Consider the following 140767-nt stretch of genomic DNA (forward strand, 5'->3'; position numbering starts at 1 on the left):
GCTCCACACGTGTGGCATTGCTGAGTACCAGTAAGTTGACGTTGGTTTGTTTTGTGGCATGGACTGTCACTGATAGGTGCCTGATGCCATGCTGTTTCTCTATGAAGCAGTAACACTTTGCTTCTCAAAGCCTTTGACAGACGTGAAAGAATTAAGGCTCAGAACAATCATGGGAAGTAGGGAAGTGTTACCCCATTGTACGTGTGGGGAGACAGGGCCACAGAGAGGTTAAGACACATTCCTCAGGCCCCAGCACAGTCCACTGCAGAGCTAGGACTAGAACCCAGAGAATATTAACACCATGTGCAGTAGCCATTACCCTGCACTGCCTCCCTTTTCTGTAAGGGATGCAGGCTGGAAACCACCATTCAGTCTGATGGCCCTTCACTTCTAGATGTCAGAAGACAAATATGTGGGGTTTTTTTTCAGGGAAGGAGGCTGTTAGCCTTTCCCAGGGCTCCAGCATACCAATGTCTTTGCTGGGATTAAGACCTAGGAGTTCCCAACTCCCAGTCTTGTGCTCAGATGTGTTTCTTTTCCGTATGTCTAGCTAAACACTTTAAAGAGGATGGTTGACCAGAAGACAAGGGTGCTCCCCTGTCCATGCAGCCTCTTTCATGCTTAGCAGCGACTTGATGTCAGCTGGATGAGAGCCAAGTAAAGCAACAGTGTGTGTGAATGGAATGTGGTTCTGCACAGCTCTCTACCCTCTGCCACTGCCCAGGTCAGCCCTGGACCTGCCAGCAGTACTAAATCTCCCACCGTGACTGCCGACACCAAAGGAACATGCTGATTTATGGCTCTTTTAAATAAGAGAAACAGAGTGTAAAATTAGAGCATTTTCTGGATGAAAAATTAAAGGGATGTTTTTGTTAGTTCCTCATTCTAGGCTCATGTGTAATTCACCTTGTTGGTTTTAAAGTTCCACTTGAAAGGAAACTTGACTTCAACAGAAGTTAAAGTACCAGGCTACAAGACTCCCAGCACACTTAATTTCATATTCAGAGGGTTCTAAATCAAAAGGAAACCGAGAAAAAACAGCAAAGAATTAACTGAACTAAATGATCTTTGGCTTTCTCTCTTTTGTGGACCTCAAAGACCTTTATGTGCATTAATTAGCTAACCCTCATTACTCCCTGGCAAAACAGGTGTTATGTGTTTCAGAGATGAGGAAAAAGAGGCAAAGAAAGGTGAAGTGACTAGTCCCAAGGTCACACAGCAAATCATTGGTTGAGCTGGAAAGAGAACCCAGGAGTCCTGACGCCCAGGCCCCTGTTACACTTATCAGCCAACACGGCCTCTTGGCTAGAAACAAGAATCCAGAACAAGTGAAAGGGGAGAAAACCAAAATGCAGAAAGGTAGTTGAGAGATCGTTATTGGGCAGAGGAAAGGAATGTCCATGCTGGAAGATGAAGTGATTTGAAATAAAGCTTCCATTTCTGCCCTCAGTGGTGCGTCCTCCAAAAAAGCCTGTTATTGCAGGGGCAGACAGGGGTCGTGTGTGAATTAAAGGGAGAACACCCCAATAGAATTAACCCCCAGAGTGAGAATGTGTCAAATGTCTGTGACAGCCAGAAATGTTCTAGAGGTTCTGAAGTAACTTAGAACTTGGAGTTTTTTAGGCTCCAATCTGTGGATTCTGCAGGGTTTGAGTATTTATTTCTGGTCTGTTTTAAGTTTGTGAGAACAAGAAGATTGCCAATCCACTAGAAGATGGCTCTAAATTCATATTTGTGAGGCTCCCACCATGGAAAACACAGACTTACTCACTTATTGATTTGGGCCCTTTGGGATTAATTTCGCTGAACCTCTCTGCAGCCTATGGCAGTGGAGTAGAATGTATGGGTTTGATTGACTGCCCGCAGACTTTTCCATGGCTCAGCCCAATGCTGATGCATCTCTAACTTCTAACAGCTTCCTGCAGTTGTTTGTATGGGTCTATTCTCTCTTGACTTGGGATGCAGTTTGTACTAGCGTCCAGCCAGTCTTTGGCTCTAAGCATCCTGATGCAATAGATTCTCCATGTCCTAAGACACAGGAAATGAGGATGGGCATTTCCTGGATTTCTAACGTTTGTGTTTCGTTATATGTCTTTTTGGGTTCTCCGTAGTTTCAGTTTTCACCATTGTGGAGGGTACCAAGCATTGCTAAACAACCTGAACTGCCCCAAAACAGCAGTTGGATGTAAGAGTATAGAATTTGCATTGCCAGATCAGACCACTCGCTTGTGTAACCCAGAACCCTGACTCTTGCAGGAGCCAATATCTTATGTTTCAGAGCACTTGCTGGTCCCATGGTGCTGCCTCCTTTTTATTTCCAGCAGCTACACTGCGTTAAACCAAACCAGATGCCCACTGGTACTTCGCTAATGTTACATCCCCATCCCAGCAACTGCTGTAGCTGGCACCTTGATCTTATTCCATCCCAGGCCAGAGGAGATGGCCCACATGTTTGCAAAGGGAAGAGGAGGTGGCCATGGAAAAAAAACAAGCCCTCTATAAAACTATACTTCACTCTATGAAAAGATTTGAGACCCCACGGCTGCAGAGCCAGATGACGAAGACTACAACCAATCAGCTGTGCAATCCTATACAGAGCTAAAAAATCCTTCAGGGCAAAGGAGTGAGAAAATGCCACACGCTCCCTCCAGCTGGTTCCTGTGCATGTGCAACTTGAAAGGAGATCGACTGCGGGTAATGATCTTCATTTATACGACCATTTGCCCCTGCCTTTCCACAGAGGATTTGCCAAATGTGGGGAGGCCACTGGTTCATTTAGTTCAGGTATCTGCCTCCAGTAATTCTTGATAACTTAGGAGAAGGCAATGCTTTTAAAAGCTGGCCACCTACGCAATTCTGCCCCATGAGGGCAAGTTCTTTCCTCAGTCCTGCAACACAGGGCTTTATGATCCTAGTCTACCCAAAGGTGCATGACGTATATTCTGCATTCAGAACAAAGCCTACCACCGCCTTGTAATGATGTCCTCAGAAGACATGGTTCACCTTGATTGTCAGAGCCCAAACATACAGGGCGCAAGGGGCAGCAACCCCTGCATTTTATCCTCCCTGTTCCTCAGTCACTGGTTGACTTTGTGACCAGTTGTCAGGGTTCAGCTGATCAGCTGCAAGCTGACATGGACAGATGCCTAGCAGCGTGGTGGTTAAAGCAATAGACTCGGAATAAGTAATAATGGAGTGGCTCAGGCTGCTGAGCAGCAGGAGACGTAGCTGGGCTTAAAAGGGGGCCCAGTGCACCCTAAGCATAATGAAAAATGGCTTTTCTGCTGACAGCCTGACATTTCAATACAATTTCAACAACATGTAAAGCACCTTCGTTCCTGCATAATAGTGGCCTTAATAAAGCTCTTCCCACTACAGATTTTTATGACTAAAGGGACCCTAGCTGCTATAAATAATCCCAAGGGATCAGCTAAAAATAGATTTTCCCATCTCTACAGGCAGTTGCAGTCTCTCTCTAAATTCACTCCAAAGCTGAGTGGCCATCACTTCCCCTCCCAACTTTCCTACCACTTTGTTACTAAGCAAATTGGATCCCCTTTGAGCAGCTCACAGTGCTTTAAAGGGATGAAAGCAGAAAAATGCTTCCTGACTAGTTTATTTCTAAAATACCCTTAGTTATAAGTGATCCCACACACACAAATCACATCACGATGGAAATGCAGCCACCTCTGGGGTAGAGGACAGCAGCTAACGGGGTTACAGCAAGCAGCACAAAAGCATTATCAGCCAGCTGGAACAGACAACCTTCAATCTGCCACCACCTCCCTGGAGAGGGGAATCTCTGCCAAGCTGGGCTATTGGAAGATGGCGAATTACGTTCACCGAACACCACATGCTCAAAGGCAGGAACCTGGCCACCTGCCTCGGCTGAAAGGCGGACAAGGAATAATGTGTCCTGGCCAGGGAGAATGAAATAGTTGGGAACCAGGTTACAGATAAACCTCTTGGTCCTTGCTGAGCCCATGTGAAAGGTGGCTGCCTCAAATTTAAGCATGCTACAGAATTACAGTGGGATTTAGAATATTGGACTCAAGTAACATGTGATCTGACATCCTTGTTTCTGTACAAGGCATAGAGCTCACTTCCCTGAGCAGGGTTGCATTGCCTGTGTTCCTGGCCCCTTACCAGTCTCACTTGTTGGGCAGCCCCAGCAGCCTGGCAAAGCTAAGTTCTCACGTTTCTAGTGCTCACAGCCATGAAGCTGTTGTTAGGAAGCCAAACGGATGCAGTGCAAAATCTGTATAAGCATATCAGAGGGAACAGAGCTATCCTTCTCTAGGGCCTCTGAGTATCTCAAAGAACTTCAGAGCCCAAATTAAGCCTTACACTTCCGGTGGGAGGCAGGACTTAACCCTGTTTCACACACAGCACATTACACAACACCACAGAGACTCATCCAAGGACGGAAATCAAAACAGCAGAAGCGCTGGGAATTGAACCCAGGAGTCCTAACTCCCCATACTCTTGCCCTAGCCAGCAGACATGGTGTTTCTTGCTTTAGGCATGCTCAGGATGGCTCTCTTTACAGAGTGAGGAACTCAAAGGATTCACAAGGCCAAACCTCCTGTTGTTCATTCCTCTCACAAGAACAATCCACTGTGTTTTGTGTCATTTTAATTCCCCTACATTGTTTGCCACCTTGAAATAACCTCTTTTTCCCCATCACCTGTTTCCCCTCCCCCATATGGTGAACATCAATGTTCCCCCAGCATTTAGGAATTTGTTGTCTCATTTCTACAATGGTCAGGTTTTGTAAAGCATTTCAAACACATGCAGTGCTAGCTATGAGAGAGCCCTACAGCTCTGCTGTTGACAAGGCTCCCTCTGCTGGCTCCAAAGCAGAGCATAGGACATGCTAGTCTATAGCCTTTCAGGAACATTTGCCAGCAATGGGAGTGAGGAATAGTTTTGAGGCTGTTCAAATTTGGGACCTAAACAGATTGATGTTCTCTCTTCAGTTATCACCCGGATTTCAATGCTGTCAGCCAGACCCTCACAACAGCTCCCCATATCAACTGGAGGAAGCCAGAGCCAGCTCTTAGTCTTTAAGAATTATTTTATTGGGGCACAGAAATACCGTGCCTAAATATTGCAGGGAGTAGGAAAGAATACATGTTACAGTAAACAGGACAAGTTAAGGACCAATTTCCACCTTCAATCTCAGTGCAGAGTCGAGTCTTTATGGTCACTTTAATACAGTTTCTGTAGCTTATGAGTTAATGGTGCTGGTCAGGGCTGTGCGACCGGCAGAGACAAGAGGCAGCACTAACAGCATACTGACAAATGCCAAGAGATTGGAAACATTCTGATGTTCTGCTGTGAATCCAACTGTTCAGGTGCATGTGACCAGAAACTGAGGGAAGTCAGAGTGTGGGGACTCGTACCATGCTGTGTTTTCTGCCAGGAACCATTAGAATGAGGCTCCACAGCTGGGAAAGTTTGTCTCATTCCTGAAGGTGAAGGTTCTCAGCGTCCCCTGTGGAAGGACAGCAGGAATGAAAGTCAGTGGTTATGCATATACGTGAAACTCTAGTGCTGAGGATACAGCGTTTACAGACAGTTGATGAGAAGTAATTCTGCAGCTTTCTAGGGGTTTCCACAAACTTAGTAAGATGATTTTATTTTAAAACTGCTCCATCAAAGCACAAAACCTTTGAAAGAAAGTGCTCAGTGGAGCAATGTAAGCTGAAAGCTTGATGTACATTACTGCACAAACCCACTGCTCCAGATTGGTTCATAAAGTCAGAGTGAAGTCATGAACTCATGGCGACAATCAAGATGGCTCAAGGGATTGGCAACAGTGTCAGGGTTTTTCCATCACATGGCTGTCAGCGCAAACTCATAGTGACAAAGTCATTACCTTCTGATACCCATTTGGAGACCTAGGTGAAACAAGCTAGCTGGTTAGTCTGGCTTCTAGGGGTCTAGTGTCACTACCACAAGAACCACTGTTACGATTGGCACTTACTGTCAGTCTCAGCAGAGAGGTCAAGTAAAGAATGAGCACTGATCTCCAATCTCACTCTCGGAAGGAATCTCTAGGGCAGGGGAGGCACTTTTGGCAGGGGGGTAGATGGGGAAGCCAGCAGGGAGACTGCCTGTGCTGGAGATGAATATGGGATTTCAAGTTTCCAGCTGAGCCTTCATTCACCTGAAGTCATCAGCTTCACCTGGTCGGCGCACATCAGGAACTGGTTGACGTGCTCCGTGCAGTTCATCACGGAGGCCTGGTTCTGTTTCAAGCACTGTTCAAATGCAGCGAAGGGCTCAGCGCAGTCGTGGCGGATCTTCTGCACAATCGGGCTGCAACAAAGCAAGCACACGCAGACACTGAGCTCCTCACGGGGAGCGTTGCTGACTGTCACAGGGGACTAAATACTCCCTGCAATAAACCTAGAAAGAACATGTTTAAATCTCTATTCAAAACAGCTGTAGTGAAGTCAGGAACGTGCCCCCCAGGTGATTAGCTGCACAGCGGGTGAGCAGGCTGGCCTGGCGGTTACAACACTGGCATCACCCTACGGAGAACCGGGTTCAATACCCTGCTGTGCCCCACAGTCCCTGCCCCTCTGCTCCCCAGCTGCGCCATGGGGCGAGCAGGCCCTTGGGGCACCTGTGCGGGGCTGGGGGCCGGGAGCCCGCCGGGAGGGGGACCCGCGGGGCGGGGGAGGCGGGGCCGGGGGGGGGTCGCGGGGGGGGGGGCCGGAGCCGGGCCGCGGGGGGGGGGGGGCCGGAGCCGGGCCGCGGGGGGGGGGGGGGGCCGGAGCCGGGCCGCGGGGGGGGGGGGGGGGCCGGAGCCGGGCCGCGGGGGGGGGGGGGGCCGGAGCCGGGCCGCGGGGAGGAGGGGGGGGGGGCCCGAGCCGGGCCGCGGGGAGGAGGGGGGGGGGGCCCGAGCCGGGCCGCGGGGGGGGGGGGGGCCGGAGCCGGGCCGCGGGGGGGGGGGGGTCCGGAGCCGGGCCGCGGGGGGGGGGGGTCCGGAGCCGGGCCGCGGGGGGGGGGCCGCGGGGGGGGGGGGGCCGGAGCCGGGCCGGGCGGGCGGGGCCGCGGGCCGGAGCCGGGCGGGCGGGGCCGCGGGGGGGGGGGGGCCGGAGCCGGGCGGGCGGGGCCGCGGGGGGGGGGGGGGGGCCGGAGCCGGGCGGGCGGGGCCGCGGGGGGGGGGGGGCCGGAGCCGGGCCGGGCGGGCGGGGCCGCGGGCCGGAGCCGGGCGGGCGGGGCCGCGGGGGGGGGGGGGCCGGAGCCGGGCGGGCGGGGCCGCGGGGGGGGGGGGGGGGCCGGAGCCGGGCGGGCGGGGCCGCGGGGGGGGGGGGGGGCGGAGCCGGGCGGGCGGGGCCGCGGGGGGGGGGGGGCCGGAGCCGGGCCGGGCCGGCGGGGCCGCGGGGGGGGGGGGGCCGGAGCCGGGCCGGGCCGGCGGGGCCGCGGGGGGGGGGGGCCGGAGCCGGGCCGGGCCGGCGGGGCCGCGGGGGGGGGGGGGCCGGAGCCGGGCCGGCGGGGCCGCGGGGGGGGGGCCGGGCCGGGCCGGCGGGGCCGCGGGGGGGGGGCCGGGCCGGGCCGGCGGGGCCGCGGGGGGGGGGCCGGAGCCGGGCCGGCGGGGCCGCGGGGGGGGGGGCCGGAGCCGGGCCGGGCGGGGGGGGTGGAGCCGGGCCGGGGGGGGTCGCGGGGAGCCGGAGCCGGGCCGGGCGGGGGGCCCGCGGGGCCGGGCCGGGCCGCACTCACTGGGAGGAGGCGCAGCGGGCCATGCGGAGCTTGAGCTGGTGACAGTCCTGCTGCCAGGTGGCGGGGCTGGCGGCCACGCAGCGCCCGTACTGCTCCATCTCGCCGCGGCAGTGCCGCGCCGCCACCTCCAGGGCGGCCTGCCTGGGGAGAGACCGGACAGTCAGCGCGGAGCGGACCGGACCAGACCGGACCCCCCGCTTCCGGCTCCCATCCCGCCCCGGCCCCGCACTCACATGCTGCCGCGCAGAGCACACCCGCAACACGCCGCGGCCCGTCCCAGTCCGCATGCGCCAAAACCCAGCCGTGGCCATGACACGAGAGGCAGTCGGGCGCGGGCCGGTCGCCGCGCATGCGCGCCCCCGCCGGCGAGGTTGCTGCGCACGCGCGGTTTGGACGTCTGGGCGCTGTGCCCCGGAAGCGGAAGCGGCGCGTTGCTAGGAGGGCTCCCGGAAGATGGCGGTGGCCGCTCCGGCTCCAGGCCCCGCGGACGAGCTGGTCTCTGCGGTCACCCTGTACCGGCGGCGGCCCCGGCTCCTCCACGGCACCGTCCTGCCTTTCGTGGCCGGGCTGTACCCGGCCTGGCTGTGGCTGTGGGGGCCCCGGGTCTGGGCCGCCTGGGGGGAGGTGGAGGAGGCCGGCTCGGGCCGCGGCCCCCCCGAGGCCGCGCTGCTGGCGCTCGCCGCTATCGGGGTCGCGCAGCTGCTCACCGCGCTCTCGGGGCTGTGGTCTGTCCACGCGCACTGCGCGCTCACCTGCGTCAGAGTGAGTCACGGGGTCGGCGCGAGTGGGCGCTCGCTGGGGTCAAAGGTCGCCGCGTGTGGGGCTCCGTCGCTGCGTCCGCCCCGGGGCCCAGTGCGGGCGGAACCCCCCGCCCCGGCGGGGCGCTACCAGGGCCGGACCCAGGGCCGCCGCGCCTCTCGACCGAGGGCCGGGGGGCCGCGAGCAGGTTTCAGGGGTTCCGCCGGGCCGGGCCGGGCCTAGACCCGCTGGGGGCCAGGGCAGAAAGCCCGAGCTCCGCTGTGCCGGGCTGCGGCCGGGGGCCGATCGTCTTCGCTTTGTGGGGCCGCTGCGGCGTGGGGGGGGGGGGGCGCCGGGCCGGGGCCGCTGCGGCGTGGGGGGGGGGGGGCGCCGGGCCGGGGCCGCTGCGGCGTGGGGGGGGGGGGGCGCCGGGCCGGGGCCGCTGCGGCGTGGGGGGGGGGGGGCGCCGGGCCGGGGCCGCTGCGGCGTGGGGGGGGGGGGGCGCCGGGCCGGGGCCGCTGCGGCGTGGGGGGGGGGGGCGCCGGGCCGGGGCCGCTGCGGCGTGGGGGGGGGGGGGCGCCGGGCCGGGGCCGCTGCGGCGTGGGGGGGGGGGGCCGCCGGGCCGGGGCCGCTGCGGCGTGGGGGGGGGGGGCCGCCGGGCCGGGGCCGCTGCGGCGTGGGGGGGGGGGGCGCCGGGCCGGGGCCGCTGCGGCGTGGGGGGGGGGGGGCGCCGGGCCGGGGCCGCTGCGGCGTGGGGGGGGGGGGGCGCCGGGCCGGGGCCGCTGCGGCGTGGGGGGGGGGGGCGCCGGGCCGGGGCCGCTGCGGCGTGGGGGGCGCCGGGCCGGGGCCGCTGCGGCGTGGGGGGCGCCGGGCCGGGGCCGCACTTGTTATCCTCTAATGCAGCGGTCTCCAGACTTTTCGGATCGCGCACCCCCAGGGCCACCTCTAGGGAAGCAAAAGAATAAAGAGCTGCTGCCAAAGACCAAGCGGGGGAGCGCCCGGCTGGCGCCACTCCTCCTGCCGCGCACCCCCAGGGATGGTCTTGCGTACCCTACTTTGGAGACCACTGCTCTAATGCAGGTCCTGGATTTAAGAACATAAGAACGGCCCTACTGGGTCAGACCAAAGGTCCATCTAGCCCAGTGTCCTGTCGTCTGACAGTGGCCAATGCCAGGTGCCCCAGAGTGATCCATTCCCTGTTTTAAAAGAGAAAAACAGTTGTTGGGGCACTGGTGGGCTGTGGAATTTTTATAGCAGGTTGCGGAGGGGGGCGGGGAGTGTCAGAAAGGAAAAGGTTGAGAACCTGGAACCCAGGGGATGCTGTGAAGCTCAGAAGTATAACTGAGTTCCAAAAAGACTTTGGTAAGTTCATGAAAGGGTTGGTCCATCAATTGCTGTTAGCCAAGATGATCACCCCCATGCTCTTTGTGTCCCTAAACCTCTGACAGCCAGAAGATGGGATTAGATGGGAGGGCATGGATCATTTGATAACTGCCCTGTTCTGTTTGTTTCCTCTGAAGTATCTGGTATAGGTCTTTGCTGGAAAACAGGATTCTGAGCTAGATGGATCACTGGTCTGACCCAGAATGACTGTTCTTATGTTCTTACATAGGGTTACCTCCCTCCTCACTTGCCTTTGGTTTTCTTACTCTGGAATGGATCTGCCCATTGTCTGGGGGGCTCTGAGTGATATCCTGCCCCTCTTGGTCTCGTCTGTCCCATGTGGACATTGGAATGTCCATTGGCCCCTCTACATAACAGTAGGAGGCTGCTCAAATGTCTTGAGCTTGGATTCTTCCCCTGCCAGCCATAAGCTGTCTGCCACTTCCAACCCCGAGGGCGCTGTAATATTCTGGTGCTGTGTGTGAAGAATTTCTGGATGGAAGAGGCTGTAGAGGTGTAAAGTAACAATAATGAGTGATATCATTTCTGAAAGGCCACCATGGATATCAGTAACTATCCAGCAGGATTGCTTCCCATACTGTGGAAATGCAGCTACTTGTGAGGTGGCAGCTGAGTGTACAGGGATAACTCATTTGCTGTGACATGGCAGTGGTTTAATAGCCATATAGCAACACTGTGCACTTTTAGACAGAAAGTGAAACAGAATGGGAGGCTGATTATGGGTGGGGGTTATGAAACATTTTCTTGTACAGAAATATTTTTCCATTGAACCTGGGTTAGACAAACTGGTCTGCTTTTACTTGGGACATGTAGGGGAGAAGTGTGTGTGGCTGAGCTGGTCCTGCTTGCAGGCGTGATAACTATTTTAGCACCAAAAAAAGTTGCTTTATAACAACTGAACTGGTCTGGGTGCAGCTTAGCTTTCTTTGCCAATATTTATTGTTCCAGCTGCTGCTGGGAAGCACGAGGCACTGTGGTAACTGGGCTGGCTGGTTTGCCTCACTTCATGACAATTTCTGTAACTGTTTGTATAGCTTCCTCTTAGGAGTAGTTGCATGTCTAACTGCAAATAGTCTTGGCAAAAAACATCTGGTACAGCTTCATTAACTAGTCTCCAGAGTAGTTGGCATAGGTCTGCAGCTGTATCCTGGGCATTTATTAAGACAATCAAGGAGTTCTCAAAGCAAATGAGCCCTTGGAGCTGGCTGCCAACACTGTGGGCTATGTATATCCTAGTGTTTTCCTGGTGTTCTGGTAGTGTTACTGACTAGACAACTTCTTACTGCTTTGGATTGCAGGCAGTGGTTACTAGAGTTGCCAACCCTCAGGATTGTCCTGGAGTCTCCAGGAATTAAAGATTATACCAGGTGATGAAATCTCCAGGAATTCATCTAACCAAAGTTGGCATCCCCAGTGGTTATTCAAAGGCCTTGTTAGCTGTATATGTTGCAAATATAGTTATCTTTATCATAAATGTTAAAAATCCAAACCTTGAGCTACAGGAATTAATTATGTAAACAGCAAGGAAACAGGAATTCTTCAGGGTGGCTGAAGGGGTCCTACATGCATGTAATTGCATGAAAATGAGCAAAGGAAAAACTAGGCAGATTATTTGGCAAAATGCTCTGACATCTGTTAGACTGTGGATTAGTTTCTTCAGGGCTGGGGTGGAAGCTACATCATGTGGAAAACTTAAACTGACAAAGCCTTGGAGAACAGGCTGTCAGGAACATTCCAGGGTAGGGGGCAAGATTTGACCAACAAAGGTGCATACACCTTTGACTAGTCACTAAAGACCCCCACCCAGCCATGCTGCAGCAGTACTCCTCAATGAGATTTCTCTGCCCTTTGTGCTTTCCCTTTTGTGTTGTTTTGGATGTTATTTTTAGATGCTGGGATAACGTCAGATTAAATAGACTAAAGTCTGGGTTAAACTGCAGCTGGATCCAGAGGACAATGTGAAGAAAAAAAGGGTTAAAATGTTGCTTCTTTTGATTCCTTTTATTAAGAAAATCCCCTTTATCCATAGAACCTGCTAGTGCGAATTGAGTTGCAAGAATGAAACTAAAAGTAGAGTGTGCTCTGGTGGTTTCATTGTAATGTGAGTGGGCTGTCACAGTCATCCATTCATGGTATTAATCTGGTAACCTTTGGTCAGCATGAGTTTGAGTTGTGACATGGCAAAGTTTGATAAGATTTTCCTTATGTCAGGGGACAGTGTTCTTATTTCTGATGTGTTCATAATTAAAATCAGAAACGTGCTGTAATGTGGAAAGTAGCATCTCAAAGCTTTTTTTGTTCGTTACCGTTTATTATTAGATGCTTTTGTTGCACTTGTAAGCCTTTCTTCTAAGCAATGAATCTTCCTTTTTCCATGAATATATAGTAAAAAGTGTTGTCTATTCACAGGCTCTCCCAATATTGCTAAATGTCAGTTGAGACTTCATTATAATGGCAGATGGAAAAGCCCTGTTGGTTTCCATCTATTCCACTTTCCTGATCCTCAGGGCCAGACAGGGTTGTTCTCCAGTCCTTTGCTTAGTTTGCCCAACAGGGGGGCTTCCATCACTCCCTTTAGGAGATTCTGCAGCCTAATACATCTCACTGTCAGAAAGGTCTCTCTCCTAATACTTAGCTGTCCGATGCCCATAAGGAACTGAAGATACAATCGGATTACATCTTCCCAACCACCACAACCTGTAGTCAGCCTTTTCTCTCCATTATGTCTGAACCAAAACTCAAAAATTGGTGACAAAACCGGGAAACAGTTAACAAGGGAATCCTTTCAAATAGTCTTGTATGATGAAGGGTCTAAATTTAACAGTCTCCCCCCTCTGTCCATCACCAAGAATCTTCAGAGCTCATCATAACGATCCTCAGCTCCCTATTGTTCCTCCATGCCAGAGTCCCCAAGAAGTTGAGTGAATTCTATGATGTTTGCACTAATCTAGCTCAGTAGCCTTGAGTAGAAAGGAGATCATTTGACATTGTTTGAACATGGCTTGTGATTTTTGTTAAAATGGCAATGGTAGGTCTCTGGGAACAGGCTCTTCATTTTTGTTGGGCGACTTCCCACATGTGCTTTGTTTTAAAGCAGCACCAAAGCAGCATCTGATATTGCAAGGACATAGATGTATCCATCCCAGTCACAGAGAATGCGCGTGTGCATACATCAACAGAGTGGTCCAGGTGCAGATGACAGCAACTCCAGGCATGTAGGGAAGGGTTGACATTGCACTGACGATACTTGTGGTTTTTACTGGGCATTGTTAGAGCACTCAGAAGTGGAGGTCCCGGTTTGAGGAGCAGCTGTGTTGAACATGTCAAAGTTAATGGGACATTGAGTTTGTTGATCAAATCTGAGACTTTATCAAATTTATGGGAAACTTTCTTTCCAGTGAGATGTGACCTGACCGTCAACAATTGCTAGGCTGGGAAAAGTTTGTGGCTAATGGTTTTTGTATTCAGAATCTCAAGCCATGCAGTTATTCCCATTCACTTTTCTGTCCTCTGCAGCATGTTGGCTGGACTAAGTTCACCTGATTCCTCGTCTCGCTCTCCCCATCCTCCTCCCCAGCCCCACCCCCTCCAAAGAATTCTAGGAACTCAGTCTTTCATTGGGAGTCAGGAATGAGGATAATTTTCATTGCAAGTATTGGTCTTTCCTGCGTGGTTTTAAAATATCAATGAAAAGTCCCGATAAGCCAGTAAAAATAGAGGAATGTTCTCTGTGTTTGAGTGGTGCTCAGTGTCTCATAATGACTGTACATGGACCCCTCCTGGCTTCCACTGACCTTTAGGGTCTGTGACCTGCTTTACAGAGTGCATGTTTGCTTTGTGTTTTTCAGGAACCCAGTCCTAGGAAAGCCACATTAGCTAAAGTTGTGCCAACCCCAAATAATGGATCTGCAGAGCTTGTGCCACTCCATCGAGACCAGGTACAGACTTAGACTCCAGCTCTTTATAATAGCTGACAGCTGCCTGGGAACTGCTGTTTCTCAGCAAACATACTCATCTCCAAACTGCCTTTCCAAAGCCGCTAATTTTAAATTAAAACTTTAGAGCTTGGCTGAAAGCCAGCTGATATCTGTCACATGCAGGGAATAAGAGGCTTTAGAAAGTGCAACATTTGTAACTAACACTTGTAGTCTCACAGACAATGTTGTTTAGGAACAAAAGATGTAAATGTCAAGTTGGTCCCATCTAATCCAGCTTTCCCAGCCACTGCAGTTCCCTGTAGTATATGTGAAGTGATGTGGCCCTACTGTAAGGGCTCTTGGATGTGAAAGTCTAAATGCTCTTCCCTTCTGCATAATCCCTGCAGGGGGAAGATGGGCAGGAAGCCCTTTCCTTTGAGTTTCAGAAAATTAAGTATTCTTATGAGGTCGATGACAGGAAACAGTTTCTCCCTGTGGCTTTCCCTGTGGAGCACTCCCTCTCCTATTACCAGAATGCCCGAGGCTACCAGGAGGACAGAGAGATCCGAATGGCTGAGAAGAAATACGGCACAAACAAGTGAGTGTTGGGCGGGGGTGGAGCTGGGCTTACCAGAAGCGGTAGGCATCAAACTGTCTATGGGTAATGTTCACTAACAAGGATTTCAGGGACTGGGGGGTTCCAGGCAGTGGGTGTTGAATGTCCTTGCTCTAGATTATCAAGTTTTTGGGCGCTAAATCCCCCGGAGGAAGGAGATAGCTAATTCCTACAACAACATCAAATCTGGGCTTTACCACAGAAAGGGCCCTGGTTACAGATTCAAATCCCTTACATCTAAGAGTAAATGAAGAGAAGGGGACAAAGGGGAACAAAACCTCCCGTTCACACTCCAGAGACTGCAGTAGCTTTCGGGTTGGGATGGTGCCGTGAGGCCAGAACACCAAGATTAAAAAGGATTTTATTCTTTCCCAGGGCAGAAATGGTGGTGCCAGAGTTTTTGGAACTCTTTAAAGAGAGAGCCACGGCCCCTTTCTTCGTCTTTCAGGTAAACAAAAGCTGTAACTGTTGTCCCTAGGGTGCAAAGAAGGGAATTCCCTCCAATCTTAGTTTGGGAATCTGAAATCAGCTGGCTGTTTCCAAAAGTGCACTATTCATACACTGCAGTGTCAGCTGTGGGGGCTAGGGGCTGACATATCTTTGGTCAGTCATAACTGAAAGTTGTTACTGTCCAGTGTGTGGTGGATTCTAGTCCAGTTCCCATCATAGCTGGCATGAACCGTCACCTTTGGTAGCCTCAGCAGAGAGGCCAAAGACCGAGGCTAGAGAATGCCCTTCTGGCCCTCTGAGTCAAGGTAGAAGTGCATTAGCAGAGCAGCACATCGAGGAGGTGTTTGCCTTGTCACTGCACAGACTGTATCTATTCTGTCGAGAACAAAGGCATTCAATCCCCAGCAAGCCAATACTCTTCGCTGGTGCTAAAAAAACGATTTAATATTGTCTGTTTCCTGCTGCTGGGTTGTTACAGTGACATTCTAGTGTCCAAGCATGTGTATGGTACAGGATGTGCTGATCTACTGATGGGCTTGAGTTCTCAGGGACATGTTAGCTTCTTTATGGGATGAGTGCTGGAATGACTTCCACATCTGTTTCCTCCAGGTGTTCTGTGTGGGTCTCTGGTGCCTGGATGAATACTGGTACTACAGTGTCTTCACTCTCTCCATGTTGGTGGCATTTGAAGCTTCTCTGGTCCAACAGCAAATGAGAAATATGTCAGAGATTCGAAAAATGGGCAACAAACCATACATGATTCAGGTAAGTGAGCGCAGAGGGATGATGATCAGAAACTCGGCACTGAGAAACTGGGGAGTTTAATATAGAGCCCAAGAGCATGCAAGGCCCTTTAGACATGGCCTGTAAGAAAGAGCAGAGTTTACACTCTAAATTAGGCACACCTTGCTGAGGGAACAAGAAGACTTTCCTGTGTTTCCTGTTTTCTTATGTCCAATTTGCCTTTTGATGTCTGTTGCCTTTGCATGCACTTGTTTAACTCTTGCCTAGTTATTCGGAGTCTTTGGCCTTTTCCTTTGAATAGTTTTAATCTTTTTTTTAAAGTTCAGATTTATTATAAAACAGCAAGATTATGTACTGCGCCTGTGCGCGCTCAGCGGGGGGAAAGACGATTGATTGGGAACAATTCCAAAAGATCTCAGCTCAGCTTGGGGCCCTTTTGTAGTGATCATCAAGGTGGGCCATTTCCAGCAGTTAACAAGAACGTCTGAGGAACAGTGGGGGGGCGGAAATAAACAAGGGGAAATAGTTTTGCTTTGTTTAATGACTCAACCACTCCCAGTCTCTATTCAAGCCTAAGTTAATTGTATCCAATTTGCAAATTAATTCCAATTCAGCAGTCTCTCGTTGGAGTCTGTTTTTGAAGTCTTTTTGTTGAAGAATTGCCACTTTTAGGTCAGAAATCGAGTGACCAGACAGATCGAAGTGTTCTCCGACTGATTTATGAATGTTCTAATTCTTGACGTCTGATTTATGTCCATTTATTCTTTTACATAGAGACTGTCCAGTTTGACCAATGTACATGGCAGAGGGGCATTGCTGGCACATGATGGCATATATCACGTTGGGGCCCTTTTGTAGTGATCATCAAGGTGGGCCATTTCCCCCTTCCCCCCCTTCCTCAGACATTCTTGTTAACTGCTGGATATGGCCCACCTTGATTATCACTACAAACGGTTCCCTCCTTCCCCCCCTCCCCACTCTCCTGCTAGTAATAGCTCATCTTAAGTGATCACTTTTGTTACAGTGTGTATGGTAACACCCATTGTTTCATGTTCTCTATGTATATAAATCTTCCCCACTGTATTTTCTACTGAATGCATCCGATGAAGTGAGCTGTAGCTCACAAAAGCTTATGCTCAAATAAATTGGTTAGTCTCTAAGGTGCCACAAGTCCTCCTTTTTCTTTCTTTCTTGTATCTGTTTGGAAAGTGCATGTGATTCTTGTGTGTTATATAAAAAATATAATTTCATGTGTAAATATACAGACAGAGACACACACAGAATGAGCACCTACAGCAACAAAACACTCTGTGCCCAAGGAAGGGAAAGAGACTTCAACTCTGCGTTTCCACGGGGTAGTAGTGGGAAATTACAGTTTGGAAAAAACTGTTAACTCAGGGATGGTTTGAGGATAGCTGGGTTGAGGAGACTGTTTATGCAGATTCACCATTTATATGAGGAGCGGGGCTTCTGTTGTAGTTGTCTTGTGATCTATCGTGCTCTCTCCTGTCGTACATTTCTCTAGCACCCTTCCCTGTAATATCTAAGTACTCTTTCTCACATTGCTTTTGTTCTGCAGGTTTACAGAAACCGGAAGTGGCGTCCCATTTCCAGTGATGAGATCATCCCAGGGGATATTGTTTCCATTGGTAACTGCTTGCATGCTTGACACAATCAAAAGCTCTTATGAAATCAAATCACTTCTACATGCATGTATTGACTGAGATTAATTAAATTTACAATTCAACCCTATCAAAATGTCCATAAAAATTCCAACAAAGAATCTTTAAATGCCCATGAATGGCTGAAAATTCACAGGCCTGAGAGAGAGAGTCCCTCAAGTTCCGATCCCACAGATCTCTAACTTTATTCTCCAAGATTGGAGTCTAAATATTAGGACTAAAATCAGCCATAGCTGCCGTGCTTCATATCAGAGGTTCTGAGAGTGGAAAGTTCCATCCAAAAGCTGAGGATGGGGATGAAGGACGAGGGGGAACAGGATGCTGTCCCCACCCCTGTACTGTGACTCTTTTTTAGATTGCATTGCCCCAGGAGTATTGTCCCAGTCTAAAGCTTGAATGGCAGTAAGAATTGTGCTCCTTTACTTTTAAATCCCTCTAGTTTCAATGCTATCTCGGGCTTTTATGACACTTGTGGTTCACGTCGAAGCTTGTGTTTTGGTGAAGGTCATGGGTCAGATTTGGGAACTTGCAAGTGCAACTTGCCCTTAGAAATCCTCTGCATCTCAGCCAAAGCAAAGGGGAATTGCATCCTGCCAGACAAATGGGCTAACAATGGCTAGCTCTCACAGTGAGCTACTTCTAAGCTTTGCTCTCTTGATTTCAGGCCGATCTCCTCATGAGAACCTAGTGCCATGTGACGTGCTCTTGCTCCGTGGAAAGTGCATTGTGGATGAAGCCATGCTGACTGGAGAGTCTGTGCCTCAGATGAAGGTGAGAGACAGGTCCTCAGTAATGCTTGATACGACTTCGTTGTTTACGTACCAAGTTTGATTCCAGCCACCGCAGCATCTAAACAGTACAGGGTTTATAGGTGCAGATCAATCTTTGTGTAAACTCTGGCCCAGAAAATCCGGGTCTGTCTGAGTGTTATCCACCCTCATATCCATGATTGATGATCTAGTAAATGAGAAACAGAATGTCTGTTTTTTTCTGGCTGTGGCTGCGGCCGGATTGCAGGGTGTGGGCACAGCCCAGCACTCCCCCACATTCCCCAGTCTGGGCTGCTTTGACTGGGCAGACAGGGGAGGGGCGAGCACAGAGAGTTTCAAACCCAGTGAATCTCCCTTATTTTTTTGCCAGTGCGTGATTTAAACATGATAAAATAACATTTAGAATAGCCTCCCTGTTGAGACCGGTGATCCAAGTGTGAGCAAATCCTCTGACCCCAGGATTTTCATGGGTACCAGGCATCTGAGCTAGGACAAAGGCAGAAGCTAAGTATCCTGTTCAAGTCCAGAGTCAGTTCCTGCAGACCGCCCACAGGGGAGCTGAGAGTGCCTCATGGAGATGGGACCGTAGAGGAGCGTTATGAGTCCAGTTGTTGGCAACTAACTGGAAACAAGTCCTGCTTCTCTGAGTCCCGAATTCTCTCATTCAGGAGCCCATTGAGGATCTCAGTCCAGAGCATGTCTTGGACATGCAGACAGACTCCAGACTGCACATCATATTTGGGGGAACAAAGGTCGTGCAGCACATTCCTCCCCAGAAAGCCAGCACGGGACTGAAACGTATGTACTTGCCAAGCAGAAGGCTTTGGTCAGATGGAATGCCATGGCCTGGCCCACTCCTTTTAAACAATAGCTTCTAGTGATGGTGCTGAGTTTGTCACCCTGCCCTTTTAGATGGCAGCTGAAATTCAGTGTTAAAATGAAATAATCTTTTGCTGAAGGCCACCGTGTTCTCCTTGAGGGTGAGAGGATCATGCAGCCCCAATTTTGTTCTAGCTATAATGTGTGTATAAAAAAGATCTCTACAGAGCTTAATGCTGTTGTTACTGCTCCTGTTCCAGCTGTTGATAACGGGTGCGTGGCATACGTTCTGAGGACTGGATTCAACACATCTCAGGTAAGAAGTGCATGAGAGAACGCCTGTTTAAGGGAGGTAGTTCTGATCAATTGCTGGGGAGAAATCCAAATCAGGTTTCAGAGTGGTAGCTGTGTTAGTCTGTATCAGCAAACTCAACTTTCTTCAAACAGTTAAATTTCACTGGCAGGGACGTCTGGCAGGTCAGAATAGAGGCCCCATGATCTCTCTCGGTAGTTTTAAGTGCACTCCACAGAACTCTAAACTTTAATGCCAACAATTCTGAGCTTTTTAACTGAATGAGCTGCATTTCGAAATCTTCAACACCCATCCACTGAAATACAGACAAATCCAAGTAGCTTTCGTTGAACTTTTGAGGTTTGTTTAAAAAAGAAAGCATTGGACCAAATCGCTGGAAATCTTGATATCTGTCAGAAAATGCTGATTCCAGTTCTTGCATGTACATTCCAATCTCATTGACACTGACGGTGCAACCTGTCGATAGCTCTTTTATGTGTTGGAAGTAGCGGAAAGTCAAAGTTCGAACATCCCAAGAAAAAACTGCTAGTTTTACAACAAATGCCTTCCAGGCTTCATAAAGATCCAGAACCATTTGCCCTGCACCCTGGAGAGAGAGGTTGAGTTTAGGTGAGCGGTGATATCCGTTAGAAACATGAGCTTACACAGCCATTTGTAATCATCCAGTTCAGGGTAGTTTTGTGCTTTTTCCGACAAAAAGGCCTTGATTGCATCAAAACAGTTTACCAAAGCGCACCAAAACCTGGCCACGACTCAGCCACCGAATGTTGCTGTGAAGTGGAATGGCGTTATAAGCACTGTCCATATCGTCTAGCAGTGCTTGAAACTGTCTGTGAGTCAAAGCAGATCGAGCAACAAGGAAATCTGCAATTTGCACCACTGTATTCATCACATTATTAAGCTCTGAATTAGAAATTTTAGCACACAGGTTTTCTTGATGGATGGTACAGTGAAATTTGATTATTGGGTGGCCAATCTGATCTTCAAGTAACTTTACAAATCCCTTCTGTTTTCCGACCATGCCAGGAGCACCATCTGTTGTCACACACAATATTTTTCTGATGTCAACTCCTCTTTCTTCAAAATGGTTTTCAAAACTTTCCACTATATACAACAAAGGGGGAAGCCCCTTTGTTGTGTCATGCAGGGGTTTTAGGCAACAGAGTTCCTCTTGGATTTTGTCAGACGCACAATATCTTGCAACAACTGCCAAACGCGGAACGTCGTTTGTATCCATGCTCTCATCAACTGCAACTGCTGTGTCTTTTAATGCAGTCGTCTGCTTTTTGTTAATGTTTTCTGCCATTTGCTTACGCATCTCTCAACTGTTCTGGCAGAGATAGGCAGTTCTTTTATTCTAGATACGATCGTATCTTTATTTGGCAAATCATTGAACAAAACCTCCAAACTGCTGAGAAAAACTTCTTTTATATATTCCCCATCTGTAAACGGCTTTCCGTTTTTTGTAGTGCACCGTGCAGTCTTGTAACTTCCTTCTGTAGCTTGATTTTTACTTACAAGTAAGCATTTAAAAACTCTGCTTTGCTTCTCATATCCTGCTACTGCCTTTTTGATCGATTAAGTCTCGTCTGCTTCATCAAGAAAGGTTTTCTTGTGCTTCATTTCAAAATGTCGTTGAATGCTTGATGTGTGACAGACAACACTTTCACAACAGAAAGCACAAACAGTATGGTCCTTCTTTTGAATAAATCCAAATGTGTCTGTCCAAGAAGGCTGAAATGAAAGGACATCTAACTTTGCTTTCTTAGGAGCTGACGTTTCGTCAAATGTACCCCTCAACTCACAGTGGGGGGAAAAAAATCGAGACAGACGGCATGCACAATGTCAAATGCAGTGCGCTGTTCCATGTGGCGTGATATAAGCAGCAAATCAGGACTTAAAATTTTTTCCAGTGCCAGTGGGATATTTTTAAGATGGAGGTGCTGAGCTCTGCCCCCTCTTGCCCTTGTCTGCATCCCTTACTGCACCAGGCTGGGGGCGGCTGCAGAGCGCTGCGCTGAGGCCATGAGCAGAGCCCCGGGCTTGCGCCCGGGACCCCAGGGAGCAGGGGGCCAGCGCCCGGGACCCCAGGCCAGGAGCAGGCTGAGCGGGGCCAGTGGCTGGGACCCCAGGCCAGCAGGGGAGCCCCGAGGCCAGGACCCGGGCAGTGTGAGTGCTACTGAAAATCAGCTTGCATGCTACCTTTGGCACACATGCCATGGGTTGCTGGCCCCTGGTCTAGAGCAGGAATGGCCAGCCTGTGGTTCCAGAGCCACATGCAGCTCTTCAGAGGTTAATATGAGGCTCCAACTCCGGGGCTGGAGCTACAGGTGCCAACTTCCCAATGTGCTACAGGGTGCTCACTGCTCAACCCCTGGCTCTGCCCAAGGCCCCCGCTCCTTCCCCTTAGTCTGCTGCGCCCTTGCTCCTCCCCCTCCCGCCTCCTGCACACCACAAAACAGCCGATTGTGGCCAGCCAGAGGCACAGAGTTGGAGGGTTAGGTGGGGGGGGGCGGCTGAAGGGAGGCTGCTGATGTGTCACTGTATCTCTTTGGCAATGCGCATTGGTAAATTCTGGCTACTTCTCAGGTGCAGGTTGGCCTCTGGTCTAGAGGATAGAACCTGGACTCCGAGTCAGGATTCCAGAGTTCTAATCCTGAGTGCCACGAGGACTTTGAACAAATTATTGTATAACAGTTACTGTCCATGGGTGTTGAGGTGTGCTTGTAAACACCAGACAAGTGCAAGGTAATAAGCTTTTTTAAATCTGATGGATGGAAAGTCAAGACCACTTAAATAAAGAGCAGTGAGAAACACACTTAACTGACCAACTGATTGGCATGCTAAAATGCTGCCTGTGGGTGGCGTTGCACTCTCAGTCATTGTGGTGGGCCAGTGAATGGAATGTATCACATGCAGCAACAGCAGAGAGTCAGAATGCAGGCTGTGTTCATTTTATACAGGTTTCAGAGGAGCAGCCGTGTTCGTCTGTATTCGCAAAAAGAACAGGAGGCCTTGTGGCACCTTAGAGACGAACCAATTTATTTGAGCATAAGCTTCCACTGCATGCATCCGATGCAGTGAGCTGTAGCTCACGAAAGCTCATGCTCAAATAAATTGGTTCGTCTCTGAGGTGCCACAAGTCCTTCTTTTAATTTTATACATTTGTCATGTATTTTACAAGAAACTGTACTGCATGCTGCAGAACTTGCTTCTTGCATTGAAGGCAGTTCTCCTTTCAGGGGAAGCTGCTGCGAACAATCCTCTTTGGGGTGAAAAGAGTGACAGCCAACAACTTGGAGACCTTTATTTTCATCCTGTTCCTTCTGGTCTTTGCCATTGCTGCTGCTGCGTATGTGTGGATTGAAGGTGAGCACTCTTTGGACCTCGCCCTGGGAGCTAGCTTTTGCCAGGAGTGTAGGAATAGCTACTGGTTTATTGGCTGGGAAGGGGAATGGGAGCTGAAGAAGCTGGGCTGTTTCCGTTTGTGGGCATGAGCCGTGACTCATTCCATTTTTCTCCCAAATTCCTCAGTAGTGTGTGCCCCCGATGCTTCCATCTTGTTGTTGTGTGGCACCTTGTCTGGAGCGGAGAGGCAGCATGTCTCTGGTTTTATTTTGTAGGCACCAAGGATCCAAGCAGGAATCGATACAAACTCTTTTTGGAATGCACTTTAATACTGACTTCAGTAGTTCCACCCGAACTTCCCATTGAACTTTCTCTGGCTGTCAACACCTCCCTTATTGCCCTGGCCAAGCTCTGTAAGTACTAAGCCCAGAAGCAGGAATAGAAACAGACTGTGCACTCTGGTGTCCAGTACCCCTGGGACTGCAACACTTGGCCACATAAAGTGTGTGAAATTGCTGGCTTTTATACACCACGGCAACCTCCTCTCTCCAAACAGCAATAACTGGGTTGGATCCCGTGCCCGCCTGGTTCGCCGTATGTTCTGTGTGTCTGCAGGATTCCTGTGTCATTCAAAGCAGGGCGGTGTCTCTCAGGGTGGGGTGGAGGTGGTTCACACTGTTTTGAAACGTGGAAATAGCTCCTAAGTAGAGTGCATGGGGGAAACAAGCTCCCACTCAAAAGTCCAGTTTCGGTTGCTTTTTCAACAAATGCTCTGACCCGTAGCAATGGGTGCCTCACTAAGAACCTAGCTGGGTAAACGGCCTCCAGACTGATCACCACTCTTCCTTTGGGGCTAAATCTGACCTTAACTTCACAAACTACAGAGCAGAAGGTTTGAGGTTGTTAAGTAAAGTGTGGCTGAGCACCGTGGTTTTTGGCTTGTATGTTGTGGAAAAGATCCTAGGTGGCTGAGGACCCCTACATGCCCTTGCTGTGTCTCTGATACATTACAGGATCCCATCTCCTCTCTTTCAGATGTGTACTGCACAGAACCTTTCCGAATTCCCTTTGCTGGGAAAGTTCAGGTTTGCTGCTTTGACAAAACTGGCACCCTTACCAGTGACCACCTGGTGGTAAGAGGTGTGGCTGGGCTCAGGTAAGCCATGGGATGGGTTCGCATAGGTAATGTTAACCATATTGTACAGTTGGCTCAGTGTGTGATGGGGGTTCACTGCCTTTTTAGCGTCGTAGTGGGCTCTGTCAGAGCCGGGATGCATGACTGAGTGGGCCAGTGATCCAACATACCAAATCCTGCGTAATCAAATGTGGGTGACAGTTGAACAATGGAGGCCTAGGCTCCAGCCCCAGTGAGAGCTTCCCTCAACTGGAGGCGAAGGGCCAGTCCAGTGGGGCAGAGAGGATGAATTATGGGGGTGAAGGAGATGAGCCAGAAGCAGGTTCTAGGCTAGGGGAAGGGGGATCCTGCAAGTTCTCTGGCTATGGCACTTGTGCAGCAATTTGCAGCATCAGAGCCCTTGAATTTGGTTCTTCATTTGGGATTTCATAAGTATGTTCTTAACTGCTAAAACCCTCTGTGCCTCTCTGCACCAGCATGCAGCCCCCACCCTGGTGAGCTGCACCCCAATGGCAGAGTCCCTCATAGAAAAACCCCTCTGGTTTATTTCATTTTAAATCTTACCCCTCAGGATTATGGGAATGTTGTGACTTGTACACTGCGGAGTCAGAAGTCCTCACACTATGGAACATGTGGAAAATAAATATATAAAATCACTGTAACAAAAATATTTCAGGTTTCAGAGTAACAGCCGTGTTAGTCTGTATTCGCAAAAAGAAAAGGAGGACTTGTGGCACCTTACAGACTAACCAATTTATTTGAGCATGAGCTTTCGTGAGCTACAGCTCACTTCATCCGATGAAGTGAGCTGTAGCTCACGAAAGTTCATGCTCAAATAAATTGGTTAGTCTGTAAGGTGCCACAAGTCCTCCTTTTCTTTTTTTAAAAATATTTCAGGGATCGGAGTAGTTACTTACAGAATGAACGACAGCCTGGTGAGCGAGGCTGAGTGATATCCACACGCTCTAGTCAAAGGGGTTACGGTGAATGTCGAGCAGGTGCAGCTGTTGTAAACAACAAACACTTGTGATTTTGTGCCCACTTGTTTTCAGGCTTATGAGAGAAATGGTTTAAAACCTCTTGTGTCCTGGGAGTTTAATTGGCTACAGTGAGCATGGGACGTTGCCCAGGTGACATAACCACCCCTGCGTGCATGTATCCCTCACTCTCCCCATCTCATAATGTAGCCTGGCCACTGAGTGGCATGTGTTCCACCTGTTGTCTAGCACGCCGGTGACCGTGTGGGGAGAGCAGTTTAGAGTGACTTCTTGCACTAGAAAAAACCCTTTGGAGGCCGCATGTGAATGTAATCGCAGTACAATACGCATCTGTCTGAGCAGACCTAGCTAGACAGGGTGGTGTGTTGCATGTGCATTCAGTTGCCTTGAGCAGCAATTCTTTGGTGCGCCAGTTAAGGCCTCTCCTTTGAGGAATCTGCTCAATTAGGATTGCTCAGGGGCAGTGGCTGTAGCTGCAGCATCGAGAAGCTGAGTCATTGAGCCAGCTTTCCGACAGCTTTGCTGTTGGCATGAGAAGCACTAACTGTTTAGGGCACTGGGACAGTAATTATTTGCTTGGAGAAATTGTAGAACATGTATGGCTTTGACGGCCTGTCCAAGCCTATTAACGTAGTCTCTCCCCGCTGTAGGGATGGGAAGGAAGTGACGCCAGTGTCTGACATTCCTGTAGAAACCCACCGAGTGATTGCCACTTGCCATTCCTTGGTCCAGTTGGATGACGGGACGTTGGTGGGAGATCCGTTAGAGAAAGCAATGCTGATGGCTGTGGATTGGACTCTGACCAAAGGTAGCGACAATGGCCAATTCCTACGTGTGTCCAGTTGCACAAACTGATACCAGAGCCTGTGTGTGTGTGTGTGTGTGTCGATATTAGTGATGATAAAGCTGCTCCTCCCAATTCCGTTCTTGTGGGTGAAATTCACCCCCCCTTTGTAGTAGTCTTCTGCCTGGGGTGAGCTTTGCCCTACGTAAACCCTGGTGAGTGCTCTCTCTGGCATTGCTGTGGAAGGGCTGCGGGAGACCTTGCGCAGGATTTCTGCAGGGACGGCCTGTGTATGCAAGCTGCTGAGGTACGCTTGCGCGAGACGCACCGGCAGTAAGCGAGTGTGTGCCAGTGGAGATCAGGTGGGTTGTACTTGTCACGGCAAAGATGCGCGGCTGCTGCCCGTGCGATAGCAGCTATGCAACGTATGCAAGCTGGGCATCACACCCCAGCTCCTCCAGCAGATGTAGCCTAAATTTAGAAATCCACTGTTAGGGGGCTTATTCCTTCACCCACTTACTTCCCTGGTCCTTCTCGCATGAACAGAGAGCAACAATACCCGAAGTCCAAAGGTGCAAACAATTCGATGTTTATTGGGGTGAACTTCCAGCAAGCATGATTCCAGTTTCCTTCCTTAATATCCTCCTTCCCAGCTCTGACACCACAGAGCCTTACGCCTGTGTCCCTGTTCCCATTCCTACCCTTAGCCAAACATGATTCCAATTTTCTTACCCCCATTCCCTGTTCCCATCTCCCCCTTTAGCAAAACATGATTCCAATTTTCTTACCCCCATTCCTTGTTCCAATCTCACATACCCACATGCCCACCCCCACCCACACCCAGTCGCTTCCTCATTGACTACAGATTATATAGTAAAACTTGAGTTCTGCTTTGCTATACCTTAACCAATCATTTTCCTGAAATTTAACTAACCAATCCTAACATATTGTAACATGATTATGTAACCAATTATATCCCACCACCTTAATTAGTTTACACCCAGCAAAATTAATTATTACAGCAGACAGGAACAATCACAGAACCAGACAGAGATTATACAGACAAACAACAGCAAAGTGGGAACTATGACAAGACAATACAGAAGTGAGGATTTCACATCCCAGCTATTGATAAGTGAGTTCCTGCCAGACAGGATGCCATCAAACCAAGTTTCCTTTTACATTTTCTAGGCACCTCCCCATCTCTGGAGGTGACAGGAATACAATCCTGTCCTGATAGTGCCTAACAGCCCAATAGCACCTTATTTCAATGTGACTAGTTTGGAATGTGAGGATGTGACTGTTCGCTTCCTAGCTTATGGCTGCCTCTGCTGCTTAGCCAAAGGCCTTGGCCTAAGAACAGGGCCTCAGTCTGTCACAGTAAGAGAAGGCCCTTACACCAGCAGACAGTGATTTCTTTCTTTTATACCTCTAGAACTAGCCAAGCGATAAGAATACACCTAAATTCTTAGAGTATAGGCCTTTACAGACAGGCCTGAATATCTATATCCTAACATCCACCTTGTGCTGCAGATGTGGCATGCTCAGAAGCAGCTCTTTGTTCAGATCCACAGAGGTGGTCCAGGCAATTCCATCCCTCAGTCACTGGGGCCAGAACTTCCGTCATCACCATGCTGCAAGGCTTGGGTGGGGAGACTTGTTTGTAGTGAATGATTCGTTCCTGGGAGCTGAGGGAAGTGAATCTGCTTGCAATGCTGAGAAACCTTTCTGGATTTCCCGATCTGTTTGTTTCCAGATGAGAAAGTTTTCCCCAGAAGTATTAAAACTCAGGGACTGAAAATTCACCAGCGCTTTCATTTTGCCAGTGCCCTGAAAAGAATGTCTGTCTTGGCTTCATATGAGAAGATTGGCTCGACTGATCTCTGTTACATTGCAGCTGTGAAAGGGGCCCCAGAGACCCTGCATGCAATGGTGAGCGCAGCACACGCACGGAATGGGCTTTACGACAGCAAGATGTGTCCTAAAATGGGAATCAGTTCATGGGGCCTCCACAAGCTTGCCTGGGTTTGTGTGACTCCATCCTCAAATCCAGAACATGAATTATGTCCTGAAAATGGGCCCAGATGCGCCCCGCCCCCCCCTTCCCATGAAGAACAGTGTCCACTGCAGAGGCTCAACATTAATCCTAGTTAAATCAAGGGTGGCTCAGTGTGTGATGTTCCTGGCCGCTCTGTGCTTGTTCTCAGACCTGCAAATACAAATGGCAGCAGAAGGGTGAATATCAGATAAAGTCATTCTCCTGCCCTCAGTGGGGATATTTGTTGCTTCTTTGAGCTCCCGGCTTGCCTCACCCCTACTCAGGCAGGGAGGCTCCTCTGCTTCACTGTGTATTTGATATGAAGCATTGTAACCTGCGTATAGTGTTTAACAAGCTGTTTCCGCCCCGCCCCCCCTTTTTCTGCAGTTCTCTCAGTGCCCGAGCAGCTACCGCACCATGCACACAGAAATCGCACGTGAGGGGGCGAGGGTGCTCGCGCTTGGCTGCAAAGAGCTGGGGCACCTCACTCATCAGCAGGTACGCTTGGCTCCAGGCAGTGGTGCTGGAACGAAGGGCGCTGCCAAACCCACTGGCTTGAAGTATTAGTAATAACCCAAATACGTGGTTTCCATCGTCATCACCCCTACTATAAAAATTGTTCCAGCACCCCTGGCTCCATGCCTGGGCCCCTAAAGTCAGAGCACCCACCCAAAGGAAGGTGCCCACATGAGAGGGGGTGGCACAGACACTTCATAGGGAGACGATTGTCATAAGCCACAGATGAATCTGTAACTGCTTTGGTTTTTTTATACCTGAATCCTGTTGATTTTATTTTATTTATTTATTTGCTTATTAGCTCCAAGGGACTGTGGCTCAGGTCTCCTGGTTTCTATTTTCAGTTCTGGCACTGACTACTTGTGTAACCGTGGGCACCTTCCTCTGCCTTGCCTTGCTTCAGTTTCCCCACTTGTAAAACAGGGATGATATGCCTGTGGGAGGAAAGCTGGGGAGGCTCAGAAAGGGGGGCGGTGACTATATTACCAAAGGGGATGCTGTCTCTAGGGCAACGGAGGGAGAATCCAGAATCATTCCATGCACCTCAGCCTGCCCCTGGCGTTCCCAGTCAGGACGGTCTGCAGTGGATGGGGGTCTCATTGCTCGTGAGATGGCCCGTAACACTCGGTGTGGTTCTTTTCCATGGAAGGTGCGAGAGTTCAAGCGTGAGGCTCTGGAATGTGACCTGAGATTTGTCGGCTTCATTGTGGTCTCCTGTCCTCTCAAAGCTGATTCCAAGCCCGTCATCCGGGAGATCCAGAATGCATCGCACCATGTGAGTGTCTGCAGGAGGAAACGAGCTCCTGCAAGCCGCTTTGCTTGTGACTGAACTCCTGGGACCGTGCAGACGCCTGAGCGACTCGGCCGGCACAAGCCTCTTCCAGGATTGCAGGGCGTGGGAGGGGCAGCCACTGCCCTGAGCTGTGCGTCATTCATAGAGTCCAAAGCCAGAAGGGACCACTGTGATCATCTGGTCTGACCCGCTGCAGAGCACAGGCCAGAGACCTGACCCAATGTAATTCCCAGAGCAGCTGTCTCAGGAAAACATCCAGTCTTGATTTAAGTACTGTGATGGGTGGGGGCACTGGCTAATAACTCTGCCTTGCCCCAGTGGTTGAATTTCCGGACAAGGTGCTGTACAAAGCACCTGTGATCATTAGTGTCTCAGGTGGAACCTGGTCAGCGTCCAGGAACTTCTCTCTGTTCTGTGTAACTAAGGCCATGCGCGTGTAGTGTGACCTCCTCGGTAACCTCGTGTGACCCTACCTGTTTCCCTCTCTCAGGTAGTGATGATCACAGGGGACAATCCGCTCACTGCCTGCCATGTGGCCCAGGAACTCCACTTCATCCAGAAAGATCACACCCTCATCCTGCAGCCTCCCCACAGCAAAGGTGATGGATCCCAGCCCAGCCAACAGGCCTGTTCGGATATAGTATCCAGCCTGGGTGCCTGCACAGGTCACTGGGGTGTAACAGGTTTCAGAGTAACAGCCGTGTTAGTCTGTATTCGCAAAAAGAAAAGGAGTACTTGTGGCACCTTAGAGACTAACCAATTTATTTGAGCATGAGCTTTCGTGAGCTACAGCTCACTTCATCGGATGTGTAACACTGACCTCTGGTGGCAGAAAGTGTAATGATTTTGCTGCTGAGAGTCCCAGATAATCCAGTGCCCCTCCGCAGGGCCTTCCCCCACACATCTCCGAGCAGGTCACAAACAGCAGCTGGCAGGAGCAGCGTGCGTATGGGCTACCCAGTCCATCACCAGGGGGTCTGAGCACCTAAGTAACAGCAGCTGGCAGGCCTCCCCTTTGTATGGAAGGTTTGGGGGAGGCAGTGGTGGTAAGGGACTTGGGTTTGGTTTCTAGCTCTGCTGCAGACTCCCTGCATGACCTTGGACAAGTCAGTCTCTTGTGCCTCCCCCCCGTCTGTGAAAAGTAGCGCTGCCCTGCCTCCCTGGGGACTGTGAAGATAAAGTCACTGAGGCGCTCAGGTTCGGTGTGACAGAGGGGCCATAGAAGTCCCATAGATAGCATAGGGGGCAAGCAGGTGGCCCCACAGTGCAGACTGACTCTGGTGTCTGGCAATCTGTCAGCTTTCACCATGGTAGCCAGGCTATAGTGACAAAGTGCTGCAGACACCTGGCTCTGTGCATTTCCACCCCCCCCCCCCACCCCCCCGAGTCCCACATGGCAGTGTCTGTGCTGACTCCCAACCCCGCCTGCGTTCTGTTCCAGACTCCAGCTGGCAGTGGCAGTCCATTGACGGCACCACCACGCTCCCCATCTTTCCACACTCCCGGCAAGAGCTGATTCGTCACAACCTGTGTGTTACGGGTGAAGGGCTCTCTTACCTGCAGACTGCGAGCAGACAGCAATTGTTGAAGCTCATACCCCATGTTCAGGTGTTTGCCAGGGTGGCACCGAAACAAAAGGTGAGATGCTCCAGTCCTCTGTAAAATCTCAGCTTCTGCCTATCTCGGTGTGTCCTGCCTACTAACAGTAACAGTAACTTACCTGCGGACAGTTCCCAAATCCAGAATGACTCCAGCACACCATGGGGAGTCCAAGAGTCTCTGGGGCTCAGCACCTGCCACTCACATTCATGTTAACTGGAGCTCAGCCTCTTGGCGTGCTCAGCCCCTTGGTCCTCTGATGAATTACTTGTTTCAGAAGATGCAGAGGGGTGAATATTGAGAGCTCTAGGTGCCAAGTCAGCTGCATGATTTCCTGTCTTGTTCACTGTAAAGGAGCCCTCTGATCCGTGTCCTTAGCGCCAATATTAAAAACTGAGTGAGGCATAAGACCGGTGATGCTCAAAAAGGGTATTTAACACAGTGCTTTTCAGCATGTGCCCCAGCCCATTTTGGTACCTGGCACACACACAGTCCCAGTAGCTTGGGCAGGCGTTCATTCCTGACTGGCACTTCTCACTGTAGGAGTTTGTCATCACAACATTAAAGGGGCTCGGCTTTGTCACGCTGATGTGTGGGGATGGAACCAACGATGTTGGAGCCCTGAAGCATGCAGATGTGGGTGAGTCTGAACATGCAATGAGGAGGAAGGTAGTGTGTGGCTTCCTGGGTTTGGCTTGTATCCCTGGGCACAGAATTCAGCATTTGGAGCCTTCTGCAGGCATCTCTAGGGACTTACGCATTTACTGGGGATTTTCTCAGCTGGGATTGGTCAGTAATTAATCTGGCAGACTCCATTTGGAGCTGCATCGTCTCTCCCCGGGGGTGAAATGAGCAGTAGGCTGGCGAAATGCACACTCACACAGCTTGTGCTTCTACATGGCATGAGCCTAGGGGGAGAAAACTGGCTACAAAGCAGTTACCCTGGGAGTGCTTCATAGAGCGACTTCTTCCCTGCTGCTCTGCTGCTGCTTCAGCCCCTGAGTGTAACGTGCCTCATGGGGACCCTGGTCTGGGACATCCCTGGGTCACCAGATTGTGTATCAATCCTGCCTTCTGAATCGGAGACGTCCCTAAATCCGGATTAATCTAAACTTTCCAGATTCTTGTTTCAGTTGGTCCAGAAAATTCCTTCTGTGAAATCATTTGGTGAGAGTGCTCCACTTGCTGCCCCCTTCCCATTTTATTCTGTTCTGTCTCCCTTAGCAAAGTAAGGTTGAGCTGAGTAATGTGGTGTATTTCTACCTAGGATAGTGGGCCTTGCTGTTGGGCCAGCTGCGGTCTCTCGGATAAAGGCTATAGCTTCAGTGCCTTCAGTATTGACTCCTTGGTAATACTTAAAACCTTCCTTCAGAAGAGACCAGAGCTTTACTGGGGCCAGGGGGCATTACTGCATTCCCATTTACAGATCTGGACATGACTTGCCGAAGGGCATGTCTGCAGTGTCACTGTCACTGTGTCGGGCCCAGGATACTAGAGAGACAAGGCGAGCGAGAGATGAGAAAGGTGTCTTGTATTGGACCAACTGCTGTTGGTGAGAGAGAGAAAGAGAGAGAGATGAGCTTTTACGCTGGCACAAAGTTCTTCAGGTCACCTCACACCTTGTCTAAGGTCACATCGAGTTAGGACTGGAACCCAGAAGTCCCAGTTCCCTGCTCTAACAAGTGCTTCCTTCCCCTTCGTACATTTGCTTGGCACCACTCTAAGGGGGGCTGTGAAGGGCGGCTCACGGCTGCTGGGAACTAAGGGTTCCCACTTGGTGAAGTCATTTTGCCAGTTCGGGTTTTTTCTTTTCCTGCAGCTGATGTTTTGGTCTTACAGGGGTGGCGCTGCTGGCAAATGCTCCCGAGAGACTCCCCGAACGGAAAAAGAGACCTCGCGATGGACCCAATGATGGGAGACCCGCCTTGCCTGCCATAGGGAGCAGTGCCATGAAGCCCACCTCCCGTGCTGCCAAGCACAGGGTCATGTCCCACAGAGAAGAGCAACTGGCCATCCAGCGGGTTGGTAACCAGGTCTGCCTGGAGCCCAGCCCCTCCTCCCTTCCAGGTTCAGTGGCTGACACTGTCCACATCCCTGGTGCCCTCCACTCCTCCCATCCCCCGGGCTCACTAGGGCTTTTATTTTTAATTCTTGAATTGGAAATGGCAGGACACCCCAGAAATGTATTTCTGATTGCAGCAAGGCCCTGCCCGTGCTCCTGGGTAAGGTGTTTCTGGCCAGAAAGGAAGTCAAAGCCAGAGGGAGTTGTCCTGTTCTGGAGCCCCCACCACTGCAGGCTTATTCTAGTCAGAATTGCAGCAGCTACTCATGACAGTATTGTCCTTTCATGGATCCATAAACCAGCCGTCACACTTCCAGTTCTGCCCAGGGGAGTCCACAAGCCCAGCCTTTCTCCTTCCTGCCCCAGAAATGACACTGGTGGGTGTCAGCTGACAGACCTCCTGGAGGTGGGTGAGCTCTGCAGCCGGCTCACAGGGTATATGCTGAGGGGCTGTCTAAGGTCCTGGCAGTGTGGAGAGCCCCTCTGAGCAAGGATCAGGGCTGGGTAGGGATGATGCAAGTCTCCGTATTATCCCAGTCTGTGATAATGAAATGTCTCCTTGTCTCTCACTGGAAACCAGGAGCGGATCAGCCAGGTCCTGAAGGATTTGGAAGAGGACCATGTGCCTGTTGTGAAACTGGGTGATGCCAGCATCGCTGCTCCCTTTACATCCAAGCTCTCCTCCATTCAGTGTAGTAAGTAGCAACGGGGAAGCAGGTATGTGCTGTTGATTGCCCCTAGTCTGGTGACCCTCCTACTCCGATGAGGAGAGTAGCATAAGCGCATTTCCTGTGTGAATCCGAACAGGCTCTTGGCAAAGGCAGGGGGGCTTTGGGTGGGGTGGAGAAAAGGGTGATGCAAACACTGACTCTTACTGGGAGGAAATGCCTAAAACATGAGGCCAAGGGGGTGCTTCCCATACTCCCAGTTTTCATTTCCCCATATGGATTTCCCAGCGTGGAGATGGAAACTGACTGTGCTGAGTAACCATGGTGCACTGGATCAAGGGAAAGGTGAGCTGCTTGTCCAAGAACTCTAGGCTCATAGCAGCTCCCCATGCTGGGTCCCAGGGAGTGGAGGGGGCTGTGCAGATGGAGCCACAGAACTTGCATCCTGAGGACAAACTGCTGTTTCTTCTTGCTCTTCAGTCTGCCACGTGATCAAGCAAGGTCGCTGCACATTAGTGACCACGCTCCAGATGTTTAAGATCCTGGCCTTGAATGCCCTGATCCTCGCATACAGCCAAAGCGTCCTTTACCTGGAAGGAGTGAAATTCAGTGACTTCCAGGCAACGCTTCAGGGTTTGTTATTGGCCGGCTGCTTCCTCTTCATCTCTAGGTCAAAGGTATGTTGCATGGTGGCCTGCTGTACCTGGGAGTGCTTCCGAAGGAGGAAATGGGAAGGGTTGTGTTTGTCTTGTGAGGAATGCGGCAGGGAAAGCAGCTCTTCTATTCTTACAGTGAGTGCTGTCTAGCCAGCTCACTGCCTGCCCAGAACGTGCAGAGAATCACTTCGTTCTTCCCTAGATCCTGGCGAGGGGAGGCCTTTCTGTGGCCAACACTTTGCACTTTAGGGAATGTCTAAGAATGAGATCAGACAGACAGTGCATTTCTGTTCAGTGTGCCAGGGCACATGGTCAGACGCAGGCATTAATCACCTGGGATACACTGTTGCCTGCAGCATGCAGCTGAAGGTCTCACTGTGTGAAGTGGAATTTATAAGAGCTGGGCATTTCATGGGCACAGTTGACCCAGGTGGGATCTTGCTGGCAGCTTGGCCAGTGGCACCAACTTCATTGTCTTTGTACAATTTTTCCATCTGTTAAATCCTGGTGTCTCTTTTTTTCCTTTGGTTTCCAGCCTCTGAAGACACTTTCCAGGGAGCGTCCGTTACCCAATATCTTCAATCTCTACACTGTTCTGACCGTGGTGCTGCAGTTCCTCGTCCATTTCCTTAGCCTGGTGTATCTGTACCGTGGTGCGCAGGCCCGCAGCTCTTCCACGTGAGTGCTGCTTGTTTCTGAAGTACAAAATGTTTGCACCTATCTTCAGGCTGCGACTGAGCACCAAGTTATTAAACTGGATGGGCAAATCCCATCTGGGAAGGAAGGTGTAGGGAAACCTGCTGCCTTCATGGTGCTTTTCCTTCTTATTTTCCCTTAGAAATCCCTGCCTGCTTAATCTTAAATTTGGTAGGCAGGAGGGAAGTATCCGAAAAGGTGGATTTGAGTTGCAAATCAAATGAAGGTCACCAGACAACTTAGCTAAGTTGAGTTCAGAACTTTTTATAGTAAGCCTGGGGATCAGCCTGAGAGATGCTGCACTCAAACAGAAGTTATGGGCTTGGTGCAGAAATTAGTAAGTGTGAGTCTAGGGCCTTATGTTATGCAGGTCGGACTAGATCAGTAGTCTCCAAATTGTTGTGCACGGAGGAACGTCTGGGGGGTGCAGCAGAGCCTGGGCCAGCCCCCATGGGAGCGGGAAAGGACCACCACCCAGCCCCGCTCTGCCCCCAGCTCTGTTCCGGCCCTGCCTGGGCTCTGGCGGTGGCCGCGGCCCCCCCACCTTGGCTCCCAGCTGCAGCGCTAGCCTTGGCCTTTGGCTTCCGGCCCACAGCTCTGCTCCCAGTTGTGGCTTCAGCACCTGACCCCCGGCTGCAGCCAGGTAAGAGGGGAGGCAACAGAAAACATTTGGGGACCACTGGACTAGATTATCACAATGGTTCCCTTCAAGGCTTTAAAATCTCATCTGATGAATTGGCCCCTAGTCCCATTTATTCTGAAATCCCAGAACTGGGCTCCATTGATCGGAAAGGGCTTTGTCTGGTTTCTTTAAGGAAAGAAGAGTTTGTGGATTTGTACAAGGAGTTTGAGCCCAGCCTGGTGAATAGCACGGTTTACATCATGTCAATGGCAATGCAGATGGCCACTTTCACCATTAATTACAAGGTAAGACTTGCTCAGCTCGCATCTCTGGGAAACCAGGGCAGAAACAAAATTGTATTTAAGTTATAATGTTACATCAAAGCCAATGCGCTTGTAGGAACTGATGTGTTTGCAAATCTGAAAGGTAGCCCATGTGGGCTTAGCAGTGTTGATGTGGGTGTGAGATACAAAGATTTGTTCTACGTTATTAACGGCAGTGTCACCGATGTAAATCCTTCAGTAGAGACATCTGTTGAGAGTTTGGAAAAAGTTTGCTTATGTACAAAGATAGCTGTTCTGAATGCATCAAGGCGAGACCCAAATTGTACATTGAAGTATCAGTTCTCTGTCTGGGAGACCAGAATTCCTGTCCTGTTTTTAAAAAAGCTTGTGAATTTGGCATTGAAAGCTGCCTCCCACTGAACCTAGTGAAGATGAGCTGCAGCGGCTCTTCTGTTCTGATGGTGTCTCAATGTGCATTTGCCATTTCAGGGCCACCCTTTTATGGAGAGCCTGCGGGAGAACAAACCTCTACTGTGGAGCATTATCCTTTCAGGACTGGCCATTGTGGGCCTTTTGACAGGCTCCTCACCAGAGTTCAGTGAAAAGTTTGGGCTGGTGGAAATCCCCATGGAGGTGAGCAGGGACAGGATGGAGTGTTCCACACTGGCAGACTCTTCTGGAGTAACTGCTATAGAAACCAATACTCTGGAACTGCTACAGCAAGGACTTTCAAAGGGGCCCGAAGAAGTTAGGTGCCCACTGATTTCAATGGGAGTCAGACCCTTAACTCAGCTTAGGCACCTGTGAAATTCCCAACTTCATGCTTCACTTACAACTACCTAAACGCTCACTGGAAAGTAGCCCCTTGTACTGAAGACTAGACGTGCAAGGATTCTCTTGGACAGGAATCCGTTTGGGTTCTGAATTCCCCTGTGTACAAACCAAACTCCGCTCGCATCTAAGTTGTTAGACTGGATGACCCTTGCGGTTCCTTCTAACTGTATGGTTTTATGATTCTAAGGGGTGTTCCTTTTTAAAGATAAAACTTGATTTAAAATAGCCTCCTTATATATGGACTTCCAGAAACTCTTCCATAATGTGGTTTGTGTTCAGTGTTTGAGACTGAAAACAATTACTTGTTCTAAATACTCTGAAACTAAGAACACCCGGGTTACTCTCCCCAACTTGCCTCTGTGGCTGGGTCTCCCGGTGAGGTTCTGAAGAGCTGCATCCTGTCTGAGGCACAGTAGCAGCCTCTCAGAACTGTCTTTACATATTTTACTGGGCTTTAGACACGTTTAAATTCCTGACTAGCGCAGTACTGCAGTTACTGGCTCACTGAGCTTTTCATGTGACCCCCTGCTCTTCTCTCCTAGTCCCTGACAGCAACCTTGCACTGAGCTGTCCTTCCCCACCTCGAGGGAGACTAGACTTCTGGGTTTGGTCACATGAGGCAAGAGTTCACTTTGCATCCCTGCTTCCTTTGTGCAGTGCAGACTGAGGGGGATGAGACTGTCCAGTTCTGTACTAAGTGCTTGCTTGCCACCATTCACTGATGCGAGATATTTGTTCATTTACTTTGCTGATGCCCCGCTTGCCCCTTCATAATCTCCCACTAAAAATAAGTTAGTTATTAAAACAGGCTTTAACTGCTGGAAGTTTCAATATGTTGTTTAGCCAAAAATAACTTATCTAAGCTGCTTCCCTTTCAGTTTAAGATTGTGATTGCTCAGGTCTTGCTGGCTGACTTCTTCCTCGCCTTGGTGGTAGACCGAATTCTTCAGTTTCTGCTGGGGAGTGCAAAACTTAAAGTGCCTTCCTGAAACAGATTCCAAGCCTCCAACATCCCAGCAGTGCTGAGTATACAAGTGTGAAGGACAACACCGTGGGGACACACTTCCAGATTGCAAGAAGGATCTTTATTCTTTTGACAGTGACTTAGCCCTGCTCTGGAGCAGGCCTGGGAAAGCTTTCTGACATGCTCGTTTGGAGACCACTTGGTGTAACAATCAAGGCTGCATGGGGCAACACACCTTTAAATAACATTTCCAGGATGTGACATATTGGGAATTTTGTACTGCCCTATGCTTGAGGAAGCGTTTACAGAATTTGGTAATTAAATGGGAATCAGTGTATTTTAAAACACATTTGGAATTTCTTTTTTGGGGCTAGTAGTGTAAGAGCTCGACCTTTTGAGTAACTAACAGCTATTCCCTCTATGAGTTCTGAGGTTCAGACACAAAATTAGAGTCCCTCAATTATGAAAGAAACAAGGCAGGAAGAGTAGCTAGATTCACGTAGTCATAAATATGCAAGGAGGGCTTGAACAAAGGCTTGTTTTAATTAGTATGACAATAGCAGCAGCAGCAGCCTCTTTAGTCCTTAATTTGCTTAGTATTTCTGCTGTATAAAAAGTTGTGTCCTCAAAAATAGTTACCTTCCCAGGGGCAACGTCCGGAATAAAAAAGAGTTTTAGTAAGAGAGCTAAGAAAAAATGTTCAATACCCAATGTTCATTAATCTTTAAACACAGCCTGAACAAAATATTAGTGTCTTGCTGTCTGCTACACAAAAGTAAACCCTATGGTAAACCCTCAAAAACTTAACTTCCATGGAGAGCTAAATGCAGGTGACAGTGGCATAGTGGACACCACAGTAAAATACAAACAGCAGCGAGTTTTAGTCCCAGGGTCAGCTGACTGGCTGCAGGTTTAAAAACTGCAGTGTAGATATTTGGGTTTGGACTGGAGCCCTGGCTCTGCAACCTCATGACTTGGGGGGTCTCAGAGCCCAGGGTCCAGCCCAAGCCTCTCCACTGCCATTTTTAGCCCACCAACCCATGCCAGCTATGGCCATGCCTGTGTCTTTCATTGCAGTATAGACATAGCCCTACTAGACTGCAAGTATAAATGCACTTATTTGACTTTGCTAGTAATCTTTCAAAAGTTGATGGTGCTCTCTAGTTTCCAAGTGGATTACAGATTTAAATATTACAAAATTAGAAGGCAGAAACAGAGTTCATTCCGTTCTTTACAAGAGCGTCCTTTGGAGAATTGAGTCCATCACAGCTGGCTGTGCAGTTTGTGCACTGTGGCAACAGACAGCCTCAGCGGCATGATTTAATAGGAAGAATATAACTTTATCTGCTAGAAGGGACACGTACCCCATGCTTTGGTAGCACTCTGTGCTGCTCGCTGCTAACAGATGCTGGGTGGGAGTCTGGCAGCCGCAGTCCTTTCAACTACAAAGGCATAGTCATACTGAAACAAACCAAAGAAAAGGTTTATAGATAAAAAATGCTACCTCACGCTCATGGCTGTTAGTACATACAGAACTCTTATTCAGCCACTCTCATGCCTCCATCCTTTTGTACTCCAACTTGGTATTACCGGTAGAGAAGAGAGGGCAGACTGCAGTGAATTACTTACCTCCTTCTCAATGTCAGCAAGAGACTTAATGTTCAAGTTCGTGAAGATGGAAAAGGCCTACAAAACAGAGGTAACTACAATAGGTAATGTATTCCTGTTGTCCTAGCAGCCTCCTCCCACTGGTTCTTTATCCTGTAAAACTGTTTGCAATGCCCAGGAAACCAAAGACTTTTGCCCTATGAACATAAACAGAATCATCAACCCGTGGGACTACATGACCCTCTTACTCACCCCTTAAACAGCAATTTAATTCAAAGGGATTGGTACAGTGTCCTTGTAAATTACAGCGATACTCACATCAGTCCCACTAGTGATGCTGCTTTCAAATTTGGGGTGTAGAGCGAAAGGAACCCCGTCCATGGCTGAGGAAAGAGAAATGATCATCAGAAAGCTACAGATGAACAGCAGCACTATGAAAGCACTGTGCTGCAGGGCACTGGCAGGCCTGTCAGGAAAACCTGGTGCCTGGGACAGTCCCTCGACTGGTGAGTGCTAACTTGTGAATTGCCAGAGGGCTTGAAGAGTGAGTGAGAGGAACGCCCCGCTGGACTACCTTAGCCTAGTCTTCTAACATCGCAGTATGCCACTCCACTTACCAGAAGGAACAGGCGATAGAATACCCAAACTGCTCTCTGGGAAGCACCATGTGATAGTTTGGGTGTTCTGTCTGCATAACCCTGTCCAAGTGGAAGAGGTTAGAAATTCCAGCCCACAGCCTTTCCGATACCATAGTAGCACTGACTGGATTTTTTTTAAACTAGGTGGAGGAAAAAGACGAATACCACCTTAAGCAACTAATATAATGTGGAGTGTTTGTCCTAACCTAATTGTCAGACTTTGTACTTGGAAGGAGGACTTCACTTACCTGAGATGCCATAGAGATTAGATGTATCATAAATGGAATCATCTCGCTTCATGGATACATGTTTTGAGCCAACTCTAGTCAAAGACTTTTCTGATGAAAATTCTGTCCTGCAAGGGATTAGACAATTTACAAATGGAGGCCTCGGTGTTTTACATTTGCAAAACAGCACCCAAAAAAAAAAAAAAAAGAATTTAAATGAAAAACCTCCTCCTGCAGCAGCAGCTCCTACCCCATGGGGCTTGTTGGGCTGAGCTTCCCGCTCCAGCCATTGCCAGCAGGGACACTGGCATGCAGGGTGGCAGCGAGCTCAGAACTGGCCTAGCCCTCACCATCCTGACAGAGGAGCAGACGGGCCAACACTGAGTCCCACTGTGATCCCTGTGCTCCAGGGGCCAGGTCCCAACACTGGGAGCCAGACATCTGAGCCCAACTAGGAAAAGCTCTGTGCAGCTTCAAAACTTGCCCCACTCACCAAAAATGTCCAATAAAAGATATTTCCTTACCCCCCGCCCCCCAATACTCTGGGAGCAACACAGCTGCAACAATACTGCAAAATACTCTAAGATTCATTAGTGTCTTACACCAGAGCTGTGCCCTTAAAGCTAAGCAAACCTGAGCACACAGTATCCTCCTTCCATCCAGTCCCAGTCCCACCATGAATGGTGCATTTCCTGTGTGTGAAAAGGGGCAAAGGCCAGTGCCCGTCACTATTTTTGAAAGGGGGGCCACTTTGGCAAAAAACCTTCAACGTGAGAGCCACAGCAACCCCACACAGACGGTTGAACGCTCTGAGCTCTTTGTTAGTTGATATCATAATAGTACTGTTGTTGGTAATATTGTTTGGGGTTCAGGAGGGGGTATGGGGTGCTGGCTCTGGAGGGGGCTCTGGGCTGGGGCAGGGGCTTGGGGTGCAGGAGGGGGGTAGAGGGGGCTGGCTCCAGAAGGCTGCAGGTTGGGTGGGAGAAGGTTATTCAGAACCTGGCCATTGAAGGGGATGGCATTTACTTCGGGCGGTCCCGGACCCACGCCACTCCTGGAAGGGGCTCATGTGCCCCTGCAGCCCCTGTGGGGGCATGTGCTCTGCATGCTGCCCCTCTTTGCAGGCATCACGCCTGCAACTCCCACTGGCCCCAGTTCCCCATTCCTGGACAGTGGGAGCTGTGGGGGTGGTGCTTGCAGTGCAGAGACCTCTGCTCCCTGCCTTCTCTGGGAGAAGGCAGGGAGTCTGCCTTCGCTGCAGCCCTGCTGCCACTGGAGAGTGTGATCGACAAGGATCCGCACTTAGGCTCCAGGGGAGTCGGCCCTGGCTCATGCTGTGAAGGACACTGGGCTAAGGTATTTCCAGAACCCTTGGTAGTAGCACCAGGAGAGAGCCATATGACAAAACATCAGAAGCCACATGGTTGCACCATAACAAACTGGGACTTACTCCTAATTCAAGACAGGCACCAATGAAATCAAAGGTGACGACTGATATACTTACTTTTTGTTATCTAGGTCTGTGGTCTCCAGTGAAAGCCCCTTCATTGCTGGACTGATGTTCCTTGGTTTTGGAAGGGGTTTAGGTTTGAGAAGTTGCCCCTTTTTACACCAAACAGCAAAGCTGCTAATTTCCCTGGGGGGAGAAGAAAAACAGATTATACTGAGAACTAAAGCCACAGAAAGTGGGACCTGCAGCCAGGGTGAAAGGATGGCAGCATCTTACCCTATCTTCATATAACATGGGACCACTTTACTCTTGCCACTCAGCATAATGTCAAAAACAACTAGGTCTGCCGCACCTAATGGGACAAGCTTCACACATATTCGTTTCTTCTTGGAAATGGACGTTTCTAACAGGGAAGCAGAGATCATGACATCACAAGAAATTCCTGTGTTTGTTAGCAGTAAAGCTCATGGTATGTAACCTCAGTCTCTGCTGCTAGCCTTACCTGAACAGTGTGAATGCTGGCTCAAGAAAAAGCCAAGGTTAATGCTAGTGCTGTAAAAACATTACGGCTGGTAAGACGTTTTGAAGAGCTGAAATCCTAATCACCCAGCTTTAGATAAAGGCCCAGCGTCACCAAAACAGAAAACCTTGCACAACACTGTCCCATAAATGCGGCCTATGCATTTTCAACTCTGACTGTACAAAGACAGGTGCTGTGACATGTCTACGCCCTGATCTCCCTAGCACACAGGAATACAACTCCCAAACGTAGTACGTGGATTAAGCCTAGCAGAACGTGCACCAAGGCCAGGAACGCCTGCGTTCTAGTTCCAGCAAATCAATGGCACACCTACATCACACCGTGCACTGTTGCTTCGTGTTTAATAAAGTAGAAAGATGCTATAGCTGGGCTAAAGGGAAAGGTTGGGAGGGGCATAGGGGAGGGAGCGCGCCACAGGCATGGAGCAACAAGACTCACTTGGTTCTAAGAACTCCCGAATGTAAAGGTATCCTGTAGGCAGAGGCGTTTTCTCACTCAGGATCAGTACGTCGGCGACCACATGGCCTGGGGAGGTCTGAAAGAAAGACACTCAGGTCAGTCTGTAGCACTGGGTGACCACGGGGCTTAGAGGGCAGCAGATGCCCTCATCACGTGCAGGTGCAAGTTACTGTTAGGTCCACAGCCTCAGGGGAAGAGCGCGTGTGTGTGGCTAGGTTAAAGTTAATGCCATGCACTAAACTAAGGGGTCAAGGTCTAGCTCACACACACTGGCAAGTAGCATTGGGAGAAGGCCCTCTGCGTTAGGGCCACGCCTGCATGTGACCCCCCACTGGGTAATCACAGGGTAGGGGTAGGGTCAGGTTGCGGGCAGGATAGGGGCTGACGCAGCAGCGCTGGGCGCCTCCTACTTCACTGGCCACAGTGGAGGTGATGCACAAGACGTAGCCGGATTTCTGCCCAAATCCTTTCCCGAAGCTGGCTGTGGCTCCCTCCAGGGTCGAGGTGATCTGTGGGGGGAATGAGAGGCGCAGCCGCGTGAGTCTGTAGCCGCAAAAAGAACAGGAGGACTTGGGGCACCTTAGAGACCAATGGCTTTATTTGAGCATAAGCTTTCGAGGGCTACGGCTCACTGCATCGGAGGCCTTCTTCGGGGTTGATGGTGTTAGTCTCTAAGGTGCCACAAGTCCTCCCGTGCTTTGGGGGGGATGCAGACAGTGACCTTGAGCCTGGGCCTGGCCAAAGGGCGCAGGGCCAGGCGGGCGTCGGGTCTCACCCCTCGTGGGGGCAGCCCAGGGCCTCTGCCACTTGGGACAACTGCGCAGCCGGCGGGAAGTGGGGCAGGGGGGCTGTTCCTGCCAGGGGGTTCCAAAGGCAGGGGGCGGGGCTAGGCATGTCAGGGGGCGGGGGCAGTACAAAGGGCAGGGCCTGTTCCCGGCGCGGGGGAAAGAGGCGGGGCCTGTTTGGCGCGGGGGGGCAGTTCAAAGGGCAGGGGGCGGGGCCTGTTCCCGGCGCGGGGGGAAAGAGGCGGGGCCTGCTCCCGGCGCGGGGGGGGCAGTTCAAAGGGCAGGGGGCGGGGCCTGTTCCCGGCGCGGGGGGAAAGAGGCGGGGCCTGCTCCCGGCGCGGGGGGGCAGTTCAAAGGGCAGGGGGCGGGGCCTGCTCCCGCGCGGGGAGCAAGGGGCGGGGCCTGTTCTCAGCGAGGGGGGGCAGTTCAAAGGGCAGGGGGCGGGGCGGCAAGGGGCGGGGCCTCTTCCCGGCGCGGGGAGGCAAGGGGCGGGGCCTGTTCTCGGCGCGGGGGGCAAGAGGCGGAGCCTGCTCCCGCCGCGGGGGGTCCCGGCGCGGGGGAAAGAGGCGGGGCCTGTTCTCGGCGAGGGGAGGCAGTTCAAAGGGCAGGGGGCGGGGCCTGCTCCCGCGCGGGGAGCAAGGGGCGGGGCCTGTTCTCGGCGAGGGGGGCAGTTCAAAGGGCAGGGGGCGGGGCCTGCTCCCGCGCGGGGAGGCAAGGGGCGGGGCCTGCTCCCGGCGCGGGGGGGGCAGTTCAAAGGGCAGGGGGCGGGGCCTGCTCCCGGCGCGGGGAGGCAAGGGGCGGGGCCTGTTCTCGGCGAGGGGGGAAAGAGGCGGGGCCTGCTCCCGGCGCGGGGGGGGCAGTTCAAAGGGCAGGGGGCGGGGCCTGCTCCCGCGCGGGGAGGCAAGGGGCGGGGCCTGCTCCCGGCGCGGGGGGGGCAGTTCAAAGGGCAGGGGGCGGGGCCTGCTCCCGCGCGGGGAGGCAAGGGGCGGGGCCTGCTCCCGGCGCGGGGGGGGCAGTTCAAAGGGCAGGGGGCGGGGCCTGCTCCCGGCGCGGGGAGGCAAGGGGCGGGGCCTGTTCTCGGCGAGGGGGGAAAGAGGCGGGGCCTGCTCCCGGCGCGGGGGGGCAGTTCAAAGGGCAGGGGGCGGGGCCTGCTCCCGGCGCGGGGAGGCAAGGGGCGGGGCCTGTTCTCGGCGAGGGGGGAAAGAGGCGGGGCCTGCTCCCGGCGCGGGGGGGCAGTTCAAAGGGCAGGGGGCGGGGCCTGCTCCCGCGCGGGGAGGCAAGGGGCGGGGCCTGTTCTCGGCGAGGGGGGAAAGAGGCGGGGCCTGCTCCCGGCGCGGGGGGGCAGTTCAAAGGGCAGGGGGCGGGGCCTGCTCCCGCGCGGGGAGGCAAGGGGCGGGGCCTGCTCCCGCGCGGGGATGTCCGTCCCGGCAGCCCCACTCTCACCGCCGTCCAGCCGGCGGGCGCCGCGCTGGCACTGGAGGCCCAGGCCACCCCGGTCAGCGGGGACTGCTCCGGCAGCGCCGCCATCTCTCCTCGCCCGGCGGCTTCGCTCCCCGCGTCCGGGCCTCCCCTCCGGGCGGGAGGCGGGGCTGGGGACCTCACCGGCCTCTTCCTCCGCCTATTGGTCGTCTCGGCGAACACGCGCCTCTGATTGGGCTCTTCGCGGAGTGACAAATCCGAGACCGAGGAGCCGCCCTTCGGGCCAGCGCGCACGCGCCATTTGAACGCGGAAGCGGGAAATCACAGGCGGAGGGCTGGTACGCATGCGCCACCCACTTGTGCAGTGCGCAGGCGCTAATGGTGTTCAGTCCTTCCTCCCCTCCCCCCCCCACTCTGTTGGTTCGTCCCCTCCCTCTTCCCTCTCGGCGCTGAGCCCCGCCCCCAGGAGCAGAGCCCACACGTGGCAGCACAGGGGGGCGACGCCCCGCACTTTTATTCACAGCACAGGTAACCCTGAGAGCAAGACAGGGTCCGGCGATACAGCTCCGTCCCACCGAACAAGCCCTCTGACGCCCCCCACCAGCGGCACCCCACAGTGCATTTACAAAGGCAAGGGGGTGCTAAGTCACCCCAGGCCTCCTGGACCTCTGGAACCACAGCCTCTTAGAGAAGCGGGGAAAGAGCCTGCAGGGAAAGGTAATAAAGGCAAAGGCAAAAGGAGGCAAGGACAGCCAGCTGCTGCAAGTCTGTGTTTAACCCTCAGGAGGCTGCTGGCACTGGGTGACTGGTGGCTTCTTTGGGGGAACTTTGAGTAGTTTCCGAATAGGTGAGTTTTCCAGTTGCTGAAAGGTCCTTGATGCTGGAAGGGAAGCAAAAAAATCCTCAGTTATCTCCACCCGGTCTAGGGAAAGGCTTTAGCTAATCTGAAGCAGTTACAATGGAGCACAGACCTGGATCTAATTTTGGTTTTGGCCCAGTTTGTCTGAGGTCTTGAACAGGTTCCCTTGTTTTTCTGTGCATCAGATTCCCCACAGCTGGACTGTGTACTCTGCTTTTAGGATGTGACCTAAACATGTATCCACAAACCCAGCACTATGAGTCAGACGGCAGGGAAAGGGATTTTAGCCATTTAAATTTCCTCCTGTTCCTAAAGGCAGAGTTCAGCATCCACAGATTTAGGGCTCACTTTATAAATCCTCAGACTGGTGAAGAACATAAGAACAGCCATACTGGGTTAGGCCAAAGTTCCATCTAGCCCACTAGCCTTTGAACAATGGCCATGAGGAAATGAACAGAAGAGGTAATCATCAAGTGATCCATCCCTTGTTGCCCAATTCCCAGCTTCTGGCAAAAAGGCTAGGGCCACCATCCTTGCCAATAGCCATTCATGGACCTATCCTCTTTGAATTTAAACTTCTTTTTTTTTTTTAAATCCTGTTTAGTCTTGGCCTTCACAACATCCTGGCAAAGAGTTCCACAAGCTGACTGTGCATTGTGTGAAGAAATACTTCCTTTTTGTTTGTTTTAAACCAGTTGTCTATTAATTTCATTTGGTGATCCGTAGTTCTTGCGTTATGAGAACGAGTAAACGACGCTTCCCAATTCACTTTCTCCACCCCTGTCATGACTTTATAGACCTCAGTCATCTCCCCCCGCAGTCATCTCTTTTCCAAGCTGAACAGTCCCAGTCTTTTTAATCTCTCCTCATACAGAAGTTGTTCCATCCCTCTCATCATTTTTGTTGCCCTTTTCTGATTCCAATCTCTCTTTTTGGAGATTGGGCAACCACATCTGCATGCAGTATTCAAGATGTGGGTGTACCTTGGATGTGTACATAAGAGACCTGATATGGGAACAGCCTTAAATAGGCAATTGTGAGAGGTGTCATTTGTTATTTTCATTAACATGGCTATACTGTGTCTCACAATACAATATTCAGTAAAATGTCCCCAACAGCTACAGGTATCCAAGATTTCCTTGTGTAATATACTAGAATGAACTGCATACACAGGCAGAACCTCAGCAATGAAGAAGGTGGAGTAAGAGCTTAAATATAAAATAAACAATAAACCCTTTCTAAGGTAACATGCACTCAATGTCATTTTTCCCTCAACAGGTTTTTAATGCTTCGTACAGTGGTCTAACAAGTACCGTGTGCAGCAAATGTTATCACTTTAAAAACAAAAAAAAAACGAACCACCTCTTCTAATGACAGCTTGTCAAGGTACTGCCAAAGTGATTTAGGGATGAGAGGAAGAGAACAAAAATTAATCTACCTCCCTCTATAGCCTTCTGGGTTTTATTGTTTAACAAAGGTTCTGTATTTAATGGATAGGAAGTATTTACTGCCGATGGCTGGAACGTCTGCTTACCAAGTTGCTCTGACAGATTCCGGAGGTACTGTGTACTGTCTTCTATGAAAGTCTGCAACAACTTCACTGCCTGCTGTAGTTCATCCAGCTGCAAAACACACAAAAAAAAGGTTTCAGGGAAACTCAGAAGACAAAAGAGAAAACTTTGAGAATTTAGCGAACTAGGTGAATAAAGCAAATGCCAAACCAAAGCATTTGGTGATGATTTCATTAGAAATTTCCACTTATTTCCCTTTGCATTATTTCCCGTAATGCAGGTTTGGACCATAGAATGTTATTGAAATACAACAGCAAATTCCTTGTGTTCATTGCTGGAAAACATTTATTAAACAATGTACCATGTTCAGTGACCTCACTATGTCAATTCCTCACTGGCATAGAGAAGAGAATCACTTCTCTAAGGCAAATCAGCTAATTACTGGGTCTTGCATAGCCTGACATCTTCTCAAGACAAATGATTCAGACACAACAGGTCAGCTGACACTTCTGTGTTTGCACCATTAATGATTTTTAAACCCTTTAGTACATTTCAGACCCGATAACTCACCACAAGCTCCATGCAGTCAAACACCTCACCCTGGCTAGCGAGTATTTTCTGATAGTTAGGCTTGCTACTGAGAACTTTGGCCTGTGAGGTTCCGAGATAACTAGCAGGTTCCACTTGCACTTCATTCGTCTTGCACTGCTCCAGTTGTCTTGAAAACAAAAAGCATGGTACACATATAACCACTGCACATGGGGAGTACCCACTTTCCAATGGTGCCCAGCATAGGTGTGGCTAGATAGCAGCAAATTATTTGTATTTCTGTCATCTGTCACAAGATCTCCAAAGTGTCCCAATAAAACAAATGTTAAAAATTATCACAAATGCTGGCAGAAAATCAGTTCCTAACTACACATCCCAATTAAACAAGTTTCCATAATTTACCACAACTCCAATGACAGGACCTGAGTGTACTTTTCATTTCAAGGAGTCTTTGTGGCACCTTAGAGACTAACAAATTTATTTGGGCATAAGCTTTCATGGGCTAGAACCCACTTCATCAGATGCATGGAGTAGAAAATACAGGAGCAGGTATAAATACATGAAAAGATGGGAGTTGCCTTACCCTCTGCCATGTACATTGGCCAAACCGGACAGTCTCTACACAAAAGAATAAATGGACACAAATCTGACATCAGGAACTATAACATTCAAAAACCAATAGGAGAACACTTCAATCTCCCTGGTCACTCAATAACAGACCTAAAATTGGCAATTCTTCAACCAAAAACTTCAAAAACAGACTCCAATGTGAAACTGCAGAACTGGAATTAATTTGCAAACTGGACACCATCACATTAGGCCTGAATAAAGACTGGGAGTTGTTGGGTCATTACAAAACCTAAACCTAATTTCCCCCATACTAATTTCCCCCTACTGTTACTCACACCTTCTTGTCAATGTGTGTCAAACTCACACTCTCATTACCACTACAAAAGTTATTTTTCCTCCCTGGGTATCCTACTGTTAATTGAATTGTCTCGTTAGACTGACTTCACACTTGGTAAGGCAACTCCCATCTCTTCATGTATTTATACCTGTTCCTGTATTTTCCACTCCATGCATCTGATGAAGTGGGTTCTAGCCCATGAAAGCTTATGCCCAAATAAATGCGTTAGTCTCTAAGATGCCACAAGGACCCCTCGTTGTTTTTGCAGATTCAGACTAACACGGCTGCTCCTCTGAAACCTGTTTTCATTTCAGAGTCCTTTGCCAAGTATTTTTAAATAAGACTTAATTCCTTTAACATATTCTCTTCCATGTGTTCTTCAGGGCTGACAGCATGATTAACAGGACTTTCTTGTCTGACGTTTGCTGCTGCTTCATTATGCAACTGTGGGCTGATATTTAAATTAAACTATGTATGGAAAGAACACCTGATTGACAACTGATCACAAAGTGCTGAAGTCTTTTAACATAAACAATTTGGGTTCTAGAAGACTGGAATTAAATACAATAGAGGATCACATTAACTAGTGACTAGCACGATTAGATTCTCAATTTTAAATCTAATTTTTGGCTGAAAAGGACAGACAGAAAAAGGATAATAATCTAACCTGGACATTTCTTCTGCACTTTTCTGGAAACTCAGTAAAAGCTGATCCCAAGTTTGAGACTCTGTAGTAAACCTTTAGAATGAATGAACAGATGAAAGGTAGTTACTACATACTGTGGGAGAGGAATTACCTCCCTTGGGCTTCACTAATGTAAAGGGCCTATAGAAATTACACCAGATCCCTAGCTTTTACTCTGGGCCAGAATTTTGCCTTCTGATTTACGAGACAGATATACAGATGCACATGGGGACAGATTCAGCCACGAAATAAACAAGTGCTAACTTAAGTGGAATTAGGGCTGCTTACATCACAGCAGAGCCAGACTCACAGATTTCTGTGTTACATGAATGCTGTGTTATGTGAATTACCTCCAGACCAGAAGTTGCTTGCAATTCATGCCCTGCTCATGGTCCAGTTCTAGGACTTACAAAGGCAGGCTTACACTGGGCAAGCTTTCTCTAAAAATTTAAAAATAAACTCAGTGACCTAGAGCACCAGCAAGATTGAGGGTGGGAGCCGGTGTCCAGAAAGAATCTCAGAGTGAGTTTCTCTGTTTAATAGAACCTAACTGAGTTGCTTGTGTTAGGCTTCTCTTCACATAGTGTCCTGCCCCCATTTCAGATGCTTGAATCATTGCTGATCACACCAAGAATTAATGAGAAAAGGCCCAACTGTGTCCATTCAGCCATACGAAACCAGGCCTAGGCTGTTTTTCTTACCTGTTTATATATTCCTTCATCTGGAAGAATGACACATTTAGTGCAGGGTCTGATAAAATACTAAAACAGAGAAGTACAATATCAGAGAGATTTTAAGGTGTTGGCAATATCTGTATCACGCAGGGCTGTGATGATTGTTGAGTGTTTGTGCAGTGCCTCTGTGTAAACACAGTATATTATACTTCATTCAAATTTTTGGTTATTCTAGGACAGGGGTCGGCAACCTTTCAGAAGTGGTGTGCCGAGTCTTCATTTATTCACTTTAATTTAAGGCTGTGCATGCCAATAATACATTTTAACGTTTTTTAGAAGGTCTCTCTCTATAAGTCTATATATTATATAACTAAACTGTTGTCGTATGTAAACAAGGTTTTCAAAATGTTTAAGAAGCTTCATTTAAAATTAAATCAAAATGCTGATCTTACACCTCCGGCCCGCTCAGCCCGCTGCCAGCTTGGGGTTCCATTCACCTAGTCTGGCAGTGGGCTGAGCAGGGCCTGTGGCCGGGACCCTGGCTGGCAAGGGGCTGGCAGCCAGAACCTCAGACCAGCAGTGCGCTGAGTGGGGCCGGCGGCCAGGACCCCAGACCAGCAGTGGGCTGAGTGGCTCAGCCTGCTGCCGCTCAGCCCGCTGCCAGTCTGGGGTTCCGTCTGCGGGCTCCTGCCAGCCAGGGTCCTGGCTGCCAGCCCCGCTCAGCCCGCTGCCGGTCTGGGGTCCCGGCCCTGTCCACATAGAGTAGATACCTACCTTCTCCCTGGTTCTAGCCATTCTATTCCTCTCTCTGCGCTGAGGTGAGGGTGGGAGTGCGCTGAGGACAGGGCTTTGGGGGTTAAAGGAGCAGGGTTGGGGTTGGGGTGCAGGGTCTGGCCAGGAGCTAGAATGAGGGAGGGGGCTTAGGGTTGGGGCAGGAGGTTTGGGTGAGGAGCGCTTACCTGGGCAGCTCCCATTTGGTGCGAGGGGTGCAGGTGGGAATGTGGGGGGGGGGGGGGGTGGCAGGAGCTCCCGTTTGGTGCTCAGGGTGGGGATGTGGGAGGTGTAAGAGTCAGGACACAGGGCTGGGTATGTGTGGGGGGTTCAGGGGTCAGGGCAGAGGGCTGGGGTGTTGGGGGAGGTTCAGGGGTCAGGGCGGTGGGCTGAGGTCATGGGGGTGCTCCCAGCCCCCTGCCCTGAGCGGGTCACGGCAGGGGGCTGGAGAGGATATGCCAATTCCACCCCCTTCCCCAAGGTCCCTGGAGCAGAGAGTGCACTGCGGCTCCCCTTTTCCCTCTCCCCTCTGTAGCAAGGGCCGTCAGCTGATGAGCTGCAGGGAAGGAGAGGAGGAGGGGCAAGAACCCAGCACGCTGGGGGAAGAGGTGTGTGGAGGGGGACGCTTGCCTGCCCTGGAAGGAGAGAGCGGTGGGCGGAGGGCAGAGAAGAGCGGGCCGGGCAGTGCAGGATTTTTAATGGCATTAACGGCAGACAGCAGCGTGCCATTAAAAATTGGCTTGCGTGCCGTCTTTGGCATGCATGCCATAGGTTGCCGACCCCTATTCTAGGATATAAATGTAAACAAGAAAACTCCTGCTGATGTGCCAAGCACTACAGTAGACACTTTGGTGCCATGACTATTAAGATGAACATTCTCTTTTAGAGTCATTAGCATTAAAGCCATTAAATACATTTTCCAAATTTTTCACATGGATAGCTAACACAGCCCTGCATAGCCCATTTGTCTAACATGTGGGCTCTTAGCACTCACAAATACCAAGTTCCAATGTAAGTTTTGCAAGCAAAAATTGTGGCATTTTAGCCTGCCAACCCTCATTATAAGTTGTACCCAATATCAGACATTAAGAGCCTGCAATAGGTCATTACTGTCTCCAGTGTCTGCAATATGAATCTTGACAAGTTTCATGAATTGCAATATAAGATAATCAATCAGGCACTGGGACAGGAATAGCAAACTCCAGCTCCATGACATGTTGCAACAACATTCTGCGACCACAGGAAGTCATTACCCTTTCAGCTCTTCTGTACATTTCTTTAGTGTTCCATCTAGTTTCAGTCTCTCTGTACAACGCATCAGCTCTTCTGAAACTGAATTCACTGGAAGTGGGGACAAGACAACAAGAAAACAAAGTGCAGTAGTTAAGCAACAGACAGTACCTGCTCTCTGCAGAACTAACTCACACCGAAGCCTGAAGTAAAATACATGGAACACTAGTACTCAGGGCTCACATGCCAAGATGTTGCGTAACCCATGAACCCTGTTTTTACAGCATAACCAGTTCAGTTCCCTAACAGAGGACATTCCAGATACGAGTCACGCTAGCTTTGGCAGAGAGAGGATATATGTGATCAAAGCTTACTTTGGGCATTCTCTTGGCACCACTGATAATGCACGGGCTGTTATTAGAAGCACCAATTTCAAGGGATTTTTTTGGCTGCTCAAGCTCCTTCTTTCCCAAGACATTTGGTTCCCTCTGGAGTGGAAATTGAGTGACCTTTCCCCTGTGCGAGTTGAGAGCTAGAGATAGATTATTACTCTCCTCAATGTATAGCATTACCCCTTCATTAAATATATCACATGGAGACCCACCATTTGCTTTAAAAGCCTCAGGGCTGAAGCCATCAGTCTGCTTCAAGAAGTGCTGAAGCTTCTGGGTAGAGAACTGGGAGAACAGAGAAGAAAGTGAGGTATTTGTTTTGTTTTTCTTTTTTTAGACTATTCAAAATGTCCCATCTGACACTGGGCTGCTTTTCATTAGACCATCCAGTGGGAGAAGCAGTTATCAAAGTTTTGCCAAGTGCAACAGGAGGATGATTATAGAATCTCAGCAGGTTTTCTCTTTCAAGATTATTACAAACAATGCATGACAAAAGTGTCTTTTTTGCACTCTGTTTTAAAGACTGAATACCAAACATTGATGTCAGTGTGCAGCCAAAACTAGAGAAAAGCTTTCAGCATTGCTTCAGTCAAATGCCTGTGGTATTACGCAGCAGGAAACAGCACCTTGCTAGGAGTGAAATTATAAAATCCTACAAACCAAAAATCACAAAAATTATTTTCCATAGAGCTCCAATATGTATAAAATCAATCCAAAGTTAATACCTCTTAGTTGGTATGACAAAGTAAAATGTGCCACAGCCTAAATTCTACAAACTATTTAATCTCTCTCACTTGTTTCACAGCTACATCTGTTTATAAACTGTAAAGTTTAGCTTTTGTATCATTTTCAAAGCATTTGCAAACAGTTAACCTTCACAACACTTTTATGGAGTTTATTCCCCCATATTACAGAAAGGGAAACCAAGGGACAGGGAAGTGAAGCGACCTCTCCTTGTTCATGGAGGGATTCAGATGGGACTAGAACTCAGGAGTCCTGCCTCTTGCTAGACCACACCTCACAACACTTCATTACTTATTTATAGATTAAAACCCATCAAGAAAAATGAAGTATTAGAAGCAGAATAATACACAAATAATTTGTTTTTAGCAAAAAAGTTCCTTCAGAGACCTCACCTGGAAACTAGACAGCAGGAGCATGGAAAGCCTGTCAGTCTCAGGAAAATCAAGGCTGATTGATTTGCTCAGCTCTAAAAGTTAAACACAAACACATTTAAAAAAGACAAGTTTACAACAAACTGTGAGCAGCTGAAATGTCCCTGAGCTGGACACTGTAAATACTGATGCATATAGACACAAGAGCGGGGACAGTCTATCCAGCAACTTCATTGCCAGAAGAGCCAATCTCAAGTGCTAAATGGAGAGGTAACAAAGCAGATGTTGCATGTTAGAAGTGTAATGAAAACTTTAACACAGAAGTTCCTTTTTAACTCAAGCAGTCGTTAAGAGAGCTGTTAACTCTCTAATGCTGAGTCCTGCATTTACTTCCTCACTGGAGGATGGTCCATCAATCTGGGGCTGGGAGGTTCCTTTCTATGCATGCTCTAGTGGATGAATCTCACACACTTCGGAACTAAGGAACTGCTTTGTAAAAGAAAAAAGAAAAAAGAAGAGAAAAAGAACGGCGTTATGGAGAATCAAACATATAACTCAGTCTCTGGGCTGCCTGCATGGAACATGCTCCGAGATAGGAGCTTCCAACTTCTACAGTGAAAGGTCTGATTTGGTGTTCCAGATTTTTACTAAGCAGAAGCAGTGCTTTGCGTGCAGCCAGATGCTGCTCCTCACCCTTAGAACCTTTGTACGGTACACATGCACACATTTTTGAGCTGTTCATGCTAGCTGGTGTTCATGTCACCATCTTCTTTTGGGCAAGGACATCTGACAGAGCTATAAATAGCCCATTAGCTTAAACTGGATCATTGCAGCACTCATGATCTAAACATCCATTTTAAAGTCAAAATTGCCAGGTCTCATTTTGTGCTGTACTCAGAGAAAGCTGCCAAACATAGCCCTAACTGGAGCAAAGTCTGGGCCCAATCACTGCATTGGTGCCTTACACATTGCACCCATGAAGTCAGAGTTCCATTTGTCCAGAATTCTCACACAGGATTTCAGCATAGTTTAATCACAAGGCGGTACATGGCACCTACCTGTGACATCCTGGTGGAAAGGAGGCAGCGACTTCCGGCGGTTGGTTCCTTTCATACTGGAGCGGCACCATGAGCGACGTGTGGTTTGTGGGCTAATGGCAAGTGCCCTTGGGGACAAGTTAAATGAACTTGAAGTGAGGCCTTTCCTGGGACTCTCTCTCCATGGAGATATCCTCTTGGGACTGGGACTCCGGTCAATTTTCTTGGGGCTAGGATGAGGACATGACCTTTTCCTAGTAGCCCCTCTGACTCTGTCACTGGGACTTGCTCTCACATTAGCCTTGTTACCAGGCCCAGGACTAATAACTTTGTTCGGCTCTGAAAAGTGTTCAGGCTCCACTTTCTCCTCACTGGGGTCATGTTCTAGAAGAAATACACATAACAGATAAAATCCACTGAAACGCTAAAGCAGAGGAAATTACCTCTCATGGGATTGTGAATGGGAATATAGGGCCTGTCACCTATGCATCACTGTTTCAAACCCAGCCCAAGGTGGCAGTGACTGAAAGATATTCTGATCTGATGGCTGTTACACCTTTTTCAGGCGACCGCCACAGAGTCAGGGTGTGGACCGTTTGAGCCCTCTGTTCCCACCCACTCCTTCAATTAATCTTTAGACCCATCCTCTGCAGAGTCCAGGAAGGGAGGAAGGACAGGGCTGTAGAGATGAAGGAAGATTGTGCTTTCCCAATCTGGCCCAGTATGCAATCTAATACTGCAATTCTGGTCATAGCTAATGTGAATATCCCTGTGTTTGAAACACCTCTAGAAACCAAACCAACTTGACTGTGTCACATCACTATCATTTACCCAGGGAACTAATAATTAGTTCTTTGAAATAATACCTTACCTTGTGTCCCACCACTGTTCTTCCCATCTTCAACACCCGGGAGGTTCTGTTGGGGGGGATTCTGAGAAATAAATATTTTCCATGATATATTTTAGTTCCACAAAACAGAAATCCATGTGGACACAAGGGATGGGAAGAGATAAATAGGCAGGATGCCTGCGTGGCTGCTCGTCTAAAGCTTAAAAAGATGCATAGTCAAATTCTTTCCTTTCTCAACAATCAATCTCAGTGCCCATTGACAACAGCTAGGCAAGTGGTATGCTGCAACTTCTGCTTATTGTGATCAACATGATCAGCTCAGTGCCAACTTGTCCTTCTACACATCCCCCAACTGTTGACATCTCTTCTCATTTAGACCAGTGATGCTCCACCTTTCCCACCAACCAATATATGAAGCACAGGATGACTGGGACTCCTTGATACCCTGTTTGTAACCTCTTTATGGGTCATGACTTCCAGACCAAGAGCCCATGGCTTAAACTGCAAGCTCTTTGGGACAGGGACGGTCTTTTGCTACATGTTTCTGTGCAGAACCTAGACCACAGGAGCACTAATCCCAGACAGGGGCTTCTAGGCACTGCTGCAGTACAAATAGATAACAAAACCCCATTTTAAAGGTGGGGCAGGGGCACAGCGCTCACCTGCGTTTCCTGTAGCCAGGCCTCTTTAGTCCTGCAACACCAAACACACGTGGGGTAAGAACCTGGCCAAAGCTACTGACTTCTTGCAGCCACGCGAGGCTTCTCGAAGCCCACCGGGCGCCGACCCCTCTGCTCCTCCTTGTTGCCCCAGGCACCCCGCGGCGTCAGCAACACTGCGCGGAGGCCGGGGCCCTGGGACAGCCCCCTCCGCGGGGCAGCTCGGGGACACGAGGCGCCTAGAGCGCCCGCTAGAGCCGGGCCCCAGGGGGGGAGGAGAAGGGGGGGCGCACCCCAGGCCGGGGGGGCCCTGGGGGGGAGGGGTGGCCGGGCAGGGACAGGAGGGTCGCTCTCCGTGGGAATGGGCGAGGACACCCCCCCGCACGGGCCATGGGGGGAGGGGGGCACCGCAGCGACCCCCCCCGGAGCCTGCGGAAGGAGAGACGGGGGACACCGCAACCGCCCCCCGGGGGGCCCAGCGAGGCGAGGGGGCTACACTGCAGCGGGGGGGGAAGCCACCGCCGCACCCCACGGCCCCCGCTCACCGGCCCCGCCCAACTTCCTCCGGCTTCGCCTCCATCCCTGCCGCCTTCTGCCCTCACTCAAACCGCCCGGCCGCCGCCACGCAGGCGCACTGAGGCCGCCCGGCCAACCGCAGCGCCTGCCGGGACTCGTAGTTCTAGGCGACAGGCGGACCAAGGCCCGCCGCGCGAGACTCTTGGGAGTACTTCATGCGCGCGGCCAGGACGCCGCCAGCATTCACCCGCTGCAAGGGCTTCTGGGAGAGATCCTAGGCAGGGCCTAGAGCTAGTCACGCGGTGGGTCCTGGGAAGTGTAGTTTTGGGGGCAGTATCGTGAAGAGCAGCCAGGGCTCTAGGGCCACCAGTGAGAGGAACAGAGGAGAGGTTGTGAAGAGGAATCTGCAATGATTATTTACATAGAAATCCTTGTGAGAGGAGGTCGGTCAGAACCTGAACTAGCCAGGACAGAGCTCCCTTCAGCAGGCTGCAGGCATATGATTCACCTGCCAGCTCCACACATCAGCAGTTCCCTCACCCCTCCTAAAGATAAAGGGATTCTTGCTTTGCAGGATACAAGCCTCCATCTGTTCTAACCAGCAAAGGGAGTCCTCTAAACCTGCCTACACGTGGGCAGAGGCCCCACAGATCTCTCAGCATGCTATGTGTAACAAAATAGCTAAAAAGGGACTGACGGGGGCTTACATGTTCATAAGCATTATGTGTAAAGACAGGCATGCAGGATTTGGTAACTTTTTAATATCTTATTTAGAGGGAAGTCATACTGATTATCCTATCCTAAAAGTCCCTACTGTGTTAGTTTGATAAGTCACTTTATCTTCCCTATAGAGAAACTCAGGACAAAACATGATACTTTCTCTTTTAAAAGGCAATTTAAATTTTGTAACGTGTAAACACAATATAAGCCACTAATAGAGTCATTTTTGGAGGGTTAAGTCAAATGTTTTAAATGGCATTTAAGTGTGTATACACACACGGTTGTCAATTTTGGTTAGACACATTCCTGGAGGTTTCATGACATACCAATCCTTAATTCCTGCAGATTCTAGGACAATCCTGTAGGGTTGGCAACCCTTTAAATTATATAACCCTAAAATAGCAAAGAGCTCCAATACAACTGGAATAGGGTGCAGAATGGCAGTGAGAAATATATTAGCTTTTTCCTTAACAGGACAGGATCCATGTCACATGATGTATCCAATTTGTCCATGTTTAAGTTTCCAAATTTAAAAACTAGGTACTATAATAAGATATGTACATCTTTACAATGAATGTGGTATCTCCTAAAAAACACTGATAAAATTTTTCCCAACTGATTTTTTGAAGCCTTCATTAGTCCCCTATACCTTATTTGCTATCTTTCATATTACATTCTATAAATAGGCAGCCTTATTTAGATCCTCCTTATACAGACTTTTTAAGCCCACAGTTGTGGGGCACTCTTGCTCAAAAAAATTAAGTATTTGTACTATATGATATATATTAATTAGAAACCAGCCCTTGGTAGCAGAAGCAACTCTGAGACACCATGCAATCACCTACTATCCAATTCATAACTGGTCTAAACCTGTTTGGCTTTTAAAAGTCAGTAAGAAAGGCAAGACTCCTCTCTAAAGCATCTGTTGTACGATCAATTGGATTCTATATAATTAAAAAGAACACAGTGAGCCAAACAGGGCTTCCATTTACTCAAGTGTATGTAATGGCAGAACTGGACCAATTGTTTCTGTACTAAGAAAAGCTAGACAGTACCATGACTCTTCCTCTCAGCATGTTGTTAGTGTCACACACTAACCCCTATATTCACCAATGTTTATGATATGTTTTGTACAAAGTATGCCTTGTGAGGTGGTATTTGAAAAGTTATAACCTGTTAAACATTGTCCTGTTAAAATGTGCGTATCATCATTGTATATGGTTTCAGAGTGGTAGCCGTGTTAGTCTATCAGCAAAAAGAACGAGGAATACTTGTGGCACCTTAGAGACTAACATTTATTTGGGCATAAGCTTTCGTGGGCTAAAACCTACTTCATCATTTTTAGCCCACGAAAGCTTATGCCCAAATAAATGTTAGTCTCTAAGGTGCCACAAGTACTCCTCGTTCTTTATGGAGTTCTTATTTTGCCATATGCTTGCTACTGAAACCTGTGGGTCTGGGAAACACCCACAGACCAGCCCCCCAGAAGTAATAAAAACAGTAAACAAAACCCATACATGTGAAGCCTCAGGTGCACAAGAGGCGTGAGTAATACATTTGCAATCCACCTGAGAGAGACACTATGAATTCATTGTCTGCACCCCAACAGAGTGTATAAGTAAGGGACAGTGACATCACCACAGGGCCTCTCCTTCCCCATCTGTACACAAGGAAGCAAGATTGTCTGGAAGACAAAAAGACTGATCAGTGAACTGTGAGGGAGGGGCATGGTCCTGACTGGAAGACTGTCCAGTTAGCATGAACAGTTGAAAGATTTGGATAAGAGAAACCTTTTTGCTTTCAAAACGTATTTAGCATGAAAGTGTAGGAATTAGCTTGCAATTTTTGTCTTATTTCTTTTGTAATCAATTCTGATTTTCTATGCCTCTATCACCTATAATCACGGAAATATTTTTATAGTTAATACATTTGTTGTAATTTTACCTAAAACAGTGTGGTTGATTGAAGTGATTGGGAAATCTCTACCAGGTTAAAATGACAAACTTTATGAGCTTGTATTGCTCAGTAACCAAACAGTACAAGATGGTACATTTCTGGGGTGCAAAGCTGGGACTAGGGATATGCAGGTGTTGCCCATATATAATTCAAGAGTGGCTGGGCATAGCATTCTGGTAAAGGCTGGGGTGAGTGGGCAGAGTGGCAGCTCACACAGCAAAAGCAGGGCATAGTGTACACCAGAATGGAGAATTAAGGGGGCACAGCTGTCCTACGATCTGGACTATACCCTGGCAGATGTCACAGGTAGTTTTAGCAAACGCTGTTTTGAGTAATGGTGCATGGGTTGTTTTTGCATTCATATATAGTGAGGTTTCTGCACTGTCAAAATGGCTGCACTAAGCTGCTACTAACCAGCAAGCCCATAAGGATGAGGGGAGGCTCATGAAAAGGCAGGAAGGAAAAAGGCTTTGGAAGTTTATTATCTTTGATAAAATTTCAACTGAAAATGAGGATTTTGTATTAACATTTTCATAAATGCACAAAATCTATTCACAGGGAAGTCTGAGTTTACACTAGACATTAAATTAGAACTACATGAAATGACACAAAAGATGGAAGTTCCTATTCAATAGCAAAGTCCAATGAAAGTTTTGGTAAAGCAATGTTCTGTTCTGGTTAATTAGTTCAGAATGAATTTGAGTTAAGAAAAGAAAAGCTTGTTTTCCTATACAAAATTACAATACAGAGAACGCGTACAATTACAATACAGGGGGTTTAAATGTTAGTAACTATCAACTAGAACAGAAATTTCATAGTAAAAAAAACCTTATGGAAATTAAAATAAGTCAACTTTAACTGGAAAATCGGAGACAAATGCCAAGTCTTAGAAGAGATACTTTCAGATTCTTACCATAAAATTGATATTTAAAAAATGAATTTGGTTAGGAAAATGAAGCAAGTTCTTTTAAAACAATTTCACATCCCAGTGGGCTGAAGTAAAAAGAACTCAACTGTGTCATGCTGAGAGGTAGAGAGGTATCACTGTGATCACAATCTTCTATTGGTTCCAGGGTTTGTCTGAGGTAATTAGCTGTGTGTCAAGTTGTATAAACAATAGTATTGGCAAGAGAGCAACATTGACAAATTACACTAATGACCTCTTTCCTCTCATCAATAGGTCCTAAAAACTTAATTAGACGCATCTGAATTAACACTTCCAGGGTCTCCAGCAGGTGAAGTGATTGATGAAGGGGTGGTAGCGTCCTGCCAGCTGCCATTAGCCTGAAACAGGGGATAAAACTATTGTCATTAAACCCTGAAGATGTTACTTGCATCCAAAAGATAAATTTTTTTAGTTGGCATATTTCCACATTTCAATAGAACAGTTGTGTTTGTGAAAGTGAGGAATTAAACAATTAGAACAGAGCTCAGTGCAGACATGTGCTGCAAAAGCTCCTCCTACACACCCCTCTTCTGTGCAAGTGTACCCCATCACCTGCACCATACCAGCTGCTTCTATTCCAGACACAGATTGTAATATGCATGAATCTGAGACTAGGACATGATGCACCAAAATCTCACTGGTGACCTATGCCTGCATTTTAACTGCATCTCCAGAAGTGAAAGATGGGTGCATTAACCTCTTTGCCACATCAGGCACCTTCTCCCACCCACAGTAAAGAACATTCCAAGCAAAATTTAAAAAAAAAACCCACAGGAGAATCTGTAACATTTACAGGTTATTAGCTAGCCTGAGACTGATATGAAGTTTGTTGTGCTTGTAAAGCAGTGTGTTCCAGATAGGAATTTCTCATAAGCCAAGGAAAATGCTAGTGCCAGGCTCAGCATGGGGGTCTCAGCATGCCATTTCCTTTATAGCCCACTGGATTTTTTTTAAAGCAATACAGCTAAGACCAGCAGTCCCCAAACTTTTAAGTGTCATGCCCCCACCTCCCTCCAGAGCCAGGGTTGGGAGTAGGGCTGGGGCCAGCATCTGGGCCTGCGGCCAGGTACGGGTCCATCCCCAGCTTTGTCCCCAGCCTCATCCCCAGGCCAGGAACAGAACCACGGCCAAGGCTGGGAGCTGGTGCAGGCCCAGGATTGGAGCCACACTGAGGTTGGGGACGGGGCCAGGTGCAGCACTGGGGGCCAGGGATGCAGCTGGGTAAGGGAGGAGCTGAGTGAGACTGGCCCAGACCCTACCATACCCCACCCAGACATCCCTCCACACTGCCGTAGAGGACACGCCCCACACTTTGCAGACCTCTGTCTTAGACAATAGCCTTTCCATTGGAGTAGCTCAAAGAGGCTAGCCAGTCCCTTTAGCTACCCAGGCAACCATTTAGTGGCTGGGGGGTAGACCAGGAATAGCAGAAGACCACTAGGTTCTGGAAATCACTTTTTTATAAACAAACAGCAATTTATAACTATGTTAAGACACAAAGGGGTAGTGTGCAATAAGAAATGCATTCTCTAATTCCTGCTAAAAAATTCACTTATCTACTGAAAGTGAAATCAAGCTGCTTACATCAATGCGCTGCGTCGTATACAAAGGATTCCCCACAATGGTGTCATATCTTCCTGTCTGGTGTATGACATGATGTAAGGAATCCATCTGTAACAAGACCACAAATGAGATGGGATTAACAAGTGTGACTGTTCTTAATGTTTCCTCTGAATACTGTAGGGGTGCCTCAGTTTCCCCTAGGCATTTCTTAAGTCTCTAGGTGGTGGGATAAGGGGGTGTAATTGTTGCAGAGCAAAGAGCCAGTGAACATAAATGGCTGACACGCTGTCTCCTGGCAACTGATGACCGGGGCCCTTCCGCCCCTGCAATGTGAGAGCTAAAGAGTTGGAGAACAAAGGAATCAGGTGACCTCCTGGCCCGGGAAAGGGACAAAGCCCAGAGGAGGAGGGGCTGGAGGAGGAGTCAGTTGGGGGCTGGCTGCGGATGTGGAGTGAAGTGCAGACAGGGTTATCTGGCTTACTGCCCCCCCCACCCCCCCAAATAGACCCGGCTGAAGGGTCCTGTTCTCTGTACCTACAAGCTTTGTTTTAGACCATGTTCCTGTCATCTAATAAACCACTGTTTTACTCGCTGGCTAAGAGTCACATCTGACTGAGAAGTTGGGGTGCAGGACCCTCTGGCTTCCTCAGGACCCTGCCTGGGTAAATTCAGTGCGAGAAGGGCACTGAGGGGCAGAGGATGCTGAATGCTCCAAGGTCAGACCCAGGAAGGTGGAAGCCATGTGAGCTTCTTGCCCTGAAGACAGTCTCCTCACAGAGAGGAGACTTCACCAGAATCCTGACTGGCTTCGTGGGGAGCAGTTCCAGAGCATCGCCCAGGGACTCCGTGACAACAAGGGAAATGGTCTGATAAGAAATGAAGTGGTGTTGTAACACAGCATTCTAATGCCTAAAGCATGTGGCAAGGAAAGATGTAGAGGGCCAAACACTTAACTTGCACCTCTCAAGTGGTTTTCTTGTATGAAGGGAATTGCTTTCATGGTTCTGTTTTCTCTACAAAGGAAAGAAAAGTGAGGGGGGATTTGATAGCAGCCTTCAACTACCTGAAGGGGGGGGTTCCAAAGAGGATGGAGCTAGGCTGTTCTCAGTTGTGGCAGATGACAGAACAAGGAGTAACGGTCTCAAGTTGCAGCGTGGGAGGTCTAGATTGGATATTAGAAAAAATTTCACTGGAAGAGTGGTGAAGCACTGGAATGGGTTACCGAGGGAGGTGGTGGAATTTCCATCCTTAAAAACCTCTAAGGCCCTGCTTGATAAAGCCCTGGCTGGGATGATTTAGTTGGGGCTGGTCCTGCTTTGAGCAGGCAGTTGGACTAGATGACCTCCCGAGGTCTCTTCCAACTCTAATCTTCTATGATACATGGGATCACTTTTAGATCAATTTAGTCCCCAAGTTTAGAGTTCATAAATCCAAAGTTCAAGAGAGTCCTTGAAGGGTTCCCCGCCCACCCCCAAATTCCACATTAAAAAACCCAACTTTGTTCAGCTTTAATCATTCCTTGAAATCTAACCAATGGAGTACTGTTCTAATACATGCGAGATGGCGGGGGGGGGAGGGGGAGGAGTCACTACTCTATCCTCATTAAAGTACGTGAATACTGAATGTGCAAAACCAGTTATTTTGCAAATTTGAATCTATTTGCATCCATATACAAATGAGATGTACCAAATGAGACATTTGCCTTGTTGACGAAGCTATGTGCCAGTTCTCCCACACGCCTACCTGTGACTGCACATTGGCTCCCACTGGGGAGCTCTGATAGGAAGTCAGTGACTGCAAGTTTATAAATGAATCTCCAGAATTTGTCATCTTAAAAGAGCCAGAGGAACCTGAAATAAAGCAAGAATAAAGTTTAGCCAAATGCAGAGAAACTGTTTGGCTCTTTCTTCTAAAGCAGAAATATTACATTATCTTAAGTTTGAAGGAAAACTAAAAAAAAAAAAAATTATACATACAAAAAAGGCAACTTTCAAACACTGCCAAAAGATACCCAGGGCAAGTATATGCCTTCAGAAAGTGAATAAAGGTTATATAAGAGAAACAAACTGATACAAGTACTCTCTTTATTGGCAAAAGACAAGCCATCTGGTCCATGATGCACGGTCCCCTGTTTGGTAAGTATTAAGGATACACCATTATAAAGAAGGCATGACACAGATTACTAGAACATGGGCTGCACTTGAGATTTTCAGAGGCATTGAGGCATCTAAAGATGTAGACAGGTGCCTGGTGGGATTTTCAGAAGCATCCAGGTGCCAAATTTGCCATTGAAATCAATGGGCATTCAGCATCAGGATGCTTCTGAAAATCCCAATAGGCCACTTATCTGCATCTTTAGTTACCTAAATACCTTTCACAATCTGGCCCCTTGTCTACAACCTAGAATTCAAATTAAGTAATTAAGTTAATAGGTGCTCAAAACAAAACTCCAATTAACACGAACAGAGATAAAAAGGCCAATCCTTGGGTCTGGCTAAGCAGCACACAGTGCAAGACCCAAGTGTGGAGGTAAGAGGTAGAAATGCATATTTCTGAGACTAAGCATCAAATGTGTTCTGCACTCGTCCCCAGTGCAGAGCAGCCATGCCAAAAGCAGCATTCCCCTAAGGGCCATTCTGCTAGCTAGGGATTGCTGGCATGCAAGCCACCATGTCCCCTCCCCCATGGCTTCATGCACCCTGGGAATTCCCTGTGGTTGCCCTGTGAGCAGCTTCCAATAGAAAAAATTGGGGGGGGGGGGGGGGCACACCAAGGATCTGGTCCCAGAGGTATAACACATTGATGGGAGGAATGATACAAATTAAACACTGGTTATATCTCGTAGATATGTGTGTATCTGGGCTTGGCAGTTCATAGCCCTGGCACATATGAGCTTGCTGTATCAGTTATGAATGTTTTAGATTAGATTAGGAGAGAGAGAGAGCGCACGAGCAAGCGTGCGCTCAAGCCCTGGCTCCTCTTTCATTACAAATTAGGCTCTGGATATAATCCTCCATAAAACACACCTCTCATGTCACATGATAGTGTGACAACCCTGCAAAGGGCACATTTGTAAAGAAGAAAGCGGTTAAATCTTTTTATTTTTAAGCCACCAAATTTAACCTCTAACATTACAAAATGGATCTAGTTTTTCCACTCCTCTAGTCACGTCTAAAAGGAGGTGTTGGTAACTCCCTGATGCAAAAACACTTCTTCAGGTTTTTCCTTTGACAATCTTCAGTAAAGCCACACTAATGTGCATTGCTGATGGGAAGTCTCACTGGTCTACTGAAATTACCCAAGTAAGCAAACAAAATATCTAAGGATAATGGATCACCATTTGACACATTTAACTTAGATTTGATGTATGAAATATTTTGTACTGTAACATCTTAGTAAGCCTTCTGTAGTATAACTTTTAAAGTAATAAATACTTAGTTCTTGGTTAATATCTGTTGGTAATATTACTCCTGGGGGGAATTCTGCACCACTGCACATGCCCAGAATTAATGTCCCCCATAGAAAAATGCTGTCTGATGGGGAAGCAAAGGGAAGCCTTAAATTGCAAACATAAATTGTTGTGCAAAAGTCAACATGGTTTCTGTAAAGCAGAGGTGGGCAAACTACAGCCCGCGGGACCGTCCTGCCAGGCCCCTGAGCTCCTGGCCGGTGAGGCTAGTCCCCAGCCCCGCCCCTGCAGTCACACCACCACACGGGCAGCACGGCTGCGAGCTCCTGCCACTCTGAGCAGCATGGTAAGGAGGCGGCGGCATGTGCGTGGCTGAGAGTAGGGGGTCCCAGGGGGCAGTCAGGGGACAGGATAGGCGTGGGAGTCCAGGGGGGCTATCAGGGAGCGGGGGTGTGGACAGAGTTTGGGGCAGTCTGGGGTAGTGGAGCAGGGGGGTTGGATAAGTGTGGGAGACCTGGGGGGCCTGTCAGGGGCAGGGATGTGGATAGTGGTCGGGGGGGGGCAGTCAGGGGACCTATCAGGGAGCAGGGGTGTGGACAGGGGTTGGGGCAGTCTGGGGTAGTGGAGCGGGGGGGGGGTTGGATAAGCGTGGGAGACCCGGGGGGGCCTGTCAGGGGCAGGGATGTGGATAGTGGTGGGGGGACAGTCAGGGGACAGGGAGCGGGGGTGGAGGGGAGAAGAGGGGCTTGAATGGATTGGGAGTTCTGAGGGGGGCAGTCAGGGGACAAGGAGCGGAGGGAGTAGGGGGTTGAATGGGTTGGGGGTTCTGAGGGGGACAGTCATGGGGTGGGAAGTGGGTGGGGACTGATAGGGGGCGGGGGCCAGGCTTTTTGGGGGGCACATCCTTCCCTACCTGGCCCTCCATACAGTTTCACAGCAAGATGTGGCCCTCAGGCCAAAAAGTTTGCCCACCCCTGCTGTAAAGGAAGATCATGTCTTACTAATCTATTAGAGTTCTTTGAGGGGGTCAACAAACATGTGGACAAAGGGGATCCAGTGGACATAGTGTACTTAGATTTCCAGAAACCCTTTCACAAGGTCCCTCACCAAAGGCTCTTAGGTAAATTAAGTTGTCATGGGATAAGAAGGAAGATCCTTTCATGGATTGAGAACTGGTTAAAAGACAGGGAATAAAGGGTAGGAATAAACGGTAAATTTTCAGAATGGAGAGGGGTAACTAGTGGTGTTCCCCCAAGCATCAGTCCTAGGACCAATCCTATTCAACCAATTCATAAATGATCTGGAGAAAGGGGTAAACAGTAAGGTGGCAAAGTTTGCAGATACTAAACTGCTCAAGATAGTTAAAAGACAAAAACAGACTGAAGAACTTCAAAAGGATCTCACAAAACTAAGTGATTGGGCAACAAAAATGGCAAATGAAATTTAATGTGGATAAATGTAAAGTAATGCACATTGGAAAAAAACCCCAATTATACATACAACATGATGGGGGCTAATTTAGCTACAACTAATCAGGAGAAGGATCTTGGAGTCATCGTGGATATTTCTCTGAAGATGTTCACGCAGTGTGCAGCAGCAGTCAAAAAAGCAAACGGGATGTTAGGAATAATTAAAAGGGATAGAGAATAAGACGGAGAATATCTTATTGCCTTTGTATAAATCCATGGTACGCCCACATCTTGAATACTGCATACAGATGTGGTCCCCTCATCTCAAAAAAGATAGACTGGCATTAGAAAAGATTCCGAAAAGGGCAACTAAAATGGTTAGGGGGTTGGAACAGGTCCCATATGAGGGGAGATTGAAGAGGCTAGGACTTTTCAGCTTGGAAAAGAGGATACTAAGGGGGGATATGATAGAGGTCTATAAAATCATGAGTGGTGTGGAGAAAGTGAATAAGGAAAAGTTATTTACTTGTTCCCATAATATAAGAACTAGGGGCCACCAAATGAAATTAATGGGTAGCAGGTTTAAAACAAATAGAAGGATGTTCTTCACTCGGCACAAAGTCAACCTGCGGAACTCCTTGCCTGAGGAGGTTGTGAAGGCTAGGACTATAACAGGGTTTAAAAGAGAACTGGATAAATTCATGGAGGTTAAGTCCATTAATGGCTATTAGCCAGGACGGATAAGGAAGGGTGTCCCTTGCCTCTGTTTGTCAGAGGGTGGAGACGGATGGCAGGAGAGAGATCACTTGATCATTACCTATTAGGTTCACTCCCTCTGGGGCACCTGTCATTGGCCACTGTCGGTAGACAGGATACTGGGCTGGATGGACCTTTGGTCTGACCCAGTATGGCCACTCTTATGAAGCCACAAAAGTGGTCATGCAACCCTCCCCAGCAGTGTGTTTCAGGTGCCCAGATAGCCGGCAGAGAGGTAAATCACTGTGGGGCAGGGCGTGGGATTGTGAAAGATTCGGCTGGTGGCTCCTACTCTGTGCCGGGCTCAGCTGCTAGTTCTGGCTGGGCTGAAAAGAGGAAGTCCCATCCTCCCCCTGCACGGCATTCAGGGCCATGTCAGACCCACCCCCAGATTTCTCCCCCACCCCCATGCTTCCTGCACTCATCACTCCTCAGCTGCAGGGGGAAGGATCACTGTAAAGGGAGCTGCTCCCACATCCGCCCAGCCCCTGTGCATTCAGACCCCCTCATACACAAACCCTCCCACCGAGCCTCACCCCCCCACACCAGAACCCCCCTTGACGAGCCCCATTCCCCCTGGACCACCCCAATGAGCCACCAGCACCCAGATCCTCACACTACCAAGCCCCAACCAGCTGCACTTGGATCCCCACCCCACTGAGCCCCATTCCCCCAGCATCTGGGCCCCACCCCCACTGAGCTCTCCACACTCAGACCCCCCTGCTGAGCTCTATCCCCCCCCACCAACACCCCCCCGCTGAGCCCCAACCACCTTCACCTGAACCCCCCTGCAGAGCCCCATCATTTCACCCAGAACTCCCCCCAACAGGCCCCTGTGCATCCAGATCCCCCCACACCCAAATCCCCCACTGAGCTGCTCGCACCCAGAGTGCCCCACCCAGAACCCTCTCAACCCACACCTGGATTCCCCACACTGAAGCCCCTCCACACTTGTATCCTGCCTTGCTGAGCTTGCCTGCCCACACCTGGTGCACCTGGCACGAGGGGCAGTGCCCTGGGGTGATTCTGGGGCAGGCTCAGTCCTTGCACTGTGTCAGGGTTGGTTGCAACCTCACCACTTAGTCTGTGTCCCTGGAGTGGAGTGTGGTGCAGTGCTCTCCCACCTCTGTGCAGCCAGTGGTCTGTGCTCCCCATTTATTTGCAATAAAATTTGCAGAATTTTAAAATATTGTGTGCAGAATTTAATTTTTTGATGCATAATGCCCTCAGAAGTATAATATGAGGCTTCCCTATAATATTCGCTACTAATTTTTTTCCTGAGGAGACAGATATGGTCAGGAATGCACAAATTATGTGGGACAGATTAGGAAGGTGAGAATTAATGAGTTTCAATTGTATCTTTAACATGTGCATATGATTAGTCGGAAGTGCCACTACACACACACAGGCTCTTATCCTTTGTGGTGCTCTGACACAGTGGTATAAAGACTAGGAGGGCCATTTGCAACGAGAATGAGAAGCCTCTGGCTCCGGACTATAGAGGCTTCTCAAAGTAGGAACATGAGAAATACCATATTTTAGAGAAAAAAGAAAAGGAGTACTTGTGGCACCTTAGAGACTAACCAATTTATTTGAGCATAAGCTTTCGTGAGCTACAGCTCACTTCATCGGATGCATACTGTGGAAAGTGTAGAAGAAAAAACCCACTTTGTGCGTGTGGGGTGGAGTGGGGTGGGGTGGGGTGAGAGAACCTGGATTTGTGCTGGAAATGGCCCAACTTGATCATCATACACACTGTAAGGAGAGTGATCACTTTAGATAAGCTATTACCAGCAGGAGAGCTGGGTGGGGGGAGGTATTTTTTCATGCTTTGTGTGTATAAAAAGATCTTCTACACTTTCCACAGTATGCATCCGATGAAGTGAGCTGTAGCTCACGAAAGCTTATGCTCAAATAAATTGGTTAGTATAAGGTGCCACAAGTACTCCTTTTCTTTTTGTGAATACAGACTAACACAGCTGTTACTCTGAAACCTGTCATATTTTAGAGGCAGCTTTTCCTTACTTACCAGAATTTGGTGTTGATGGGGAGTTTGCCTGGTTACCCTGGGCCACCACATTTGTTGCATCCACAGCTGTTTTTGCTGCATAAATGTTAGCCTCTTCCTGGAACTTCCCCATATTTTTTTTGTACCGGATTCTCTTGTTACCAAACCAGTTGGAGACCTAGAAAAACATCCCTGTCAATACTTGACCAAACTATCATGATCGCCTAGTAGTTATTGAGGCTACCACCAGAGGTAACTCAAACCAAGGTTAGAGGGAAAAATTTGCCATATAGCCTCTAACAAAATCTAGGATGCATAAAAGCCTCTTTCACCATAATAGGTGGTAATAATGAACCATGAGAGTTTAACTACAAGTCTCCTAATGACAGAGGACTACTGATATTTTACAAAAATAAAAAAGCATCTTTACAATGAGAGCAATTTCAAATAAAGCACTGTATACCTGCGAGACTGTGATGCCACCCTTCTTCGCTAGCTCTTCTTTGGCTTCTTCACTGGGGTAAGGATTACTCAGGTGGGAATAAAAATACTCATTCAGTACTTCTGTTGCCTGTTTGCTGAAGTTACGCCGTTTACGCCTGTAAATACACAAATAGTTATTCTTCCTGCTAAAAAGAGTTAAAGAACATACCACAGGGATTTGTCTCATCTCCTCTGAAATCTACTCTATATTGTTTCAGCAAATTCACAAGACAGACTTTAATAGCTATTAAAGATTGTAATATTAATGATAACTAAGCATACTTCATAACACATGACCAGTGGTGTGTATTTAAAGATATTTATACTAGTTCAAGGTTGTAAATACAGGCATTATAACTGTTTTATAATTACTGGCATCAAGCAAACACATCAGAAAATGTGGTCAGAGCCAATAGCTGTTGCCATTGGGTTGTGCTTGTTTATTACCTTGCATCAAGAAATCGTGAGCGCAAGATCATCACTGCCTCACATGTGCTCTGTTTCAGCTGCATCTGGATAGTGCTGAATTTGCCATGGATTATGTTCACCATGCGCTCAATTTCTTTTGGTGAAATTGGCCTTGTTCTACTCTGTTCTCTGAGAAGGTTCATAACGTGGGTGGTGAACTCACTGCATGCCTGAAAATAAATTAAATCAACACACACAATAAAGTACCCCTAAAGTTCGGTTTAATTTCCCCAGTAAGTGAATAAATCCAGAATATTTTAATTCACGTTTAGCTTTACTCCTCTATTTCCTCTTAAAAGTATTGCAACAAGTATAATCTTTCAGTTAGCTTAGACATCAGACCAGGCAAGTTTAATGAATGTCAAAAGTCCTTTCATTTTAGTCTTATTCTAACATAGTGAGCTGAAAGATTTTTAATTGAATTTGCCATCCTTGCATTTATATGAATAGTTTATACTCCCTGTTCTGAGCTTACAACCAACAGCAAAGGAAAAACGGTTATTTTTTTTAATTGAGATGATAAAAACTCTTCCATGCAGAAAGATCACCTGTTCATATTTCTCTAGCTCAGAGTGGTATATCTGTCGGATCTGTGACAGCTTGGCCCTGTAGTCAGAGTGTTCAATGCTATTGTCATTTGGACAGCCACCTGATGTTGCTGCTACAGTCGTAGGTCCTCCTCTTCCTCTTTTCTCCGGCCCGGAGACACCCTCTGCCAGCAACATGTTATCTAGTCTCATTAGTTGAGCATCGGGGGGATCTTCCTCCTGAATACCGCGAATACTTAACACTAGATAAATATAAACAGGGATCAACAGGTTATTTCCAAAGTAGGGAAAAAGTCAGCTTTAACTCTGGTGATTTATTTATATTCTCTTCAGATTTTAACAGAGTAATGTCTTCATGTACAAGGAAAAATCGGACAGTTAATGAAGCTGAATGATGACAAATTCAAAATTCACAAGATGCTGCTAAGACCAAGAATTTACCAAAATTCAAAGAGATTGTACATTTATATGTATAACAAGGATATACTGAGTTATAGTAATTAACATTAAAAAAATGTTGGAAGGGACTTAAAACCTCATGCTTTAGATTAGACTAATCTCTAACTATTAGAGGTTAGGTTGAGAACTTCATGGAACAGATAACGCCCCCATTGGCCCCTCAGAAGCATCTGGTGCTGGCTACTGTTGGAGACAGGATACTGGACTGGGTCTGATACACCATGGCAATTGCTTTATTCCTAGACATGTAACTGAAAAGAATGACACAAAAGTACAAACCTCTATGGAAGTCAGTACAACAGGGATGAATTTTGCCTAGTCTGTTCTATGTCACCAAGTCTGACACCTCTGAATTTCCATTAGAATCAGACCTAGAGGTATTACTTTGTGAATAGTCTAAAACCACCAAAACAGTCCTATATTTATGTCTGAATTGTACATAAGTCTCTAATCGCAAGAGAGCCAAGCTTTAGAGCCGTTTATGAACTTACATGCTTCTACATATGTAGTTTGTTTAAACATGTTTATTTAAAAATATATAATCATTTCCTTCTCCCAACAGTGTTTTGTCTCAACAGCTGATTGGGGGCAATCTCCATTTTAAATAAGAGTTTGCAGGGCAGTTGAGCCAATTGAACAATATATGTATGCAAACATTTTTCAATTCTTTCTAATTCAAATTCTTTGCTTGTTAACCACAATTTTTAGTCTCAAGAGAACAGTAGGTACTAGACAAATTTTGTTAAATGACTGAAGCTTGCAAAGCTTCAGAGATTTGATATCCTATAATCTTCACACACCAAGGACAATTTTTTTTTAAATACATAGATTCAAGATGAAGGAGATACCATAATTATGAAGCAGTTGGGCAAAGGGACCATCTTTCACTATAGGCAAGGCCAGGATCCTGATTAACAAGTATACGGACACTTAATATACACAGATTACAAAATACTGAAACAATATAAATAAAAATCCAGATTAGTTTACAATTAGAAATTCATAAGCCAACATTCACAATTCTGAAAACACGCATACTACAATAAAAGTTAACTTAACTTTTGCTGAGTCACACAATATTTTACAAACCATACAGAAACTATAAACCATGCAGACAGCGAAAAGACAACATACAGTCTTAAACTGCCAGTGTAGTCAAACTGTTCTCTTAAGTGTGCCCCCCGAACCTATTCTTTCTGCCTTTGCCAGCAAAAAAGTAGAGCAAGGGCATGCACACAGGACCAGGGTGTCAACATAAAAACCTTAAGACCTTGCTCCATTAACCATAAATCTTGCTCCACATAACAGTGTTGGCTTTAATAAAAAATAGTTCTGTCAACTGAACCTCAGTTGCTTAACTTTTTTAAAGTTACACAACTCCAGCAAAAGTTGGAAAAAAACTGAAGTACTCAATGCTTTTTTTGCCTTGGTCTTCGGACAAGGTCAGCTCCCAGACTGCTGCACTTGGCAGCACAGTATGGGGAGGAGGTGAGCAGCCCTCACTGGTGAAAGAACAGGTTAAGGACTATTCAGGAAAGCTGAACATGCACAAGACCATGGGGCCCAATGCAATGCATCCAAGGGTGCTGGCTGATGTGATTGCAGAGCCACTGGCAATTATCTTAGAAAACTTGTGGCAATTGGGAGAGGTCCCGGACGATTGGAAAAAGGCAAATATAGTGCCCACCTTTAAAAAAAGGGAAGAAGGAGAATCTGGAGAACTACAGACCGGTCAGCCTCACCTCAGTCCCTGGAAAAATCATGGAGCAGGTCTTCAAGGAATCCATTTTGAAGCACTTGGGTTGAGGAAGCGGATCAGAAAAAAAGTCAATATGGATTCACCAAGGGCAAGTCATGCCTGACCAAGCCGATTGCCTTCTATGATGAAATAACTGGCTCTGTGGATATGGGGAAAAGCAGTGGACGTGATATACCTTGACTTTAGGAAAGCTTTTGATACGATCTCCCACAGTATTCTTGCCAGCAAGTTAAAGTAGTATGGATTGGATGAATGGACTATATGGTGGATAGAAAGCTGGCTAGATCATCAGGCTCAATAGGAAGTGATCAACAGCTCAATGTCTAGTTGGCAGCCGCTATCAAGCGGAGTACCCCAGGGGTCGGTCCTGGGGTCGGTTTTGTTCAACATCTTCATTAATGATCTTGATCATGGGATGGATTGCACCCTCAGCAAGTTCATGGATGACACTAAGATGTGGGGAGAGGTAGATAAGCTGGAGGGTAGGGATAGGGTCCAGAGTGACTTAGACAAATTGGAAGATTGGGCCAAAAGAAATCCGACGAGGTTCAACAAGGACAAGTGCAGAGTCCTGCTACAGGCTGGGGAACGGCCAGCTAAGTGGCAGTTCTGCAGAAAAGGACCTGGGGATTACAGTGGATGAGAAGCTGGATATGAATCAACAGTGTGCCCTTGCTGCCAAGAAGACTAACGGCATATTGGGCTACATCAGTAAGAACATTGCCAGCAGATTGAGGGAAGTGATTATTCCCCTTTATTCAGCACTGGTGAGGCCACATCTAGAGTATTGCATCCAGTTTTGGGCCCCCACTTACAGAAAGGATTTGGACAAATTGGAGAGACTCCAGCAGAGGGCAATGAAATGATTAAGAGCAATGATTAGGGGCCAGGGGCACATGACTTATAAGGAGCAGCTGAGGGAACTGAGCTTATTTAGTCTGCAGAAGAGAAAAGTGAGGGGGGATTTGATAGCAGCCTTCAACTACCTGAAGGGGGGTTCCAAAGAGGTTGGAGCTAGGCTGTTCTCAGTGGTGGCAGAAGACAGAATAAGGAGTAATGGTCTCAAGTTGCAGTGCGGGAGGTCTAGGTTGGATATTAGGAAAAACAATTTCACTAGAAGAGTGGTGAAGCGCTGGAATGGGTTACCTAGGGAGGTGGTGGAATCTCCATCATTAGAGGTTTTTAAGGCCTGGCTTGACAAAGCCCTGGCTGGGATGATTTAGTTGGGGCTGGTCCTGCTTTGAGCAGGGGGGATGGACTAGACCTCCTGAGGTCTCTTCCAACCCTAATCTTCTAGGATTCTATGAAAAGAAAAAAATCCATCTTCCAACAGGAGAAAATAGTCCTGAATTCCTTTCAGATCACCTAGAGAAACAGTTCTTAATTTTTGCATCTTATATTTTTGCATATTTTTTGCAAGAAAGTGTGTGTAACAGACTGATATGGATACACCATTTCTTCTAGATACAGTACTTCCCCTACTACATATTCAGTCTTAAAACAGTGTATTTACTGAAGAGTTTCAGACACAAATCTTGGGCAAAACAGACTGGCATTAACGCCAGAGAATGGGCAAAGAGTTTTTTCCACTTTTAAATGGTTTTAAAATACATATATGCATAGTGAAACACCATTTATGTAGCAAACACTGCCTTGCCACCCATAGCTAGCAGTTTCATGGTCCTCAACTTTGTTTTACTCTCTCACTAGGTTTTCAACCTAGTAAGTCTGTTCTTCTGACTTCTATAATTCACCCTCCTTGGCCTCTCGTTCCAATACTCAGTCATAGAAAATGGAACAAAGCCAGTTCCACAGAAAGAAGAAAATGAAAAGCAAACTGAAAAGATGCTCTCCATTAAAACATGAGTGGGGAATTCTGCTAAAGGAGTGTAAGGAAGGGAAACTTGCATATTTTTTAACCAGAAATTAAAACAAAGGAAAGCATATTTTTATTGCAGATCATACACAAAAGTGTTCCTCTAACAGCACCATTACTGAATAGATACTTTTGTAACGTGGAAACAAGAGGAAAAAAAATCGTAGTTTGTTGTTTTTTTTTTTAAAATGCCAGTTCTCTATTTCCAAATAGTTCTGAACTACGGGTTGGCCACTGGGACTGCAACCACGTGGGCAAGTGAGCCAGAGTTCATTTGCTAACTAATCTTGGCTAAATTTCACATTAAAGTATTTTGATTGGTAGGTACGAATACAATTGAGAGGAGCAGATATATTTGGGTCTTGCTTGCCATTTGAATGCAATTCTGCCAATCCCTTTTCCATATGTATATATTGCATATCAGAATCTGCCTCAGTGCTAGAGTCAAGTTCCCAGCTGCAGCTTAATTTTCTGTCACTTGTCTAATTACAGTAATTAGACATTAGTTATCAATTACACATAGGCTCATCTCAAGTCAACTGTTGAAATGCATGTATGAAATGCTTGTAGAGTCTCAAGGGAAGAATTTAGTTGGCTGACTCAAGTAAGTCACAAGTAGAGAGGAGTTAAAAATCATTAATTTTGTAGGCTGCACTTCTACTCTGGTAAGTCAAATGTTTATTTAATGGAACTCTGTCAAGATGATTAGACCTAAGCATTACTGACTGAGCTTTTTTTTTTTTTTTTAAAGCCTACTACACAACCTATATTTTAAACTCCTGGTTTAATTGAAATTCACTTAAATTATACATATAATTGCCCCAAAGATCAGATATTTTAAATGGTTAAATAAAGCCATTAAACTCCTCAAACTCAGACTTTCACTGAGCAGCTGTCACAGGTGGTCAATTTTTAGGCCTAATACTTTCAACATCCCTCTTCAACTAGTTTAACATTTGAGTTATTTTTGGTATTAATAAAAAATGTCTGATTCATTCAAAACTATCTATTTGAAGAATTCATAACCAAGAATTTGCTGCACGTAGCAGCCTGTTCAAATCAGTGAGAACAAAAGCTGCATTCATTTATGTAACAACCCTCTAGAGCCAGTAATCATGGAAGAGGATGATTGGATGAACAAAACCATAACCAGCACAGCCACTTTATAGGGTGGTATTAAATCCAGCGTGTGGAAGGGTATTTAGATAACACAAGCTGCCTATAAGTCATTTCAGTTGACACCATCTGGATTTTAGTACTGGTTTGTCTTCTATCAAAAAAAGGAAGTGTTTGGAGCAGTAGAAAAACAAGAAGCTAAGGATTCTTTAAACAAATTCTAGCCTATGACACAAGAACAATATTAGGATTTTAGAGTCTGTTAAGAAACAGGTGAATCTCCTCTTACTTTTGATTTTTTTAAAATTCAGGCCAATCTCATCCCTGCCCCAATAGCAATCTTGGTCTCCTCAAGACAACACTAGCCTTCAGGACTTGGCAGAAGTAAAGTAGAAGCATTAAAAACCACTAAACAATATGCTCCTCCCCCTGCACAATCAGGGACATTTGTAGCACAAATGAACCTTTAAAGCCCCCTAAAAAAAGCCTTTTTTCATTGGCATTAAACAATGATTAATTAAAAGCAATGACAATTGATGATTCATTATTTTCTCTGATGGAGACAAATCGAAAACCAAAAAGTTTAGCTTGAGCTTGCCCAATCTAATCAATCTCCCAAAGCTAGTAAAGACATAATTGGCTAGTCTCACTCAAATATTAGAAAGAAAAAAATCACTAATACGATCACAAATTTCTAAATTAACAAGGGTATCCCACATCATTTTCCCCATATGGTATTGTGTGGATTGGTTCGGTCACTTCAGTTTAGAGGTGGGTTAGCAATGTTTTGCCTTTTGGTAGCCCACTGGACCACTATACTAATTAGATCAATTTGTTCATCACTGTATCAATACCTTAATAAGTGATCAACATATCAAACTGGACAAAAAGATAAACACATTTTTTAAGTTGCAGCTACCCTAATGTGTACTGCATTTTAAAACCCTAAGATGTACAACAACCAACATTATTATGGGGTTGTGTCTCAAGACTTTATTGAACTGAAGTGGGAGTAGTTGGATTTTTTCCTAGAAGTTGTACGGTACTCTTAAAGGTAATTACCATGTACAGTACCAGAGGATGAGTGACAAAAATATAATTCAAGGGTTTCTACTTTAGTTTTTGATACAAAATATAAATGAAGACTAATTTATTCATTTTGTCTATCTGTCCAGCAGATAACTAGACTATTCTAAGTAAATGTTCTGCCATTCTGCTTATGTAGTTAACTATCACATATTCAATGTTTTAAGCATGACTCAGACTTGTCCGGGCTTAGTAGTATGCCCAAATCTTTCACTATCCATCCATCATTTTTATGAATGCTTTTAACAAACACCCTTCAGGATCATAAAGCCTTTTAAACTGGTGCTGTCATATACACTAACATGGTATTATACATTCCCCAGCACAACACCCACTAGATATTCATCAAAATGTAAAATAATTATACTAAGCCCAATGAAATTCCCATCATTTCTAATTAATCCTTAATTAAAATACATCACAACCTAAGGTACTGAAACCTCACTCAATATGCAAATGCAATCATTACAATATATTTACATATCATTAATTAAAGATCTGCAGTTCTGTAATGAACTGTATGAGATCACTGATGCCAAAATAAAAATGATATGCAATTTGTTTAGGCTTGTTTTCCTCTCCAGATTTTCTTCCACGTGGCAACAGTGCAGAAAAGCTAGAGGTAAATACATCTATTGGCTGTACAGCACACAAGAACAGAACCTTGAACGTTAACCTCTTTGAATTTTAAGGCATTAGAAGAAGAGGGATAGGGTGGATTTGAAAATGCAGGTCTTAATGGCCCACTTTGTATAGGTATAAAATGACTACACAAAGCGCAAGGCACTGGGAGTCAGAGGGTTGTACAGGTGCTGACTGACTGGAATTTAATAAACAATTCTGATGAGACATGAGGGAATCTATGGAGTAAGAAGATTCCTTTTTCACAGTCATTTTTAAAAATAGAACTGCAGAGTAATTAATTGGCTCTCAGCAGGAACTGGGACTAACTAATCAGCACTAACTGCTTGTAGAAAGTGCACACATTTTATTTATTTGAAGACTTGGTGCCTATTGCAATGGCATTCGGTAGCCATACAACTTTTTTTTAAAAAAAAATAATCTCCACACATATCACTTCAAGCCATCCCTTACTGCTACCAAGAGAGAAACCCTCATAATCACATCATTTAACAAATGGGCCTCCCATTGCACCCTGAAGGCTATCAAATCCAAACTATCATTAGCCACAAGAGGGAGCAAATTCCGCAGCCAATGACCCTCTGTGAAGAACAGCCCTCAACCCGCACCTCCACCCTGGGGAGCCCAGTTCTGGGGAATGACAACAAAGTTGCCTCTCCTGGTCCCAAGTGTTCTGACAGGACAAAGCTTTCTTAAAAGTCAATATCTGAAGGTCTTGTAGATTCTCCACCACAGAGGAGAAGAAAACTAATTCAGAAGGAAGAAAAAGGCCAGCATGGTTCTGAGTGCTAAGGAACAAGACAACAATGTAGGAATGTCAACAAACCCAGGGACAAAGGGAAAACACCCATTTAGCCCCACACCACTTGCCAAGTTCTGTAATGGAATGAAAAAGTACAAATTGAATTAACCTATTTGAACAGCTGGGATGTTAGAGGAAGGATATATTGCAGTCAGTGGGAGGGGGAAAAAATGGTATGTGTCATAAATTGCTAAACAAAAATACTTATTGATTCTTTGTATTGCAGTCATGCCGAGAGCCCCATTTTGCTAGGCACTGTACAAACACATAAGGAGACAGTGCCCGTGCCCCTGCCCTAAAGAGCTCGAAATCCATCATAACTCAGGTGTTTGCTGCAATCAGTCAGGAAAAGAAAATCCTCAAGGATAATATTTGCTTTTATTTCCATCGATGTACACACCTGGATATTAAAGCTATAAACAGCTTTTATATTTGGATAAGCATAGCATTCTGGAGTCAAGCATCTGATGTCCATGGCAGCTGAACACCAAGAAAAGAGTCTGCTAGACAGATTTATTAACAACAGGTTTTTAAAATATTCTAAGACAGAACAGTACTTTTGCCAGTTCTCAAAAGAATTAAGTGGATGTTATTGTGAATGAGGTTAGTATGGACTTCAGTGGAGCAATGTGCTGTTGTCCTCCTTGACGGAGCACTGTCTGCCCCCCAAAACGTTGCTTGGGTTAGATGTGCCTTCAATAAATGCATGTGGACTGTGTGTATCTAGGACATACTTGAAAGTGAAATCTATTTCAGTATATTTTTCCTGGTGAAATGTACAAATAAAAATGTCACTCTACAAACTACAGTGACTGAACTATTTAATCTAAAAAGAAAAATATAACTCATACAATTCAGAATTCAAACAGTTTGAGAGAAGGCTATAATTTGGATAAATCAATTTAACTGGCAAAAAAGAATAGTCACTTTTACAAGTATTTTTTAAAAAGCACTTTCTGGGCAGAATTTCTCTGCACTTTCCAGCTGGCTGCTCAATGGAGGGGCACATGGCTTATCCTGAGCTATTGTGAGTGACACTGGCACAGTAACAAAGGGAATGTGGGAGAGAGGTTTGGGGGGCCAAACATGTTTTAAACTGATTCTGAACTAGAAAGGAAGCTTGTGCGCCTGGGTCACAAAGAAAGCCTAAACCGTATGCTACAGTATGTCCAGGCTTTTATTTGCTTGAAGCCATAACATCTGCTCTCCATAATTTAAATAAGGAACAGACAGACCATTAGACATTCAAAAACCTATGAGACCAAAACAAATCCAGTGTAGCCAAGGTATTGGAGTCTCTTGTTACAAATATGTTTAAGTCAAATAGAAGTTAAACTTCCAGGTCATAACACAGAACAAGCAAATCCCAACATGGAAAAACAAATAAGAAGGGTGCTCCAGTGCTTGGATTAGTTTCCTTTTAGCTGTTCTAAGATTAGCTCCTGCTCAAAGGAAAAAACCACATAGGATAAACAGACATAAGAGACTATAGCATAACTGTTCACAAATTTCTATTCCTTTAAAATTTTCCTACAACAAAAGAAAATTGCTGCTATGAGAACTCAAAATACGTCAATTATAACATTCTCTTTACACAAAAGTGTGAGTATGTTGCATTTCATTTAGTATCACATACTGCCTTTGATGCCAAGATCATCATTGAAGATATAACTAGATGGCCTTTAGTTTGGAAATATGGTACAAAAGTGACATACAAGAAAATTACAAGTTATTTTTTTAGTACAGGTTCAGTACCAAGGGCAGTATTAGGATATTAATGTTAAGCAACCTATATAATAAAGAACACATTTTCTACAATTAAACAGGTTCTACAAGCAACTATCCTTTAATATAGCATCCAAATTAAGCAAGCTCAAAAGTTTACACAACAAAGCACAATAAAACATCCTGACATCATTGCCCAGGAGTTTATAGATGAACAATTGATACACTGGGTGGCCAAAATCAAAATCCACTCGCTCCTAACAACCCCATTCCTCCTCACAAAGAAAATAAGTCACATAATCCACCTGTCAACTCAGTTTCCTGCAGCTTTTGTCTTCTTTCCCCATCTATCTTCTGCTTCTCCTCACAGCCTCTCTTTTCTGAGGTCTAGTTCATTTTCCAGTGTTAATCTCCTAGTCCCGCCACAGTTTTGGGACCATTTTCTTTCAAGAAATGGCATGACAGAGACAAAGGGATGACAACCAGATACAGAGAATGTCTTTAACAGAATGCCTACACACGTCTCCTCAGAGATTATAATTGTAATGCTTACATTTTATTTTGTTTTTCAAATCAAAAGCCGTGAGCAGTAATATTTCCTTCAAATCAGGGCACGGCCTACAGTGTAGGAAGCAAGCTACAAATAAATAATCTCCAACCAACAGAGAAGAACATTAGGCCAGGAAATCACCATTAAAGTCTGAAGCTGTAAAAATTATTCACTCGGTAAAGACATCTCAATTGCACTTGACCCAGGAGATGTTCATGTCTGATACCCAACTTTCTAAAAATCATTCAAAAATTCCAACAACACACCTGTTTTTTCCTTGATCTCACACAGCACACTGAAGAGAGCTGGTTTCATTCTGTGGCAATTCAAGGCATGTTTTCTGAAAAGGAGAGAAAGAAAGGATGAATGCCAAGTGGAAGGGGAAAGAGGCAGGACTGCCAAGGTTTATAAAAAAATGATTCCATGTATTTGTAAAAATGAGCAAATAAGATTAATGTACATTTAGAAGTTCTAGTCACACAGTTCACTCAAGGTCATCAAGAGAAACTCTCTACCAGAATAATTGAAATACTCAGTTGCTTGTAGTTGGCAGAAGTAAAACAGAAGTTAAACTCTACGGAAAGTATATTTTATATGATGTAGTCAACAAATGGCTGCTTTCTGAATTAGTATTCTTCCAATTGCTCTAACAAAGCAGTCCATCCAAAATGAGAGAGATCCGCATTTTTACATTATACAGATTCTGAACATTAAAAAACAAAACAGAACTCAATTACCATTGATCAAATCAAATATTGTTTCTTTCAGTTTAATCAAACTCAAAACAAGTATCAGCCTACAAACAAAAGGAGACTGTCCTTCCCCTAGAACAGAAATGGAAGAAATTGCACCCTGAGGATTGTTGGGATCTCGGTGCAAGAGGGATGAAAGGTAGAGATACTTTTTAAGAAGGAGTAGGCCTTAATGGTACCAAGAGCAGGCTGGTTGTCTGTTAAGGGGACACCTCTGTGCAAGCAGGAGGACCTAGTGCCAGAAGCCACATCATATGTAACTACCTATAAATTCACATTGTGGAATATCATGCAGAATGTGTTTGACTGCATCCTTAGTATGGAATCATAGCAGACATTAACTGCTTCTTTGGAGCGGTTATGTTTGTGGTGAATATATTAAAAGCAGTATTTGCATATTATGAGCTATACCTGACCTTGATGCATCCATGTAATTCTATCAAAGAAAGGGGTTTACAATTGATATTCTGACACAGCTGTAGCTGGAGGGGCACTCAAGCCCCACTAGAATGTTCATCTACTTTTCCAAACAACCTAAAGTACATTCTACTTTGATAGAAGCCACATTATGCTTCCAGTGTTTGAGACTGATGCCACCTCATTTTTTGTCCTTGTTTATCCAAACAGAAAGTATGGGAAGGGGGAAAAGGTTAATAAGTATAGGTTTCAGAGTAGCAGCCGTGTTAGTCTGTATTCACAAAAAGAAAAGGAGTACTTGTGGCACCTTAGAGACTAACAAATTTGAGCATAGCTCACGAAAGCTTATGCTCAAATAAATTTGTTAGTCTCCAAGGTGCCACAAGTACTCCTTTTCTTTTTGCGAATACAGACTAACACGGCTGTTACTCTGAAATCTTTGTACCCCTGTATATCCTAAGAAGTTTGAGACAAACTACAAAAGGAGTTCTCAAACACCTTGATGAGATATACTCTGCATCAGCAAAAATACAGTTTTCATAATACCAAAATATACAAGAATGCTGAAATTAATTCCTTTGCCCTTTTTTCCATCTATGGCAAGTAATGTCTGCTTCTCTCCCTATCAATGGTAAAGCTCTTTCCATCACCATTTCAGTTGGTCTCTCCTCTAGTCACAGAAGGCATTAAATTTTATTTCAGTCTCATTCAGAAGCCTTAAAAATAAGTGTTCTTGTTGGGTCTGGTACCTTCATACCCCCCCTCAACCCCCAGACATTTGCTGTGGGATCTTCATACACAGCTGAATACTCAAGCTACTTGAAAATCTCAAGTACCAAGAATTATGACATTCAAAAACCAGTCGGAGAACACTTCAATCTCTTTGGTCACTCGATTACAGACCTAAAAGTTGCAATTCTTCAACAAAAAAACTTCAAAAACAGACTCCAACAAGAGACTGCTGAATTGGAATTATTTTGCAAACTGGATACAATTAACTTAGGCTTGAATAAAGACTGGGAGTGGATGGGTCATTACACAAAGTAAAACTATTTCCCCATGTTTATCCCCCCCCCCCCCCCCGTTCCTCAGACGTTCTTGTCAACTGCTGGAAAACCTTGATCATCACTACAGAAGGTTTCAGAGTAGCAGCCGTGTTAGTCTGTATTCGCAAAAAGAAAAGGAGTACTTGTGGCACTACAAAAGGTCCCGTTCCCCCCTCTCCCCCCCACTGGTAATAGCTCACCTTAAGTGATCACTCTCCTTACAGTGTGTATGGTAACACCCATTGTTTCATGTTCTCTAGGTATATAAATCTCCCCACTGTATTTTCCACTGAATGCATCCGATGAAGTGAGCTGTAGCTCACGAAAGCTTATGCTCAAATAAATGGGTTAGTCTCTAAGGTGCCACAAGTACTCCTTTTCTTTTTGTGAATACAGACTAACACGGCTGCTACTCTGAAACCTGTCACATACCATAGTACTTCACTGAAGAGATAGCAATGGCATCTGTTCTGCTGTATCTCACCTGAAATGTCATGCCATATTCTCAGTTATAGCCATACATGTAGCTGCAATTACATTTTAGCTTCCAGGCACACTGTGAACCATCCTCACAAAGTTTGTTAGAACATCTCTCTGGAACTACTGGGGAACAGGATACTAAAAAAAAATTTACGTTTCTCTGGGGGAGATTTTTAAAGGCACAAATGTCAATAAGGCACCTGTCTTCCACTGGAAGTTGGGAGTTAGGTACCTGCCATTTGTGCCTTTAAAAATTCCCTCCACCACCACCTTCTGTGATGATGATCCCTTTTGTAATTTTTAAATTATTATTTAATTAAAGTACATTCAGAGCTGGGAGTAACCCCTTTTTCAGAAGTTTTCTTCATTAAATACAGCTCATCCTGATATTCCTAACATAGCAGTACTCCAGCTGTGGGTAAGGTCTTAAAAGTTTACTCAATTTCCTTACAATCCCTCACCAACAACATTTACAACAGGTAGCTGCAAGCCTGCAATAAATATTCAAACACAATACAAAAATTAAGCAAAATATCACAAGTTGAAGTCCACTGACCAGGTTACTTCAATACACTGAACCAAGAAAAGCATAATGCACATTATAAGATATCTAAGCAGATCAATATCTACCCACAGACAAGCAGCCTGAGAACAAAGGCAGCTGAAAAGAAAGCCAAGTGGATTCTATTGTCCTTGCTTGATGACATACCACCAATTCTAGGCCTTAAAACTCTGCTCCCATAAAAATAGGGCTAAAAAAGCTGATTTACAAACTACATAAGCTAGATGTGTTACAAGTTCTCAGAAACAGGCTGTCCAGAAGTCATTACATAGCTAATATGGCCAATATTTATTCTTTTGTAGAATGATAAAGTTGATTAACATTGATATTAAGCGGGTTACGTAATGTAATTTTTGGCAGATGAATTTTAAATAAAACTTCATCTCTTCAGTTTTTAGCTTGCAGTCTAAAATTTACAATATAAACAATGAAAGTTCTGAAACTCAAGAGGCCCCAGTGAAGCTATTTTGAAACCCAGTACAGTTCAACATGCAGATTTTTTAATACGGAATAAAATTGAAGTCTAGCAAATAAAACATCTGGAGCTAAATCATGGCCAAGACATCTTGCAGATAGGTAGGTATTCCAGGACACTCTGCCTAACATCCCTGAAGCATCCGTGAGACTAGTTACACTGGATTTGAGGAGGGATGCTTTGCTTTCTTTACAATGACATACAGGCCTTCTTACCAAGATTCTCCGTTTGCAAGTAGACTAAACGGATGGACCCATTATTGTCTATAATGCAAGAACCTGTATTGTGCATGCACAATCTCATATGCAAGGTCACTTTTTATAAAGTTTGAGCCTTCAAAAAACTTTGTGCCTAAAATTTTTTCTAAAGGTTTCAGTTTTCTAAAAACACTGAAAATAGCTAAAGCAATTTAGCCTACACAAAAAGCACTAGGATCCCATAATTAAATTATTGTTTACAGAAAAAAAAAACAAGGAAACTTCCTAAGCACTCAACTTTATCAGCTCTCTTGTACAGGAGTTTTGAAAATCAAACAGAACTGCAGTGTTGTGTGTGACATACACATTAATCTGTGCATGCACTTACTATGAAGCAACTATAGACAGCTTTAAATTTTGTGTTGCAGTGACTGGTAAGAGGAGAGAGCATATTAGGGGAAGCCTCATACCACCACCAGTAATGGAATATATGTAAGGAGCTTGAAATAGCAGCAGCATCCCCTTCAGTATTTTTCCCCCCCCTCTTCATTTCAACAGGCATAAGAGGAACACAGAAGAGCACCTCTGAAGAGTCCCTCTGACTCAAACTAGTCCAGAATATTGTTTGAAAAACTATAATGTAGAATATCTTTCCTCAGTAAATACAGTCTAGAAAACTAATTTTACCACAAACTCTCTCCTAGGAAGCCCCACCATTGTTCTTCTTTTTAAAATCAATAACTATATGGTTAGTACTTATCTTCAGATCATACCAAACATGTTTATGGGCCTGGGGTTTATTTTCAGTAGTTCTGTGTACTTGGATAAATCATTTGTAGCATGGTTTCCAAAACTGTAATTAAAACCTTGCTCTACAGTTTCTGAAACAGTACAGACCATGACTTGCCATTGTCTACATTTGCAAGTTAAACCATTTTCAGCACCAGTTCAGCAGCTGACACCAGCACAGAAAGGGCTTAAATGTCAGGCCAAAGAAACTTCTCAGAGTAAATAAACCTTGGTTTAGGTAATTTATAATGGAAAGTCAGCCAGACTCCTAACCAAAGTCACAAATTAATGTCTGGAATCTGATGCATGAGTATTCGTTTGCTAGTTTTATAAGCCAGATCTGTTTTACAATCCTTCCCTTTCCAAACTGCTTCCTCTAGTCTACGTACTTTTTACAACTGGTACATGCCAAGTAAGCAAAACATATAATTACAGAGAGCCAGTCAGGGATACAGACACCTCTAAGGCAGAGAAAATAAACTACAAGGTATTGAATTATGCTGATTTTTTACATCAGGTTATGTTATTCACAATATGCACAGAAGACAATGTACTACTCCTCAGGTAGGCTTCTCTCTTTAAAACACAAGTACAGTTAGTTCTCACCCAAGTGAGACATAGAGCAGGCAGGTGCTGTGAAAACTGCTCACACATAGCTCTGTCAAAGCACCTTAGACCTGAAATGCAATACACCTGCCATTCAGTTCCTGTGTGCACATGCCCCTCTCCCTACCACACACACCACTCTCTGCCAGGGCACTTTAATCCTGTGCTGCAATCACAACTTTGCATTTATTCTATTCCTAGGCCAAATTAAACAGTAGTAGTGCAACTGACAGAAAAAATAATTTTCATTTGTGACTGGAGCTATGATTTGAACCCCTATCTGCAGTAGAGAAAGGACAATTCATTATTAATACAGGCTAGCTTGTAAAAAATAATTCTAAGAATTCAACTCACCTCTACAGCACTATATGCAAGTGCTACACAGTTATCAACAGGACAAAGGTACAAGAACCTCTCAGCAAATATACAAATTAACTGTTCATCTTGCAAACTGAAAGTCTCCACACTCTTATTCTTACTGGCATGGGAACAAGAAAGTCTAGTTAAAAACTTCCCCTGAGCAGAACTAGCAAGTGATAAATTCAAAAATTAGATCCACAGCCTCAAATCCTCTAAGGAGAAATGAAAAAAGGAAGTGTGGTGGCTCAGGAAATCAGTAAAAGAATGTAGAACTTTCCATCTCTAGGTCACTAGTGCCACTACAGCTAGTGAGTCAAAGACATTCCCATTAGGTGACTTCATTAAGTAACCTGTGTGAAAAACTCATGGGTCTCAGCTCTATTCCTAGCAGATAAGTGTCTATATCATAAAAATCACCACCATTGAACTTCCCCTGCCCCAAAAGCAGTCTCAGCAGCAGCCAAAGAATGAGGGGCCAATAAAAAATGGCCTGCATCATCCATGAGGTGGGGGTCTCTCCAGGACAGGGCTGAGACACACTAGATAAACAGGTTTCAGAGTAGCAGCCCTGTGAGTCAGTATATGCAAGAAGAAAAGGAGGACTTGTGGCACCTTAGAGACTAACCAATTTATCTGAGCATAAGCTGTCCTGAGCTACAGCTCACTTTATCGGATGCACTCAGTGAAAGCTTATGCTCAAATAAATTTGTTAGTCTCTAAGGTGCCACAAGTCCTCCTGTTCTTTTTGCTAGATAAACAGTGCCTGAGGAAAGTTTGCTTTATTGCTGCCTGAACTGTACCTGCCCTGCAGATATATAGGGAACTTCAGTCTCCAGGACTGTCAGCACTAAAGTCCCTTAAACTGTAACCCCATGCTGAGGATTTGCTCCTAACACTATAACTCACTCTACCGTTTTAAGCAAAGTTCCTCCGTGAAACTAAATCAGGCTGCCTCACGCCTTGCCCAGCACACAGGTTCACAAGCAACACGGGCGATGGAAACAGGCAGGGAAGTTAGTACCCGGGAGCCTGGGCACCTGGCGCTCTCAGCACGCCAGCAGCAGAGGCCAGGCACTACCCCACCCCACACTTCAGTGCCACACACTGCCACCCCCTGGAGCCAGACTCTGGCTCCCCAAGATTCCAGGACTTGGAGCCTCTCTAGCCATATCCTGGTCCCCAGCCCCCAGAGACTCTGCCCTTCGCAGCCCAGGCCCTGATGCCTACAAACCCCTGGACTCGAGACCCTTCAGTCCCCAGAGCCTCGAGCTCAGAGACGGCGGCCAGCCTCCAGGTCCCCTAGTCAGACCCCCGGTGCTCAGAGCCCCGCTCCAGGCCCGCGCCCAGACACCCCCCGCCCCGCCGCCCACCTAGGGAGCCTCCCCGCAGGCGCGGCTCGGACCCGAAGGGCCGCACACCCCGGCCCCTGCGGTACCTGGCTTGCGCCTCGTCCAGGCTCTGGTCGGTGATGGCCATGATCTGCTGCAGGATGTCCCCAGTATCCTGGTGCCCGGGGGGCGGCGGCCCCGGCTGGAGCCGATGCGGGGGCGGCGGCGGGGGGGCGGCGGCGGCCGGGTCTCCAGCGGAGGGAGGCGGCGGGATCCCCCCGGGGTGGGAGACCCCCGCACCGTGCGCCGCCGCCAGCAGCCGGGACGGGTCCTCCATGGTGGGGGGGGAGGCGGAGGGGCTGGGTCGGGGGTGGGGGGGAGCCGGAGCAGCCACTAACGGGCTCTCGGTACGGCCCGAGCTCCTCACACACAACAGGCCCCAGCCCAGCGCCGTGCGGGCCCCGCCCGCTCCAGCGTGACCCCGCCCCCTCCGGCGTGACGGGACCCCGCCCCTTCCCGGCGTGTCGGCGCCGCGAGACCCCGCCCCGGCCTCCGAACGAGCCCCGCCCGTCCCCTTCCTCTGGGCTCTGCCCCCGGCGTGGGGAGAGGCGGGGCGCCGAGCGCCTGCCCGTGAGCGGGCGGCCCCTGCCGGCCGCCCCAGGGCGCAGCGAGCCAGCGGGCTGCCCCCAACGGCCGTTCTCCCACGGCCCCCACCGGCCCCCTTCAAACCGCCCCCAACTGCCCCCACCGGCCCCTCCCGCCCCCAACGGCCCCTCACAGCCCCCTTCAAACCGCCCCCAACGGCCGTTCTCCCACGGCCCCCACCGGCCCCCTTCAAACCGCCCCCAACGGCCGTTCTCCAACTGCCCCCACCGGCCCCTCCCGCATGCCCGCCCCCAACGGCCCCTCACAGCCCCCTTCAAACCGCCCCCAACGGCCCCCACCGGCCCCCTTCAAACCGCCCCCAACGGCCGTTCTCCAACTGCCCCCACCGGCCCCTCCCGCCTGCCCGCCCGCCCCGGCCCCTCACAGCCCCCTTCAAACCGCCCCCAACGGCCGTTCTCCCACGGCCCCCACCGGCCCCCTTCAAACCGCCCCCAACGGCCGTTCTCCAACTGCCCCCACCGGCCCACTGTCCCCTCCCGCCTGTCCGCCCCCAACGGCCGTTCTCCCACTGCCCCCAACGGCCCACTGTCCCCTCCCGCCTGCCCGCCCCCAACGGCCCCTCACAGCCCCCAACGGCCGTTCTCCAACCGCCCCCAACGGCCCACTGTCCCCTCCCGCCTGCCCCCAACGGCCCCTCACAGCACCCTTCAAACCGCCCCCAACGGCCGTTCTCCCACTGCCCACACCGGCCCACTGTCCCCTCCCGCCTGTCCGCCCCCAACGGCCGTTCTCCAACCGCCCCCAACGGCCCACTGTCCCCTCCTGCCTGCCCGCCCGCACCGGCCCCTCACAGCCCCCTTCAAACTGCCCCCAACGGCCGTTCTCCCACGGCCCCCAACGGCCCCCTTCAAACCGCCCCCAACGGCCGTTCTCCAACTGCCCCCACCGGCCCACTGTCCCCTCCCGCCTGTCCGCCCCCAACGGCCGTTCTCCAACCGCCCCCAACGGCCGTTCTCCCACTGCCCCCACCGGCCCACTGTCCCCTCCCGCCTGCCCGCCCCCAACGGCCCCTCACAGCCCCCAACGGCCGTTCTCCAACCGCCCGCAACGGCCCACTGTCCCCTCCCGCCTGTCCCCAACGGCCCCTCACAGCCCCCTTCAAACTGCCCCCAACGGCCGTTCTCCAACCGCCCCCACCGGCCCACTGTCCCCTCCCGCCTGCCCCCAACGGCCCCTCACAGCCCCCTTCAAACTGCCCCCAACGGCCGTTCTCCCACTGCCCACACCGGCCCACTGTCCCCTCCCGCCTGTCCGCCCCCAACGGCCGTTCTCCAACCGCCCCCAACGGCCCACTGTCCCCTCCCGCCTGCCCCCAACGGCCCCCTTCAAACCGCCCCCAACGGCCGTTCTCCAACGGCCCCCACCGGCCCACTGTCCCCTCCCGCCTGCCCCCAACGGCCCCCTTCAAACCGCCCCCAACGGCCCCCCACAGCCCCCTTCAAACCGCCCCCAACGGCCGTTCTCCAACGGCCCCCTCCCGCCTGCCCCCAACGGCCCACTGTCCCCTCCCGCCTGCCCCCAACGGCCCCTCACAGCCCCCTTCAAACCGCCCCCAACGGCCGTTCTCCAACGGCCCCCTCCCGCCTGCCCCCAACGGCCCCCTTCAAACCACCCCCAACGGCCGTTCTCCCACTGCCCCCACCGGCCCACTATCCCCTCCCGCCTGTCCGCCCCCAACGGCCGTTCTCCAACCGCCCCCAACGGCCCACTGTCCCCTCCTGCCTGCCCCCAACGGCCCCCTTCAAACCGTCCCCAACGGCCGTTCTCCCACTGCCCCCACCGGCCCCTCCCGCCTGCCCGCCCCCACCGGCCCCTCACAGCCCCCTTCAAACCGCCCCCAACGGCCGTTCTCCAACGGCCCACTGTCCCCAACGGCCCCCTTCAAACCGCCCCCAACAGCCGTTCTCCAACGGCCCCCAATGGCCCCTCCTGCCTGCCCGCCCCCACCGGCCCCTCACAGCCCCCTTCAAACCGCCCCCAACAGCCGTTCTCCAATGGCCCCCTTCATACTGCCCCTAACGGCCCACTGTCCCCTCCCGCCTGCCCCCACCGGCCCCTCACAGCCCCCTTCAAACTGCCCCCAACGGCCGTTCTCCCACTGCTCCCACCAGCCCACTGTCCCCTCCCGCCTGCCCCCACCAGCCCCCTTCAAACCGCCCCCAACGGCCGTTCTCCAATGGCCCCCTTCATACTGCCCCTAACGGCCCACTGTCCCCTCCCGCCTGCCCCCACCGGCCCCTCACAGCCCCCTTCAAACCGCCCCCAACGGCCATTCTCCAACGGCCCCCTTCATACTGCCCCCAACGGCCCCTCACAGCCCCCTTCAAACCGCCCCCAACGGCCGTTCTCCAACGGCCCCCTTCATACTGCCCCCAACGGCCCACTGTCCCCTCCCGCCTGCCCGCCCCCAACGGCCCCTCACAGCCTCCTTCAAACCGCCCCCAACGGCCGTTCTCCAACGGCCCCCACTGGCCAACTGTCCCCTCCCGCCTGCCCCCAACGGCCCCTCACAGCCCCCTTCAAACCACCCCCAACGGCCGTTTTCCAACGGCCCCCTTCAAACCGCCCCCTTCCCACTGCCCTCAACGGCCAACTGTCCACTTCCGTCTGCCCCCACGATCCCCTCACAGCCCCCTTCAAACTGCCCCCACCAGCCGTTCTCCAACGGCCCCCTACCGCCCCCAACGGCCAACTGTCCCCTCCTGCCTGCCCCCACCAGCCCCTCACAGCCCCCTTCCCACTGCCCCCAACGGCCACCTCCTGACTACCCCCAACGGCCATTTTCCAACTGCTCCCTACCGCCCCCAACAGCCATTCTCTAACTGCCCCCTTCAAACTGCCCACAATGGCCATTCTCCAATTGTCACCTCCTGACTGCCCCCAATGGCCATTCTCCAACCGCCCCCTTCCCACTGCCCCCAATGGCCATTCTCCAACCATCACCTCCCGACTGTCTCCAACGACCCCTCACTGCCCCCTCGTGATTGCCCCCAACAGCCATTCTCCAACTGCTACCTCCAAACTGCCCCTCCCGCCTCCCCTAATGGCCATTCTCCCAACTGCCACCTCCCGACTGCTCCCAATGGCCCCACACAGCCCCCTTCCCACTGCCTACAACGGCCATTCTCCATCTGTCACCTCCCAACTGCCCCCAAACTGCCCGCACCTGTCATGCCTGACTGCTCCCACTGGCCATTCCCCAACTGCCCCCAATCATAGAATCGCAGAATCATAGAATATCAGGGTTGGAAGGAACCTCAGGAAGTCATCTAGTCCAACCCCCTGCTCAAAGCAGGACCAGCCCCAACTAAATCATCCCAGCCAGGGCTTTGTCAAGCCTGACCTTAAAAACTTCTAAGGAAGGAGATTCCACCACCTCCCTAGGGCAACGCATTCCAGTGTTTCACCACCCTCCTAGTGAAAAAGTTTTTCCTAATATCCAACCTAAATCTCCCCCACTGCAACTTGAGACCATTACTCCTTGTTCTGTCATCTGCTACCATTGAGAACAGTCTAGATCCATCCTCTTTGGAACCCCCTTTCAGATAGTTGAAAGCAACTACCAAATCCCCCCTCCTTCTTCTCTTCTGCAGACTAAGCAATCCCAGTTCCCTCAGCCTCTCCTCATAAGTCATGTGTTCCAGTCCCCTAATCATTTTTGTTGCCCTCTGCTGGACGCTTTCCAATTTTTCCACATCCTTCTTGTAGTGTGGGGCCCAAAACTGGACACAGTACTCCAGATGAGGCCTCACCAATGTCGAATAGAGGGGAACGATCACGTCCCTCGATCTGCTGGCAATGCCCCTACTTATACAGCCCAAAATGCCATTGGTCGCCTTGGCAACAACGGCGCACTGTTGACTCATATCCAGCTTCTCGTCCACTGTAACCCCTAGGTCCTTTTCTGCAGAACTGTTGCCGAGCCATTCGGTCCCTGGTCTGTAGCAGTGCATGGGATTCTTCCGTCCTAAGTGCAGTACCCTGCACTTGTCCTTGTTGAACCTCATCAGATTTCTTTTGGCCCAATCCTCTAATTTGTCTAGGGCCCTCTGTATCCTATCCCTACCCTCCAACGTATCTACCTCTCCTCCCAGTTTAGTGTCATCTGCAAACTTGCTGAGGGTGCAATTCACACCATCCTCCAGATCATTAATGAGGATATTGAACAAAACCGGCCCGAGGACCGACCCTTGGGGCACTCCACTTGATACCGGCTGCCAACTACACATGGAGCCATTGATCACTACCCATTGAGCCCGACAATCTAGCCAGCTTTCTATCCACCTTATCGTCCATTCATCCAGCCCATACTTCTTTAACTTGCTGGCAAGAATACTGTGGGAGACAGTGTCAAAAGCTTTGCTAAAGTCAAGGAACAACACGTCCACTGCTTTCCTCTCATACACAGAGCCGGTTATCTCGTCACAGAAGGCAGTTAGATTAGTCAGGCATGACTTGCCCTTGGTGAATCCATGCTGACTGTTCCTGATCACTTTCCTCTCCTCTAAGCACTTCAGAATTGATTCCTTGAGGACCTGCTCCATGATTTTTCCAGGAACTGAGGTGAGGCTGACTGGCCTGTAGTTCCCAGGATCCTCCTGCTTCCCTTTTTTAAAGATGGGCACTACATTAGCCTTTTTCCAGTTGTCCAGGACCTCCCCCGATCGCCATGAGTTTTCAAAGATAATGGCCAATGGCTCTGCACTCACATCCACCAACTCCTTTAGCACTCTCGGATGCAGCACATCCGGCCCCATGGACTTGTGCTCATCCAGCTTTTCTAAATAGTTCCAAACCACTTCTTTCTTCACAGAGGGCTGGTCACCTCCTCCCCAGGCTGTGCTGCCCAGTGCAGTAGTCTGGAGCTGACCTTGTTTGTGAAGACAGAGGCAAAAAAAGCATTGAGTACATTAGCTTTTTCCACATCCTCTGTCACTAGGTTGCCTCCCTCATTCAGTAAGGGGCCCACACTTTCATTGACTTTCTTCTTGTTGCTAACATACCTGAAGAAACTCTTCTTGTTACTCTTAACATCTCTAGCTAGCTGCAACTCCAGGTGTGACTTGGCCTTCCTGATTTCACTCCTGCATGCCCAAGCCATATTTTTATACTCTTCCCTGCTCATTTGTCCAGTCTGCCACTTCTTGTAAGCTTCTTTTTTGTGTTTAAGATCAGCAAGGATTTCACTGTTAAGCCAAGCTGGTCGCCTGCCATATTTACTATTCTTTCATAGAATATCAGAGTTGGAAGGGACTTCAGGAGGTCATCTAGTCCAACCCCCTGCTCAAAGCAGGACCAGTCCCCAATGTTTGCCCCAGATCCCCCCTCAAGGATTGAACTCAGAACACTGGGTTTAGCAGGCCAATGCTCAAACCACTAAGCTATCCCTCCCCTTTCTACACATCCCGATGGTTTGTCCCTGTAACCTCAATAAGGATTCTTTAAAATACAGCCAGCTCTCCTGGACTCCTTTCCCCCTCATGTTATTCTCCCAGGGGATCCTGCCCATCAGTTCCCTGAGGTTGTCAAAGTCTTCTTTTCTGAAGTCCAGGGTCCGTATTCTGCTGCTCTCCTTTCTTCCCTGTGTCAGGATCCTGAACTCGACCATCTCATGGTCACTGCCTCCCAGGTTCCCATCCACTTTAGCTTCCCCTACTAATTCTTCCCAGTTTGTGAGCAGCAGGTCAAGAAGAGCTCTGCCCCTAGTTGGTTCCTCCAGCATTTACACCAGGAAATTGTCCCCTACACTTTCTAAAAAATCAAATGCCGCCAACTGTCACCTCCCAAGTAACTGCCCCAATTCCAACTGCCAATGGCCAGGCTCACCGATCACTTCCCAGCTGCTCCATTTTAAACTGCCCCCAACCAACCATGCCCGACTGTTCTACTGCAAACTGCCCACCTGCCACCATTCAAACTTCCCTAAGTGCTACAGAACCTCCTGGTACCACATTCCATTCCCTCTCCTGGGAAAGGGGCATCACCCTTTCACACTCTGGTCACACTCCAAATAGCCCCAGAGAGTGTCTCTCCATGTCCTGCTGGTTCTCTCTGTTGAAATTCAACCATGTCAGCACAACCAGACTGGACTAGCAGCAAGCCAGCATTTGCCTGCTATAGGGGCCTAGGATCATCCCAGTCCCTGCCGCCACTCTCAAGTGTTCCAGTGCAAATTGCCCTTCCCGTTGCCATCATCTTTTGGCAATGTACCTGAGCATCAATGGATTAATCCATAAGGTGCTGAGCATCCTTGATTCTCATTAACGCCACTCTGGACCTTGCAAGAGCAGGCTCGGTGACAGGCAGAGTAATGCTGCTGCTGTGGTTAACCATTCTTATATCTGTATTCAAATTCATATGTGCTGGCCTGCAGGTGTGAGCTCCTTCCAGGAAGAGAACAGGTTCTCCAGCTAAAAATGTTCTGATCTGACTAATTGCTCTAGAAAGACAATGAAAACATGTGAATCATCAATATGAGAGGCAAATTCTACTCTGCTAAATGCACCACTATCATTCTCAGACAATTGGTGTAAAGCAGAATTCTGTACTGATTGAAAGCTTAATCATAGATTATCAGGGTTGTAAGGGACCTCATGAGGCCATCTAGTCCAACCCCCTGTTCAAAGCAGGACCAATCCCCAATTTTCACCCCAGATCCCTAAATGGCCCCCTCAAGGATTGAATTCACCACCCTGCATTTAGCAGGCCAATGCTCAAACCACTGAGCTATCCCTCCCCCCAAATAAGCCTAACTCTCCTCTCATTTACTCTGATGTAAAACAGGACTAATTCCATTAAAGAAAATTGAGTTTAATTAGTATAAAACCCATGTACATGAGATGCAGGCTATATATTTCTACTTCATTAATTAAAATCACTACTAGCTGCCCAGCTGCAATGATTCATTCTCTCCAACAACTCATGGAAACAGTCTTCACTTGAACTGATTTACTCTACCCAGCTGGAGCTCATCAAAGCAGCTAAACTGGGAGTCCTCTGAAACATTAAACAATGCTGATCCATCTCATAGGCATGGCTGGAAAGAGGCTTCATCATCAAATGCCATTGTAGAGTCCTAACCAAAGGGGAAAAAAAACAATGTGCCAATTTAATTATAAAGTAATAGGTAATAACAATAACTAACAACATTTAGCTCTGATATAGCTCTTTTTTATCTATAGAGCTCATTAGAGGTGCTTTTTTTAAGCCAAAGTACAGAAGCTAAGGTTATTGCTACGGGCGGCTACCAAAACAGATATGTTCCTGGGTTACTCCAGTGGCAGCTCTGTCCAAAACAGTAGGATACTTTATTCAGTCTGTACACGGTGAGAAGAGTGTGACTTTTCTCTCAAAGGCGGATCTTGCCACAGTTACCAATGCTTTTGTCGCTTTGAAAATATGATCTAATGCATTGTACATGGAAGTACATGAAATTACTAGGCAGCGGGTTTAAAACAAAAGGAAGTATTTTTTCCACACAACGTACAGTCAATTCGTGGAACTCCTTGCCAGAGGATATTGTGAAGGCCAAGACAGGGTTCAAAAAATAACTAGAAAAGTTCATGGAGGATAGGTCCATCAATGACTATTCGCCAAGATGGACAGGGATGGTGTCCCTAGCCTCTGTTTGCCAGAAGCTGGGAATGGGCGACAGGGGATGGATCAGTTGATGATTACCTGTTCTGTTCATTCCCTCTGGGGCACCTGGCATTGGCCCCACTGTCAGAAGACAGTATACTGGGCTAGGTGGACCTTTGGTCTGACCCAGTATGGCCATTCTTATGTTGTAAGTACATGATCTACATCTTAGACATATTGGAAACCAGAGCTAATGCAGATTGCTGCTTTTTAAGTTGTGCATCTTGCAGAGAGCACCTCACACACATGCTCTGTAATCTAAACGGAAGGTGAAATTCACCTCTGTGCAGAAAGCCAATTCAAGGACTATGCACCACAACGCATAGGCATCTTGATAAATACTTTGCAGATGTTTTAAAATTTCTAAAATGGACAATTTATAAACACCTAAAGCTAAGGACAGGTGCAAAATGTTTTCAAAATAACAGAACAGTCCAGATTTAAAGCACATGCCATGTATTTAGAACTCTTTAAAGTTGAATCCCAAGCACGAGTGTCATTCATCTTCCCTGTAGCCCAACCCAACATTTGTCTCCTCACTTCTCACTGAATGATAATTTCATGCTGCAATGTAGTCATTTCATAGTGATTCCAAATCTTAAAATAACATCTGTTTTACATGTTAAAACATGTACTCAGGTTCCAAAGCAGGGACCTAATGGTCATGGTCCTGGTCTATCATACGAGACTTCTAGACAATCATCATATTCAAGATGACAGTGAATATGCTGAGAAATAATATGGGGCTTCCCCCCTAGGGATTTTCTGTACAGAGTAAGTGCGGCATATGGGCAATTGTTCAGCTAATGGAATTATGCTGTGTCAGCATGAAATTGCATTTTCCCTTTCAATAGCAAACTCACAAGAGCCTATGAGCAAAAACTTAATTAGAAATGACAAGCCCGGTAACTTGTAGGCCCTTCCTGTCATCCTGCTGAAAGACCTGAGCTCAGCCCTGCCTGCTTGTTTGTAGCTTTAGCAGTTCAACAACAGTGACATTGTTTTAGTCTTGCAGAAGCCTCCTAGTCCAGGACTTTTTATTGTCAAAGGGAAGTCTTGTTAACCAGGATGAAAATGGATTTTGTGCAAGGAGTGCCTTGTTGCCATTTATTTTTACGAGTGACTCCAGCTATTGATACTACATGAGACTCAACCTCTCTCACAAGGTGTAGCTGTAGAAAGCCAAAATAATTTGTGATACCTGTTCTATCCACCTTTGACACCATTTAGTAATCAGAAAAGCAATTTTGGTTCTATTGACATCAAATTTTTCCACTGATTTCAGTGGAAGCAGGACAGGAACCCCTGTTCCATTTAGCAATGCTTTGGCGGTGAATTACTTGATTTATAGACAAGGTGGGTGAGATATTACCTCACCCACTTTCTTGCTCTAGTATCCTAGGACCAACACAGCTACAACAACATTGCATACATTACTTGATTTATGCAAGTTTATGGTGATGGTTGGGGGTGAGAATGTCTTTTAGTGAGACCTTCAACATGCTCTCCCCTCTCTATGAGCTTGAACCCTTAATTCCTAAGGGTTCATAAACTGGCATGTTCTATACATGGTTAGAGAGGAATCTGGAATTAAGAGGTTAAAAAAAATCTTTGGGCACTTTTATTAATTTCTCAATGTCCCTATTCACAATTTCTCTTCCTATATGATTATTGTTGAGTACCAGGTAGCTGGGTGGCAGTACAGAAGTGATTCTGGTACATATCATTTTGGAAAGCCCTTTTCAATGAAAGATTCTGCAGAAATGTGATCTATTCTCATTCATTATTGATTCATTTACATTTCACTCTCTATATGTGGAAAAGCTTCTTTCTTATCTTAAGGTTTCCAGGACTGTTCCAAGCAGTTACATGCATGTGGGAAATAAGTGTAGCTATTATGGGTTTATTTTTCAATGTACCATTTGTACACCTTGATCCTCTCTGCTCCACCAATAATCGTTGCTGTATGATCAACTCCATCCCAGCACAGTTCCCCACACCGCCACCCTTTTTTCATTTCCCTCTTAAAATTCTATTCTTATTTTTTCAGGCCATCTTCTAGCAACCAGCTTTTTAAAAATTGCTAAGAACCCATTGTTCAGAAGGTGGGAAGCAGGGGGAATTCTCCAGTCTTCTCAATGGGATTGGCAGGGCACTTTTGAAAATTTGGCCAATTACATTTTTTTCTCCTTGGCTGCAAGATTAGGGCAGAAACCATGTATTTTATACACAAAATATTGTGCATTTTTGGAATTAACCAAATAATAAGATAATGAATAATATGCACACATTAAACTGCTTTTCTGTGGATTTTGAACCATGCTCAAAATGTATTTATTTCATCACCTGTTAAATGATGAATGCACTTGTCTCTCTGGGGGTCTGGATTCATGAGTTGCATTCTTGCAAACTTGACTCAATTAAGAATCATGAGCACTTTGAACCCCACCCCATGGTAGATGCCACAATACTTCTCTTTGAAGAAAGCAATCTGCACTGCCTTCCCCTAGGAAGAGATTCCCTATAAATTTAGATGGATGAAATTAAGAGTAATCTGGTGCATTAATTTATTATGAAGAACCCTGACACCTGGGTGCAAATTTCCCCTGACCAAGAAGGACATATGTAAACAAGACACTTTCTCTGGGGCAGGCACTCAAGCTTACTAGGCTTGTGAGAATTACGGCCCCTTTCATTGTGGGCTTCCATTCTGCCCCCTGAGTTGCTCCCTCTTTAATGTCTGTACTCATATGTAGGATGCTACTTGGTCCCAATCCTACAGAGCTTACATGTCCTTTGTACAGTGATGTTTTTAGTGAAGAAAAAACATCCTTACATCTTACCTATATATCTGTCACATGACAGGCATGATCACCTAAGGAAGAAGGCAAGGAATCACAACTGACCAAGTTTTGTTATAGAAAGGAAGGATGGCCTAGTGGTTAGGGCTCCAGGCTGCATACCTGATACAGAAAAGAAAGCCTTCCACCTATAGAAACTGGGGAAAAACTCTCATCCCATCCCAAATACAGCACTGGCTCTTTCGTTAACCAGAGAGCTTCTTACACTCACTAGCATTTACAGACACCGACACAGCCAGAATCAACATACATTCACAGTCAAAATAAGACTAACACTGCAGTTATTGGGGACAATTACTGTGTCAAGCAAATAGGCTGAGAGATTTTGTCTGTAGAGAACTTCAAGGCACTTGCTAGTATCAGCAAACACAAATATACAGCTGAGAGTTCCCAGAACTCTGCTGGCTTCAATGAAATGTTTCCAAGCAGAGCGTTACCTTTCTATTAGCATTGGTGCATTTATTGATTGAACTGACTGAGGCTTTAAATCTGCAGGGAACACAATAACCCCAGTAACACTCTCAAATTGATCTGATCCTCATATTTACTGGTTGGTTTTTTTTATTATTTTCTGTGCAGTGGCTGGACCAGAATCTATACTGATGCCTAGAAACAGAAAAGCTTGTTGCTCTCTCTCCTCCTTTACACTGTCCTGTTTATGATTGATAGGAAACGTAGATGATGATGTCTCTACCCCTAATGCTCTCTCTGGATCTGACACTGCATAGTTGATGCCTGTGTTTCAAAACAATACTTTCGCTTACCTGACAATTGTCTATCACTACAAGTACTTTATGGGAATTAGAAGGCAGAACTGCAGCACTCCGGCCAAAGTTTTCAAACCAGCATAACTAAATGCAGATTTAAGAGTCTAACTTTAAACAACTACAAAGATCTATTTAGGTGTCTGAATATAGATTTACAAACCTCCTTTTAGGTATCCAGGTATGAAAACCTTGGTCTCTGGTCCGTCAATTTAATTGGTTTTATCAATAAAACCCCTAAAACTATTTTATGAAGTGTTACCAAAAAAACCCTCCCTCTCAATTACCCCTTGTAGTGCACATTCTGGACTCCTTTCCATAGAACAACCTCTCCCTGACCCCATAGCAGGTTACACCATCCATGGAAGAGGAAGGGAACCGTGTACAGGAAGCAAGGTGATTTTGTTAATAGCCCCACTGTCCAGTTCCCAGACAATGTGTCACGTACTCCAGGTATCATTAAAAGATTGTAATGTATAGGTGAGATATCAAATAGTATAGATGCACTCAGTCCTGCCTCAGTGCAACAGATGACCTCTTGAGAGTCATTCCAGAACTATACTTCTGTGACTCTCTCTCCTCTCCCAGACACAATCTCTATTTCTGCCATATCCTAAGAAGGTAATTTTGTTATCTAATTTTGGCCAGTTTTGTAAATATTAACAGTTGATTGCACTTGTAAAGTTTTGGGTGCCAAAACAGAGAGGCCAATAATTAAGTGTAGCCCATAAAGTTCACCTTTGAGGATTTCTATGGCATTGTCACATTAAGAAATACTGTTCTACTTAAGCGTTAAAAATTGTGTTTGAGTTAGCGAACACAATGCTGGTCAGGGCTTTACAGCCAGCATAGACAGAGAGAAGCCAGGTTTAGCATTATGGTTGAAGCCTGGTCCCAGAGAGTTTAACCATGACTAGCTGACAATGCTGAACATGATCCATCACTGTGTACGCTAACTGCAAATTTGTGATGCCCAAGGTAACAGAAACACTCCTCTAAAGTACACCCTCACGGCATGCAGTAGCCCTGCAGACAATCCAACCTCAGTCCCTCCTTGCATCTGCCAGTAGCCTTTCACCACCTAAATGTATTAAAAACAGTGCCCTTCCGGGGTCTAATTTACTGAGTTTTTACACACAGCTTCCAACAGCCAGCTAAGCCCAAACCCTTTTCATGTAGCTAAGCAATTCCACAGCTCTCCTTCCAGGGCTTGTGTTGTGGTTCTCCATGGTCCCTTTATATTGCCTTCCACTGCATCCACCTAGACTGGCAACAAAGTCAAGAAACAGAACCCTGAACAAAAACCTTCATAAGAGTGTTTCCTCCATGGCATCTCTTCCAGGGTTCCTCCACAGCTTAGCCGCCAGGATACACACGCAGCCTTCTCCAGCTAGTGTCTTCTGAAATCAGGGATAGTAGAAGCCCTCCCCCTTATCTACTCCAGGGGGCTGATTGAGTCACATGACTGAGCTGCCATATGACAGTCTTCATTTTCCCCACCTAAGGAGGTGAGTTAACTGTGTCACAGGTGGGTCTGAGATTCAACTCCCTTTAAAGGGCCAGCCACTTTCTGAGACCCAATATTTTAACTAAACAACAAGGAGTCCTTGTGCACCTTAGAGACTAACAAATTTATTTGGGCATAAGTTTTCTGGGACTTTCAAGTGGGTTTTAGCCCACAAAAGCTTATGCCCAAATAAATTTGTTAGTCTCTAAGATGCCACAAGGACTCCTCGTTGTTTTTGCTGATACAGATTAACACGGCTACCACTCTGAAACCTGTCAATGTTTTAAACTGACTCCATTCTCTGTAGTTGTATTCTAACACAATAAAATTCTGTAGTGAGCACAAGGAACAGAAAAAACCCTAGTGTTTCCTTAAGTGTTTGTAGGGCTGTACAATTGCAGAAATAAGTGTAGTTTTCCCAGTGCTGTTTTTAATGGCAAAAGAAGGTACCTAGATGAATTCTGTCCATTTTGCGTAGAGTAGGTTAGATTTTTTCCAGTGTCACTAGCACGTGAGCATAACTAGAACTTATGGAGTTAAAAATAAGTTACTAAAATGGTTTTCCAAGGCCCCGGCTAGCTCTTGCTTACTTTCATCCCATGAAAACTTAATGGAAATCTGTCCTGATGAGCTTATTTTAACAACATTCTAATTTTATACATGATCTTTCCAGAGACAGAAAGTGACCCCTTAAAACACTTCCAGATTCAGACCCTAGGGACTACTTGTTTGGAAAAGCTTTGCGCTAGGAAAGCGGAGGGGGAACCAAGATGATGAGGGCAGTAATAGAAAAAGGAAAGAGGAAGTAAACAGTGAGTCTCTGACCCCATCTGACAGAGGAAGCAAACTACACAGAGGGTTTATTCCTGGGCCGGGGGTCATTTCCCGGGCACAGGCAATTCCTCATGAGGAGTCACACATACATTTTCCTCTAATGCAACATTTTTAAAATGTTGCCCTATGATCCCAGAGAATGGGAGATGTTCCATTGTGTAATATGGCAGAATTCCTGCAGTGGGACAAGCCACCTCCTCCTTTCTGTGCCCTTGTACGCACTCCAAACAAGCACTCCACAGCTAGATTTACAAAAGGACTTAGGCACTTGACTGCCACTTTAGAACCAGACCCCACTAGGATTCACAAAACCCTTGCTGCTCGCCGAGGCACCTAAAAATCACTCAGCACCTAGATTTTCCACTAAAAGCTCCCTCCATGCCTATGGTTCTGCCTCAGAGCACAAAAGGCATCCGTATGCCTATGCCCCAGAGCGATGTATGAACTGGGGGACAGACAGACATTCCTCTGCCTAACTCACCTGCAGGACTTGATCTGGTAGGCAAGGTCTGAGCTCCTCTACTGGATTGGGCCCCTGTAAGTGAGCTTACAAAAACAGCTGGCTGTGAGATGCCAAGCCCCTGCACACACGCTCACGCCGCCTCAATGGTGGTTAAGATGCAATTTCACAAGCATTGGCACCATGTCTAGAAAGGACCTGCCCACCCGAGACCTTTGAGCCAGGGCTGGGTTAACCTTGTGAGCCTGGTGCCAAACATGTGTGTGGGCCCCCATGAGGGCAATGGAGTATGGTGCAGGGAGGTCAGTACCCGGAGTGAGGGGCTGGCCAGGGGCAATGGGGCATGGTACGGAGGGGGTGGCCCCACTCTGCCCAACCCAGTGTGAGGGCACTGTTTACAAACCAGCAGCTGCCAGACGCACATTAGCCCACCCAGCCCTCTGCTGCCAGCGTGTCCCTTCCCCTCTGGGGCGGGCCCATGCCATGCCGCACCCACCCCCCAACAACATTCCCCAACTCCCTGTGCCCAGCCTCCCCCAGACCCTTTATGCTGAGCACACACACCCCGCCCACAGCCCCACCACAACTGCCCAGCACCCCAACACACAGATGTCCCGCACCCTGAACTACCCAGTGTCCTCCTCCACAGCCCTACCATTACAACTACACAGTACGTCGCACAGGCCACCCCACTGCCAGCACCCCCCCTCCAAACTGCCTAGCACGCTAAAACACACAAACCTCCTCCACTGCCCAGCACACCCCCCCCCAGAGAACCACTCCCCCATGCCCTGGCCCCCTGCCGCACTCACCAGCCCTGCTAAGCCAGCGCAGAGCTGGGATCCCCCTCCGAGCACAGTCCTAGGAAGCAGAATAGCTGAAGCTTGGGAGCCCAGAACGGTCCCATCCTCCGGGGCCCCTCCCAGCCCTACTTGCCTGGCGCTGGGAGGGGCCCACTTCTGCAGAGCGGGCCCTGGGGCCCACCCAGGTCCTTTTAAATTGCCTGCCCCCTCCGAGCAATTGTCCCCTTTCCCCCCCACTGTCAGCAGGCCTGCTTAGCCATGTTGAGTACATAGCCACAGTCTATGTGGGGGGGAGGGATAGCTCAGTGGTTTGAGCATTGGCCTGCTAAACCCAGGATTGTGAGTTCAATCCTTGAGGGGGCCATTTGGGATCGGGGCAAAAATTGGGGATTGGTCCTGCTTTGAGCAGGGGGTTGGACTAGATGACCTTCTGAGGTCCCTTCCAACCCTGATATTCTATGATTCAGGCAGGTTTGTGCTCGGTGCAACTCGATTACCGACCTAAAAGTGGCAATTCAACAAAAAAAACTTCAGAAACAGACTCCAATGAGATACTGCTGCACTGGAATTAATTTGCAAACTGGACACCCTTAATTTAGGCTTGAATAAAGACTGGGAGTGGATGTGTCATTACACAAAGTAAAACTATTTCCCCATGTTTATTCCCCTTCCCCCTCGTTCCTCACAGGTTCTTGTCAACTGCTGGAAATGGCCCACCTTGATTATCACTACAAGGGTTTTTGTTGTTTTTTCCCCTCTCTCCTGCTGGTAATAGCTCACCTTACTTGATCACTCTAGTTTCAGTGTGTATGGTAATACCCATTGTTTCGTGTTCTCTGTGTATATAAAATCTCCCCATTGTATTTTCCACTGCATGCATCCAATGAAGTGAGCTGTAGCTCACGAAAGCTTATGCTCAAATAAATTGGTTTGTCTCTAAGGTGCCACAAGTACTCCTTTTCTTTTTGCAAATACAGACTAACACGGCTGCTACTCTGAAACCTGACTACTATTTATACTCATGTTAGCACTCACTGAGCTAGTGAAGTACGCGTACAAGGGCTGGGAACAACACCCCTAGCTCATAGGCTAACCATAGGCTCTGTCTCTCCTGTCCAAGCTGTTCTACTGTGAATAAGTTATGCAGAATCATTGGTCCAGAGACAGAAAGAGAACAAACATGACAATGACTCTGCAGTCGGATAGTGAGAGCCCTTAGATGGGAGGTAGGAGACCCAGAATCCAGTATCCCATGCCAATGACTTTTTCTTAATTATTTATCCATAGAGAAGAGCTTCAACAGGAGGGACTGAGGGAACCCCACATTCCAATATCCCATAACCCATAGTTAGAGCACTCACCTAAGTAGTGCCAGCTGGCAGTGTAAATCCCTTCTCCCACTGTGGGAGAGGGGGACATGAACCACACCCCAAGTGAGTACCCCAACCACCAGACTAAAAGTTACAGGAGGGTCCTCTGCAGTGCACAGTTGGTAATGAAAGAGGTGCCAGGGCCCAAGCAATTTTTTTTACATTCATAATTGATGCAGCAAGCCCAGAGGTGGTAGGGCTATGAACAGTCAAGCCTAGAAGTGCCAGGGCTCAACCCTGGCAAGCCCTGGCACAAATTAAGCACTGGTCCTCTGCTTCCTGGGCCCCACCATCCCATCTGGTCCTGCTCTCATCTCTCCAACCCCCACCCCCACATGCATGCCTGTGTTTGCATGGGACAGAGCCCCCCACTAAATTTCTACTGTGGGTGTGCTAGCCCACCCTTCCCTACCACTGCTGAACTTTGGGACACAGCTTAGCACCCCACCTCAGCTTAGCACCTCCCATTGGCTACCTCAGCAGAGCAACTGTCCCCCATGCTAACTTTCGTGAATCGCAGTCTGTAACAGGGTGGCACCCACCGGTCAGGTGTGTCTCCACCTCTCTCAGTCTGTGGTGACCCCAATCAACAGTTTCAGTGACTCAGCCCTCCAGCCAAGTGCCACACAGTCTGTGGATAATGCAAACAAAACAAACACCTTCCAGGGTGGACAGTCCAACAGAGACCTATCACAAGGCCTCTCAGTCTTTAAGCAGTTTCACAGTCACAGTCTGGCGCTTCTAGGCTTGGCAGTATCAAGCCATATCCCTAGGGGTTCCACCTTGGGAGCAATGATTTCACCCTCTCCAGGTCCTTCTGGTCCCAGACACATGCTACTGTGCCCTTTAACTGCTCACTATGCTGCTATGATTCCATGGGCCACTTCCCCAACTCTTCACCCTTACGGTGGCCTGAAGTCTGGTATTCAGTCCCAGCAGCCAGCCAAGAGCTCCTTCTTGCAGCCCCCGTCCCTGATAGCAACTGCTGTGTCCTCAGCCAGCCAGCCAGCCAGCCAGCCAGCCAGCCCGCCCGCCCGCTCCCCCAGGAACATCAGCCACACTCCTCCACCCCAAGCAGCAACTGCCTGACTCTGCCACAGCTTCTTTTATATGGCCCTTTTGGGCCCTGATTGGCTGCTTCCCCTGCAGCTGCTCTAGGCCACTTGAAGGCCCTCTCTACGGCTCCTTTCTGGGACAGAGTGTGGTAGTACCCCCAGGCCTCCAGCAGGGGGCCTCTGGGCCTTGCCCACCCTGTCACACAGTCTGGCACCCATCTCTCCTCATTCGTTGCATAGGGAGCCTAGGCACCCAAATCAGGCTTTGTGAACCCCAGTGATTTTCTGTCTGCAGTGTAGCTGTATTGATATGTAGTGACATAGGCTCAATGTCGTGATATTACCTCACCCACCTTGTCTCAGTGACTTTCTAGGCACCTAAAAGTTAGGCGTGGTGACACTGCCTATCACACTGCCTAAGCATCTTTGTGAATGTAGCCCTCCGTGCCTACAACCTACTGCACGCTCACACAGACTGGTGGTCGTGTGGCTCGAGCACAGGCTGGGACTTAGGAAACCTGCGTTCTACTCCCAGCTCTACCACCGAGTCACTGAGTAACCTTGGTCAAGTCACTTCACCTCTTTCTATCTCATGTTCACCATTTGTAAAATGGGGAATGATAATCATATGTATCCATGTTTGCAAAGTAGTTCCAATAAAAGGTATGATGTATTATGCACACTATATACCAGAGGTGGGCAAACTTTTTGCCCCAAGGGCCACATCGGTGTTGCAAAATGGTATGGAGGGCTGGGTAGGGAAGGCTGTGCCTCCCCAAACAGCCTGGCCCCCGCCCCCATCCACCTCCTCCCACTTCCCACCCCATGACTGCCCCCCTCAGAACTCCCGACCCATCCAACCCCCCCTGCTCCTTGTCCCCTGACCACCCCCAGGACCCCACACCCTATCCAACTCCCCCCCGCTCCCTGTCCCCCTGACTTCCCCGACCCCTATCCACACCCCCACCCCCTGACAGGCCTCCCGGGACTCCCATGCCTATCAAACCCCCCTGCTCCCTGTCCCCTGACTGCCCCCTGGAACCCCACCCCATCCAACCCCCCCTGCTCCCTGTCCCCCCAACCCCACCCCGTATCCAACCCCCCCTGTTCCCTGTCTCCTGACCACCACCCCCTGAACCTCTGCCCCATCCAACTGCTCCCTGTCCCCTGACTGCCCCCCAGGGCCTCCTGCCCCTTATCCAACCCTCTTACCCTTACCCTGCTGCTCAGAGCATCAGGACAGACTTGTTGGACAGCCTGGGAGGTGGGTGGGCACAAGCTGTGCTACCCGTGCGGAGAGGGGGGACAGCAGGGGAGGGGCCAGGGACTAACCTCCCTGGCCGGGAGCTCAGGGGCCAGGCAGGACAATCCTGTGGACCAGATGTGGCCCGCGGGCTGTAGTTTTCCCACCCCTGCTATATACAGATAATGCACACGTACAGTACATTTGTACGCATTTGTGCAGCGTCAACCCTATTTCCAACACAGGTCCTGATCTCCGTGTATTTACACCAGCATCAATCAGGAGTAAACCTATTGAAGTTAATGTAAATATACTGAGGTAAAACCAGTGCAAGTGAGAAGGGGAACAAACGAAGAATATGGACACCGCACATGCTGTAGATGGCCCAAATTTATACACTCACTGGGGTTTGACTTTAGTCATAATCCCAATAATGAACAGAAATCCCAGTTGAAGCTTTCTCCCTATTGGGACTGGTCCTAAGATTTCCCTGAAGGACCTCCCCTGTCCCAGTATGTGTCAGAGGGGCAGTCTAACCACTCCTATTCTGGATGGAGCTAGCAAGATCTACCTGCCAATACCTGAAGTTGTGTGGTGCTGAGAGCCTCAAATTGTATTAGTGTTGATGACTACGGATCCTCACTGGGACAAAATGCCACGAAACATTGCCAGACTAATTATTTGAACCCGAGTTCTTCTCTGTAGCTTGATCACCTTAAAATATTCCCAGTAACCAGCAGCCAATGCAAATGATCAATGCATGGGGAGGGTCTGCTCCTGTCGCCCCTGACCCCGCCACGCCGGAGTGAACTGCCACCTGAGTTTGTGATGAGCCCGCTTTTCACCTGCTTTGTGGTGAACTGGACGCTCCATAGGAAACTCTCTGCAGCCATCTCGTCTGATTTTTTAATGGGAGGATGGAGATGGGTGGGAATCTTCTGTGGTAAAGGAAATAAATTGCTGTCTGGAGGCGGACACAGATTCTGGCCCTTTGAGAGAGCACATTACCTGGTCCATCTCCTGCTAACAACCTCACCTCCAGTGCATAGCTGCCTCTGGCACTGAGGATACTTAGGCCTCCTTTCAAACTACATAAATTTTCGTGGTGTTGTGTTTTTGTATTCAATGTGGTTTTATTTTTAAATTAGATCATCCTTAAAGAAAAATACATGTCAGTAGTATTTACTCTGCATCTTCAGGCAGGTTCTAGCAACTGCCCTTACCCTGACTTAGCAGAGGATCCTGCATTCCTATGCAGAGTCCTAGAACCGTCCATCTATTGCACCATTACAATACAACATTAGGCCCTGATCCTGCAAAGACTTACATATGCTTAGCTCTATACACTGGAAGGAGTCTCACTGAAATCAACAGGGTGACTACCCCCAGCGTTCAAAGTTAAGCACACATGTAACTCTTTTCAGGGGGGGTCCTTCTTTTATACAGCATCTTTCCTACAAGCTGTGGATCAGATCCTGGCTCTCAGTTAGACCATTTTAAATCCTGAGTAGTACAGTAAGTCAAGGCAGAATCTGGTTCATCAGCATGGGGCACGGGTCACTTGCTGGAGGATTCTCTGCACCTTGAAGTCTTTAAACCATGATTTGAGGACTTCAATAGCTCAGACATAAGTTAGGGGTTTGTTACAGGAGTTGGTGGGTGAGATTCCGTGGCCTGCGTTGTGCAGGAGGTCAGACTAGACGATCATAATGGTCCCTTCTGATCTTAAAGTCTATGATTCTATGTTTACAGTTGAAAGGATTTCACCAAGCTGGAGCTAATTTTCCCGTGTCAAAGGGCTGAGTGTTTACGACCCCCATAGCTGTCAATACTATTCAGTGGGCCCTGGGAATAGTGAGTGATGTGATATAGTGCAAGCACCATGGAGGAAGAATCATATTTTTCCACCTTTTAGTAAAAATGATTAATAAACCAGCTTTTCTCATTCAAAAGATGCCTGTGGGGGAAAGGAGCAGGATTAAAAGATGACAAGAAATTAAATTGTATTGTGAATGTTCTTGCTGATGCAGCCAAGGGAAAGCTGTCTGCAGCCCTCTGACAAATCGCCCCACACATTTCTATAGGAAATGGATGAAGGCATAATTAGCAAGTGAATTCTCTCCTGTCAGCAAAAAAGAAAAAGGGAAAGGAAAGTGAATTTTAAAATTCAAGACAGAACTTTAGAACCTGATTGGCAAGTGTTTGTGCTGAGATAGAAGCCACAGAGCCATAAATCTGCACCGATTCATTCCCCACCTCCAAGCCATGCATTATCTCCAGGAATGGCAGTGGTAAGGGCTAGAGCTTCAATAAATGTTTGCACAGTGATGGGATTAGATTAGCTGTCAGCCAGTGATTGCTGCCTTTGCGATCCAGGGAGATAATATGCTGCACAAAAGTGAGGGGTTCCATCTGGAGAGAGAACTGCACAGTCTCAGAAGGAAATGTAGATTCCCCACAGCTGTTTCTCAGAGAGTTTTCATACTCTCTCGCTCTCTGTGAGTGAATGTGTTGGGTGTGCGACCACCGCCCCTGCTGGAAGGAGTACGTGGAGCTGTTGAAGTGTCTGCTGTGACTGTTGTGCACTTGTGGCTGTCCTATTAGTACTACACAAGCTTGAGTGTTTCATGGATAGCAGCTCGTTTTCTAAAAGGAGCCTGATCTTACTGATGCTGATGCAGAAGCAGCAACAGTGAGCACAGACCCAGGTCCAGTGTAATGCAGCTTTATGTAAAATGAAAAGGAGTACTTGTGGCACCTTAGAGACTAACCAATTTATTTGAGCATGAGCTTTCGTGAGCTACAGCTCACTTCATCAGATGTTTACCGTGGAAACTGCAGCAGACTTTATATACACACAGAAATCATGAAACAATACCTCCTCCCACCCCACTGTCCTGCTGGTAATAGCTTATCCACTTTAGATAAGCTATTACCAGCAGGACAGTGGGGTGGGAGGAGGTATTGTTTCATGATTTCTGTGTGTATATAAAGTCTGCTGCAGTTTCCACGGTAAACATCTGATGAAGTGAGCTGTAGCTCACGAAAGCTCATGCTCAAATAAATTGGTTGTCTCTAAGGTGCCACAAGTACTCCTTTTCTTTTTGCGAATACAGACTAACACGGCTGTTCCTCTGAAACCTGTCTTTATGTAAAATGTGCACCAAACTGTCCTGATGTTACGTTACAAAACTAACTCTTTGGGATGAACTGCAAATGATTTTTCATTCATATATAATTTCTATTTTGCACTGTATGTGTTTGTGTGTATGCCACGCACACGCTCAGGTAGGAGTGTTGAGATCATTTGGTGGGTGAAATACAATTGTTTTTTGACAGGAGGGTACTGGATTTTGTGTGCGAGAGAGCTTTTATGTTTGGTGGTTACCTTTCTTTTCCCTGCAACCCCAAGGAGCACTTTACATACACACAAACTCATGCACATTTCATAGATGTGTATGAACAATTCAACACACAGTTGCATGTTAGGAATTACTAAAGGGTTGCTGGGTGATTGAAATAGGCAGTAGCCATGAGATTGTCTCTAGTAAGAGGTGTCATATTAACATAATGTTTGGGAACCTCTGTATTAGAATAACACACAGTCTAAGTGTGCTGTGTCTCCCACAGTGGCTGGGGAATACAGAGGATAACAACCTACTACAGCTACTACTTAATGAAATGACTCCTTTAGCTCAAGTGACAAGGTCTGTTTTACAGTGCTGGAGAGCTCAGTCAAGCCCTGCTAATGACCAATTTACTCCTGAGGGCATTCTGCACCAAAAAATTAAAAATTATGCACCATTAAAAATTATGCACACAATATTTTAAAATTCTGCAAGTTTTATTTGTCAATAAATAAACGCAGAGGCTCCAGCATGGCAGTGGGGAGCACAGGCCACTGGCTGTATGAAGGTGGGAGATCACCCTGCAGCCTCCTCACCCCCAGGACACGGACTCGGTGAGGCTGCACCTGACCCGAACACAGCACAAGGCCTGGGCCTGCCCCAGAAACATCCTGGGGCTCTGCCCCTCTGCCCCAGGCACACCAGGTGTGGGGCAGGCAGGATCAACCCGGCAGCTCAGTGGGGAGTCTAGGTGTGGAGGGATCTGGATGCACAAAGGCTCGTTGGCAGGGGTCCAGGTGTAGGGGCAATGGGACTCTGCAGGGTCTTCCAGTCAAGGTGAAAGTGGTTGGGGCTCAGCGAGGAGTCTGGGTGTGGGGGTCTCCACACGGGGGCCTGGGTTCTGGGGGCTCAGGCTCATCAGGGTGGGAGTTTGAGTGCAGGGACCTTAGTGAGGGGTGGTCTGGCTGCAGGTGTGGGAGTCCGGAGACATGGGGTCTGTGTGCAGAGAGGTTCTAGATGTAGGGGTTGAGGTTTAATGGGATGAGGTTCAGGTAGGGATGGCGAGGGGGGTGCTGGGTGAGGGTCAGGCTTGGCAGGGGAGTCTGTGTATGGGAGGTCCAGATGCACAGAGCTTGGGTGGATGGGGGAGCACTTCCCCATACAGTGACCCCTCCCCCCACAGATGAGGAGCAATGAGGGCAGGAAGCAGGGGAGGATGCTGAGCTTCCTGGAGCTGGGGGATGTTTCTGGGGGTGGGTCTGACACAGACACAGCCACTCCTTACGAGGGAAGAGGAAGTCCCGTCCTCTCCTACCTTCAGCCCAGCCAGGATTAGCAGCTGATTCCGGCTCAGGGTGGGAGCCACTGGCTGGGGTTTGCCCAGCCCGGTGGTGATTTACCTCTCCCCCAGCTGCTCCGAGAGCCTGAAACAACATACCTGCAGAGCTAGGGAATGGTGTGTGACTGCTCTTGCAGTGTCCCTTTGCTTCCCTGTCAGAAAATCATTTTTGTGCGGGGAAGCAAAGAAATCTGCACTGGCACTGAATTCCTCCAGGAGTACCAATTATAGCTAGTGTGCACTACTGTAATGCATGGTGCCATTACATGTATAATTGCTTGCCAGCTGGAACAACTATTGAATGGCACTGTAGCTATGAAATTCCCTAACAGGAGATAGGCTTTTCTGACTAGAGAAGTACACCATGCTATTGAGAAAGAAGTATGGTAGTTGCTGGCATGTCAATATGGGAGTCAGGCCACCTCAGGTCTAGTCCTAGCTCTGCCGCTGACTTGCTTCACACCTCTGTGTTTCAGTATAAGGGGTAATAATTCTTACTTCTCACACAGAGGCGCAGGGAGTTCTTTACACATATCTGTAAAGCGATCCAAACTCCTTAGCTAACATGCAATGTAGAAATGCAAAGAATGATTATTAGCAGCTGCCCCGAGCAAAGCCACCATTCTCCCAGCGCCAAGGAGGAAGATACTTGTTATTTTTATGGATAATACTATAGTATTTTCTCCTAGCTCTCAGCCTGTTGATCCAAGGTTGGTAAAACTGCCTCACCCTGGGTGTTGCTGAATCCCCATGCGACAGCAGATGACTGAGTCTGGGAGGGAGGGGTGGTACATGCCACAAAAGCGTAGAACATATTTCCGTCAGTGAAATTACATGGAGAAACATTAGAATCACAGCAGTCAGGATTCTGTGAGCCTGAGTCACCGCTGCCTTACTCATCTTGTGCTGTTGTAACTCTGCTGGTTTTAATACTTCCACTGATGGGCCCTGGCTGCTGCCTTGCATGTTCACACCAGGGATTTACTCTCCTGCGTAGGTTTTAATTTTCATCTCCGATCACTACTTGTAATCTAATCTAGCTCGCTAGCTATCCTTATCACTGTGGGATTTGAGCACCTCCTTCCCCAGCACAGGCTGATGCAGGACTATCCAAAACCACTTGCCATGCCAGACATGGTCCAGAGCTAATTTGCAACATCAACCACCCCAGGTTCACCCTGCAGGGGTAGGACCAGACCATGAGCAATAACTCACCAGGCCAGCAATCTGGCCAGGCCTAGACAGATGCCAGAGACCTACTGGCGACCATTCATCCAGAGGTACTCCAGTCCCAGAGTCTCATTTTCACAGCTCAGTGACTTTTCATGAGAGATCTAGGTGTTGGCCTCTTGCTGCTCACAATTTCCTCACACAGGACCTCATTCCCTGTATTCCTCACTAGGATTAACACTGCTCAACTCCAGGGCTCCACTGCGAGCTGCTGCCTGGGAGCGTACAGAGCATGCAGCCTCCCCCGGAGCACGGAAATGCAAAGCACAAGCACTAGCAAGGGCCAATAAAGTAGCAACAGTTCAACAACTGTATTATTCCTCAACTTGCTATCAGTTCCAGAAACATAAAACAACAACTTAATTATCTCTGTCTGTCTCCTTTTTGGCTTCGACTGCAGAATTTTACAAGAAGGCCAGTACAAAAATGACAAGATTTATGGTGGAAGCTGGCAGCTTGGGTGGTGGATAATGTGCTTTTCTAGGGAAAAAAAAATCTATTTAATGGAAAAATAATGAAAAATAGTTTCTTACTGTATCCAAAGAGATGTTTTATGTTCAGATGATGCATTGCAATAAATGTCTCCAATATTGTGGCTTACACACTCTATACACATTTGATGCAGATGAAGCCATCAAGAGAACATTTTCTAGGCCTTTTTATATGTTGGAAATATGTGAGTATTATTAATATAATAAGGGTTGAGAGTGAGATCAATGGCAGAGAGACATGGATCAGATCCTCTGCTCTGAGCTTAGGAAGAAGCTGTGTCAGGACCCATCTACACAGCAAAAAAACACTGTTACAGAACTGGTGACATAGCTGTGACTCCTGCAGGGACACGTGTAATGCTGCTAAAGCAGTTTGTAAAACACATCCTCGGGGCAAAGGCTAGAAAATAATCGTATTGAAGAGAAGGTAAGAGGTGGCGGCTTGATCCATAGGCACCGACTCCTGGGGTGCTCCGGGGCACAAGCACCCATAGAACAAAAGTAGGGGGTGCTCAGCACCCACTCGCCACAGCTGTTTGGCAGGCCCCCCATCAGCTGTTTGGCAGGCCCCGGGGCTGGCCGCCGATCAGTTGTTTGGCCGCTGGTGGAGATGCTCAGGGAAGGGCAGAGAGCAGCGAGTGGACAGGGGTCTCAGGGAAGGGAAGTGGGAGAGCATGGACAGGAAGAGGTGGAGTGAGGGCAGGCCCTCGGGAGATGAGGCAGAGCACCAACCAGGAAAAACAACAGCGCCTGTGGCTTGTTCACAGTCTATCAGTACCAATGCAGGGAGGGGTTTGATGGAAGAAGGCAGACCAAGATCCAATGACTGGCAGTTGAAGTTAAACAATTGCAAGCTACAGGGATGAGAATTAACCATTGGCGCAGCTTACCAAGGGGTGAAATGGCTTCTCCAGCACTTGAAATCTTTAAATCACAATTGGATTTCTTTTCAAATGGTACACTGTAGCTCAGCCAGAAGTTATGGGCTCTATGCAGCAATTACTGGGTGGAATTCAGGGGTCTGTGTTATGGAGGATGTCAGACTAGATGATCATCATGGACCCTTCTGGCCTTAATTCCTATGAAGCTATGAAAATCCTGCATGCTTGATGAAGGGTGGCAAATACAGCTCTGTTCATCATTCACTCACCCAGTGTTTAAAACCATTGTCCTGCTGGTGCAGGATGGAGTCACCCAAAGTCTGCAGCTTTGGTAGAAAGCCTGGCCAACTCCAGGGCCTTGACTACACTTTGCTACGACAGCGGTGTTGGCAACAGACGTTTCTCCAGGCTACTGCTGCACAATTGGTAGCAATGGCTTTAACCATCACGTGGCATAACCTAGCTAACTGCAAATCCAGACAGCACAGTGGTTAAAACACTGCCAGCTCCTTCGCTATGTTACCATTCCTAATGGAGAAGCTATATCACGACTAGCAATAGTGGGAAATTTTAGGACAAAGTCTACTGTAGCCAACATAAGAACGTAAGAGGGGCCATACTGGGTCAGACCAAAGGTCCATCCAGCCCAGTATCCTGTCTACCGACCGTGGCCAATGCCAGGTGCCCCAGAGGGAGTGAACTTAACAGTTAATGATCAGTGATCTCTCTCCTGCCATCCATCTTCACCCTCTGACAAACAGAGGCTGGGGACACCATTCCTTACCCATCCTGGCTAATAGCCATTAATGGACTTAACCTCCATGAATTTATCCAGTTCTCTTTTAAACCCTGTTATAGTTCTAGCCTTCACAACCTCCTCAGGCAAGGAGTTCCACGGGTTGACTGTGCGCTGAGTGAAGAACTTTAAACCTGCTACCCATTAATTTCAATTGGTGGCCCCTAGTTCTTATATTATGGGAACAAGTAAATAACTTTTCCTTATTTACTTTCTCCACACCACTCATGATTTTATAGACCTCTATCATACCCCCCTTAGTCTCCTCTTTTCCAAGCTGAAAAGTCCTAGCCTCTTTAATCTCACCTCATATGGGACCCGTTCCAAACCCCGAATCATTTTAGTTGCCCTTTTCTAATGCCAGTCTATCTTTTTTGAGATGAGGGGACCACATCTGTACGCAGCATTCAAGATGTGGGCGTTCCATGGATTTATATAAGGGCAATAAGATATTCTCCGTCTTATTCTCTATCTCTTTTTTAATGATTCCTAACATCCTGTTTGCTTTATTGACTGCTGCTGCACACTGCGTGAACATCTTCAGAGAACTATCCATGATGACTCCAAGATCCTTCTCCTGATTAGTTGTAGCTAAATTAGCTCCCATCATATTGTATGTATAGTTGGGGTTATTTTTTCCAATGTGCATTACTTTACATTTATCCACATGAAATTTCATTTGCCATCTTGTTGCTCAATCACTTAGTTTTGTGAGATCTTTTTGAAGTTCTTCACAGTCTGCTTTGGTCTTAACTATCTTGAGCATCTGCAAACTTTGCCACCTCGCTGTTTATGCCTTTCTCCAGATCATTTATGAATAGGTTGAATAGGATTGGTCTTAGGACTGACCCTTGGGGAACACACTAGTTACCCCTCTCCATTCTGAAAATTTACCATTTATTCCTACCCTTTGTTCCCCATCTTTTAACCAGTTCTCAATCCATGAAAGGATCTTCCTTCTTATCCCATGACAACTTAATTTACCTAAGAGCCTTTGGTGAGGGACCTTGTCAAAGGCTTTCTGGAAATCTAAGTACACTATGTCCACTCAATCCCCCTTGTCCACATGTTTGTTGACCCCCTCAAAGAACTCTAATAGATTAGTAAGACATAGAATCATAGAATCATAGAATATCAGGGTTGGAAGGGACCCCAGAAGGTCATCTAGTCCAACCCCCTGCTTGAAGCAGGACCAATTCCCAGTTAAATCATCCCAGCCAGGGCTTTGTCAAGCCTGACCTTAAAAACCTCCAAGGAAGGAGATTCCACCACCTCCCTAGATAACGCATTCCAGTGTTTCACCACCCTCTTAGTGAAAAAGTTTTTCCTAATATCCAATCTAAACCTCCCCCATGATCTCCCTTTACAAAACAATTTATGTTCTTCTATGTGTCTGAATTTTATTCTTTACTATTGTTTCAACTAATTTGCCCAGTACTGACATTAGACTTACCGGTCTGTAATTGCCGGGATCACCTCTAGAGCCCTTCTTAAATATTGGCGTTACATTAGCTATTTTCCAGTCATTGGGTACAGTAGCTAATTTAAAGGACAGGTTACAAACCATAGTTAATAGTTCCGGAATTTCACATTTGAGTTCTTTCAGAACTCTTGGGTGAATGCCATCTGATCCCAGTGACTTGTTACTGTTAAGTTTCTCAATTAATTCCAAAACCTCATCTAGTGACACTTCAATCTGTGACAATTCCTCAGATTTGTCACCTATAAAAGACGGCTCAGGTTTGGGAGTCTCCGTAAAATCCTCAGCCATGAAGACAGAAGCAAAGAATTCATTTAGTTTCTCCATGATGACTTTATCGTCTTTAAGTGCTCCTTTTGTATCTCGATCATCTTGGGGCCCCACTGGTTGTTTAGCAGGCTTCCTGCTTCTGATGTACTTAAAAAACATTTTGTTATTACCTTTTGAGTTTTTGGCTAGCTGTTCTTCAAACTCCTTTTTTGCTTTTCTTATTACATTTTTACATTTAATTTGGCAGCGTTTACGCTCCTTTATATTTACCTCACTAGGATCTGACTTCCACTTTTTAAAAGATGCCTTTTTCTCTCTCACTGCTTCTTTTACATGGTTGTTAAGCCACGCTGGCTCTCTTTTATTTCTTTTACTGTGTTTTTTAATTTGGGGTATACATTTAAGTTGAGCCTCTATGATGGTGTCTTTGAAAAGTGTCCATGCAGCTTGCAGGGATTTCACTCTAGTCACGGTACCTTTTAATTTCTGTGTAACTAACCTCCTCATTTTTGCATAGTTCCCCTTTCTGAAATTAAATGCCATTTTCTGATGTGTCAGATTCTTTATATGAATGTTTCTCATCTGATCTGGCCCATACTTTATCCTCTTTCATCCCCTCCTCCGGACTAAAACCTAGAGTCTCTCTATCAATAGACTCTCCTCTAAGAGAAGTCTCTGTCCGATCCACGTGCGCCTCTGCAGCAGTCAGCTTTCCCCATCTCTTAGTTTAAAAACTGCTCTGCAACCTTTTTAATGTGAAGTGCTAGCAGCAGTCTGGATCCACTTTGGTTTAGGTGGAGCCCATCCTTCCTGTATAGGCTCCCCTATCCCAAAAGTTTCTCTAGTTCCTAATAAATCTAAACCCTTCCTCTCTACACCATCGTCTCATCCACGCATTGAGATTCCGAAGCTCTGCCTGCCCACCTGGCCCTGCGCCTGGAACTGGAAGCATTTCTGAGAATGCCACCATAGAGGTCCTGGATTTCAGGTCTCTTTCCTAGCAGCCTAAATTTGGCCTCCAGGACGTCTCTACTACCCTTCCCTATGTCATTGGTACCTACATGTACCACGACCACTGGCTCCTCCCCAGCACTACACGTAAGTCTATCTAGATGCCTCGAGAGATCCGCAACCTTTGCACCAGGCAGGCAAGTCACCATACATTTCTCCCGGTCATCACAAACCCAGCTATCTGTGTTTCTAATGCTTGAACCTCCTATTACTAACACCTGCCCTTTCCTAATGACTGGAGTTTCCTGCCCCGTAGAGGTAATCTCAGTGCGAGAGGATACCCCAACATCATCTGGAAGGAGAGTCCCAACTATGGGAAGGTTTCCCTCTGTTCACATTGACTGCTCTCCTTCCCTGGGCCTTTCATGCTCCTTAACAGCGCAGGGGTTGTCTGACCAGAGGTGGGACAAATCTACAGTGTCCCGGAAATACCTCTCTGCCTCCCTTAGCTCCTCCAGTTCTGCCACCCTGGCCTCCAAAGCCTCCTGGTCTCTGAGGGCCAGGAGCTCCTTGCACCGAATGCACACATATGCCACCCACCCACAGGACAGGTAATCATACATGCTACACTGAGTGCAATAAACAGGATAGCTCCCACTCTGTTGCTGGGCTTCTGCCTGCATTTTCTCCTACAGCTACCTAGGTTAATGATAGGGTTTTTGTTTAAATCAAGAAGTTTTTATTATAGTTTAGCGTAAACGTTTTAAGAATGGCAAGTGTACCTCGCCTCCTTCCCACTCCCCTCCCAAACTCCCTCTTGAAACTCTGTTGGCGGCCTCTGTTCTCAAAAAGCCAAGGCCAAAGGGTGCTGAACTTAGGTGGCTCTGTCCACACTAGAGGGACAATAACTGTCAAATACCAGCTGAGCTGTGGTCAGGGAGAGGAGGAACTGGATTTGACACCTACCCCCTAAGTTCCCTGCCACTAGTTGTTTTCACTGACAGATGCTGAGAAAGCAACCTCCTTAGTCCTTCTTGTGATGGTGCTGAGAAATTCAGCTCCAGCAGAATCCAGGCATCCCAAGAGAGACAGAAAGCTGCATTTCAGGGTAAACTGGGTCTGGCACACATGAAAGGTGGACTTTCTCTCCCTTCACCAGCACGGAAATGCAAGTTCCAAGAAGCGGAGGCAAGACAACCCCTCAAAAAACACAGCAGCCCCAAGGACATCTGCTTTGCATGAGCAGCAGCATTCCAGCTCATCCTGCAAAGGGATAAGAACAGTCTGCAGAGCAGAGACCTATGGCTTACAGTCCCTGTACGCAACAAATACCTGTAGGGAAACCTCCAGCATACTGAGGGACTGATTCTCCACTGCCCAGCACTCTGTGCCATCATCTACACCCGCCCAAAGTGGGTACAAAGCTCTTCCATTCTGATTTAGCACTGTTTTAACACCCACTTTGGTGCTCGCTTTTCATGGATATAAATAATTGTATAAAGTGCAGTGCAGCGGAGAATCAGGCCCAGTCAGTTTCACAGGGGGAGATTTTCAACAGCACAAAGGGCAGCAAGCAACAGATTTTTAAAGATACTGAAGCATCTAAAGATGCAGATCGACTGGGAGTTAGGCACTGAGGAACTTCTGAAAATCCCACTAGATGCCTAAATAATTTTAAAAATCTAGTCCTAGCTGCCTCCTATTTGTACCTTTGAAAATCTTCTCCACTATCTCCATGTTGTTTAGTCTCTTTTAGTTTGTTAGAGGGAAATTGCTCACCTGCTAGCTACCAGGGTGCTTGCTGAGACCCTGTAAATCCATCGGTGTGTATTAAAGGTCTGATTTAGGCAAACAGACGTATTAGAATTTGCTGCTGTCAAATCAACAGAGAGGGGGCTGCTTTGCCTACCAAGTCTCATTCTGATCTCATTTATTCCTGTGTTAATCAGGAGTCCACTAAAGCCAATGGTGTCACTTTGCTGTTGGTGAAATCAGAATCAGATCTACACTCATAAGCAATGCTGCCCCCTGAGGTTTTCTGCCGTACTATAAGGTGGTGTCACCTAGATTCAATTCCAAAACATTGTCACCAAATACACTTAAGCCTTGTGTGTTAAAGCCCTAACTTAACCTTGCAGAACCAGGCTTTAATTCCTTGCTGCCCTGCACACTTTAGAGTAATTTACTCCTATTAAAGCAAATTGGATGCAAAAATCAGACATCTTCCCTCAGGCACCCTCCTGCGAGAATGCTGCACCCGCTTTGCATACCATAAATGATTTCAGAAAGAACCAGGCGCCAGGCCAGGCCCAGGGAGAACCAATGAATGAATGAAGCTTTGATGCCCCTAGTGGACACACGGATCCATTGCGCTGCAGAGTTGCTTACCTCGTAAGCCAGGGATGGGCAAACATTTTGGCCTGAGGGCCACATCTGGGTGGGGAAATTGCATGCAGGGCCATGAATGTAGGCCTGGGGCAGGGGGCTGGGATGCGGGAGGGAGTGCAGGGTGTGGGTGCGATGTGCAGGAAGGGGCTCAGGGCTAGGGGCGCAGGAGTGGGTACGGAGTGTGGGAGGGGGCTTAGGGCAGCGAGTTGGGGTGCAGGCTCTGGCCTGGCTCCACTTACCTTGAGCGGCTCCGACGTGGCAGTGGCGTGCAGCGGGGCTAAGGCAGGTTCCCTGCCTGCCCTGGCCCCGCACCACTCCCAGAAGCAGCCGGCACCACATCCCTGACGGCCCTTGGGGGAGGAGGGGCAGAGGGCTCTGAGGGCTGCCCTCTCCTGCAGGTACCTCCCCCGAAGCTCCCACTGGCCGCAGTTCCCTGTTCCCGGCCAATGGGAGCTGTGGGGGACAGTGCCTGCAGGTGTGGGCAGCGCGTGGAGCCCTGCCCCCCTTTCCCCCCCAGGGCCACAGGGACGTGGTGCCAGCCATTTCTGGGAGCAGCATGGGGCCAGGGCAGGCAGGGAGCTCACCTTAGCTCTGCGGTGCCATGGGGGTGGCAATCCTGCAGGCCAGAACCAAAGCTCTGATGGGCCGGATCTGGCCTGGGGGGCTGTAGGTTTGCCCACCCCTGTTGTAAGCTCTACACATTTCTGATATGAACAGTAATAGCTGTTACAGGATTCTTCCACACTTGTCAACATGCATAATGCGCAATCAATGCCTCAGAGACAGGAGCGACTGATTGCACCATGTAGAAACACTCAATCTGGCTTTTTAATAGAGAAAACAACGCTGTACATAAAAAACGTCCCAGCTTGACACGGTGCCAAACGGCAAGTCCCAGGCTGCAGAGCACTTTGTGGGGTTTAGGTAGCAGCTTTCCCTGTCATGGGAGCATCACCGCTGCATGTCATCCCTGAGTTTTATTTTTAGATATGAATCATGTCCTGACTCCCTTCAGAATGGCTTTGCCACTTCTTTCCAGGTGCTACAGTAACTTGCTCACTACCCAACTTTTGTCTGGATGTTAGAAGCCCAAGACAGTCACACGTTGGAACATGACAATATGACAAAACGTACTGCTCATCCTTTGCGCATCACTGGGATCCTCCTGGCTTTGGTCTTCGCATTCCTTACGGACTTTCAGTCAGTACCTCCACCTTTCATTCTGCACAATCTGTGCTTAAGTTCTGAGGCATGATCCACTGAACTATTGTGATGCCACCCTGTGGGCATCTGTGGCATTGCAGAAGCTGTCACATGGACTCACTTTTAAGCTGCAGGGGACGGTGCCTGCAGGTGAGGGCAGCACGTGGAGTCCTCTGCCTCCCTTCCCCCCCAGGACCTCAGGGACGTGGTGCCAGCCGCTTCCAGGAGTGGCACGGGGCCAGGGCAGGCAGGGAGTCTGCCTTAGCTCTGCAGCGCCACGGGGGTGGCAATCCTGCAGGCTGGAACCAAAGCCCTGACGGGCTGGATCTGGAAATAACAGAACACCACTAGTTGTCACCTTCAGCTCGCAATTAAAACCTCTCCAGAGCATCAAAGATTTACAACCTATCCTGAAAAATGATCCCTCACTCTCACAGATCTTGGGAGACAGACCAGTCCTCGCTTACAGACAGCCCCACAACCTGAAGCAAATACTCTCCAGCAACCACACACCAAAAACACTAACCCAGGAACCTACCCTTGCAACAAAGCCAGAAACCTACTCTGTCCACATATTTATTCAAGTGACACCATCATAGGACCTTATCACATTAGTCACGCCATCAGGGGCTCGTTCACCTGCATATCTACCAATGTGATATATGCCATCATGTGCCAGCAATGCCCCTCTGCCATGTACATTGGCCAAACCGGACAGTCTCTCCGCAACAGAATAAATAGACACAAATCTGACATCAGGAATCAGAACATTCAAAAACCGGTAGGAGAATACTTCAACCTCTCTGGCCACTCAGTAAAAGGTTTAAGGGTTGCAATGTTGCAACAGAAAAGCTTCAAAAACAGACTCCAATGAGAAACTGCTGAGCTTGAATTAATATGCAAACTAGATACCATTAACTTGGGTTTGAATAGAGACTGGGAGTGGCTGGGTCATTACACATATTGAATCTATTTCCCTAAGTTAAGTATGCTCACACCTTCTTGTCAACTGTCTAAATGGGCCATCTTGATTATCACGACAAAAGTTTTTTTCTCCTGCTGATAATAGCTCATCTTAACTAATTAGCCCCTTACAGTTTGTATGGAAACTTCTAAACTTCCCTGTATGTATATATATCTTCTTACTATATGTTCCATTCTATGCAGCTGATGAAGTGGGTTGTAGCCCACGAAAGCTTATGCTCTAATAAATTTGTTAGTCTCTAAGGTGCCACAAGGACTCCTGTTCTTTTTAAGGCACATTTTCCACTAGTTTCTAACATAAACTTTTCCAAATACGGCTGGTCCGTGCCCCATTTTGGGCTTTGAACGCCACATTTTACAGACAGATGATTTTATTTCTTTGGCCAGCCTGACACAAACAGCCTCATGACACCCTCTAAGTCTAAGAGCCCCTTGCAGACTACATCCATGTTTTGCAGCCATACAACAATATGGGAAGGATACAACTCGAATAAATCCTGAACTTGATTGTCATACTAAGATGATGTTGATTCCATATCTGTTGTAAACGGCCCATTGCAGATGCTGCGATGCCAATCCGATGGAGACCCTCCGTGTGAGAATTGGAGGAGCTGGTAAGCATAGGCCCCAACTTCTCCTGGCACCGGTGGGTGCTTGTGAACCGCCCCCCCTCATCCCAACTCCACCACCAAAGGAACATTTAGAACTAGAACTAGAATTTAGAACTAGTTTTTCACTGTTTACTTTTCCCTGTTCATAAAACCATGTGAGAAGCTGGAAATCGTAAGGCCAGGCTAAAATCGGGAGGCGCCAAGTTAGGCTGAACATTCACAGCTCTCACTGGCGCCAACAGACATGGAGAGAGCTCACATGGCACAAGAATGCCAAGACAACTCAGTATTCGGAGTTAAGAGTTTTTGAGGGTCCAGTGTCAGGGGACTAGAGGGGAAAAGTCTTCTGCACTTGTAGGTTTGTTTCATTATATACAGCACCAGGGTGGGGAGTGAGGAGATGGGGGTGTGAATTATTTTATTATTTAGTTTCTTAATGCCTGGGCATTGCTATTCATTATTCTGGGTGTTTAATCTAAGCTCTGTGTCACATATACAGAGTTATGTTAAAAGATACATTTGGATGGATAATGTAATGCTCTAGAGGAGTGTAACTTGGAGACGTGCACTCTCATTGGTCTAATTGCTGTAGGATGGATGGGTATTACCTTTTATAAAAATCTGATTTTAAAAAAAAAGAAAGATGCAACTCCATGACTCAGAGGCAAATGTAGAACTAAACCATCCAACTAAAACTTCAATGCTTGACAGTTTGCATTGTGGCCTGAAAGGAGGATCAAAGGCTTTCAAAACTTATTACTGATCTCGGCACAAAAAGTGGGAGTGTGCTAATAAAGTTTGCAGATGATACAAAGCTGGGAGGTTTTGCCAATTTAGAGAGAGACTGGGATATCCTACAGGAGGAGCTGGATGACCTTGTAAACTGGAGTAACAGTAATACGATGAAATTTAATAGTGAGAAGTGTAAGGTCATGCATTTAGGGATTAATAACAAGAATTTTAGTTATAAACTGGGGACGCATCAATTAGAAGTAACTGAGGAGAAGGACCTTGGAGTATTGGTTGATCATAGGATGACTATGAGCCACCAATGTGATATGGCTGTGAAAAAAGCTAATGCGGTCTTGGGATGCATCAGGCGAGGTATTTCCAGCAGAGATAAGGAGGTGTTAGTACTGTTATACAAGGCACTGGTGAGACCTCACCTGGAATACTGTGTGCAGTTCTGGTCTCCCATGTGTAAGAAGGATGAATTCAAACTGGAACAGGTACAGAGAAGGGCTACTAAGATGATCCAAGGAATGGAAAACCTGTCTTATGAAAGGAGACTCAAGGAGCTTGGCGTGTTTAGCCTAACCAAAAGAAGGTTGAGGGGAGATATGATTGCTCTCTATAAATATACCAGAGGGATAAATACCAGAGAGGGAGAGAAATTATTTAAGTTCAGTACCAATGTGGACACAAGAGCAAATGGATATAAACTGGTCATTGGGAAGTTTAGACTTGAAATTAGACAAAGGTTTCTAACCATCAGAGGAGTGAAGTTCTGGAACAGCCTTCCAAGGGAAGCAGTGGGGGCAAAAGAACTATCTGGCTTTAAGATTAGACTCGATAAATTTACGGAGGAGATGGTATGATGGGATAACATGATTTTGGCAATTAATTGATCCTTAAATATTCATGGTAAATAGGCCCAATGGCCTGTGATGGGATGTTAGATGGGGTGGGATCTGAGTTACCACAGAAAATTCTTTCCTGGGTATCTGGCTGGTGAATCTTGCCCATACGCTCAGGATTTAGCTGATCGCCATATTTGGGGTCAGGAAGGAATTTTCCTCCAGGGCAGATTGGAAGAGGCCCTGGAGGTTTTTCGCCCTCCTCTGTAGCATGGGGCACGGGTCACTTGCTGGAGGATTCTCTTTCTTGAAGACTTTAAACCATGATTTGAGGACTTCAATAGCTCAGACATAGGTGAGAGGTTTTTCGCAGGAGTGGGTGGGTGAGATTCTGTGACCTGCGTTGTGCAGGAGGTCGGACTAGATGATCATAATGGTCCCTTCTGACCTTAATATCTACGAATCTATGAAAACCAACTTTGGACAAGAGGTCAGCTCATAGAATATGTGAATTACCAGTTTATTCACATGGCTGTTTTTCACATGGACATAACACGCAATTCTCAAGCGCGAAGTCTCCACCTTCCCATTGCACTGTCGGTTATTGAATCACTTGGGGATAGTCATGAACAGACCAACAGCAGCACTGACTCTGCCTGTCTATCGTTTTGTACTACACCCATAGGCTTGGTATCTGAGCGCTTTTAAAAACAATAGCTCTGACACTTTAAATGTAGCTGTCGGTTCTCCTTTCACAATCAGCCCAGTGACACGGTCTCTGTGGGGTTCTAGGAATGCAGAAACACAGGAACAGCCAGCCCAGCTCAGAGCAAGCATCCAGCCAGCCCAGTCTCAAATGGTGGCTGGTGAAGGCACCAGCGACCCTGCAATGGCTGTTATGAGATAAACTGCCCGCTGGAAAGCTCCTCCTAACTCCCAGGAGTTGTAGGTTGGCTTATGGCAGATAGTATTAGAACAACTGTCTAAGATACAGCAATGGAGACATTCCCATAAGATTTCTTTACTAACAGTAACAATTACAGTGCAAGCAGGGACACTGCAAACTGCAAAAAAGTGCAGGGAGCTAGGCCAAGGCCACCCCTCTTGCAATCACTGCCTCATATGATCACTTTATTTACACCAGGGTCCCTCTGCGCCCCTCTAGCATGCAGAGGGGCCTTACTTGAATGGGAATCAGGAGCTTACTGTTCATGCAGAGCAGATAAGATTTTGGGCCAATTTTTTCAAATTTGCATGCCTAAGGTCAGGCACCAATGGGAGCTACATGGGCTAAGCCCATCTGAAAATGAGACTACTTATCCACCAGCTCAGTATCTAACTTTAGGCTTGAAAGTTAGGAAATTTTGGCCCTGGCTTAAGGTTTCTGCTAATTGAATTGATGTCATTAATCTTCCTTCCCAGCACAGTTTCAAGGTGCCCAGAGCCAAACCTGGCTGCAAAGGGGCTCCATTCAAAAGCTCCTTTGGAAGTTGGGCTCTTGAGCTGTAGCATGCAAGCCCTGGATGATCTCTTTCACTTCCGCTCCCCATGTAGCATTCACACCCATATGCTGTGCACTAGAGCAACTGTCAAATGACTTTACCTGTGATTCCCTGAGCAACCTGTATTCAGGAAACTCAACTGATGTCTGCAACTAGCATGTATGTATGTTTATATCAGCCAAAACAAATATTGCCTGTATGACTTACAGCGCACAATGGAAAGCTTCTTACACACAGAAATACTGCAGGAAAGACCTGATGTAAAGTCAATGTGATCTTTCTTTCCTGAATTACCTCTGTTGGGCACGCACTTTCCGTGGCAGAAAGAAGCCAGGCTTTGCAACTATATTAAAACATGTCACAAAGAAAGAAAAAGCTTTTTGAGCCATTGCTTTACTGACCCCATAATCCTCTAAGCACTGGCTGTCTCCTGGCTAGCCTTAGACAACTTCCCTCTGCCTAGCCCAAGTGTTCTCTACTTGTTAAAAATAACGCTAGACTTCTATTGCTCCCAGCTGCTTGATACTGAGCAACAATAGATGAGAACTGAAAATACCTACTACCCTCTTAGAGGAGCAGAGGTGTATCTGGAGAGTTTGGCCTGCTAGGGTTCTCCCTTTCAGTTGGCCCTGCCCACAATACTACAGCTGTTTTACTATCCAGCCATCACCCAAGTCACTGAGTTGCAGAAGGATGGGTGAGCCTTTGGGATCTTCACAAATAATTTCCCCTTATTAAACAATTCCTCATCTCTCCCACTTCTTCCAGTGTTTGTTCCAACAAACAAAACTTGAACCACACCTTCAGTGTTAGCCTCCTTTCAGAATTGCCCTTGTATGACTTTAGGCAGTAAATTGCTTAAAAGATTCCAGCCTGCCAGCAAGGCACGACCCCTCATTCCTGGAACCACGTGGCCTAGCTTTGATCAAGCTGTGTGTTCTCACATATCCCATATCTGATCCTTTAAAAACAGCTCCTAGGTGTCTTTTCCTTCCTTCTACCCAATGGTCAATGAGTCTGTAATAGCCACATGCATCTCTGACATCTAGAGCAATACAATGCTGGCCAATTTCAGGCTGCAGGAAGATTTTCTCATTAGAAGTTTGAAAAAGTAGATGATGAAACTTCAAAGGGAGGTTCATACTTCAACATTAGAAATCCATTATTTTTCTTCTTGAGATGAAGAGAGTAAGGGATGCTAGCTTTGCTGTCAATATTGCCTCCTTTTTTGTCTTGAACACTGAGCTAAGACAACCGAGGTGAAATGAACAGCACAGGTACAGTGTGTCATGAATCCAGTGTGACAATAAAGAACAAAATTCACATGCACTTTACAGCATCTCATTCATGTGCAATGAGAAAGTTATTTCTGGAGTCTGTAAGTAGCCTCTACGAAGCTAACATTTTAGTAGAAAACATTACAACCTGCTCTGCAAAGCATGTCGTTAGACTCACCACGAAGAATGGGAAATTTAACATAAAAGGGTACTTCCTGTCTCCATGTAATTAGGTAAGGGCTTTGTGTTTCCTGGAAAGTGAATTTCTTGTACTGAGTACTGAACAGCCTCCGGTCCTCTTTTAATCATGTGGACTCCATATACACCATTTATCTCCATTGCTAGGTGGTTTGTGTCTGCACCTGCCAATCTTGACTCACTGACTGTCCCTTTCCTTTCAAGTTTCATCTGACATTTCCACTACTGCTTCTACGCTTATTTTCCCTCTCCCTGATCTATTAGATCTACTTGGAAATCAGCTCGATTTCTAAGGGTTAAGTCACTCAAGAAGAGAAACCTCATTAAAGACTCAAGCCACTCTCTTTCCATTCAGAATGAGTGACAGCTGTCATTCAGAGGAGATATGGGCCATGTCTCTCTCTTTATAGTCACTGTCTTTATTGGGTTGGGGAGGTGCATTCTGAAGAAGGAGAATAAATCATAGGCTGAATTTTTGCATAGTCATTACTCAACCCTCCAACTCCATTGTTACAGATAACATACCGACAAGCTCTAAGGCAGGGCAATCAGAGGGGAGTGTCTGGCTGGCACAAGCCATTAGAACCAACAAGACCTCACGTACAACAATCTGTCACTGCTAATACAGGTTCGGCTCTGAGGCTAGTTTTAAATAAACTAGTTAAAAATACAGAAAAACAAAGATGATCTTCTATATGGTGGCAGTAAAGTGTCAAATAAAGGAAAATTATTATTAATTATTATTAACAACTTCCCTTCCTCCACTGAGACACCTGCAGGAAACTACTTGTAAGAGTGGACTTAATTGCTCTCTGTAACAGTGCAACAGCTGCAGCTCAGCAGACTGGGTGAGGTCAGGCTAGTTAGCTGAGCTCTCTGGGAGGAATGTGCACAACGTATTAAAGGCCCAATTGGGCATAAAAGCCAACTGCAGTTCTTGAAGGGCTGCATGTCATTTCATCCGCTACAAAGATTAATTCATAACCAGCACACAGCCAATGGTTTTCCCCTGGAAATAATTTTGGTACCAATCCCATAGCTAAACACCACAACTAATGCACACTTTTAATTATTTTACCCTGTTAATAAAAGAGGAAGCCTGGACAAATATTTCAAATATAATTTTGCTTTGTTTTTCTGACAGAGGAAACTTTTATTGCCTTGCTGCTTCAAGGCTTTTTGCAGAAGCTGTAGAAAAATTGTTAGGTTTGAACTGGGCACAGCAGATCACCAGTGACAAAACCCAGGAGTCTACAAATATAGGATCCACCTCATTGCTAGTGGAAATTGGCCACTGACTTCAACAGAGCTGTGCGAATCTGCACCAGTAGAGAATTTAGCCCGTAAAGTCCTTGGGTGCAACTGCAGCTGTTCTACAGGGTTAATCTCTTTTCTTTTTGGTGGAAAATATTTAGATACAAAAATCCTCTGCCAATCAAGCAAAGCACTGCCCATTTTCTCTCAGCCCCATGACACGGAAGTTTAAAAGGTAAAAGCTTTCCAAGCATGACTAAGCTATGCAACATGTCTGAAAGCTGTTTCTTAGTTGTATCTGGATTTCTGAGCCACTGCTCGTGACAGTCATCTAGCTAAACAGAAGTAACTACGATTGTAACATTGGCAATCCCACAAACAACATTGGACCCGATCCTGAGAAATGCGGATGTTAGTGGGAGTTGAGGGAGCTCAGCACCTGAAAGGATCAGGCTCTTTAATTTTTAAAAATTTAAATATTTTGTGTTAAAGGTTATAGGTGTTGGTCTACCACCGCCCCCAGTGGAGCCAAGGGTAAAACCCCCATTGCTACTGTGGGAGCAGACTCAGGCGAACACTGCGTGCTTTTGCAAATCTCATCCTAAAGTTTTGTTAATGACATGGAAGAAGTTCGGAGAATTGTTTAGTCTACCACACAGCCAGTGTCACAAATATTCTCTCTATAGCAAAATGTCTGCCTCCAGTAGGGGGCACCAAAATGACAATCACACAATGCATATTATCACAGGGTTCACATACATTTCAAGAGGCAAATACTCTGGTGCCATAAACCCACTGAAATCAATGGAGTTACTCCAGCAGAGAATTTGGCTCTAAGCATATTGATGGTGAGAAATGCTTCTTGTTTCTGTGCTGCGCGGAGACAAAAAGAGGTCTTGGTTCACCTTTCAGACCACATTTGAAATGATGGTGTTTACACGCTATTTGAACAATTGAGGGTTAAGCTACAATCTGCACATTAAAAACTAGGGGAAAGTGCTGATTGCCTCAGACTCCAACACAAAGCTGTCGAAAGGGCTCTTAGTGAGTGGAAAGGGTTAGTTTCATGGGAACATGACTCACTGCATCTTCATGAAAGGCAATGAATTTGCAGTCAAGACTATGAAGTACTGTGTAGTACATGTAACAAAACACAATGCTCTTGGAGCTTTTAGCTGCAGCTTAACTCTCTAGCTCAGGAAAGTGGGAGGTGTTCCTTGGGCAATCTGGAAAAGCCCACAAGACTTGGAAATTCAGTAACAAACTGCTTCTCATAAAGGAATTCACATAAACTAGATCTTCTCCTAGAGACACCTTGAAGAGAACAGGATTTTCAAAATCTGTGGGTCAGAAGTCTCTCAGGCAAAAGTCTCAAGCAAAGCTCTTGCTGATATCAATAAGTAAGGACAGATTAAGCAAAAGGACTTTGGGCTTTGGCCCTGGAATACCACAGCATTGGAACGACCATTCCTGTAGGTAGTAATACTGAAGAACTAAGACAATACGTGTCTCATGTAGAAATACTTGTACAAGCATCTTGGTTAACAAGCAGCATGTCTTTTAGAGGCTACTAGATTAAATCAACAGTGCTGTTAAAAACAGCACCTCTTTAATAGTGGGTATGTAACTCCAAGTCTGTCGGTGCCAAGCCAGGCACTGCTTGGCTCTGCCTTAACAGCTTTTTGCCCTATTCTGCGGACCCTACTCTTTATCCAAACATTTATGCTTTCAAACAAGTTTAGTTTTTTTTAAAAGGTTCTTCTGCTTGACAGACAGGTCACCCCAGGTCTCTGTTCTCGGCTGGTCACTATGGAGCCATGAGGATGAACCCTGAGCTAGGCTCCTACAGCGAGGAATCCATGGTAGAATGGCCATTCTGAGAGAGAATCCTGCGTTTCGGGACGTTGGACTTGACCGACGCGGGAGAGTATTTGGGATTCCTGTAGCAGATAAAGCAGAGGATCCTCCGGAAGGTGCTGCGCATCTCATTGTCCCGATAGGAGTAGACAATGGCGTTGATGAGCGAATTGATCTCTGCCAGCAAGAGGACATACTTCTCCATTGCCAGCACATTACAGCTCTCGCAGGCCAGGCCATCCAGCAGGAGCAGCACCTGGCCTGGAGTCCAGCAGATAACGAAGGCACCTGGGAAGAGAAGAAAAGCTGTAAGAAGAAAGTGAGGCACCAGGACTCCTGCCTCTGACTTGCTGGGGGGTCAGGGCCTTGGGTGAGTCTCCTGCCTCCACAGCTGGTCAGGAAATGTTCCCCCCCACTCCAACAAAACAAAGAGAATGAGATTAAAAAGATATATTCAAATTTTTGGTTTTCATAGAAAACCTGAAAGAGGTGGTTAACTATAGCAGGTTATTTCCGACAGAAATGCTGTTTCTACAAAAAAGACTTTCTGACAAAAAGTCATTTTAGGTGGAAAATTTTCAGCTAGCTTTTATCTCAGTTTTGCTATCTATATGACGAACTGACTTACCCACCATGGGAAGGAGAGCAGGTTACTAAACGCAGTTAATTAATGCTAAATTGACAAATGCAAAGAAATGCGCATAGGAGGAAACAACAGAACTATTTATATACCTTACAGGTTTCTACAGTAACTCTGTCAACTCTGAGGAAAGACCTGGGCGTCATTGTGTGCAGCTCAATGAAGATCTCTGCTCAAATATGCAGCTTCAGTGAAAAAAGCAAACAAAATAGGATCATGAAGTAATAATCTGGAAAATATCCCAACACAATTATATAAATCAATGGTTCATTATCTGAAATCCTGGGTGCAGTACTGGTCACCCCATACCAAAAAACAACATTGCAGAATTAGAAGGGGTTCAGAGAAGGGTGAGGAGCATGATCAAAGGCCTGGAAAATTCTGTTCTGAAGAGAGATTGAAAAGCTTGGCATTGTTTCCCTAAGAGAAGAGAGGATGTGATATGCCCACACCTTGAATACTGTATGCAGTTCTGGTCGCATCCTTTCAAAAAGATATATGTGATTTGGAAAAGAGGCAGAGAAGGAAAACTACGTTTAGAGGTATGGAACAGCTTCCATACGAGGAGAGATTAAAAACACTGGAACTGTTTAGCTTAGAAATGATGACAGAGGTCCATAAAATCATGAATGATTTGGAGAAAGCGAATAAGGAAGTGTTATTTACCCCTTCACCTAACACAAGAACTAGAAGTCACCCAATGAAATAAATAAGCAGCAGATTTTAAAATAAACTAAAGTAAGTACTTCACACAACACAGTCAACCTGTGAAACTTCTTGCCAGTGAGAAAGTCTGAAGGCCAAAAGCATAACTGGGTTCAAAAAAAAGATTAGATAAGTTCATGGAGGACAGGTCCATCATTGGCTATTACCCAAGACAACCCCATACTCCGTGAGTCCCTAAACCTCCAACTGCCAGAAACTGGGACTGGACAACAGGGGAAGGATCACTCAAAGTGCCCCGGTTTGTTCATTCCCTCTGAAGCACCTGGCACCAGCCTCTGTCAGAAGACAGGATACTGGGCTAGATGGACCATTGGTCTGACCCAGTATGGCCATTCTTTTGTTCTTAAGGGTCATTTCCCTTTATTCCTGTAATTTGATCAGACTGGGAACAAAGACATTTGTTTGGGGACTCAAATTATAGACACATTCTGTACACATAGGGACAGTAACTCAGAAATATCTATTCATCCTGTCTCGTAACACAAGAACTGGGGGATATTCAGGAAAACTGAATGGTGGCAAATTCAAAACTGAGAAAAGTATATACTTTTTCACACACAATCTAATGGAACTCATTCCTACAAAATTTCATTGAAGATAAGAGCTCAGCAGGATTCAAAAAAAAGGGTTGGCCATGAAAGGCATAACAAGGATATCCATAATTATAATAGTGAGGATTAAATAAATAACCAAGCATTTTGGACGCGATCTAAACTCTCCTGTTTTAGGACATGAGCCCAATCCTCTGGCTGTAATGAGTCAATAACTTCCCCTGGGGGTAGGTTATCCCATCACTTCCTTCTGCAGAGCTTCTTGCATCTTGCCATAGTCAGAGATGGAAGACAGGGCTGGCTGGGCACCTAGGTCTGTCTGTTCCTGGCAATTCCCATATGCTTTCTGAAGGTCTTCTGAAGAGATCCATGTTGCTCGAAAGCTTGTCTCCTTCACCAACAGAAGTTGGTCCAATAAAAGATATTACCTCACCCACCTTGTCTCTCTAATATCCTGGGGCCAACATGACTACAACACCACTGCAAACTACTGTTTGGGAAATCCTTTAGCAGAAGGATTTCGAAGGACAAAGGATGGCCATTCTGTCGATGAATGAGGCAGAGGGGGGAGACGGAAGGAATTTCTAGGATGATTATTGTGCATTCTGAACCCCCTGGTATTTGCAGTTGTGCTTTTAGTTCTGAGGCTGCCGTAAACCATGCACTCCCCTGCTAGCATTCAAGGATGTGTCTTGTTACACCAGGGGTTTATCCTGGCCTGCCTCCTGGAGGAGGGTTGGAGCAGGAGGAACAGTGCTCACTGGGAGTTTCTCAACTACACCCTTTACTGGAAATCATCTGCTAGGAAGAAAAACTGCCACAAGGGTGCTGCAAAATGAGAGACTGACTCCAAAACCTTTCATTAAAAGAAACAAAGAAAAAGGCAGCACTGGTGGGGGGTCAGGGCACCAGCAGCTGCTTTCTGGGCAAGGCTGGGTTTCTCTGCAACTCCAATAAACTTCCTTCCAGGGTCACTGCTTTGGTCCTAATTTCAGAGGGAGGAGGGGGGACAAAAAGAAATTCTGCACTCAGCTGAATATTAGCCTTTAGAGAAGAATGCGCACCAGTGCATCACTAAGGCAGGGCTGATGCCCCCAGCTTGTGAGAGAGCGGTCTCCACTGTGTCTCCAGCCCATGCACGCTGCGCCAAATTCTCCAGGGCTGAGTGCCCACAACTGGAGCCAAGTTCCCTGAAGAGCTCTGTTGCCTCTTCAGCACCTAAACAAAGGGGCTGGACTCTCAAAGGTGTGCTGCACCCAATGCACCAGCCTCTTGCGTCTGAACACCCGCACCCATGTTTTAGTGCCTAAATGGGAGCTAAGTTCTTTGGAAAATCTAATTCCCCATAGTGGCCCGCCAACAACCTCTTTGAGGCTGTTGGGCCCTCTCCTGTGATCTCATTCTCATCCCCCAGTTACAAAAGCTCTGTCTAGGGGCTCATACCATAGGAAAGTTATTTCAGCAAAAGGTAGGGTGTGCATTTAACTCACTATCTCTGTTCTGGGATAAGAGCTTGCATGGGACACTCAATCTGGAATAAGAGTGTTCACACAGAGAGCTCTTCTGGGTAGCTATTGGTAATCCAAGCCCTTAAATGTCATCGAGAAGACAGAAATCCACGAGCTTTAGGAAAGTCCATATTTGCCATCCCACCCATTCACCTTGCTCCCTCTAATACAAAACGAAACACTTTTCCAACCCAAAAGCATCTTTCACATACCCCATATTGAGAGTTCCCTGAAGATTATCCATTTCAGAAGCTTTCTCTCTTCATCATCATCACCCACACACACACACCCCCTTTCCCCACACAGAACTCCTGAACACTGACATTAACCAGATGCTTTTGGCTTCCTTTATTGAGCAATAAGTTGTCTCAGTTTTGCTGTTTCCCCAGATTTTACAGAGCAAGCACAGGGGTGTTAATTACTAAGCCAAGTCTCCGTTGATGCAACTCGAGTACAGTCAATAGAGTTACAACAGCAGAGAATATGGCCCAGTTATGAACCACCTGGTGCCCTCTGCGGCTGCTGGGATCTGCTCACGTGCAGTTGCAGGTCTGTCTTTGGAAGAACAGAGAGGCACATGGGGCAGGATCAGGCAATGGAAGGCCGAGGAAGCCCTCCTCCCATCACTTTGCCCTGGCCCACAAACATGATGCGAGTGCCTCACACCATCCGCCCCTCCATCCTTGCGCTCAGGCCAGGGCCGAGACTTCCAGGGCACCCAAGGGACCATGCGTCATGCACACACGCGCCCACAAGCCTAAACAAGAATGGGCTGTCTCGCTGTCAGAGCCATGCAAACAGCTTTGACCCCGTCCTGACTCCACTGAAATCCCCCAAGGGCTCTGGCAGTACAGACTCTACAGAGTCTGTTATCTGCCACGGCCCCATTAGGACATGGCTTTCATCCACATTGTCTGGACCGAGGGATAATGTCTCCTGCTGCCCAGCCTCCCCTTGGGCTCTCAGTTTGAGCACACAGGGGAGTCTGGTCAGCGATGAATCTGCTCAGGGCCAGGGGCCTGGACTCAGGGGAAATGTTGGACTGGGCCTTTCCTTATCCTTATGCTGCATCTTTCCTGTCTCCTCCAGTCCCCCCTGCCCCCTTCTGAGTGGTTTCATCCTAAGACCTTTGTACCCCATTTTTAACATCTGTGTCCTACATGAGTCTGTCACACACTTGCTGCCCCTGCAGGTCTCTAACCTCCCTCCTTGTTAACACACCTACCAGCCACCACACCCGCCAATTCGTAAGGGGCAAAATATGTCTCTGTGCACAGTCCAAGTTTGCAGAAGGCTGTGGAGCCAGGCTAAGGGGATGGAAATTATCCCAGGGTTTTAACAGAGCAGAAAATTTCTGCATTAGCTGCTCTGGCGGTACCCTGCTGAGCCGTATCATGAATGGGTATTTCCCAGCTTTGAGTAGTAAAAAAAGGTCTTCCCTTCCCCAACTTTCTCAGATGTCTGGGTGAAGAGCTGGCTCTGCCATTTTCTCCCTGATGTCAGTCCCATGGTGATGGCAGAACCCAGGGTTTCACTGCAGAGATTCCAAGGGCTTTGGCCAATTCCTCTCCGTCTGCCTGCATACAGCCCCCATGTGATGGGCAGAAGGCCCCCACTCCTCACAAAGAGCCGATCGTCTCTTCTTGGCCACCTGTCCCAGCTCCCTGCAAACCTGCACAGAGCCACTCCTCCAGGCTCACCTTGCTCTCCCCTGCTGGTTTCCAGTTCAAGGAGCAAGGAAAGGCTTGAAAGAGGAGGAAAGGGGATCCTAGCAGCAGAAAGAAGGGTCAGGTCTGGATTTTTCCCCACCACCAGCTTAGACACCCAGGTAAGCATCCCTGCCAGCAGCCAGAAATCCTTCCTCCTTCCCAGCATGATGCCTCGAAGTCGCACTGAAATTAGCTGGTCCCAGTAACCTCCACCCACAGTGGAGTTAGCTACTGTTCTAAGGGGGGTGGGAAATAATGTGCCCTGTTACTGACTGCACAAAACAAATAAAACGTGTTCCAGCCCTGCTGAACTTGTCTACAGCACCTGATTGATTTCCAGGCAACCATGGGCATGCTGCTGGCAGCAGAACATAATGGGGGCAGGGGGACGCATGCAGCTAAGGCAGTGGTTCCCAAGCTGGGGTTCGCAGAACGTTACAGGGGGTTCGCCAGAAAAATTTCAGTCATGGCAGCCAGGGGACCCCGGGCCTTAGAGGCAGCAGGTGGGACCCGGTTGCAGGGCAGACAGCCCGAGCCCCAGCGAGAGCGGGGCCAGGCAGTTTGGGTTAACAGCCCAAGCCCCAACGCTCTGCATGGGGCTGGCAGCCCGAGCCCCAGCGAGAGCAGGGCCAGGCAGTTTGGGTTAACAGCCCAAGCCCCAACGCTCTGCATGGGGCTGGCAGCCCGAGCCCCAGCGAGAGCGGGGCCAGGCAGTTTGGGCTAACAGCCCAAGCCCCAATGCTCTGCATGGGGCTGGCAGCCCGAGCCCTAGCGAGAGCGGGGCCAGGCAGTTTGGGCTAATAGCCCAAGCCCCAACGCTCTGCATGGGGCTGGCAGCCCGAGCCCCAGCGAGAGCGGGGCCAGGCAGTTTGGGCTAACAGCCCAAGCCCCAATGCTCTGCATGGGGCTGGCAGCCCGAGCCCTAGCGAGAGTGGGGCCAGGCAGTTTGGGTTAACAGCCCAAGCCCCAACGCTCTGCATGGGGCTGGCAGCCCGAGCCCTAGCGAGAGCGGGGCCAGGCAGTTTGGGTTAACAGCCCAAGCCCCAACGCTCTGCATGGGGCTGGCAGCCCGAGCCCTAGCGAGAGCGGGGCCAGGCAGTTTGGGTTAACAGCCCAAGCCCCAACGCTCTGCATGGGGCTGGCAGCCTGAGCCCCAGCGAGAGCGGGGCCAGGCAGTTTGGGTTAACAGCCCAAGCCCCAACGCTCTGCATGGGGCTGGCAGCCCGAGCCCTAGCGAGAGCGGGGCCAGGCAGTTTGGGTTAACAGCCCAAGCCCCAACGCTCTGCATGGGGCTGGCAGCCCGAGCCCTAGCGAGAGCGGGGCCAGGCAGTTTGGGCTAATAGCCCAAGCCCCAACGCTCTGCATGGGGTTGGCAGCCCAAGCCCCAGGGAGAGTGGGGCCGGGCAGTTGGGGCTGCAGCCTGAGCCCCGGTGGTCAGCGGGACCTGCAACCCAAGCTCAGTGGAGCTCAGTTGACCGGGGCAGTCAACAGCGTCCAGCAGCAGGAGCCCCACGGATTGCGGACAAAATTTAAACTTAAATCCCTGGACATATTCATTTTTAGGAGGCGGTTCACGAGATTTCACAATTTAGTGAAAGGGGTTCGTGAGCTGTTAAAGTCTGAGAACGACTGAGCTAAGGCAGGAAAACACACAAAACCGTAGCACTGTGTTAGCAAGTTGCAACAGGATGCGAGTGCTCATTCTCCTCCAGCAGGGAGACACCAAGGAACCACACAACTCAGATTCCTGCTGCCCCCGCCCCCTCCCCAGCTCTGCCAGCAGAAGTTTCCAGGGAGTAGCTTCTTTGTTTGCAGCTTGAAGGTTTCCCTGACTGAGCAAATTCTGCACTTATCAGGAGAGAACTGCAAGCTGGGGAGCGTGACCATAGGCTCAGATGTGAGCTGGGCTGCAGAGGTTAGGATGACAAGACAGCAAGTGTGAAAAATTGGGATGGGGGATAATAGGCACCTATATAAGGCAAAGCCCCAAATACCCGGACTGTCCCAATAAAAGCAGGACATCTGGTCACCCTAGCAGAGGCACTTAACATGTTTATTTCATTTTCATTAAGCACTTTGTATCATGAAGGATGGGACAGCAAGTAATTAAAAAAAAAAAATCAGAAAATTGCCCTGCACTGGCCCTGCAGTCGCCAGGCACTCTACACCAAGGTCCTGGCCTGCAATAGCTGTGAACGCTGCAGGGAAGCCCTGGCACTGCGATACTGTTACACGGCACTGAGGTACGGGCGCTGCAGCCTGAATGGTCATAATTACAAATAATATTCCACCTGTGTCTGACGCCTTTCACCCAAACTCCCTAATGACCTTTAGAGACCATATACACGCAAAAACACTAACATGCAGCTGCCTCTGGGGTGCAGGGCAGCAGCCACAATGCACAACACTGGGCCAGGAGACTGGGACAAACCTTGGGCAGATTATCTTGGTGTACTTTGCCAGACCTGTGCTGCATTCAATGGAGCTTCACCAATTTATACCAACAGGGAGTTTAGCCCATGGGGGTCTCACAGAGAGCTCCGCCTGGCGGCTTTAATGTTTCTGTAGAGCAGACAGTACCTGGTGTTTCAGGGTCTCTGCAGTGATATAATTCTCAGAGCAGTTTCAGTACAAACTTCAGGCAGGACCCAAGTCAGGTGTGTCAAAGACCCCATGAGAGTTACATGCCCAAATCCCACCGACTTTGGACCAGAGTGGTGCACAAATCTCCCCTGGCCCATTTGAAAATACCTGAGTGAAATCTGGTTTCATCATCCTTATCCCCTTGTATTGCAGGAGATGTAGGTGCCGACTCCGTGGGTGCTCCAAGGGAAAAAAATAAAAATAAAAAAAGAGTGGATGCTCACCGCCCACCAGTGGCCACACGCCGACCAGCTCCTCCCCCTCCAGAGCCTTTTGCCCACCGCTGATCAGCTGTTTGGTGGCGGGCAGAAGATGCTGGGGGGAGGGGGAGGAATGGGGGTGAGAAGAAGCAGAATAGGGGGTGGAGCCTCGTGGGAAGGAGCAGGGTGGGGGCGGGGCCTCCACGCCGGGCGGGGCTGGAGTACTCCCAGGGAAAGCTGAAAGTCGGTGCCCGTGACTGCTTCTCTAGAAGCCTCCACACCAGTACAGCTGCTCCCAGCTCCACTGGCGTCCACAGGCAACGCCCCCCTTAGGAGAGCAGAACACGTTGAGCAGAGCATGTGCCTGCCAAAGCGCACCCCCACCCCCAGACAGCCAGACATGGGGTGTGGTGTCAATACACAGCTCACGTTCCCGGTCTGCGCTGGGCAAAGCTCAGCCTTTGCTTTCTGATGGAACATCCCATCTTCTTCCCCCACCACCTCAAGCTCTTTTAAGAGCCACAGCTGCTGGCCATGTTCACAGAAAATGGAGATAAGAGAACTGGAGGGTTGCACGACCCTCCTAAGTATCTCCTCCAAGTGCTCCAATTAGAAGCCAAATGCCAAACTCACCCCTTTAGCTGGGCCTTCCCTCAACAACAGCAAAGAAAAGAAAGGTAGAAGGAAAGGGAGAGACAGGGGTGAGACAAGGAGTGAAAGGAAGAAGAAATAAAGGATCATTTCTCCGCGTGGCTGTCAGGAGGAAGGAAGCTGAGTGGACCCCGTGATGGATTTTATACTGTGCGTGGTGATTCTGGAAAGCATTCAGATGCTACAGCGTCGGTGGAGCTTGCAATGGATTTATTTTCTTTAGACGGATGGTTAGTCCAATGGTTATGGAACAAGGTACGGTGACTGCCCCAGACGTTTCAATAACTAACACCACGCTACAAGTGGTGCATAAGTTCTGCTATCTAGGATCAACTGTATCGGATAACTTAACTCTAGATAAGGAGCTGAATTCTCGAATTGGAAAGGCAGCTACCACATTCAGCCAACTGACAATGTGTGGGAGATAACAGAAAACGAACAGTGAACACCCAGATACATATCTACCAGACGTGCGTTTCAAGCATGACGTCTTGACGGTGAGACCTGGACCACCTACAGCAAGTGTGAGAGAAGGCTAAATACCTTTCACACCCACCACCTTCGCCATATTCTAAATATCAAGTGAGACACCAAGGTTCCTGATGCCAAAATTGCCAAGTCTAATCACTACTCTGGACATCTTCACCGGATGGATGATTGACACATTCCAGAGGATCTCCTGTATGAAGGATCTGCAGATGCTCCGAGGCCACTCGGCCAACCTAGGCTCAGGTTCACAGACATTTGCAAGAGGGACTTGAAACCCTTCAAAATCAACATCCCAAGCTGGGAAGATGCAGCAGGGAACAGGCTACTCTGGAGTCAAAGAGGCTGAAGAGGGATGGTGGAGAGAGAATCATAGAATCATAGAATATCAGGGTTGGAAGGGACCTCAGGAGGTCGACTAGTCCAACCCCCTGCTCAAAGCAGGACCAATCCCAACTAAATCATCCCAGCCAGGGCTTTGTCAAGCCTGACCTTAAAAACTTCTAAGGAAGGAGATTCTACCACCTCCCTAGGTAACGCATTCCAGTGTTTCACCACCCTCCTAGTGAAAAAGTTTTTCCTAATATCCAACCTAACCCTCCCCCACTGCAACTTGAGACCATTACTCCTTGTGCTGTCCTCTTCTACCACTGAGAATAGTCTAGAACCATCCTCTTTGGAACCCCCTTTCAGGTAGTTGAAAGCAGCTATCAAATCCCACCTCATTCTTCTCTTCTGCAGACTAAACAATCCCAGCTCCCTCAGCCTCTCCTCATAAGTCATGTGTTCCAGACCCCTAATCATTTTTGTTGCCCTTCGCTGGACTCTCTCCAATTTATCCACATCCTTCTTGTAGTGTGGGGCCCAAAACTGGACACAGTACTCCAGATGAGGCCTCACCAATGTTGAATAGAGGGGAACGATCACGTCCCTTGATCTGCTCGCTATGCCCCTACGTATACATCCCAAAATGCCATTGGCCTTCTTGGCAACAAGGGCACACTGCTGACTCATATCCAGCTTCTCGTCCACTGTCACCCCTAGGTCCTTTTCCGCAGAACTGCTGCCGAGCCATTCGGTCCCTAGTCTGTAGCTGTGCATTGGGTTCTTCCGTCCTAAGTGCAGGACCCTGCACTTGTCCTTGTTGAACCTCATCAGATTTCTTTTGGCCCAATCCTCTAAGTTGTCTAGGTCCCTCTGTATCCTATCCCTACCCTCCAGCGTATCTGCCTCTCCTCCCCGTTTAGTGTCATCCGCAAAGAGAGCGAAGTGCAACCGGTCTCAAGGGTTAGTAGTGCCCCAGCTCCACCCTCGGGCCCTGTGCTTTACACCTGCACTATTTGTGGCAAGGACGGTCACCTGTGAACGGGACGTCCTCAGTCACTCGTGATGTTGCAGCATGACACTCAGTACGAGAGCTGCTTTGGCACGGACACCAGTCTTCCGAGACAGACGGT

At 47.9% G+C, this 140767-nt stretch overlaps 6 protein-coding genes across 11 annotated transcripts in view; 1 reads left to right on the forward strand and 5 right to left on the reverse strand.

Annotated features, from left to right (window-relative positions):
- Window positions 1–5059: 5059 nt before the first annotated feature.
- On the reverse strand, window positions 5060–8441 carry CHCHD5 (coiled-coil-helix-coiled-coil-helix domain containing 5). Of its 2 annotated transcripts, XM_078849657.1 has the most exons (4): window positions 7968–8045; window positions 7735–7875; window positions 6173–6324; window positions 5060–5497 (listed from the first exon to the last, which is right to left on the reverse strand). In XM_078849657.1, coding segments are annotated over exons 1-4 (327 nt in total). In that variant the 5' UTR covers window positions 7970–8045; the 3' UTR covers window positions 5060–5465. The 2 variants fall into 2 exon arrangements, with proteins under 2 accessions (XP_078705783.1, XP_078705782.1); XM_078849656.1 differs by having other exon boundaries at window positions 7735–8441.
- On the forward strand, window positions 8138–37529 carry ATP13A1 (ATPase 13A1). Of its 2 annotated transcripts, none has more exons than XM_073318987.2 (26): window positions 8138–8496; window positions 13725–13814; window positions 14201–14391; window positions 14785–14857; window positions 15469–15624; window positions 17183–17252; window positions 17950–18056; window positions 18724–18853; window positions 19135–19190; window positions 22430–22556; window positions 22811–22948; window positions 23571–23691; window positions 25319–25476; window positions 27209–27384; window positions 27878–27988; window positions 28656–28781; window positions 29290–29398; window positions 30241–30437; window positions 30942–31038; window positions 32238–32431; window positions 33041–33155; window positions 33609–33805; window positions 34320–34462; window positions 35296–35407; window positions 35876–36019; window positions 37099–37529. In XM_073318987.2, the coding sequence occupies exons 1-26, from the start codon at window positions 8188–8190 to the stop codon at window positions 37207–37209; spliced, it is 3558 nt and encodes a 1185-aa protein (XP_073175088.2). In that variant the 5' UTR covers window positions 8138–8187; the 3' UTR covers window positions 37210–37529. The 2 variants fall into 2 exon arrangements, with proteins under 2 accessions (XP_073175088.2, XP_078705781.1); XM_078849655.1 differs by having other exon boundaries at window positions 32238–32419.
- Window positions 37284–44574, reverse strand: MVB12A (multivesicular body subunit 12A). 2 transcript variants are annotated; one of them, XM_073318988.2, is made up of 9 exons: window positions 44336–44574; window positions 42518–42616; window positions 42087–42183; window positions 41384–41510; window positions 41162–41293; window positions 39679–39785; window positions 39111–39175; window positions 38814–38870; window positions 37284–38645 (listed from the first exon to the last, which is right to left on the reverse strand). In XM_073318988.2, exons 1-9 carry the CDS (start codon window positions 44417–44419, stop codon window positions 38583–38585), a joined length of 831 nt encoding a protein of 276 aa, XP_073175089.2. In that variant the 5' UTR covers window positions 44420–44574; the 3' UTR covers window positions 37284–38582. The 2 variants fall into 2 exon arrangements, with proteins under 2 accessions (XP_073175089.2, XP_073175090.2); XM_073318989.2 differs by lacking the exon at window positions 42518–42616 and having other exon boundaries at window positions 44336–44573.
- A 219-nt stretch (window positions 44575–44793) lies between these two features.
- On the reverse strand, window positions 44794–56335 carry DSN1 (DSN1 component of MIS12 kinetochore complex). 2 transcript variants are annotated; one of them, XM_073318641.1, is made up of 12 exons: window positions 56096–56335; window positions 55554–55584; window positions 54913–54973; window positions 54063–54425; window positions 53026–53099; window positions 52102–52174; window positions 51521–51608; window positions 49524–49583; window positions 48805–48876; window positions 47252–47399; window positions 46705–46792; window positions 44794–45191 (listed from the first exon to the last, which is right to left on the reverse strand). In XM_073318641.1, the coding sequence occupies exons 1-12, from the start codon at window positions 56128–56130 to the stop codon at window positions 45085–45087; spliced, it is 1200 nt and encodes a 399-aa protein (XP_073174742.1). In that variant the 5' UTR covers window positions 56131–56335; the 3' UTR covers window positions 44794–45084. The 2 variants fall into 2 exon arrangements, with proteins under 2 accessions (XP_073174742.1, XP_073174743.1); XM_073318642.2 differs by lacking the exon at window positions 49524–49583.
- Window positions 56336–59202: 2867 nt separating this feature from the next.
- Window positions 59203–87855, reverse strand: PBX4 (PBX homeobox 4). 2 transcript variants are annotated; one of them, XM_073318262.2, is made up of 10 exons: window positions 87467–87855; window positions 80614–80687; window positions 70333–70574; window positions 69764–69954; window positions 69297–69432; window positions 68855–69011; window positions 62995–63101; window positions 62212–62264; window positions 61273–61359; window positions 59203–60026 (listed from the first exon to the last, which is right to left on the reverse strand). In XM_073318262.2, exons 1-10 carry the CDS (start codon window positions 87694–87696, stop codon window positions 59843–59845), a joined length of 1461 nt encoding a protein of 486 aa, XP_073174363.1. In that variant the 5' UTR covers window positions 87697–87855; the 3' UTR covers window positions 59203–59842. The 2 variants fall into 2 exon arrangements, with proteins under 2 accessions (XP_073174363.1, XP_073174365.1); XM_073318264.2 differs by lacking the exon at window positions 62212–62264 and having other exon boundaries at window positions 59850–60026; window positions 87467–87854.
- A 41307-nt stretch (window positions 87856–129162) lies between these two features.
- Window positions 129163–140767, reverse strand: part of LPAR2 (lysophosphatidic acid receptor 2) — a 13034-nt gene continuing 1429 nt past the window's right edge. The window contains exon 2 of the mRNA XM_073318706.2: window positions 129163–130484. Coding sequence (XP_073174807.1) covers window positions 130183–130484 — 302 coding nt within the window. The 3' untranslated portion in view covers window positions 129163–130182. The remainder of the gene's footprint in view (window positions 130485–140767) is intronic.

Source organism: Lepidochelys kempii, chromosome 20 (genome assembly GCF_965140285.1).
Source record: "Lepidochelys kempii isolate rLepKem1 chromosome 20, rLepKem1.hap1, whole genome shotgun sequence".
NCBI classification, from domain to species: domain Eukaryota; kingdom Metazoa; phylum Chordata; order Testudines; family Cheloniidae; genus Lepidochelys; species Lepidochelys kempii.

Coding starts and splice junctions, on each gene's coding strand:
- CHCHD5 (XM_078849656.1), bottom strand. CDS start 8,045: ATGGCCACGGCTGGGTTTTGGCGCATGCGGACTGGGACGGGCCGCGGC. Junction 6,325..7,734: donor GCCCGCTGCGCCTCCTCCCA/GTGAGTGCGGCC, acceptor GCTTTGTTGCAG/CCCGATTGTGCAGAAGATCC. Junction 5,498..6,172: donor GGTGAAGCTGATGACTTCAG/GTGAATGAAGGC, acceptor GTCCTTCCACAG/GGGACGCTGAGAACCTTCAC.
- ATP13A1 (XM_073318987.2), top strand. CDS start 8,188: ATGGCGGTGGCCGCTCCGGCTCCAGGCCCCGCGGACGAGCTGGTCTCT. Junction 25,477..27,208: donor GGATTGGACTCTGACCAAAG/GTAGCGACAATG, acceptor GTTTGTTTCCAG/ATGAGAAAGTTTTCCCCAGA. Junction 34,463..35,295: donor CAGGCCCGCAGCTCTTCCAC/GTGAGTGCTGCT, acceptor GGTTTCTTTAAG/GAAAGAAGAGTTTGTGGATT.
- PBX4 (XM_073318262.2), bottom strand. CDS start 87,696: ATGGAGGACCCGTCCCGGCTGCTGGCGGCGGCGCACGGTGCGGGGGTC. Junction 70,575..80,613: donor TGAGATCAAGGAAAAAACAG/GTGTGTTGTTGG, acceptor ATATTTATCTAG/TGTTAAGTATTCGCGGTATT. Junction 63,102..68,854: donor CCCATCAACACCAAATTCTG/GTAAGTAAGGAA, acceptor GCTTTATTTCAG/GTTCCTCTGGCTCTTTTAAG.
- MVB12A (XM_073318988.2), bottom strand. CDS start 44,419: ATGGCGGCGCTGCCGGAGCAGTCCCCGCTGACCGGGGTGGCCTGGGCC. Junction 38,871..39,110: donor GCATCACTAGTGGGACTGAT/GTGAGTATCGCT, acceptor TCTGTTTTGTAG/GCCTTTTCCATCTTCACGAA. Junction 38,646..38,813: donor TTGCTGACATTGAGAAGGAG/GTAAGTAATTCA, acceptor GGTTTGTTTCAG/TATGACTATGCCTTTGTAGT.
- DSN1 (XM_073318641.1), bottom strand. CDS start 56,130: ATGGAGGCGAAGCCGGAGGAAGTTGGGCGGGGCCG. Junction 49,584..51,520: donor TGTACAGAAGAGCTGAAAGG/GTAATGACTTCC, acceptor TCTCTGTTTTAG/TATTTTATCAGACCCTGCAC. Junction 47,400..48,804: donor AGTGCAGAAGAAATGTCCAG/GTTAGATTATTA, acceptor TTTGTTTTCAAG/ACAACTGGAGCAGTGCAAGA.